At 40.9% G+C, this 101,060-nt stretch overlaps 7 protein-coding genes across 10 annotated transcripts; all 7 read right to left on the reverse strand.

Annotated features, from left to right (window-relative positions):
- Positions 1 to 2,157: 2,157 nt before the first annotated feature.
- On the reverse strand, positions 2,158 to 11,347 carry LOC125901090 (B2 bradykinin receptor-like). Its single transcript, XM_049596483.1, has 3 exons — positions 11,276 to 11,347; positions 8,985 to 9,088; positions 2,158 to 6,236 (listed from the first exon to the last, which is right to left on the reverse strand). The coding sequence occupies exons 2-3, from the start codon at positions 9,002 to 9,004 to the stop codon at positions 5,243 to 5,245; spliced, it is 1,014 nt and encodes a 337-aa protein (XP_049452440.1). The 5' UTR covers positions 9,005 to 9,088; positions 11,276 to 11,347; the 3' UTR covers positions 2,158 to 5,242.
- Positions 11,348 to 24,537: 13,190 nt separating this feature from the next.
- LOC125901092 (psychosine receptor-like) lies at positions 24,538 to 32,949 on the reverse strand. The gene is made up of 2 exons (XM_049596485.1): positions 32,824 to 32,949; positions 24,538 to 28,630 (listed from the first exon to the last, which is right to left on the reverse strand). The coding sequence occupies exon 2, from the start codon at positions 28,618 to 28,620 to the stop codon at positions 27,652 to 27,654; it is 969 nt and encodes a 322-aa protein (XP_049452442.1). The 5' UTR covers positions 28,621 to 28,630; positions 32,824 to 32,949; the 3' UTR covers positions 24,538 to 27,651.
- A 1,367-nt stretch (positions 32,950 to 34,316) lies between these two features.
- LOC125901091 (G-protein coupled receptor 4-like) lies at positions 34,317 to 37,942 on the reverse strand. The gene has a single exon (XM_049596484.1). The coding sequence runs from the start codon at positions 37,934 to 37,936 to the stop codon at positions 36,962 to 36,964; it is 975 nt and encodes a 324-aa protein (XP_049452441.1). The 5' UTR covers positions 37,937 to 37,942; the 3' UTR covers positions 34,317 to 36,961.
- Positions 37,943 to 48,147: 10,205 nt separating this feature from the next.
- LOC125901087 (B2 bradykinin receptor-like) lies at positions 48,148 to 58,936 on the reverse strand. Of its 2 annotated transcripts, none has more exons than XM_049596469.1 (4): positions 58,897 to 58,936; positions 54,355 to 54,474; positions 50,115 to 51,136; positions 48,148 to 50,001 (listed from the first exon to the last, which is right to left on the reverse strand). In XM_049596469.1, exons 2-4 carry the CDS (start codon positions 54,372 to 54,374, stop codon positions 49,763 to 49,765), a joined length of 1,281 nt encoding a protein of 426 aa, XP_049452426.1. In that variant the 5' UTR covers positions 54,375 to 54,474; positions 58,897 to 58,936; the 3' UTR covers positions 48,148 to 49,762. The 2 variants fall into 2 exon arrangements, 1 of the variants encoding a protein (XP_049452426.1); XR_007450933.1 differs by lacking the exon at positions 48,148 to 50,001 and adding an exon at positions 51,487 to 51,775 and having other exon boundaries at positions 50,996 to 51,136; positions 58,897 to 58,913.
- A 3,278-nt stretch (positions 58,937 to 62,214) lies between these two features.
- On the reverse strand, positions 62,215 to 67,367 carry bdkrb1 (bradykinin receptor B1). Of its 2 annotated transcripts, none has more exons than XM_049595889.1 (2): positions 67,342 to 67,367; positions 62,215 to 63,850 (listed from the first exon to the last, which is right to left on the reverse strand). In XM_049595889.1, exon 2 carries the CDS (start codon positions 63,845 to 63,847, stop codon positions 62,762 to 62,764), a length of 1,086 nt encoding a protein of 361 aa, XP_049451846.1. In that variant the 5' UTR covers positions 63,848 to 63,850; positions 67,342 to 67,367; the 3' UTR covers positions 62,215 to 62,761. The 2 variants fall into 2 exon arrangements, with proteins under 2 accessions (XP_049451846.1, XP_049451845.1); XM_049595888.1 differs by lacking the exon at positions 67,342 to 67,367 and adding an exon at positions 64,496 to 64,605.
- A 415-nt stretch (positions 67,368 to 67,782) lies between these two features.
- Positions 67,783 to 70,794, reverse strand: LOC125900713 (B2 bradykinin receptor-like). Of its 2 annotated transcripts, none has more exons than XM_049595891.1 (2): positions 70,639 to 70,794; positions 67,783 to 68,863 (listed from the first exon to the last, which is right to left on the reverse strand). In XM_049595891.1, exon 2 carries the CDS (start codon positions 68,827 to 68,829, stop codon positions 67,801 to 67,803), a length of 1,029 nt encoding a protein of 342 aa, XP_049451848.1. In that variant the 5' UTR covers positions 68,830 to 68,863; positions 70,639 to 70,794; the 3' UTR covers positions 67,783 to 67,800. The 2 variants fall into 2 exon arrangements, with proteins under 2 accessions (XP_049451848.1, XP_049451847.1); XM_049595890.1 differs by having other exon boundaries at positions 70,617 to 70,794.
- A 2,700-nt stretch (positions 70,795 to 73,494) lies between these two features.
- LOC125901424 (B2 bradykinin receptor-like) lies at positions 73,495 to 77,382 on the reverse strand. The gene is made up of 2 exons (XM_049597134.1): positions 77,253 to 77,382; positions 73,495 to 75,135 (listed from the first exon to the last, which is right to left on the reverse strand). Exons 1-2 carry the CDS (start codon positions 77,270 to 77,272, stop codon positions 74,094 to 74,096), a joined length of 1,062 nt encoding a protein of 353 aa, XP_049453091.1. The 5' UTR covers positions 77,273 to 77,382; the 3' UTR covers positions 73,495 to 74,093.
- Between the last annotated feature and the right edge of the window lie 23,678 nt (positions 77,383 to 101,060).

The following is a 101,060-nucleotide window of genomic DNA, read 5'->3' on the forward strand; positions in this document are numbered from 1 at the left end:
GTACTTGATGACTTTGGAATAAGAACAGGCTAGCTGTTTACACCAAACTCCTACTTAACAATTGTTATGTAACTCAAAAATGGTAACGTCAGACAGTTTTTGCCTCTTTTTCTTTGTCAACAGTGAAAATTAGTCATCCTCAGTATCTGCTGTGTTATGGTTTCAGAATGATGAAGACAGTTGGGGAACAATTACATTCAAAAAACCTTGCAGGATCAACAGGATGACTTTTCTTCTTCAGCAGCTATCAAGTTTTTCCTAAACAATGTACAGATTTTTAGACATTCTATCATCTCAAAGTGCATGTACCTGCCATAAAAGGAAATCGCATGCCTTTGACCCCCCTTAGGTTTGGGCTAAGCCCCGACTGTTTACAAGATCTGGCTTTGCCCTGGCTATTTACTCCACTCATTTTTGCATGCCAGCTGGTCTCCTTTGAGGTTTTGATGTTTCACAGCCTTCATGTGCAGTAAAAACCATGTATCTCTAAATCTGGTTGGAATTTTTCAGATTAACTGAAGGATTAAGTATTCCTTTGTGAGCTGTTAAGGAAATTCTTCTACTTTCTAAGACAAATAAACTCTTTTAAAACCCTCTTGGATTCAGCTGGAAAATGCGTCCTCACAAAGCTAAAAGCAGGGCTGCTTTTTCTGAGCTCATGAAAAGTTGACTGTAGGACATATGTGTATCTCACAAGACAGCCACACTACAAACATATGATGATTTATACTGTAGAATATGATGCATTGCTGTAGAGTGAACTACCCAGTAGTATTTTAAGTAGTTAATTCAACCCAGAAACATCCTTTATAATAGTGAAACACTGAGGTGACCATGGGAGTGGCACAGTGGTGCAGCAAGAAGATTCCTGGTTCAAACCCAAGCTGTTCTGAGCTTGCATGTTCTCTCCATGTCGGTGTGGGTCCCTTCTGGGTACTCCAGCTTCCTCCCACAGTTCAAAGACATGCAAGTCAGGTTAATTGGTGACTCTAATTTGCCCATAGGTGTGTACCTGAATTTGTTCATACATTGCAAACAATTTTAAAACTGCCTCAGGCCTTCTGTATGCACAATTGTGAAGGCCCTGCTGTCTTAGAAAATGGAACAACACACCTTTTAATTAAATCCATAGCATATTAAAACTGCATTAATCAAAAAATGTTTTAATAGAGAAAAAGATTTAACAGCCTCTCAGCTGTACTTTGCGTCGTTCATTTAATTCGCGTGGGAATTGGTCGTTGAGTCCGTAAAGCGTGCCTCTGAGTTCTTCTCCTTTGCTTTTAATCAGTTCCTTGTGTTTGTAATGTTCCAGTTTGGCGATGATGGGTCAGGGAGATTTGTTTGTGTGTGAGCCTAGACGGTGAACGCGGTGGAAGGTGATCTGATTTACGGTATCCGTGGGGATTTTGAGTCTGGTTTTCATGAAGTCCTTTATCAGCGTTTCTGGGTTGTCAGATATGGTTTCTTTCATTTATTTGTTTTCCTTCATGACTGAGTCCATGTTAACGGGGAGCGATTTGACGGTGGTTTGAAGGGAGTTGTTTGACTGCTCTAGTTTTGTGATGTGGCTGTGGGCAAATTCAAGGCTCGAGCGAAGATCTTTTATTTCATTATGGAGTGTTACCAGTAGGTCGAGTTTTTTGTTAATGGATTGCAATACACTGACCTCAACGTCTGTAGCCTCAAGATCGCTGGTGTCTGTGGATTAAGTATTTTTCCGTTTGTTTGGATTAGTTGGATCTTCCGGAGCGTTAACGTTATCCATCTGGCAGTTGGTGTAGTGGTGGTCGATAAACGCTTCCAGATCAGCCAGTATGAACACGGTATGTTCTGGTTGTTGATTACGGCCTCAGATATGGATTTTGTGTTGTTTGGTGAAGAAACAAAGTCCAAAAGAAAAAGTCGCAGAGTGTTTGTTGATCACTGGCAGGGTGCCGCCATCATGAATCTCACCTCCTCACACAGTGTCTCGCGATACTCAGCCGTCCATCACTCCGATACTCCCCCCCCCCTTCATGACTGAGTCCATAAATTTTTTAAAATTTATTTTCAAATAAAAACGCAAGCAGGACAATGAAACAACCAAACAGACATCATCAACAACAAACAAACAAAACAAAAAATACAAACAAAAGAAGAAAACAAAAACCAAACGGGTCACTCATGTAAAAGTTAATTATATAATAAATCCATCTAGGTACAATGATGAAAACCTTGTAGTATTGAGGGGGACAGTCTGGGTTTGATAAAGTCAAGGTCTTTCTGCTGCAAGGTGGTTGCGTTACAACGCTGTTCTGTTGGAATTGCCCAACGTTAAGGTAAAGAGATGTACTGTTATTAATCCTGCTATTCTTCTCCCAACAGCTGTTGATGGAGAACCGCATGACTGTGTGGCTGTGATAACTTCTGCTTGCTCTCCCAGGCCTTGGGGGGTGGTTCATGATTTTGGACAAATTTGGAAAAACAGGGATTTCTTAACTTCAACGGGGAAATCTATTGCTCATCATGAGTTGGTGTCTGCTCTTTTGGATGCTGTGTCGTTGCCTAAACAAACTGCTGTGTGTAAATGTGAAGCTCACACTAACAGCACTGACCCCATCTCTCTGGGTAATGCATTGCTGAAGCTTAATGTCAGTGCGGTAAATTATGGGGGAACAGCCGTGAGGTTCTGGAATGTGACAAAGGTGTCACAGCAAGAGATATACCAACCTGTCATGAGCACTAACCCCAAGAGCCAGAGAGGAGTTGTTTGCTTCTCTAGAAACTGTGCAGTGGCAGCGGATCACTTTCTGGGCACATCTGCCTGTGCACAGACAGTTGTGGCTACGTGTGGGGTGATCTGGGATCGCAACATGGACAACTGCAAAGGTGCGACACCACACGTTGCAACTTTAAATCTCACAAACACTGTTAGTCTTAACTGACCAGGAATCCCAACCCTGCTGTCTGTATGCCACCCAGTGATGGGTATGGATCACTTAGACAACACGTCTGGGTGTGTGGCAGACATGTTTACCAGGCACTTCAGCCTGGATGGTGTGGCTGGTGCTACTTGGCTAAGTTACTGCCTGCTGTGACTATTGTTCCTGATTTGACTCATTTTCACACAGACTATGATCACTACTACCCATCGCACAAAGCAAGACGAGCTGTGGTAAGGGTGCCCCCTGTGGAGAAGGGTTTTGGGGGTTTTGGGGGGTTGTCACATTGTGGGTACTGATTGCTGTACATACATACCTGACATCACTGATAACATGTAGGGATGTAACGATATGGAAAATTTGATATCTCGATTATAGTGACCAAATTATCACGATAAACGGTAATTCTTACTGTGTAAAAATTAACCGAGATTTACCGTAATATCGGTAATCGTTACATTCCTAATAACATGACACGTGGTTGCTCATCTTAATGATCTGTTACATCTGGAGAAGAGTCGTGACACTGAGCTTGGAGCAGGTGTGGACCTGTGGTCCTGGTTTTCTCTGAGCGAAAGCGTCATTAATGCATCTGTTTGCCCCTGTCGTGATGGTTCTGCTGATGCTATGCATTGTTATGTGTTGTATCATTCCCTGTGTGAGATCCATGACTACATCAATGGTATCGTCTGCTGTAGGGCGCTACATACAGATGGATCTGTGGACTCCTCCTTACGATTCACAGGAGTCACTCATTTAAGTTTTTTCTTCTGATTCACATTGATTTGTCTCGCTGACAATGTTTTACTCATCAAAGTTGATTCACATTTATTTGTTTTAGCTTAGAAATGTTTTGATCATTAAAGTTGATTTCATTAGTAGTTTGTTTAGCAAATCACATTCATCATTTATTCACATTTTAATCACATTTTTACTTTTTAATCACATTTTACCTTATTTCACATTGATTACACTTAACATTAGATTAGTAAACACCATATTTACTCAATTTTTCATTTTTTATTTTTTCATTTTCCATTTTTATTACTTGTTTGACAGTCAGTGTTCCCTTTATTGATTTTTACTATTGGGTATTCTTATTAAAGATGACATTTTTTCATTTATGCTTATCTTGCTTTAGTTTAGAGTTTAGTATAAGGGATTTTTTGTCCTTATCATATAGAGGTTTTTTCCCTTTTTAGGTAGTGTAGTCAGACAGACAAGTCATTTACCCTCTCCTTTGCCACATAGGGAGGGGGATGTTTGGCTTGCCTGTGCTTATGGCCTGTGACTTCTGCCTGGGCTTTCATCTCCTGTGTCGGAGGCTGGTGGTACTGCTGTTTGGCTGGTATGGGCGGTACTCGAAGGTCATAAGGTCATTAGATAATGGGGAATTTTCCATGCTCAAGGTTTAGCATGAGAATGCTAAACTACTTTTTTTCACCTATAGCGTGTACTGCATGTTTTTATATAAGGGTACTTGCTATGATGTATGATGTATATTGCTCAGTTTAACCCCTACTGTGACAGCAGTGAGAAATACAACAGAAGCTTAATGGGAATAGGTTAAAGGTTACAAGCCAGGGAGGCTCCCACACCAAGTGTCCTTGCTAGCCTCAAGAGATGTTGTGTCTTAGGGATGTCCGCCATGCATATCACGTGAAACAGCGGAACCACAGCTTTCTGACAAGACCAAGCACTTGTCGGTAGTCCAATAATTTCACAGCGAAAAAAAATGATAAAGTTACACTAAAATTATGTATAACAGAGCTTTCATACAGCTTTGCACACACATTACTCTTGGATGGATTACTTGCACAGAAATGCCACGCATATCACATGAAAGTGCAGGACCTCCAGTGATACCACACACATCATTGTGCTGTCATCCCATCAAGCTATAAATACAGATCAAATGTCTACAAAATCAGACTTTGTATGACAAGTCCAGTGCACTTCACCTTTGGCCTAGGGGGTCCATGTCATTGGTCCGACAGCCCATTGGTTCGACATCCCATTAGTTCGACTGTCTGTGGTGCTGAACGGCTCCCGGCGGGCGTATTTCTACCTTGATGGTGTGCCGCAACCTGCTCTGGGTCAGCTGGGAAAGGCTTGAGGCGAAGCAGGCTCACAGCTTATGTGTTTGTCACTTTCTTTTTCATTTTAACCCACACCATGATTTTTTCCTAACCCTAACCAAGTGGTTTTTGTGCCTAAACCTAACCAGACCTGAACCACAGGGCATCATGATGATTTCAGAACGGACTTCGGACAGCCAATGGGCAGTTCCCGGCCTAGGGCCTGTAGGGTTAAACTGTTTATTAAATAATTGTTTTGCCACCACAGCTCCGTCTCTGGAAGAGTTCCCTAACTTTTTTCTGGAAGTTTTTTCCTACAATGACGTAGAGAATGGGGTTGAGAACACTGTTGAAGAAGGCAAAGTACATGAAGACAATGTTGCAGGTGTTTATGATGGTGATGACGTCACATGTCAGTAGCTTAAGTTGTATTAGTGCGTTTGGTATCTTAATCAGATGGAATGGCACCCAACAGATCATAAATGCCAGGAGGACTGCCAGCACCAGAGTAGTGGCCTTCTGTTCTGTCTGCCTGGTGTTTAACGCATCAATTGACCGGTTCTGCAGGGCTTTAATAATCTTGAAAGTGCAGTACGAAATAATTGAAACAGGGATGATGAAGCCAAATATTATCTGCATCACATCAAACGCAAGCCATACATGGGCATTTGGGTAATTAAGATAGCATAACCTGGAATTTGTGTCAGGGAAATATTTTACCTCCCTGTAGACAAGTGTGGGGACACCCAGGAGCAGGCCAAAACCCCACACCAGCACACAGGCCAGTTTGGCACATTTTGGCCTACGCATTTGTTCATGGGACAGCGGGTGCACCAGTGCTAATACACGATCTATGCTAATCAGAACAAGGAAGTAGATGCTGCAGTAAGCGTTCATGTTGATGGAAAAGGTGATCAGTGTACACAGGGGAGTATGAAATGGCCAGTCGAATTTTTTGGCTGCGTACACAGCCCAGAAGGGTAAACAAGTCATCAGGACAAGGTCAGCAATGGCCATGTTGCTCAAGTAGATCTCAGCCACGGTGCAGGCCTTCTTGTGGAAGCAGAAAACCATCAGGACAAACGCATTCAACACCATTCCCAGCACACTGACGAGCAGGATGTACACTGGCAGCACAGTGTAGTGCCATTCCGCGGATTCTGTGTCAGGACAATGAGGGTCATGCGTGTTGTTTAGATCTCCAGATAAAGCCACAGTGGTGAAGTTAGCAGGGATGCTGTGGAGGAGGAAGGCAAACAAGACAGCAGATTAAAACAAAGACACTTTGGCGTCGGCGGCTTTTCGGCCGATTGAGCATATTGAATCGGCAGCAGAGCTTGTTGGTGAGAGAGATCACTCTGATTGGCTGTTCAGGCTTTATTTCCTCGCCCCTGTAGCAAGTGAATCTGCCTGTAGTGAAACCGGGGCTAACCGGTGCTTCCTCCTCATGCTCCACTTCACTCAGCTGCCTGACAGACCCGCTGCTTCTTCCCACTTTAACCTGAATAACAAACTGGAGCTAGCTGGGAGCGGCTAGCGGAGCGTTAGCCGCAGCATGACCGGAGGGAAGCACAGCCAGTTAGCCTCCACTAGTCTCTGAGCTAGCCCCGGCTCTCTGTTTGCATCCAACTGGAGCACCGAGCCCTGGTTTGTTAATCAGGATAAAGTAGGAAGAAGCAGCGGGTTTATCGGGCAGCTGAGTGAAGTGGAGCCTGCGGAGGAAACGCCGTGACCGTCTGGTTGCAATAGTCCGTGGAGGTGCTGCGGTGCTCGGCTGCACAGATAGGAAACCCCTCGGCTGACAGGATGTACCACTCTCTCACTATGCTCTCTCTCACACAGGCGCAGAACGTACGTGCCACTTGGCCATTGGATGTAGTCCGTGTAGTGTGTTCAAATGCAGCTGACACAGGGCGATGTGACGCGATGTAGACAACGGAAAAGTTGGCTTTTGTCGCCGCTAGTTCTTTGATGTCGGTTTGGTGTGTCCGCACCTTAACACAGCTGTCAATGCAGTGTCAAACTACGCAGAGCTGATCAAATATGAATGAATATTCTGTTACTGCTTTGCTTAAATCTCAACTCACGTGTTCTCAGAAACATATTTTAGTGCACTGTTTAGCTGTGAAATGAGAAAGCTGGTTCAGCTGGATTTTGTTTAATTGAATTGGACATCGGTCACAAACATTCTCATTTTACAGCTAAAAAGGACGCTGAAATTTGTTTCTGAAATCATTTGAGGCTAGAAATAGGCAATGCAGCAACAGAATCTTGATTCATATTTGATCAGCGCTGCCTGACATGATTGACAGCTTCGTTAGAGACGCCTTGGCTCTGATTGGTTGTTGTTTTGGTAAGGTGCGGTAAGGCCATTAGAAGTGCTGCATGTCAATAGAGTTGGCAGAAGAATATGATTATCTGCCTCATTTTGTGCTGTGTACACGAACAGTTTCAGGATATATAAAGTTTATTTTTGTAAAGTTATCAGCTACAGCTTTATATATTGAATACTGACATTGGATGCTGTAAAAAAGCTGTTTTCACAGTTTAAAACAGTTCCCAGAGAAATTGATTGTGCATAAAAAAGGGTGGGAGCATTTAGACCCAATATGAGGCAGATTTACAGTAATCTTTCTGGCACACCACTGTGATAACTCCTCAAATAAGACAGCTACAGTCAGGTTTGATGAGTTACTATAAAACAAAGTATAGCTGAGACGTTAGCGTGGTGTTTTATAGATGATTGTCTTCAGTTTTATGTTTTTCTTTTAAATAATAAAGACCAATAGAGCTAACTTTTAAAATAAAGCTTAAGGTTATGTTAGCTATATTTTGTAATCAAGGTAATCCTGTTTTTGCAGAATACAATTTCATATTTGTGTAAGCCCAAGGAAGAGGATCATCGAATAATAAATTATTCTGTTTTAAGTGCCTTATGACATGTGAAATGCTTACAAATCCTTTCCAAACATTTGTCAAGGATTAATAAATAATTTCTCTGATAATGGCCTGTTTTGTGAGCCAGCACCACTCCTGACAAAATGAAGACAAGGAAAATAAACCATGCAGAGGGTGGGGTGTTTGCTGACATGAGACACTGAGACTGCCATTGTGCCATGAATAATTGAAATTAGTATGATCATTTTTTACATTACATCAGGGGCTGAACATGCCAAAAAAAAAAATCATGTTAAAAATGAATCATGTTCATATATAGATATAGATAAAGATATAGATACATCCTTGACAATGAGCAATGAAAGATGACACTCACTGTGATTTCCTGATGGTTTTGTGGGTAAAGCTGACAACATTTGCATATGACAAGCTGCATTCATGACAGTACGTCATTAAATGTAATATGTGTACAGCAAAACACACACACAAAAACCCTGTTTCTATAGTGTTATTTTAAAACAGTAAAAGCAGTCATAGGAAAGACTCTTTATTTGTCTTTCTTTTGCCCCAACTTGTGTGCATATACTACAGTTGAACTTTTCCTTGTGTATTATTATCAGAGGTGGAAGTGCTCAGATTTTGTATTTAAATAAGAATAACAATAACACAGTGTATAAATACTGTTACAAGCAAAACTCATGCATTCAATTTTTTACTTAAGTAAAAGTACAAAAGCACTGGCATCAAAATATATGCAAAGAACCAAAAGTAAAGCAATCATTGTGCAGAATGGCCAGTTTCAGTTGGCAAGTAGCTCTTAGTGACGTCATTCTAAGAAAAATCTTAGAATTCCTCGAATTCTAAGATTTTTCTTAGAATGACGTCACTAAGAGCTACTTTTAGTCTTAGGATTCTTTGTGAATACGGGCCCAGATTTCTTTGTAAAGGTAAGTACATTTTTAAGTGTCTGTAAACTGCCATTCACAGACACTGTTATTAAGCACAAATTCACATTGAACATTGTTCAGCTGTTGACAGTTAATATCCTGACTACAATGAATGATTAGTAAAACATATGCATGCATACCTTGTAGACAGAAGAGCCATTCTTCCTGAAGAAGTCCAGATGTGAAATGCAGACACAATACACTGCTCCAGTACTTTCCTCGTCTGTGCTCTGTGCCTCACTCCCTTAAAAGAGAGAGGAAATTGGCCAATTGATGTAATATTGCTTCATTTGCATCCTCCCATGACCCTCTACCACTGTGCCAAATTTCACATGGATTGACGATTGAAGTCCTCTACAGGTTACATCTGTAACAGGAAACCGATGGAATTGGGAGCCGGCGATGTTTTTATTCCCACAGCTGGGGAAATCACAGGTTCGCACCATTTTGGTATTCCTCTGTTTACCTACAGCAGCTGACGAGGGTGTGTTGTGAGCCTGAGCCGGTGTTTGCGCTGTAGTAGTAGGTATATATAGGGCTAGTACATCTTTTTCCTCACTAATAATAGCCTGCTGGTTCTCTGTTGGAAACAGCCGATGAAGTTTTCGTTAGCCGTTGCTATCCTGCGCACCTGCACGGCGTGGTGATGAACTGCCTAATTGATTTCTGTTCGCGTGCTGTCTTGCTGGCCTGCACGGCGGAGTGATACTGGCCAGAAAACAGTCCCAATTGATAGCAAGATCTGACGTAATGTGGGGATGTTTTAAAATTATTGAAATAGTGTAACAGCCTATTTCCACCAGATGCGTGTTGGTTGCGTCTCTGCTCCGGCACGGCAGCGGAGCCGATAGGATTCAATTCTAGTCAATGTGTGTGTTTCCACTGGCTGCGGCTGTGCTGCGTTCCGGCTCCGTCTCAGCTCTGGCACTCCGGAGCCCTCAGCAACAGATACGCAGGACTTCTATTTTTGCTGGACACTGGAGCACAACACAGCAATTCAGCACAGAGCAGATCGTGCGGGGCAGGAAGTCGTGCACAGAAACACAATAAAGCATCCGGTTAATTTTCAAAATAAAATACACAGTGTTCACGGCGGATCATATTTCCCTGCACTACACCTTGAAAACTACATAATGGGCAGAGGGAGGCCTGAAGTCAACAGGTCAGAGGTTTTCAGACATCATTTCACCCCGTGAACACCATGGACGAGGAGATATTAATCATGAAGGTGCACCGAGATGTCTTCCGGAGGAGCTGCACCGCTCCGCACAGCAAACGCAACTGGTGAGTATTGACGGACAGTGGAGCATGCAGCAGATAACCAGCGCTGCCGTTCCGCAACGGACATGCATCCAGTGGAAATCCGGCGTAACAAAACACATGCATACTTTTTTGTAGCTTAAAACCTTTTGGTAATGTGTCCCCTTATATCTTCAGAACTACTTCTCCGGTAAGCTACGGGCCATTTCTCAGAGCAGGAGGCTCGTTGACAGTAGTGGCACCGTCACATCAGAGCTACAGATGGTCAGAGTTTCACACAACTTCATGTCCAAAAACCTGCACTATCCCTTTAAGTGCGCCAACAAACCAGCGTGACCAGCTACATTATCACAGCTGTTGAAGTGTTGCCCAGCAGCTTGTTAATGTAGCTACATCTTCACAAGCTTGCGTGTGTCTTGCCAAAAAGCATCTCGACAGAATGTCATCTAAAAAACAAACAAAAAAGCAAACACAGCAACAACAACCCTACAGTGTTCTTTAACGTGTGAGCCAAAGTTTAACATCACATTTCATCACCCCATTGTGCATGCACTGCAATACACAGTTGGCAACTAAACAAAATAACACAGCACCACACCTAGAATCAAAAACATGTGAATGTTTTATGCTTCAGCGTGTCCCTGGAGTGCTGAAAAAAGTTGAGGGTGGCTCAGCTTTTGATTGTAGCGTGTCACACCCGTCTGCAGGGACAAGTTCTGGGCATCAGTTTGAAGCTTCATGTCACCTGCTTCTACTGAGAACGACTGCTGTGTTGTTCATAGTGTGAACACAGCATAATGCTCCACATACACTGTGCTAACACTACCCTATGGCTATCCGGTCACTGTACAAACAGCCAGTGTGCAGTTTATGACAGTCTAACATTTCATGGAGCACATCTGCAGAAAATACATTTACAACCCCTGATTCTCAGCTGTTCTGTTTAGTTGTGCAATCTTATTTAATCGGGGCAGATTATCGTCTTAACTCCTGTTAGTCACAGTAAATATTATCACAACTTGGCACACAGACATTAAACCATGACATACCTAAGCTACTTGAACTACCACAGCTGTTAAATGCAAGTGAGGAGGGCTGCATTAAAACAACTGTCCTATAAATTTCTTATCTGTCTTCACATATTATATTTAAAAGACGCTGCGTCTCTTACCTGGGATCTCAGTGTGTCTCAACAAGAGGTGAAGGTACAGACGTCTCTCATATCCTTATTTCACCTTGGAACCTCCCACTGATACAACACTTTCTTATGTATCATTCCATAATCCACTAGATCTCCTGGGTCTTAAAGTCCTACCCATTACATGCAGAACGTATTATTACTGGTATCATGTTTCAAGCTTTCTTCAGTATCAGAGTTGTATATAGTGGGGCGGCTTAGCTCAATATATCACAACAATCGTTCATTTTGTGATGAAAGCACACAATCTGGTATAGAGGGATATAGAGGGAAGTTAAGTGATAGGAAGTTTGTCATAGATGATGAGGAAATCCCAACAATTAGGGAAAAGTCAATAAAGAGCTTAGGTAGGTGGTACAATGTGGAGTTGAATGATGAGGAACAGGTGGTGAAATTTAGAAAAGATGTGGCTGAAAGATTGGATAGAATAGATAAATCAGAACTTCCAGGAAAGTTGAAGTTGTGGTGTTTGCAATTTGGGCTATATCCTAGGTTAATGTGGCCATTGTCAATTTATGAAATTCCAATATCTGTTGTGGAGAGAATTGAAAGTCCGGTTAGCTCCTATATTAGGAAGTAGTTGGGCGCTCCTAGGTGCCTAAGAAGTGTTGCATTGTATGGAAAAAGGATACTTCAGCTGCCAGTATCTAGTTTAACAGAGGAATTTAAATGTACCAAGGTCAGGACAGAGATCTTGTTATCTGGGAGTAAAGACATGGTAGTTAGGAGTGTGGTTCCAAATCCAACCAAGGGGAGGAAGTGGAACCCAAGAGCGGCAGTTCAGGAGGCAGAGGCAGCTCTTAGGCAACATATATTCAGCATTGAGTGTACCAAATTTGGTGCTTTCATCACAAAATGAACGATAGTTTAGCTATGCCGCCCCACTTATAGTCATAGTTGTCTGTACATATATTGCTGACAGAATGTGCTAATAGCCTAAAGGCATTTTTGCAGGTACAAATTTCCATACTTTAAACAAGTAAAGGCTTAAAAACTGGTTCTTCTTCTGGTCTTCTTCTTTAAAGTTTTACCTTTTTCTTTTGTCATACTGGCACCCAAACAAGCCTGAGTGTTTGTGTCAGATTTAATTTTACACACCCATTTCCCCGTCTGCCTCCTCCTTCTCGTAAATGATGTGCCAAACAGGAATGGTGAGGTGTGGCATTTGGCAAAATCCAACTGCAATTACTCGTGCTGGCAAAACAAATGCACACATTCACACAAATGAGACAACTGTCATCATTCATGGAAATCTCACTGCATTATCCTGAGCGGAGGAAAAGACAGGATTATTATTATTTTTTGCCTGAACAGAACACATGCAGCACAAAACAAAGACCCTCCCTCTGCAAAATACACTTGACTCCTCTCCAAGACTCTGGTATGAGAGGCGTAGCAAGCGAGGGAAATGGGATGATCAAAAACTAAATTAACCAGGCATGAACAAAGCTGCACAGTAATTAGCTATGATTGCTTTTATATTGGGATAAATAGGCTTTTAGTAGATGGAGGTTAAGTTGAAACGTGCAACAACAGATCAAGTGGCTGAAGAATCAAAATGAATACCATATGATTTTTTTTTTTTAATTTTTTTTTACTCCTGCTTAAAGTTGAACCTCAATCTTTTTTAGTGGATGTAGTGAGAAACTTTGTCAGTAAGACATTTTAATGATACAGTTGGAATGGCAGCATACGTTAGCATACTAAAGCTAGCATGCTAATTTCTCAAAGTATAGCTAAAGCTTACAAAAATTGGTTTATTACTTTTGTAAGTAACCTGTGATTCATTCATTCACTCATTTTCTGTAACCACTTATCCTGTTTAGGGCCGCAGGGGGGCTGGAGCCTATCCCAGCTGACATTGGGTGAGAGCAGGAAGGGTACACCCTAGACAGGTCGCCAGACTATCACAGGGCTGACACATAGAGACAGACAACCATTCACACTCACATTCACCTACGGCCAACTTAAGCCCCTTTAACACTGCCAGATTTTCTGCGAAAGTTGGGCCGTTTTGCCGGTAAACTGCGAGTGTTTAGACACACAGAGCCGGATTGGCAAAGTGCCCAATTTTCCGCCTCATAGGGTAGTCATATTGGCGGAACCCTTTTAGTTTAAACAGACCAAGGCGGCCTTCCGCAACGGGAGGGGCTGTTGAAGACTTGTGGGAGGAGCTGTTTGGATAAACAGGAAACAGCTGATAACAGGAATTAGCGAGCGGCTAGTAGCAAGAGGGAAACGCAAACCTGACAGACACTGTAAAGATGAGCAACTGGGGAGACAAGGCATTGTGCAGCCTCCTTGCCACGTGTTTGGTCTGGCGAAAAATTTGATATTTTGACAGTGTTGTATGTGGAGGGGGCCAAATGGCGACATAGCCCCCCCTAGAAAATTTTGTACCTCAAGCCCTGCCTGTGTGTTTCACCTACATGCATGAAATTTAGTGGGCTCATAGAACATACCAAGACACACAAAAAATCCTCTTGGACCCGTGCCATAAACCCAACAGGAAGTCGGCCATTTTGAGTTGAGTTTTTGACGTATTTGAACAAACTCCTCTTTGGGATTTCGTCCGATCGACTTCAAATTTGGTACAGATCATCTAGAGGCCATGCTAATCAAAAGTTATTAAAAGAATGTCAGTAGCTCAAAGGGCGTGGCTGCCAGGGCGTGACAAATTTTGGCAACTTTTCGTTTTCTCTCCATCGATTTTGAAACGGCTCTCACGCCCATATACTTTATCCTAGCAGCTTCAAACTTGCTGGACATGATGGTGGCTCCGCCCTGAATGGCCCGATATGTTAATATCCCACCTTACTCATAGCGCCCCCCGGTGGTAACAGGAAATGACCAGTTTTTACTTTAACATGTACTGATGACACAAACTTGACTGCATCAACTTCATTCCACTTCTAATGCATGCAGAACAAGTTGGTGAAGCTACCTTATGAATGCTGTGAAGCTATGTCTAATGGTGTCCCTGTGGCGGCGTGGTGACTATTAATCCTTTGCCACTAAATATGTTTGGCTTTTTGATGGCTTCAGCTACCTCATATCCTCATGAAAATTGATACACAGGTCAAGAATGGGAAGCTCTTACATCTGATAGGAGCATCGCCCATGGGGGGGACAAAAGGCCTCTATAGCGCCCCCTTGAAATTTTCAAAAAAACCCTCCCCATAGGGTTTTTTTTGGGGGAATAGGAAGATGAAAATTTGTACATATGTGTAAGTTGCCCAGACGCACAAAAAAGTCTCTGCCACTAGTGGTCTACTCCAAACAGGAAGTTGCCCATTTTGATTTAAACTGTTCATTTTGGCGTCGATTTTGTGATAAACACAACTTGTATTTTAACGAACTCCTCCTACAGATTTTGTCCAATCAACTTCAGATTTGGTACAGATCATCCTGAGTCCATGCTGAATCAAAAATTATTAAAAGCTTTTCTGTATGTCAAGGGGCCGCTATGGCAGCGCCATATTTGATGCATCGCCATGCATATTCCAGCAACTCTCCCACATACTTCATCCTAACTGCTTCAAAATTTCTGTACATGACAAGAGCCTTGCCCTGCACGCCTCCTATTCTCATACTCACTCTAACTCATAGTGCCCCCTTGTGGAAACAGGAAATGGCATATTTTTATATTGATAAACACCAACACCACGGTAACTGACCCAGAGTTTAAGTTAGCTCTCAGTCTGGAACGGACAACCCAGAGTTTCCCTCATCTCAGGGTTAACTTACTCTGAGTTTTCACTTAACCGCTTCAGTTATGAGTGCTGCTGCTGGCCCCCCCAGTGGCACAGGAGGGCAAGGGCCCGATCACAGCTGCTTTCAGCTTTAATTAGGGGTCCAAGCCCGCGGGGCCTGGGAAACGCGTCTGCTTGCATATGCGTTTCCCAGGACCAGCAGTCAACACTTTTGTTTTTGCTCCCATTTTTCATGAGCTGAACTCAAAGATCTAAAACATTTTCTATATACACAAAAGACCATTTCTCACAAATATTGTTCACAAATCTGTCTAAATCTGTGTTAGTGAGCACTGCTCCTTTGCCGAGATAATCCATCCCACCTCACAGGTGTGGTATATCAAGATGCTGATTAGACAGCATGATTATTGCACAGGTGTGCCTTAGGCTGGCCACAATAAAAGGCCACTCTAAAATGTTCAGTTTTATCACACAGCACAATGCCACAGATGTCGCAAGTTTTGAGGGAGCGTGTAATTGGCATGCTGACTGCAGGAATGTCCACCAGAGCTGTTGTCCGTGAATTGAATTGAATGTTCATTTCTCTACCATAAGCCGTCTCCAAAGGCATTTCAGACAATTTGGCAGTACATCCAACCGGCCTCACAACCGCAGACCACGTGTAACCACACCAGCCCAGGACCTCCACATCCAGCATGTTCACCTCCAAGATCGTCTGAGACCAGCCACCCGGACAGCTGCTGCAACAATCGGTTTGCATAACCAAAGAATTTCTGCACAAACTGTCAGAAACCGTCTCAGGGTAGCTCATCTGCATGCTCGTCATCCTCATCGGGGTCTCGACCTGACTGCAGTTCGTCGTCGTAACCGACTTGAGTGGTCAAATGCTCACATTCGATGGTGTTCACTGTTCAGGGCAGATGGCAGACAGCGTGTGTGGCGTCATGTGGGTGAGCGGTTTGCTGATGTCAACGTTGTGGATCGAGTGGCCCATGGTGGCCGTGGGGTTATGGTATGGGCAGGCGTATGTTATGGACAACGAACACAGGTGCATTTTATTGATGGCATTTTGAATGCAGAGATACTGTGACGAGATCCTGAGGCCCATTGTTGTACCATTCACCCACGACCATCACCTCATGTTGCAGCATGATAATGCACGGCCCCATGTTGCAAGGATCTGTACACAGTTCCTGGAAGCTGAAAACATCCCAGTTCTTGCATGGCCAGCATACTCACCGGACATGTCACCCATTGAGCATGTTTTGGGATGCTCTGGATCGGCGTATACAACAGCGTGTTCCAGTTCCTGTCAATATCCAGCAACTTCGCACAGCCATTGAAGAGGAGTGGACCAACATTCCACAGGCCACAATCAACAACCTGATCAACTCTATGTAAAGGAGATGTGTTGCACTGCGTAAGGCAAATGGGGTTAATTTACTCTGAGTTTTCACATAAAGCTACTTCACCTTTGTGCACCCAGACAACTGCAGCCTAATTATGCATGCTGACAGGGCAGTTGTCACCATATACGTTGAGGGGGACATGCTTATTCTGCATCTGTTTCTGTGTGCATGTATTTTGACAAGCTAACCTGAACAACAAATAGCATTACACAACGAAGCTATTTTGATTTGCTAGACATATAAAGATAAGTTGCTTTGGGAACATGAATGGGCCCTTTCTGTCTTATTTCACAAACAACTGATCCACAACCTACTTCCCCTATCTTTACTGCACAGGAACCAAATCAGTGACTCACATCCACAAAATGAACACAGAAAGCTGTCTTTGTGGCGTCTTATGCAATCAAATATGTTCTTTTGTTTTCTTTTCTTCAGAATTTTGCTCCATACCACTGATGCTGAATCTAAAATGAATGGTGGCTGTTGTCTCTGGTTTGTTCACACCATTTGAAAGATTATTTGACCTCCTGCCAACATCCTCATGCCCACAGACCTGCATGCTTCTCAGGTTATCTTATTTACTTGTAAGGTTTGGTTTGCTTATTGTTTTCGCTCTAAATCTCTGTGACTGAAGTGTCATTAGTTCAGTGAAAGCTATATTCTAACAAATATAAACCAATTACATGAGGCAAAAAGAGCAAAAGAGAAATCAAAAAAATCAAAAAGGAAATCTACTCCCAAAAACAAGAGAAAGAAGAAACGTTCTTTATTTATTGTGCTATTTTTATAGAGTTATCGGCACTGCTGCTTCCCCGAAATGACTGCTGTTTTTGGCTATTCCTTTGAATTGTTATAACAACGACTCAGTAACATTACTACAACACAGCCAGTGAAAACATGCACGCTGGTGGTTTTACTGCTGTGTGATACCACTAATGCAGCCATGGAACAATAAACCATCTCTTAAAGGTATAATATGTAGTTTTTCCACATAAAAATGTCTAAAAATGACTAAACCAATATTATATATTTTGTTTAGTTGTGTACTTTGATTATCAGAAATGTTTCCAACAATTTTTCAAACCCAGATAAATATGAAATATTAATAAAAGTTATGGACCGTGTCATTAGGTCGCAATGGCGATGATTATGCATTGACGGTTGCTGCACCGTCTGACACTGAAGCTGTCCCGGTAAACAAGCCAGTAAAACGGAAACATACGGGCCAACCAAACGATCACAGAAGAATTTGGGATAAGAAGAGAGCTAAATCAAGGATAAATATTGGTGTGGCCTTTCTGAGATGGAGAGAGCTTTGTGAAAATCTAGGACTACAATTCAACACTGACCTCATGTGTGTTCTACTAGACAGGTAAGCAAACATCTGGCTGATGTTATCGAAATATTAATCATTTCCACCAGTGTATTGCAAGCACTGCTGAGCTGATGCCATCAGATCTGTATCTGTTATATGACTACAACTCCCATGATCCCATGCTACTTTGTGACGTCATCCAACGCCGTCTTCTGTTATTGTTTTGGTTTGAGACCCCTAGCAGCAGAAAATTACATATTGCACGTTTAAAGAAAATAATGATAATAAAATCAAAGTAGAATTCAAACTCTGCTCCTACTGCTGTAGAAATGTTCCTGGCAGATAAAACACAGACCACCCAATATTTACTGTTATTGAAACAGAGCCTGTTCTGGAAAGTGATCCATGTGTCCTCCCTCATATTTGTCTCTCTAGTTTCAAGTGCCTGTTACATTGCTCTGGACTACAGGCATTGCAAAATGAGCGAATCAAACATGGGTAAAAATAGGCTCAAATTTCACATCCCCCTTTTTCATATCAACAAACCAGTTGGTTTTGTTTTTATTCATGCAAATTTGTTGTCAGAACAAAGATAAAAACATTTTAGCCACACCAGGAACAGTGCACCCCCAAATGTTTTTCATAGGGGGGGCCAGATGAGGCCACTGGAAAATCTGGGGTGGCACTTCAGAACCAAAAACCATAACTGAATTTCATGAGGTCTATATGTGGATGAGCTACACAGGAATAGTAAAGAAGGGATTGCATGCTGAAATACTTTGATTTCTCATTTGTGTTGATATGCAGCACATTCTCACTCTGATCTCGTCACATATGAGCGTTTGGTCACGGTCTATCCATGTTGAGATATGACATGCAAGGTACCTTGGTGTGTTGGTTGTTGACGCTCTGGGATGCTGTGTCACCTTCTGCCGGTTACATACATTGTCTGTTTTCAAAATACACAGGTAATGTATACAGTCTCTTTCAAAATAAGGGCACTACGTCGGTAGTCTGAGTGGGCGGAAGTTCGCTGCAGAGATCAGCCTCTCATTGGGCGGAACGAGCCGCCCGCTGAAGTCCCGTCCTACCACGTCCGGTTGTGTAGCAGTTTTCAACCGTTTTTAACACATCCTTTACTAACTTTTGCGGTGTTTGACCTTGTGGGGATGTAGCCATTTTTCTGCCATGGTTCGTGTCCTGTAGGCGATATTTTTGTAGGCATGTTACACCAAAACCTGTTTCCCCCCGGCAATATTTTTGCAAGCGCACCGTTGCTGTGGCACCGCCCAGAACGATTGTGATTGGTTGAAAGAAGTACAAGCAGCCGGGGCGTTTTTTTTCTCCAATCTCAAAGTGAGAGTCGGCCCAGCCAGACCTTTCTTTTCTTGAGAAAGGTCTGGTGAGCGAGACTACTACGTCGGTAACCCTTCAACAACGAATGCGAGTGGTAATGTTTTACCAATACAATGATGAAAGTCGATGGCTGTCCCACCCAGCCTTGTCAGACTTTTCCCCCCTTAACTAACGTTGTTGTCCACCACCACCATTACAGAATAATGGCGACTTGTCTGCGTATTAAGCCAACGTAAAAGAAGAGCTTATTTCGTCAGTGTCTGATGCCGGAAGTCAATGACCAAGTACTGGTATTCATCTACTTCGGAGTGAGACCAGGTTGTAATATGACTAATTATCTCATTTGTTTAGACTAATACAGGTACATTTATCATTTTGAGTTCTACGACAGTTCTGTTCTATTGTGCTATCTACAGCATATACTTTAGGCAATTCATTGGTTGTAAGGAACCGAACATTTATTGGTAACAAGCCTTCTCAAGTTTAAGGGAGATCCCACCCATAGACCCAGTTTTCATTAATTCATTCAGAATCCTGAGGTGATTTTAAGGGACCCCTTTGAAAACCGCAATGACAGTTTTTCCTTCAAAAAAATTTGGGCTTAATTTGGAACATTACTTAGCCTCCTTTGCCAACAAGCTATGTCAACATGGTTGGCACCAATGGATGCCTTAGGTTGGATGGTTTCATAAGATACCCCTTTCTTTACACTAGCTTAAAAATGAGCATCTACAGTCTCTTAAAAGACAGTAATGTTGACCTCTAATCATTTTCACCAGGTGGGCAGTGGCGGGACCAGCAATTGACCTTTCGCTAAGCCCTGATTTCTTGTGATGGCCTGCCAAGCTGCTGGAGCTAGCATGGAGCCCACACTGTAACTAACTGCACTCCCTGAAGAAATATTATCATATTTTTGGACAAATGAAAGAGTGATTCCAGAGAGAAGCAGACAGAGGGGTCTACAGTCTGTGTTTGAAGGATATATCCAGGATGTCAAACTGACTCAGCAGCAACACCAGGTTAAAAAGACAAAGATAGTTAGAAGCTAAAGCCGAACTATAGGCTACAGATCACAGTGTAAAAGTGAACCAACACATCACTGCTGATCGCCACAGAAGACAATGAATATAAAGGGAAACTTTGCTGATATTGAACCAGCTGTGTGTCATCGCGGTGTGTGCAGATGAACAGTGTTTGGCTTCGCCCTGTGCCACCAGCCGCCAGACCTCCGCCAGAAGCCAAACGTTCATCTGTGCACTGTGCAGCTAAGCTGCCAGGACACTATTGTAATCCTAAGTATTCTTCTTCTTTCTTCTTTCTTCTTCATCATACTTCCCATGGGTGAAAACTCACCAAACTTTGCACAAAGGTCCAGTCTCATGCCAATATATCCTCAGCTGTAAACTCAAGCCAATAGTCCTGATGGTGGCGCTACAGCAAGCCTCTAAAGTTCAAAACTTTGAAAATCCATAACAAATCAAGCATATGTGCTACAACTTCACAACTTTCACCAAACTGTAGCCCCAGTACTGAAGATACATTTAAACCTATTAAAAATTATGAAGTTCATCACTCTGTTTTTTTTCAAAAACTGTAAAACTTCTTAAACCTATCTCCTCCCACAATTTTTGCTCAATTGACACCGAACTTGCTACAGAGCATCTTCACTGTCCTACAAAACTACGTTTCTCAGATTTTTGATTTATCAAAAATTGAGCCTACAGTGCATCAAAATGTTTGACTGTAAACGGTACTGTAAACATATACATGCAAATTCTTGCTAAATAAATCATGAAATCATTCAAATGTTCATTAAAAAAAAGACAAAATTCTAGAGTCATGGTAGATGATGTGTGGCAAATTTCAGAATTTTATCTCAAAAACTTTTTTTTGAGAGCATTTTGAATTTTGCTCTAATGTGAACAATTGGAGTCAATGTAAAAATGGCAATTTTAAACATCAGTTTTTCACTTATGGAGCAAATCAATCATTGTTACAAACAAATTACCAACATCTCCATGCTGTCTAGATGCAATATGTGTATTTTCAGATTTTTGTCTTAATAACTGAATTTTTGACAGTGGTTTCAAATCTGCCTTTCCATGCACGGATGGTTGCTTTCCTACACAACAGTGAATGACTTACTCAATTTGTGAAGCCACTGTTGAGTTTTTCAGCCACCATTTGCCAATTAGCTCAGAGTGGTAGATGACTGTCCTGGGTTCCAGAGTTTGGGCGTTCGAGCCTCAACTGGTGCAGAGTCCACATTGTAATGTAATCATCTTCTTGTGCTTCAGCTTATTGCTTAAAATTGCCTGAGTGTGACTGATCACTGTGCAGCATCTTCAAGTCTTTTTTCTGCTAGAAAATCTGCCTTCTCATGCTTGAAAATAAACCAAACTTTGCACAAAGATCCAGTGTCAAGACTCAACTAGTTAAACATCAGTTTTTCACTTATGAAGCAAATCAATCATTGTTAAAATAAATTAACAACATCTCCACGCTGTCTAGATGCAATATGTGTATATTCAGATTTTTGTTTCGATAACTGAATTTTTTACAGTGGTTTGAAATCTGCTTTTCCATGCATGGACAGCTGCTAAACCTGCACGATGATGCAAAAGGCAGATTGTGTTGCTAAATTCCTAAATGTCTTTCAATTCTTCTGCTTGTTCCTCAGAATTGCCTAATAATGCCCGGACCCGACCCATCGCTGCGCAGCAATACACCTATCTTTATCTCTCTATTGATTATCTTCTCTCTAGTGTTTCTTCACGTCAAAGTGATGAGTGTAGGATAGCGTTGCCTCAGTCTTTTTAAATCTGTGTGTTTGTGTGTGTGTGTGTGTGTGTCTGTCCCGGTAGGTGTGAGTATGTGTGGGAAAAGGGGGGGATATCACATTGTTAAAGCAAAGATATCAGAGGACAGTGTTTATAGCATGTATGTATTCTGTGCTAGGTTTGATTTCTGTAATAAAACACCACAAGTTATGTAATATAACAATTTGTGCAAAGGCAACAGAAAAGAGATTCATATCAGAAATGATCAACTATTCCAAGTGTTAAGTATTGACAATTTGTTGCACTTCCATATTTGTCCACTAGAGGTCTTCAGACACCCACGTTCAGTCTGCCACACCTTAGACCAGAATTCAGAAGCACTTACAGTATGTGAAGATGTAAGACACACAGACCTACAGATAAAGAAGAAGAATTGTATAAAATATTTTCATATTTTACTCTACTCATTTTAAAATGTCAGTATTGTGGAATGATTATCAGAATCAGAATCAAAACTCTCTTATGACTTTTAATTTTTCTGAGGAATGCACAAAATGCCAAATGTTGATTGCATGAGCAGTTTGCAACCATGTCAAGAATTTAAAATAACATTTTCCTCACAAAAAACATTGAACTCAAACATATACAGTTTCATTTTAAGTTAAGACATTCACAGATTGGACATTGTTTATTACTGAAAAGCTTCTTGAGCCCTTTATTTGTGAATTCACAGCATTTTTGAGTCTTAATTTGTTATAAGTAAGTGATTAACTTATGGAAAAGAGAAAATCTTGTTTCCTTCCCATGACATCTGATCCATATGGGGTGCCGTTTGTAAAGTGTCTCACGCTGAAAATAACATCAACATTTTGCCACATTTAGCTTCAAACAATGTTTAAAAAAGTATTGTGATTTTTTTAACGTCACCTTTTACCACATTTACAGCAATATTTGTTAACTTAGAAATATATTAAATAGTTAAATCTAAATATTAAATGTGGCACCTAAATGTTAAATGTTAAATCTAAATATTAAATCTAAATCTAAATCTAAATGTTAAATCTAAATATTAAATCTAAATCTAAATGCTAAATCTAAATCTAAATATTAAATCTAAATCTAAATGTTAAATCTAACATATTTAGCATTTAGATTTAACATTTAGATTTAGATTTAGATTTAATATTTAAATTTAGATTTAGCATTTAGATTTAACATTTAGGTGCCACATTTAATATTTAGATTTAACTATTTAATATATTTCTAATTTAACAAATATTGCTGTAAATGTGGTAAAAGGTGACGTTAAAAAAATCACAATACTTTTTTAAACATTGTTTGAAGCTAAATGTGGCAAAATGTTGATGTTATTTTCAGCGTGAGACACTTTACAAACGGCACCCCATAGATCCACACTTCCACAAAAATACAGAAAGTGTGACACAAAAGCTGAAGTGAAACCGCAGTCAAATGTGTCGTCATGTAGTCCAATGACAAGTCACACCTCTTTTTTCCCCTATCTGCTGATCTTTTCACACTGAGACTGAATTCAAATGATGAGTGGGGACAAATTTGCATTTAAACATGTTTTTCTTTTGACCTGTTTCAACAAGGTTCCACAGAACGGAACAACTGTCATATCAGACAAATGCTCCACTGTGGAACAGGTAAAAAAAAAGGCACACAGCATGCAGTGTACCTACAGTGATGTAGAATACAAGCAAAACAAACAGTTAGTTTAAACATGCTGGGGGTAGACAAAATGATGTGCAGAGTCCTCAACAACTAACACCTCCTGAATTACAATTAAACATTCAAACGACATATTGTTGGCGTGGTCCTTGCTAGTGAGCTAAAGTTTAAGATGTTAGTGTGCAACCATGATTTTGTGGCCTCACAATTATTTTGGCAGTCAATAAGGCTCCGATAGAAACTTGCACGAGTGTGACATGGCAGACGTACTGTGCTGAGAATGGACTTTCAACCACTTTAAAACTAGGAGAGATCTTGTGTCCAGTATTTATACATTAAACTGAAAAATATTTGCATGTCTTTAAAGATGTTTTCATGGGTAATGTTTAAGGTTCACTGGTAGAAAGTAGTATATTTAATCTAGTACTGTACTTAAGTACAAATTCAACATAATTGTACTTTATGTGAGTATTTCCATTTTATGCAACATTATACATCTGCTCTACATCTCAGGGGCGAATATTGTACTTTTTGCCAGTAGGGGAGAGAGGGGAAAGCCTCTGGGGGCTCCAGCACTAATCTTTTAGGTTTATAAAATACATTCAACTGTGTGACATTTCCCCTCAGTCTCTCTGACTAGTCTGGCAATTCAACTGCTTCTCTATTAGTAATGTCGTTTCAGCACGTTCTCATCCCAAGTCATCACATATCCCAACTTTCTCCTCTTGTGTCATGTTACAAGCACTGGAACCAGTGTCAGGGCGTCAACAAAAGCACATGGTGAAGTTAAGGCATGTGCTTAGGTTTAGATAAAAACATCATGGTTTACAGGAAGTGAACACCAGCCTCCCAGGTGAAAGTCAGGGGCTTGTTTGACCCATCCACCGTCCCTCCCACCCAACCTGTCGTGATTTTCCAGCTGCATATATGACATTGCTGCTGGCAGTGTTTCAACCTGACAGTAGTCTCTATATACAGACTCTACATTCAGTGAATGTAGAGTCTGTAGGCAAACCCCGGAGATCTTGCCTCCGGAAGAAGAGCGGAAGAGCCCTGGTTTCCGGTGCTAGGCTGTTTGTAGTCCGCGTGATATTGACCAATCACGTTTGAGCCGGCTGCAGTTGTTGCCAGGTTAAGCGGTCCGTGCGGTGAACTAACGAGGCAGAACATAATTGGCGTCACTGCAAACTCTGAATCCATCGCAATGGTTCAGTTTATTTACTTATATATAAACGTCGGAAACGGAAATTCGCCTCCTCCACCCAAATCAAACCGGAATGCCAAAAAATCAGGGGTCTGCCACCACAGGCTGTATCACCGTCTGACGGAAGTCAGACGCCGGATACAGCCTCTGGGTTCTGAGAATGACCTGACAGTGTCCAGTGGTGTATCATACCGCCGCAACAGGTGCCGTGTGACCATGTTATGAACTGATGCTTCCTGTCCATGTATTGTACTGCTGTGACAGGTGCTGTCTGGCCAACTGGTGGCTTATCATAACACTGCAAAAGGTTTGGTCCAGTATCACACTGCTGTGAAAGGTGGCTTTAGGTGTATGACACCGAAAGAACTGACAAAGCAACAGTACTTGATGACTTTGGAATAAGAACAGGCTAGCTGTTTACACCAAACTCCTACTTAACAATTGTTATGTAACTCAAAAATGGTAACGTCAGAGAATTTTTGCCTCTTTTTCTTTGTCAACAGTGAAAATTAGTCATCCTCAGTATCTGCTGTGTTATGGTTTCAGAATGATGAAGACAGTTGGGGAACAATTACATTCAAAAAACCTTGCAGGATCAACAGGATGACTTTTCTTCTTCAGCAGCTATCAAGGTTTTCCAAAACAATGTACAGATTTTTAGACATTCTATCATCTCAAAGTGCATGTACCTGCCATAAAAGGAAATCGCATGCCTTTGACCCCCCTTAAGTTTGGGCTAAGCCCCGAGTGTTTGCAAGATCTGGCTTTGCCCTGGCTATTTACTCCACTCATTTTTGTGTGGCAGCTGGTCTCCTTTGAGGTTTTGGTGTTTCACAGCCTTCATGTGCAGTGAAAACCATGTATCTCTAAATCTGTTTGGAATTTTTCAGATTAACTGAAGGATTAAGTATTCCTTTGTGGGCTGTTAAGGAAATTCTCCTACTTTCTAAGATAAATAAACTCTTTAAAAACCCTCTTGGATTCAGCTGGAAAATGCGTCCTCACAAAGCTGAAACAGGGCTGCTTTTTCTGAGCTCATGAAAAGTTGACTGTAGGACATATGTGTATCTCACAAGATAGCCACACTACAAACATATGATGATTTATACTGTAGAATATGATGCATTGCTGTAGAGTGAACTACCCAGTAGTATTTTAAGTAGTTAATTCAACCCAGAAACATCCTTTATAATAGTGAAACACTGAACAGTGACCATGGGGGCGGCACAGTGGTGCAGCAAGAAGATTCCTGGTTCAAACCCAAGGTGGGCAGTTCGAACTCGAGCTTCGAGCTTGCATGTTCTCTCCATGTCAGTGTGGGTCCTTTCTGGGTACTCCGGCTTCCTCCCTCAGTTCAAAGACATGTAAGTCAGGTTAATTGGTGACTCTAATTTGCCCATAGGTGTGTACCTGAATTTGTTCATACATTGCAAACAAATTTAAAACTGCCTCAGGCTTTCTGTATGCACAATTGTGAAGGCCCTGCTGTCTTGGAAAATGTAAAAACACACCTTTTAATTAAATCCATAGTATATTAAAACTGCATTAATCAAAAAATGTTTTGATAAAGAAAAATTAACTCAGCCTCTCAGCTGTTTCTGACCGCAAAGACATTCACAGATGCTCACCAACGACCCCACACTAAGGTGTCAGGGCCTTAATATGTGCGTGTACACAACTTTATTGCTTTCTCCATGATACACCTCCAGGCACACATACTGTACTTTCTGTTGAGAAATAGGTGGCAGTGTGCAAATAGTGGGCATGCACCTGTCAATTACAGTGACTCTGATTTACAAACATGTCATGATGGTAGGAACAAATTGGTCAGCACATTCGCGTCATTAATCCAACAGTAGTTTTGTGTGCACACTTGTTTTATACGCAGAGTAGGAACATTTCTGTGCACACATTGGTGAATGAGGCCCACTGAGTGATACAACGTTTGATACTTAAAGTAAATTTTACACATGTGGTGGTGCATTTTCATAGTGTGTTATCAGTACTTTTACCTAACTAATATCTGAACACTTCGTCCAACAGTGGTGGGGTTGAGTCAAAGTATTAGAGACAAGGTATCAGAAAGTTTTTAGACAGACTAACCGATTGCTGGTTTTGGACCTTTAATGACATTTGATGACAGTAACAAAAACTTTTGCTCAGTGAGAATTACCTCACATTTGAAGCCAACACATTCTCACTCCGACCTTGTCTCATATTGACATTTGGTCATGGACTTTCCACCTCCAGATACAAAGTAAAAAGTACCCTGGGTGCGTTGGAGGTTGACATTCTGGGACGCCATGTCAAGTTATGGTGTTACATGCATTGTCTTCTTTCAAAATACACTTCCGTTTACACAGGAAATGTACCATTTACGTACAGTCTCTTTCAAAATAAAGGCACGACGGCGGGAAAACACCGCAAATTATTATTTTTTCCCTTCAACAACGAACGTACATGGTTGGGTTCAGGAAAAAAGAACAGGGCTTGGCTTTGTAATCCTATGGGACACAAACACCACTCTCCCGGGTGAAAGTCTGTGTTTGTTGGACCCATCCGCCCACCCCACTCAGACTTTTGTTTCCTTAACTTTCGTTGTTGTCCCGTTACGTTTCCCCCTGATACTGCTAAGCACCATTAAACTGTAACAGCTACTGGCCGAGCATCATGCTGATGTTAAAGGATGGCTTTTTCGTCAATATCTGACGATGCAAGTCACTGTCCAAGCCCTGGATTTTGACGACTTTGGAGTGAGATTGGGTTGTTGAAGCAGTATCTATAACTGAGTTGTTATCTTCTGGGTCATATCCTACTGTTTAATGTCTAACTGTTAAGTTAACCACAAGGGAGTTATATTAAGTCCTATACTTTATTTACCTACACCACATCTTCATCTTTGCTCTTCTTCTTTACCTGGAAGAATAGAACAACCTGATTGACATTTGCTTTCCCTGTTCTAGTAATGAAGCAGTAGAGGAGAGGGTCTGCAAGGCAGTTGAGGGTTGAGACAGCTATGCTGAACTTGAACGGATAATGGAGCCATGCAACTTTCCTGCAGTCTTCCACTAGTGTGCGGAGGAGCATCATAACATGGATAGGTCCAAAGCAGAGCACAAGGCAGAGCAGAACTACCGTCAGCAGCTTTGAAATCCGCTTACATTCCTGTTCCTCTGTGGCCTGATTGGATTTCACCGCCTTACAGATCCCCCAGGTGGAAAACATCACCAGGAGAACGGGGACAATGAAGCCCAGGATGAAGCGTGCTACATTAGCCCGAGCCAGGCTCTCTGACTGTGGGAGGGAGACATCGAAGCACACTGAAAACTTGTTGTTCTCATGGTATGAGTCCTCCCAGGTGATAGTGAAGGCGTTGAAACAGACCACCAGCACCCAAATAGCAACACTGACTGCTGCTGCAGTGCTAACTTTCCTCAAGAAAGTATACTTTAATGGGTGAACCACTGCCAGGTAGCGGTCGACAGCAATGCAGCAGAGGAGAGCATCGCTGGTGTAGAAGTTAGTGAAGAGAAAGTAGACAGACAGCACACACACGTAGCCTCCATGAGCCCAAACTCCTTTCCACAGGAAGTCCAGCCACAGCGAAAGGCCGATAGTGAAGGTCAGGTCACTCAGGGCCAAGTTGAACAGATACACACCGAGCTCGTTCTTCTGTCTGATGTGCTGCCAGGACACGTAGAGGGAGAAGGCGTTGGATGGGATGGCAGTGACGATGATAGCCATATAGAAAAACAGAAATGGCCTCCTCCTGTATTCGCTGTCAATCGTGTAGCATTCTGAATGGTTGGAGGCCAGGGTTAGGTTTTCCATTGTGGATGTGGCGTTCATGTGTTCACACCTTGTAGAGAGACATGGAAAGAAATAAGGATGGAATACAAAAATGCACTGAACACCTAAACGCTGAGATTTTGCACTTTAAAGGTGAACACCACCCAAATTAAGAATTCCAATCTGTTTTTTCCATGGCCAAGGAAACTTAAATTATTTCTGAGCTACTCTCTCTCAAGGCCAGAAACCAGAGAAGTCTCAAACTGTGATGTCATAGGGTATAAAGTCTGAAGCTGCTTCATAGACAATGAAAAGGAGACTGATTTTGTGGACCCACTTAATGTTTGATTTCTTTGTCTTTGTACCCAAATGAGCTTTATTTTATTGTACTGTTCTCAGTTCTGAAACAGAAAATGTACCCATAACTCAGAGCATTCCCCTGGGTGCTCTCAGTGTCATCTAACATCTTCCCCAATCCATGGTCTATCCTCCTGGACACTCTGTGTCCTCATATTTGCCGGACATCACATTTCGGACTTGACCCTATATTTTATTCTGCGTAACTCAGACCCATTGTCCTCGATTGTAGACACTTTTTGTGCCATCTAGTGGTAGTAAGAGCACAGTACACTAATCCATGTAAAAACAAAATGGCAGCCATCTCTGCCAGGTCAGTCTGCAGCCGATCCCGACACAAATGTGGACAAGGTCCAAAACCTGATCACATTTTATGGTTGAAACCTGTTTAGTTATGATTGATAATGATTGTAGTTTGATATAACAAATTTGACCAATTTAAGGAACACTGTTAATTAGGAAGTACTCGTTTGAAGACATTGGGACGTTATTATTGTCTCGTTTTAGGACACTGCGACTTTATTATCATTGACAGTGTTTAGTTTTGTTGTACTTATCAGGTTCTATTGATCCAAAATAGGATAAATTAAAAATGCATACAAAACAAAAGTTCCAGTCTCAGGAGGATATGGAGAAGGTTCAGACTTTATATATTTTTTTATTTTATGACATCACAAAATTGAGTTTTAGCAGACATTTCTTGGATTTGGGAGAGAGTTTATTTTTACTAATATTTTTGGACTATCTTAGATCATGGGAATAAGGTGTATCAATTTTGAAAATGGGTGTAGTTCCCCTTTTAGTTCAATTTACTGTGAGAACAACTGAATAATGTCTTCTGTGGTGGTGTTGGCAGCTTTTTAAAGTCTGAAAATTGAGGGAACATTTAATCCCCTTTGTTTTTCTTGCATGCCTCTGGTGAACAAAGAATTCCAAAATAGAGAAAATTCTTGATGAATTGAAGTAATAATGGTCTGCAGCCAAACTATATTAAAGTATCACTTTAAAAACTCTCCCACAACTCATGCAGTATATTCCAACTCTTATTTATCTAGTTGCATGCTCAGTAGCCTACTTCTTAAACAGACAGTCCTGTCCAACAAGGAACCTGAACTAAAAGTGAAACCTAATCTATGCTCTCTTTGAAACCAGACTCCAGTGACACAAATAGTCATTTTATCTCGCTGAAAAACGGAGCTGTTGGTCTACCACTGCCTTTATGAGTTTGTTTGTTTGTGTTATTGTGTGACTTTGGTGAATCTGAGCTGTAGCTACAGCTATAGCTGTAGTTAAACACTCTGACTTCAGATTATCAAGAATTTAGATTTTTCGTTCAGAGGCATGCAAGACAAACATATTCTTCATGAATTCACCATACAGAGTGAAAAAATCATTTGGGGGCTAAAATGGTCCTTTTAAGGGTATTTAGCACTTCTATTGAAAGATGCTATTGAGTTGCATCATGGGAACTGGATTTAGGCTTGACCCAACGTATTCAATCGCTGACCTGACTTTTTGAAGTACCACTTGGGGAGTTTTACTGGCTTTAGCAACTTTAATTACAAATTGCTTCACCTTACTGTTGAATGTTAGGTCTTGGAGATTTGTTTCCACCTCCCAGGAAACTTTTGGTGTTACATTTCAGTAAATTTGGAAAATCAGCTTGCAGGATGTAACTTTGATCTTTATTTGTTTATTTTTTTGTTTAAAGGAGCAATAAGTGAAATTCATCATTTCTAGATTGAAAGAATTAAAATATTGCTATGTGAAGAACTAGAGGTGTAATTTCATCTGGAGTATAGCATGACCTCACACACCCTCTCTCTGTGTTGATCTCCAGCCCATTGTTTACAAGCCGGTCCGGCTGCGCGTTCATGTATGTTCATGTGAATCCCCCCCCCCAATCCTCCTCCTCCCTCCTCTCGGGGCCCTTGGCCCTCCCTCCCTATGAAAAGGCTACAGCCGGTGAGCAATGGCAGCACGTATTTTCGAAATGAAATGGCAGAGAGCGGAACGTCTACCTGAAGATGACCAGGATCTGACATTACCTCTAAAGAAACAACAGTTGTTGGCGAAGAAGTTGTCGGATAAAGAAAGGGACAGAACTCGGATTAACCTTGGATTGGCCTTGCATTTCCAAGGTGGAGAGCACTGCAAGAGCTAAAGGGGCTACTATCTGACTCGGAGCTAGCTCTTCTTCTCCTGGACAGGTACAACATAAAGTCAGATGTCTGTTTTAATTAGTGTTACAGTAACGTTGGGCACATATCGCTATGTCATTTCAATTAAATTTAATGTTACAATCGTAGCATGGGTTAATGTCCGGAGCTTGAGTTATTAGCGGCTCGGTCCCAGCAATGGGTCAGGCGTTTCGGTTGTGTTAGGTGAGTAGCCCGGCAGCTCAGCCAACATTTGCAATTAGCATTGTAAAATGTAGCCCGGGGCGCACTGGTGGCTGTGTTTAGCTATTCCCCTGCCTACTTCAGTGATGATGGTCCCTGTAATAAATGCAATATATTTGCTGAAATGGAGGAGAGGCTCAGTGACTGGAAGAGCTGGTAGAAGCGCTCCATAGCTGCAAGCTACTCCAGTAGCCGTAGTAGCTCTTGTGCTAACTCTGGAAGCTAACGCTAACATTCCTCTCTTCTCCGTGAGCCCGCCAGGCTCCACGCTAGAGCTCGCCGGAGCCGAGAAGCAGGCTCCCGGAATGTTAGCATGGCAGCCGACTGGTGCTAACGCTAACGTCCCCATGCTTCTCGGCTCCAACTCACTGAGCCTGTCGGAGAAGTGTGGGGACGTTAGCACTAATGGGCTGCCATGCTAATGTTCCAACTCTTCTCCGTGAGACCGTGAGCCCAGCTCCCGGCTCGGTTGGAGTTGGAACGTTAGCGTGGTAGCCGAGTAGTGCTAACGCTAACAGGAAAGCAGGGAAATAGCTAAACATAGCAGAGACTGAGAGTGAGTGAAAGACATTGCTAACTGCTAAACTAAGCCGGCTGTTTAGGTTTTATTTCCTCGCCCCTGTGGCGAGTGAATCTGCCTGCAGTGAAAGCGGGGGCTAACCGGTGCTTCCTCCTCATGCTCCACTTCACTCAGCTGCTAACACAGCCAGTTAGCCTCCGCTAGCTTCCCAGCTAGCGGCTCTCTGTTTGGATCCAACCGGGGCACCAAGCCCTGGTTTGTTATTCAGGTTAATGTGGGAAGAAGCAGCGGGTATATCGGGCAGCTTAGTGGAGTGGAGCCTGCGGAAGAAACACCGGGACCGTCTGGATGTGATAGTCCGTGCTGCGGTACTCATCTCACCGGCACAGACGAGGCGAGGGGAGGGGTGGAGGTGTTGGAGAGCAGAGGTAGAGGGAGGAGTGGCTCATGACACACTTTGTTTTGCTCTACAGGCAGTGCACAACAGCGAACCTAGCGGTGAAACGATTTCGCTTATTGCCCCTTTAAGTTGCACTATTTTCTATTGTCAGACTACTAAAAGTGGTCTGCCATTATCATTAACATGTCATGTAGCTGGTTCTAAAATCTCCAAGGTTGCACTTTTTGGCAGGAGGTCATTTCACAACACATCCTGCACATGACAAAAACATGGTGTTGCAAAAACAACTGTTGATCATGTGTTATTTGTGATGTATTCTAGAGCAAGTTTCAAGTCTAAATATAAGTTTTGTTTTTTAGTTTTGCTGAAATGATTCAAAAATGATTCAAATTTATGCTCAATTAACAATAATTTAGATCAGGCATATACACCAGTAACAGGCTGCCTAATGTGCAAAAACATGAAAAACCTGTAAAATGATCCTTTTAAGTCTTCAAATGTCAACCAGAAACAAACTTAATCTCAGCAAGTCCTTCATAAGGAAAAGCTTAAATTCAGTCCAACTCATATGAAAGCATACTTACCCTTTATTCAGTTGTGCTTCTGCTCCAAATTCTGTCCATACATTTCATTATTATGAAAATAAAAACACTAAAACAGGCGCAGAGTGGACACATTCAGTTGTCTCGTCTCCCACTGCTTAATCAGCCAGCTTCAAGAAACAGGAAGAGACAGCAGATGTATCCTTGTCGTCCCTGACTACCGTATGTCATTTACTGGGTGACAGGCCACGACAGAACAAACTACCGGTGTTAGAGGACCGCACAGGAGATTTAATTTGGGTAATCTATGAGGCAGCTCCTTGTGTTTGTTGTGTCAATATCGAAATGTTCTCAGGTAGTCTGATAAATACGTGTCTGTTTGACGAATTGTTTCCATAGCGTAGTTAAGTTGTTATGGCTGAACCTATATGTGCTCTAAAAGATAAGTACATATATTTTTCACATGTCCATGTACTGTATACATAAAAGCATTATTGGTTGCTGTAATTGCCAATGCTGGCAACAAACAGATTCCTTCTTAAAGTAATTTTAGTCAATGGGAGGCTTCAGCAAAGTTAAATGGAGATCTTTCTTTCAAATAAGCACCAAAATCTCCTATGTATTACTACCTCTAATGAGAGCGTGCTGTGGACACTGTATACTGTCATATCCACCTACCTCTGTATGTATGCAACCTGTTTAACTAGCTGTATGTCTATTTTGTGTACATTAAGGCATCCAAAGACTGCATTCAAATTTCTTGTATGTACACACACACGGCCAATATAGCTCATTCTGATCATGATTCTCTAGCGTGGCTCAGGAAACAGTCGGTCTGTGGAAACACAAAGAGAGAATTTTCTGCTAAAAAGACACTGGACCTTATGTAGCAACATTCTCTTAAATGTCACTTATATTTTCTCTTAATTTCCTGGTAAGAGAAAATAGAAGAGAAGTCAACTCCAGATGCACCAAATTATCTTAACCATTCACATATGCTCTTACCCAGGTGTTCTGGATGGTAAATCACTTGATCATAAATCACCTATTAGTATAGTTAACGCCCCCTAAACACTGTATAAGGGCTGGTGTTGTGCTGTGTGTGCAGACTCTGGCACATGCACAAGATTGGTGCCACCATAAAAAAGCTGTATGAAGAAGAACTTCAGCAGTAGTGAAATACAGGTACATAAACTTAAATAAAATAAATGTGACTATTATGGTGTTTTTAATTGTGTTACAGTAAAATCAAAAACCCAGCAATAACAAAACATTTGCCGTGTCGGCATCAGTGAGAAAGTATTCAGATCCTAGTAAAAGCATTAATACCACACTATAAAAAACACTCTGTTGCTAGTAAAAGCTCTGCATTAACATTTTACTAAAGTAAAAGTATGTAAGTACAGTACTGAAGTATAAAAAGTAAAAGTACTCAATGCAGAAAAGTTTAAACCAATAAATCAAAACTAATGAAATTAAAAGGAAAAGCAACAAGTCCTCACAAACATATCTGAGAAGCTGGAACCATGATTTTTTCTGAATGGGTCACGGGTCCATTCTGAATGGGCCACAAGTCACTCCCAAACATGTCAAGTTTGTAAAAACACACTTTATTTTTAAGTACAGTGAATTTCAGGCACAGAGAATTTATTTGGAAGTGCTGTTTCCTGCTGTAGACTGAGTGACCAACGGAAAGCTACGTAACAAAGACAGCAAACTAGCTCGACGACGCTGTCAAATCCAGAGTTGGGTATAACGCGTTAGAGTACTTTGATTACTTTTTGCAGTAACGAGTAACCTAATGCGTTAGTTTGCTGTTTGAGTAATCAAATACTTAAGTACATTTTCAAACAAGACATGAGTTACTTCTGTTAATTTTAGAACGCTGGTCCTTCAGCTCCGAAACAGCAACGGCTGTCGTTTGGTTCTAATAACGGAGATAACGCTAAACCTATCAGTGTGAAAGAAGCCACGGAGCTTGTGGCTCGCTACGTGGTCCGAGAAATGCTGCCGTTGTGTACGGTGGAGTCTAATAGGTGGAGTAGGATGCGCTGACAGACATATTTCAGACTCAGGACTTGCATTATGCCTCACTGTGTCTGTTCGTGTGCCAGCCGACGTGTTGTTGTAGTCACCTAAAAGCGTCAGCAGATGGCAGGAGCTACATTTGAAGCGCCATACGTAAACTGTCAAGCTACTGTATCTTCCACAGGAAGTTCTGACAAATGTTTCAGAATAAAAGCCTATTTAGAAAATGGAGGGATTCTCTAGCCGAGGATATAAGGGGCTTTTAATTTGAAACAAGTGTTGAGTTTGAAATGACGGTGCGATATGTTAACTTTACAAAGACAACTGAGCGGATAAAAAGTAGACTAAATATATAAACACACAGAGGGATTAATAAATAACGACCGTCTATAATGTAGTTTGTTTCAAATGAAGCTGGGAGCCTCTGCAGTTGTGGTGAGTAAAAGCCCCGCCGCTATTTGTTAATGTTAGCCTATTACTTTATGTCCGACCGTGAGGATGTACCATTGTTTGCTAGCTTGGTGCTAATGACAGTAACGTTAACTCAGTGGGTTGACAAAGTGCCTCTGCTGTTTCACACCATCATTTCCCCCTTTTACTCTGTGTGGTAACATCCCTAGAGGAAATATTAAAAATGCTGGGGTGTTGTTGTCATACAGTTGTCTATGGCAGCAGATCGTTCTGTGTTTCTACTGGTCAAAGTGACGGCTGCGATGGGAGAATTGGATCTCAGTGAAGGGCAAGTGGTCCATAACTTTAATTTTGGAGGCAAAAAATGTAGGCTTAGCACCCTGTGGTCCATTTCCCAATAGGAAATGTAGAATACTCAAAAGTACTTTAAAAGTGCTTGAGTTACTTTTCTCAGGGAGTAACGTTGGAAGTACTTTTAAAGTAATTGAGTTACTTTACTCAGGGAGTAATGCAGTAAAGTAACTGGTTACTTTTTAGAAAGTAGCACAGTAACATACTTTGATTACTTTTAAAGTAACCCTTACCCAACACTGGTCAAATCTAAGTATGACGCTGAATAAATTAGACTGTGTGGACCTTGAACTAATGACTAAGGAGAAATCTGGACCCCATGGCTGGACCAGTTGGGAACCACTGACTTAAATGATTATGAAGATAGTTATCAATTAATTTCCTAATAATCAACTTATAGTTTCAGCTGCACTTGTGTGTTTTCATGAGGTTCGTTTGAAAAAATCTTAATTTGTAATCTATTTAGTAACTTAATAATAAACACTTGTAATGGAATAAAGGTACAGTATTTTCCCTCTGAAGTGTAATGGAGTAGAAGTAGTGGCAAGAAATTAAAATACTAATGTACAATGGTCAATTAAAAGTAAAAGCACTGGTCAGCAGAGGGACACCACAGTAACTGAAATTTGAGTAATTAGGATCAGTGGACAAAGACATAGTAGTATTTTTTAGCCTTGGATTATTTTAATTCATGATTTAAAATTGATTATATTATATTCATACATTTTCTAAATGTTCCTCGAACATAAAACGTATTTTTCCCTTGCGTTGGACAACAATTTGTGGACGGTGAAAGCAGATGTTTATCTCTTATTTTGGTAAGAGTGCTCTCAACCACTCATAAAATTTTCTCTTACCTAAGAGAAAAGGAAAATTAAGAAAACGCAGGTGAATTCCAGAAGTCAATGGGCACTAACAAAAATAAGAACAAACAGAGAAAATCTGCTCATATATCATTTCTTGCATGAGATCTGTGTACCTATGGGCATGTAAGGACTGTGTTCAGAAAGACTTCTGAACCTAATCTTTAATTAATGGAATAATGCAAAAAAACCAAACAAAAAAAAAACCCCACAACCCAGAGAAGGCTGTTTTAAACGTCTGCTATTTAAATTAAATAATAAACTATCAGATCAGTCTTTTCCAGAGTCGACCATTGTACATTAGTGTAATAAAAGATATAGTTTGACCAATAAACCATCAACACAGTGGTGTAGATTTGGTTCAGAAGTGTGTGGACATAATCAATATAACATCACATTGCATCCGCATAACATTATCAGTAAAAAGGCATCAGTATATGAATGCTTAGATTTGATATTACCTCTTAAAATACACAATCACATTGCAAATTAAGGATGAAAATATAAACAAATAGGTAATTCTATTGTTAAGAAACTGACTCAATTCCATTATTCTTTGTCCCTTTCTTCTTAACAAAAACTCCCCAACATTTCTCTACAGCATTCCCAATCTCTCTCTGAGCACTCTCACTGATTAAACAGTATATTATAGGATCCAGGGTACTGTTTATGGTGGTCGTGGCAACTGTGACCAGGTAAGGATCTCTGAGCCTTGCGGCCCAGACGCAGGTCCCGGGCTCCAGTATGGCCCTGAGCAGCATGACAATCTGGTAGGGCAAAAACGCCACAATGTAGGTGAGCAGAAGGAAAAACAAAAGCAGTCCCACTTTCCTGCGCTCCTCTGTCAGGATGGAGGTGCTCCGTCGGAGTGACTGCATGATCTGCTGAAAACAGAAGGTCATGATGAAAGTCGGGACCAAAAACCCCAGGGTGACTCGTGTGAGGGTGAGGTCTGCAACTTCTTGTGTCATGGGGATCTGCTCCTCACACAGGTTTCTTGAGGAGAAAGCTTGCAGCGCCCCCGTGTGGTCAAGCAAGATGATGTGGATGGCAATCTCCAAAGCCCAAACAGCAATACTCACAAGTGCTGCTGTCCGCACCTCTCGGACGCGGTGAAAGCGGAGAGGGTAGACCAATGCAAGATAGCGATCAACGGAGATGCAGCAAAGGAGGCCTGAGCCGACGTAGAAGCTGTTGTGCATGATCACAGCCACCAAACTGCAGAGGCTACCCAGGGGCCTCTTCAGAGCCAGCTCAATCCACACGGGCAGAGTGATCGTGTAGAGCAGGTCAGAGATGGACAGGTTGACGAGGTAGACCGCCATATTGTTCCCTTTCTTCATCAGAATCCAGGCTACATACAGAGACAGGCAGTTAGCCGGAAAGCCAACGATAAAGAAAAGAGAATAGACAGTTGGATACATGAGTTTCTCCACCGAGGACTCTACACCGCAGGAAGCAGGTGCACTCATGTTTGTCTGGTTTAGAGGAGCTGCGTCCATCCTGGCGTGCCAGTGTCCAAACCTGAATGGGAATGGAAATGGAGAGCCCTGCTCTGTTGAACTGAGATAAGCCCCGCAATGCAAATGTTTCCTGGTAGAACATGCTATGCCGTGCTACAAATCAAAACAGCATCCAATGCTTTCATTGTGGCTGTACGCAGCACTGAGAGTTCAAACAAGATCAGTACATACTGTAGATTAAACTACATCTGAATGTTTAGGTGACTAAATGGAAATACTGTGTTGTCAACATGTCTGCTCTGAACCTGTCGGATGTTTTTATTTGAATAATAAAGAGGGAAAATGATCCAACTTTTCTTATAAAAGAAAATATATAATGACAAACTTTTGTGGCAGAAATCAGATTTATCTTGACCTTTTCAAAGGGGACCGACTGATTGGCTGTCGAATTCTACTCAGACAGTGATTAACAATCTAATATATAATGTATAACAACATCAGTCATGGGGGCATTTTCTTGCACGATGATTACTTTTACTTTTAATGTATTTTCCATATAATACTTTTCACGTTGCGGTATTGGTACTTTATGCGCTGGGCTTTCCAGGAAAAGCATGCATTTGCATATCCTATCAGTCCCTGTTATCAGTGCAGATGTGGTGCAGTGGAGGATTCTGTCAGTTCAGTTGTGTTTCATTAAGTTGAAATTTGGCCGAGCACTGTGCTCCTGAAGCAAGGCAGGACTTGAAAGACGGCCAGACAGCACGACTACACAAATAAGGATCTGGTTGTTTATATACCGCAACAAGAAACTGTTGACACTAAAAAGCCTATCCACTGGGAGGACAGGGAGGCATGGTATTTGGTTTAAGTCATGTTTTAGTCCAGTGTCTTGAGATCACAGCTCACCAAATAAAGGCTTGCTGAAACCTCTGGAGTTCCAGTGAAACGTAACCAATCTCTCCTTATAAATGCGATTCACAGACAAGGCAGTGTGGGTGTTTTTCCCATTCATTTATTTTTGCACTTTTGACTGTTGCCACCAGTGAATATTAGCTAAATATTCTGGGAAAAGGGAAGACAGTGTATTTCCACAGTCGAGTCATTCTATGTGGTTTCCAACAGCTTAATATTCACTAGGCTGCACTAAAATACAGTGCACTGTAATACAGACATTTCAACAAATGATGTTACAAGGTGAGCTCATGTTATAGATGTAAACAAAGTAGTGACATAGCTACCGTGACCTCACCCATTATTTTGCTATTTTGCAGACTCCCATCTCGAAGCCTCGAGATCGAAATTTAGCCTGTTGTCATTTTGGTTTTGTTGGAGCCAGAAGTGACCATATTTGGGCAAGAGGCTGGTGCTGTGGAGCGACAGGTGGACCTGACTGACAAGCTGTGGACACTGTTGGCAGACAGCCCGTCACTCAAAGCAGCCCTGCCTTTTAACTATGCGCAATTAGGCCTAAAACAGAAGATGGCCATGGAGGTCTATGGGGATTGACTGGCTTCTGGAGCCAGCCTCAAGTGGCCATTCAAGGAACTGCAGTTTTAGGCACTTCTGTGTTGGCTTCATTTTTCAACCCTGGAGGCTGCCTCTTGGTCAAAACCTGGTGCCGGCATTTCCCACAATGCATTTCAGCTACTTCAAGTTCAGTTAAAGATTCAGGTGTGTAATTCTTGTGATGACTAACATAGCTTGGAGTCTTCAGCTTACAGCTGAGATGAGGAGCCAGCTACAGCCTGGTAAACTCATTACTTTCTAAATTTCTTTTTCTTTTTTTTTTTTTTTTTTTAAATGTTCAAATTTGTAGTCTTTCAGCCCCGGCCAAAGCTGTCTCAAGTGACAGTAGCTGTCTCAAGTGACTTCACAAGTGGATATTTATCAGACTTCACTCAGCTTCCTCTGGAGTCACCAAAGGCTTTATATATTTTTCCCACATAATGTCGCAGTACTCCCTAAGAGTTCAAATAAGCACAGTTCCCCTTATATCAACAAATCTTTTTTTCTTTTTGTCATAGTTTTGGCTACTGTCTCAAGTGACTTCACACAACTCCCTATGGAGCCACAATCCAACCTGTTCTCATCCCCAGGCCATCATATGTACAGGCTTTGTCATGTCTCTCTGCTTCTCATATACCATTTAACCACCAAAAATGTATGCATTTTTTTTCACGCCGGAAAACCTGCTATAGACTTATTTCCCGTTGCCAAAAAATCAGAACTATGTGCAGGACTCAGATGAGTATAGCTTTCTGTGTTTTTCTCTGGTGTGTTACCTTCGACATCATGGACGGGCCAGAAAACAGGTTAGTAAACAATAGAAAGCAGCATGGAGCCTGTGAAATTGTTACGTTGCTTACTGCTTTTTTGTATCATTACTTGTTCAGTCTCTCTCAAACTTGGTGCGGCCTAAATTTTGAATGTTTAAGCACTGCATGGCTGGAGGTGAATAATAATTTCTGGTGGCCTGTCAATGCAACTACAGGCTGTCAAAATAATGGACTTAGCTACCCTGACGTCACTCATTGGTTTGGCACTCCTGATTTTGAGCCTTGAGTTCAGCATTACCACTTTTGCTATCTTGGTTTTGTCGGAGCCAGAAGCAGTGTTGTGCTAGTTACTGAAAAACAGTAACTAGTTACCGTTACTAGTTACTTCATTAAAAAGTAACTCAGTTAGTAACTCAGTTACTTAAACCAAAAAGTAATGCGTTACTGAGAAAAGTAACTTTTTAGTTACCTCCCCCCTGGACTTAGGACTCTCGTTTTGGCTCGCCATCATGCCATGACCTTGACGCACGCGCACCAGTGTCAACTATACTCTGAGTATGTCCTGGCTGTAGATGACTGAGTGGGGACGCTAGAGGGCGCTAGGTGCTTTTCTTTTTTGCAGTGTAGTTTTTCTAAGCCAAAAAGAAGACAACATTGCTAAGAAGGATCATATTTTGGGGAACTCAGCCCTGCAGCGCAAAACATTTACAAACTGTATTGACTTGTGGCTACATCGCCTAAGCGACAGCGGATGGAGTTTAACCAAGGGACTGTTAGACTACAACTTGACAAAACAATTGAACGGTATAGGAAACATGCAACCGTCTTCTACATTGGAGTCACTCGCTGTCAGGCAGCTAACGTCTTACAACTACGGTACTTGGATACAAATATGGAAAATGAGCTAAAGACAACATTTGAAGAGTTACATGAAGATGTCGAGTCTGTCGCCCACCGCAGATATTGTCTGTCCACAACAAAAGCTTCCTCGGGATAACAATGGATATCACGTCACTGGATATAGGCTAATGATACTGGGACTAAAAATCTACAGAAGCGCTACCGCTTAATGTGCAGCACTGTGGTGAGGCCAGCAGGTCGACAGTGACTTCAGAGATGGCGAGAGCCGTGTTTCATTAAGATGCTCTGGTAAGAATTGCTTATGTACCTCTATCTGACTTGACTATCTTTTATTGTTTTGGGCTAAAATGCTTTAGTGAAAGGGATCTTCAGTTTGTGAAGGAATACTGCATGCTGCACACCGTTTTTAAACCTGGCCAAAATAACGGAGTAACACACCGTTTGGTAACGGTAACTGAGTTACTGTAACGCAGTAGAGTATTACTGCCAAATCTAACGGCATCATGGACGTCAGGACTATTTTCTGAGAGGGGGGACAGGATTTTTGTTGGGAGGGGTGAGGGAAGCACGCACACTTATCAATGATTAAGGATTTGATTTGAAGTTATTTTATAATAACATGCAGTTATAAGAGAACTAGAATGGATGAACACGGCATCTTTATTGTTAAGAAAATGAAACTTTGATAACTAAATCAAGCCATTTAAGGAACATAACATTATTTGTAACCTTGAATGAAAAAAAGAAAAGTCTGCGCTCCTGACTCAGGGCTTTCATGCATTTCCAAAAGTGGACCTTCTCTCAGTTGACCTACTGATGAAGATTTTAAGAAGGGTCGAGACATCGAGGGGGTGTGGCCGCACCCTCCGCACCCCTAGTTCCGACGTTTATGAACGGCATTATTGTAACGCATTACTAATAACGCGTTACTGCCCAACACTGGCCAGAAGTGACCATATTTGGGCGAGAGGCTGGTGCTGTGGAGCGAGGGGTGGATTTCACTGAGAAGCTGAGGACACTTTCAGCAGAGAGCCCGTCACTCAAAGCGGCCTGTGCTTTAAACAGCCTGTAAACATGTTTCAGCTATAAAGTTGGGCATTTTAACATGGAGGTCTATGGGATCAAGTGGCCATTCGAGGAACTGCAGTTTTAGGCACTTCTGTGTTGGCTTCATTTTTCAACCCTGGAGGTTGCTGCTTGGTCAAAAACAGTTGCCTGCATTGCCCACAATGCATTTCAGATGCTTCAGTTGAAGATTCAGGTGTGTTATGCTTGTGACGGCTAACACAGACTGGAGCCTTCAGTCAAACACAGATATGAGGAGCCAGCTACAGCCTGGTAAACTCATTACTTTCTAAATTTCTTTTTCTTTTTTTTTCTTTTTTTTTAATGTTCAAATTTGTAGTCTTTCAGCCCTGGCCAAAGCTGTCTCAAGTGACAGTCACTGCCTCAAGTGACTTCACAAGTGGATATTTATCAGACTTCACGCAGCTTCCTCTGGAATCACCAGAGGCTTTATATATTTTTCCCACATAATGTCGCAGTACTCCCTAAGAACTTCAAAATAAGCACAGTTCCCCTTATATCATCAAATCTTTTTTTTTTCTTTTTGTATTAGTTTTGGCTACTGTCTCAAGTGACTTCACACAATTCCCTCTAGAGCCACAAAAGTGGGAGGTTGTGTGAATCTAACCTGTTCTCATCCCAAGGCCATCATATGTACAGGGTTTTTGTTTTACATGAGAAACCCCGCTAAAAATAGGCTATAGACTAATTTCACATGGCCAGAAAACCAGAGCTGTGCACAAGGCTCTGCAACAGATGAGTATAGCATTCTGTGTTTTTCTCTGGTGTGTTACCTTCGACATCACGGACAGCCAGAAAACAGGTACATAAACAATAGAAAGGAGCATGAGGGCTGTGAAATTGGTACATTGGCATCACTGACTTGTTCAGTCTCTCAAAGTTAAATGGACGTAGCTACTGTGATGTCTGACTGAGAAGCCGTGGTTTTCCCGTTTTTTCCTTTTGGTTTAAAACGAAAAAACAAGAAAATGGAGGCATTTTTCCGTTTTTGTTGTCAGAATTAAAAAATGAAAAATGACAAAACCAAATTCAAATAACAGCCCGATTTTGGTTTTTTGCAGATTCATTTTTTCATTTATTGTTTTGGACAAAAAGTAGAACTGCGGTGACGTCAGAGGCGGAAGTAACTTTAAAATAAAAGACAGGAAGATAAGATTGCCTATAAAACTTATAAATATCCTATAAAACTTTCCCATGTATCTTTGATTTCCACTTACACCTGATGTTTTGCGCATTTTGAAAAGCTGCCTGCCATTGCTGTGAGGAACTTTTTATTCATAAAAATAGAATTCTGTTGGATTATACAGACCTGCAATTCTTCAGGTTATTGATACGGACAATTCAGATTATATGCAGCATATATTTACTTGTATTCTTTTATATTGTTGTATCACATAGGCCTATGCATTGTTGGCAGAGATGGGCAGCATTTTAATTACATGTATTTAAAATGCTTTATCACCTACTATGACAATAGAAATGTCATACAAAAATACATCCTGTGCCTTTTTTCAAAATCTGATTAATCAAATAAAATAATCAATGATTAATCCATTATTTTTTTTAAAATATATAAGTTAGTGGCAGCCCTAACTGTATGCAACACATCTGATTCATATTATTTTAATCTGTTAGTGTTTCTTGCAATGTCCCTCACAAACAAACTAATAAATACATGAATACAAACACCTTAGCTACTATTGAACATTAGAATGTGATGAGGAACCTTTAATGTTCATATGGAGGCAAGTGAAGGAGCTGCTATGTCACGTTCTAATAACCTTTCCTATTTTAATTTAAACTTTTTTATGTCAGCCTCCCAATGAGGTGCAGTTTCCTCATCACTGCCCTTTGCATTGAGGCCCTCCAGACTGGACTGCTATGGACGGAGTGTAGGGTGGTCCTCCTTACTGCTGGGCCTGACCTGTACTGGGATAACATAGTCTTACAACAGTGAGCCTCAACAAATATCCACTTCATGAAAACTGGGATTAAAAAGTACAACTATGTTATCATTTATGACCTGGATGTGATTGCAAGTCCATAAAGCCAAGCAACTGTATTGATGTCTGTGTTGTATTTGTTTAAATAGTCCTATAGAATGATGCTAGCAGCATTGTCACCCTTATGCTCCTCAGTTTGTTTATACTTTGAATATAACTAATCTAATCCAGACTGAATAATATTGAAGTGGCACAGTAATGACAGATTCAAAATGTAGTGTGTACCAGTTAAAGTTAGGCTACTAGTATTATGGCCAGGCTTGTGTTGACCACAACATGCGTAAAGTGGGGACCACAAGCAGTTTGATAACAAATCTTTAACAAATCTTTACTTTTCAATGAACACAAGAAAAAAAAACTCCTGTTTTGTCCTGGCTGGAATTAAAAATGAAACCGTCAGGAGACTCTCGCTGTGCTCAGCGTTGCCGGGGACGTGTCTGCCGGGAGGTTTGGACCGGTGATTCTCAGGAGCAGCACATACTGCGCGGAGGCCCCATCTTCATCCTGCCTGAGCCATGATGACTAGGGATGTGAATCTTTGGGTACCTCACGATTCCATTTTGATTCTTGGGGTCACGATTTGATTCAAAATCGATTCTTGATTCAAAACGATTCCCAGTTCAAAAATTGATTCTTGATTCAGTACATAGGGGGGTTTAATTTCTACTCCAGTCTGCTGTGCACGAAGAGACAGTGTGGAAAATTATGGCATGAAAGCAGAGTAAAGTGTGTACAAAATTATGTCATTTTTAGATTTGAAAAAGTCAAATCAACTGATTGCAATAATCAAACATACAAAGACACAAGGTAACATTTATTCATGCTTAACTTGCATAAATGAAAACTGAATTCTCAGTGACTTCAAGAATAATAGATTCAAGTTATCAAAAAATAAATTAAAAGTGCTGCTTAGGGTTGGGCATCGAGAATTGAATTGAACCTGTTCTAACATTTCAATTTCATCAGAATCATTAAGAAGTTTTAATGTCGATTCCCCACTCGATACACACTTTGTAAACAATTTTCATCTGTGCTTCGTCTTTGGTATGCAGTCCGTCGACCGCCAGTAAAACAAGGAAGAAGCAGCCACGAAAAACAACGAAGAAGCTGCCAAAAAACAGCTCACCTCATTTAGACAATGCAAACATTTTGAACCCACCTCTTAAAAGAATCAGAACAGGAATTGTTAAAATTCAAACGATGCCCGATCCTAGAGCTTTTTTTTTTTTTTAAAAAAATCTATTCTTTGGATTAATGAATCGATTCAGAATCGTTGAAGAAAAGAATCGTGATTTTCATGTGAATCAATTTTTTTTTTTTTTTTTTTTTTAAAAAAGCACTAGGACCGAAGCGGTCCATAGCGGTCCAGTCTGGAGGGCCTCAATGCAAAGGGCAGCGATGAGGAAACTGCACCTCATTGGGAGGTTGACATAAAAAAGTTTAAATTAAAATAGGAAAGGTTATTAGAATGTGACATAGCAGCTCCTTCACTTGCCTCCATATGAACATTAAAGGTTCCTCATCACATTCTAATGTTCAATAGTAGCTAAGGTGTTTGTATTCACGTATTTATTCATGTATTATTTTAAAAAAATAATAGATTAATCATTGATTATTTTATTTGATTAATCAGATTTTGAAAAAAGGCACAGGATGTATTTTTGTATGACATTTCTATTGTCATAGTAGGTGATAAAGCATTTTAAATACATGTAATTAAAATGCTGCCCATCTCTGCCAACAATGCATAGGCCTATGTGATACAACAATATAAAAGAATACAAGTAAATATATGCTGCATATAATATGATTTGAATTGTCCGTATCAATAACCTAAAGAATTGCAGATCTGTATAATCCAACAGAAATTAAGAGAAAACCAGGCTTTCATTGACAGCAAATAAATCCATAGGCCTACTGCCATCTGCTGGTAAAAAGGACAAACATCAGCTTGACACTTCGCTGACACAACGATGCGTTATGGAGAAAACCCGAGCTAACAGTAACAACGCGGCAAACACAATTTATTATATCCTCGATTACTTTATTGCAAACAATTCGGCGAATGAATATTAAAACACAACCTTTGAGGGAATTCCCATACGTCCTTCATAGGAACAATATGCGTGACGATTTCCTTTATTAGTCTCTGAACAGCAGCGTTATGGTTGAACAACAAGTTTTACTGTAGCCATAAAATTTGTGATCATAACATTTTATTTCTATTTTTATGAATAAAAAGTTCCTCACAGCAATGGCAGGCAGCTTTTCAAAATGCGCAAACATCAGGTGTAAGTGGAAATAAAAGATACATGGGAAAGTTTTATAGGATATTTATAAGTTTTATAGACAGTCTTATCTTCCTGTCTTTTATTTTGAAGTTACTTCCGCCTCTGACGTCACCGCCGTTCTACTTTTTGTCCAAAACAATAAATGAAAAAATGAATCTGCAAAAAACCAAAATCGGGCTGTTATTTGAATTTGGTTTAGTCATTTTTCGTTTTTTAATTCTGACAACAAAAACGGAAAAATGGCTCCATTTTCTCGTTTTTTCGTTTTAAACCAAAAAAGACAAAACGGGAAAACCATGGTATTTCCGTTTTTTCGTTTTTGGTTTAAAATGAAAAAACGAACTGCCTGAAGGTACCCTGACCCTTACCACATCTACCACTGGTATGTGCACATACAGTGCTCCTGAGCAATAAGGGGTTATTAGCAGCTCTACAGGTGAACTCACTCTAGATTTAACTTCAAAATATTGTGGTTTGGATTATTAGGCTATAGTGTTAGCTTCTTTACAATCTGCCTGATTTCATGCTGTTGTAGCGATGACATCGTGCTCCCAGATCTCAGCAGTTAACTTGTTGATATTTTTACAATCTAAAAACAGAAATCTATAAGAATGATAATGATATGTAATATACCACTGTTCTGTTTCATAAATAAAATTTCTTAAATTGTCTATATATGATATCTATCTTTCTGCAACCACAGATATGCTGATTATGTTAAAACTTTCTTTACATCTCAATTGACCGGGGGCGGTTCACAAGCCCCCGCCCTCACCTTGTTTGCTGGGAGTTCATTAGCCTATTTTGTTCTAGTTTTGTACTTTGGTGATTGTACATCATTGTTAGCTGTTGTCCAAAGGGCTCTAGTTAAGCTAACGTTAACTTCTGGAACTTAGCTTCATTAATTTATCTGTAATCGCAGAGATAACAAAGGATGGCAAACATAATGCTGAACATTTGAGTGTAAATACTGTAGCACCAAACTAACAGAGAGACACTCTTGGTAAAGATGGCAAAAAGGCTGTTATATTTTTATCATATTCTGAGCCAAAAACCTTAACTTCAGTGGCACTTTATCTTGCTGTTTGCTGTTTGATGGCGACAGCAACGAGATGCGGTTCACAAGCGTACACTGTGACCTGTAAATTTTGGCTTGAAATTTAAGCTTTTCATCAACCTCCTCAACAATAAAATGATGAATATATCCCTCCAATGGGTAGTTTAGGCCCTTTTGGTTATTTTTCAATGACATCTGATCGTTATGTCCCCAAAAATCATCAGTTGCCTCCTGAGAAATGGCGTGTACTGTGACACCTGCCATAGCGCTGGTCACTGAATGTTGATAGTTTGTCCGAGTGAGTAGAGGGGTCGTGTCTTAGCCATAAGTCAATTCTCTTTTTTAATGTTTTGACAACTCAGTAGTTAACATGGTTGGGTGTAGGACCAAGTCCCCCTTAGTTAGGGTTAGGAAATACCTTCAGTTACCACAAACACAGTTAGAAATGCTGTGACGTGTTGTTAAAAAATGCCCGCTTTGATTTTTATTAGTCTTGAACTGTGATCTGGAGCTGTGTGTTGCACTCCTCCTTCCTCCCTCTCCTGATGAGAATCTCAGCTCATGTTCATGTCCATGTATTCTGAACTACGTCGAAAAATCGATGTGGTACATATGACATGTACAGATGGAACACATTAGTGGTTTGCAGACTGAAGAAAAAAACAGAAGAGCATGTCTTTATACACTCACATAGGTGCATGTTTATTCATAAGTCAGCAAAGGATTAAGGCTTTCCATTTATGCCTCTCCAGGTGTTGCATTAAATTGATGATGCAAATAGTTTCACAATTGATACACAGAGGCCGTTTCATGAGCAGTGACGTTTGCTCACACTGTACAGAAATAACAACATGACTAAACTAACATGCTGCTGTGACTTTGAACAGAAAACAAACAGTACAAAGCAACAGACTGTACAAGCATGCAAATAGGCGCAGTGTGTAGGTGGCAACTCTTATGTTAGCTCTCTAGGGTCAAGGAAAGGATACATGAGTTACAGCGTGAGAAACAGAAGGGAGAATACATGGCTATAAATATGTTTGTTTGGTGTTTAACATAGAAACATCACAAGACAATGAGAGTTTAACAGTACAGAAACACACATTCACAGACATACACCCAACACAAACAGCTTACCATAAAGGTGTCATTGTAACGTTTTAAAGCGTTGCTTCTCCACAGAGACACAAAGTCTTTTCCCATCTCTTTTGTACATTACTTCCATTGTCTTAGCTTGTGCCAATTATATCAAACACAGTCTGGTAATGCTGTTAAATCATGTAGCAGTGCTATTATTGTGTTAAGTCTAAAAGCATTTCTAATGAAACAGCATTTAGTGCATCAGTATTAGACTGGCATGTACAGTAAACTGAGTCTCATATCCTAAAATGAAAGATTCACATCTCATCCCTTACAATAAATGACCACACCCTTGACTTCCTCTGGTCTGCTGATGTTAGTAGACACAACAGAGCGTCAACTTTCCTTCTGAAGTGTTGCACGGAGAAGACATAGGTTCATGGCACTGTTTAGAAAGGCCTAATACACTCAGGAATAAGAGGTCGAGTTTAAGTGCAAGTACATCAGTTCTCACTTCCATCTTGTCAAACACAGATGCTTGGTCAGCGGCCTGTCATGTCAATATATGATGTGACAAGTAACCCTCCTGCGTCAATTTTGGACTCTCAGGGATGTTGATTTATGCTTGTTACATGCATCGTCTCTTTTCACAGTAAATGTGAAATTTCTGCTCTGCTCATTAAATGCATATGGTCTTTTTCGTAATAAACTTACAAAGCAGGTAAAAAAAAATGTTTTGGGGTTTACACAGGACTCCTGTGTAAAAGTCTGGAGTATGCTTGACCCGTCCTCTACTCCCTTCCATCAAATGACTTTGTTGCTATTTGTACTGCGGTAGTTACCCGGAGTGTCAACAAATGCTGCTGCCTGGGACGTCTCATACCACTGCTTAAGTGTGCCTTTGTGTGTCAGTGTCTAACTCCAGTGGGCCACTGACCAAGCGTCCGTATTTGATGAAATAGGAGTGAGAACATCACAGAGTACAATAAAAATAGGCCGGGAACAGATCAAACAAAGTGTAGATGGCAAACACCAGAACACCACCCTCACTCCTCTTAGCTAAAGCCCAGAGTTATAATTCACTCGCAGCAAACAATCAGGAGGGAGTTCAAACAATGTTTTTCTTACGTGGGCGACACGGTGGTGCAGTGGTTAGCATTGTTGTCTCACAGTAGGAGGATTCCTGGGTCGAACCCGGGGTGGGGGGTTCAATCCCAGGGGAGTTTGCATGTTCTCCCCGTGTCAGCGTGGGTTTTCTCCTGGTTCGCTGGCTTCCTCCCACAGTCCAAACACATCCATGACTCTAAACTTCCCGTCGGTGTGAATGAGAGCTTGAATGGTTGGTTGTCTCTATTTGTCAGCCCTGTGATAGTCTGGCGACCTGTCCAGGCTGTATCCCGCCTCTTGCCCATGTCAGCTGGAATAGGCTCCAGCACCCCCGCGACCCCTAACAGGATAAGCGGTTATGGAAAATGAATGAATGAATGAATTTCTGGGAAAGTAACTAACTATTTTATCATGCAAAACTGTTAAAAAAAAACCCTTGCTAGATTTGCTCACTTTTAACACTTCTCGTCAGGTTTGAGCGTGTGTAGGAGGTTGACCTGTCAAAGCTCCATCTCTGGAAGAGTTCCCTAACTTTTTTCTGGAAGTTTTTTCCTACAATGACGTAGAGAATGGGGTTGAGAACACTGTTGAAGAAGGCAAAGTACATGAAGACATGGCTGCAGGTGTTTACGATGGCGAGGACGTCACATGTCAGTAGGTTAAGTATTATTAGTGCGTTTGGTATCTTAATCAGATGGAATGGCACCCAACAGATCATAAATGCCAGGAGGACTGCCAGCACCAGAGTAGTGGCCTTCTGTTCTGTCTGCCCGGTGTTTATCGCATCAATTGACCGGTTCTGCAGGGCTTTAATAATCTTGAAAGTGCAGTACGAAATAATTGAAACAGGGATGATGAAGCCAAACATCATCAGCATCCCATCAAACGTAAGCCGTACTTGGGCATTTGGGTAATTAAGATAGCATGTAGTAGAATTTATGTGATGGAAATATTTTACGTCCCTGTAGACAAGTGTGGGGACACCCAGGAGCAGGCCAAAACCCCACACCAACATACAGGCCAGTTTGGCACATTTTGGCCTACGCATTCGTTCATGGGACAGCGGGTGCACCAGTGCTAATAAACGATCTATGCTAATCAGAACAAGGAAGTAGATGCTGCAGTAAGCGTTCATGTTGATGGAAAGGGTGACCAGTGTACACAGGGGAGTAGGAAATGGCCAGTTGAATTTTTTGGCTGCGTACACAGCCCAGAAGGGTAAACAAGTCATCAGGACAAGGTCAGCAATGGCCATGTTGCTCAAGTAGATCTCAGCCACGGTGCAGGCCTTCTTGTGGAAGCAGAAAACCACCAGGACAAACGCATTCAACACCATTCCCAGCACACTGACGAGCAGGATGTACACTGGCAGCACAGTGTAGTGCCATTCCGCGGATTCCGCGCCAGGACAACGAGAGTCATGCGTGCTGTTTAGATCTCCAGATAAAGCCACAGTGGTGAAGTTAGCAGGGATGCTGTGGAGGAGGAAGGCAAACAAGACAGCAGATTAAAACAAAGACAATTTGAAGGTAACTTTGACATTTTCTTTTCATAATGTGAAATACAGAGAGACACTAAGTTAATGCTGTCAACTGTTAAAGCTACAGTTGGTAACTTTTAAAGGAGCTATATGTAAGAAATCTAAAGCAAACAGTCGTAAAATCCTCCTAATATGTCACAGAGACTAAGGAATAATGTTCATATAACATACTGATCTCACCGACAGCAATAGTACAGCCAGAATATTTACATGTAAAAAATTTTTTGGGGTCCACAAATCACGTTTATGTTTTGAATTTGTGTTTTGGCCTGTTGCGCCACCCACCGCCGTCTACCAGTCACGCAGTCAGTAGAGTCTCAGCATCAGTTACAGTTACGACTGAGCTACAGCAGCACGGCAAGCAGCATTAGCAGTGTCCCAGTATATAGCATGAGCAGCCTGCTTCTCCTCAGCTGTATCCCGGCAGCAGCGTTAGCAGCAGAGAAGCCGGACTTGCTCGAATGGTCTGCTGGAAAACCGAAGATCAAGGAAGCGGTGACGCAGCCCTGCCACGGCAGCATCCCACGGGCAACCAAATCAGTCTCCAGCGTGCTGCTGTCCAGCAACCTCGAATCTGTAGGGGAAGGGGGGCGGACAAGACTCGTGGCAGTATTTTGAATTTGAGTGCAGTAACCGTTTTGGCCACATTCTTAAATACAGCACCTTTAACTGAAAATAGCTGTCACTATATTCTGAAAGAAGTACATTAAACAGTCAAATATGACTGAATATTCTGTTACTGTTCTTAAATCTCAACTCGTGTTTTCAGAAACATTTTAGTGCACTGTTTAGCTGTGAAATGAGAAAGCTGGTCCAGCTATTGGGCGGTGCTTGGGATTTTGTTTAATTGTATCGGACAGCATCTTGATTAATATTTGATCAGCGCTGCCTGACATGATTGACAGCTTCATTAGAGACGTGCTGGCTCTGATTGGCTGTTTTTTTTTTTTTGTTCAGGTGCGGTAAGGCCATTAGAAGTGCATGCTGCATGTCAATAGAGTTGGCAGAGGAATATGATTATCTGCCTCATTTAGTGCTGTGTATAGGAACAGTTTCAGGATATATAAAGTTTATTTTTGAAAAGTTATCAGCTACAGCTTTATATATTGAATACTGAGTGACATTGGATGTTTAAAACAGTTCCCAGAGAAATTGATTGTGCATAAAAAAGGGTGGGAGCATTTAAACCCAATATGAGGCAGATTTACAGTAATCTTTCTGGCACACCACTGTGATAACTCCTCAAATAAGACAGCTACAGTCAGGTTTGATGAGTTACTATAAAACAAAGTATAGCTGAGACGTTAGCGTGGTGTTTTATAGATGATTGTCTTCAGTTTTATGTTTTTCTTTTAAATAATAAAGACCAATAGATCTAACTTTTAAAATAAAGCTTAAGGTTATGTTAGCTATATTTTGTAATCAAAGTAATCCTATTTTTGCAGAATACAATTTCATATTTGTGTAAGCCCAAGCAAGAGGATCATCAAATAATAAATTATTCTGTTTTAAGTGCCTTATGACATGTGAAGTGCTTACAAATCCTTTTCAAACATTTGTCAAGGATTAATAAATAATTTCTCTGATAATGGCCTGTTTTGTGAGCCAGCACCACTCTTGACAAAATGATGTGAAGACCGGGAAAATAAACCATGCAGAGGGTGGGGTGTTTGCTGACATGAGACACTGAGACTGCCATTGTGCCATGAATAATTGAAATTAGTATGATCGTTTTTTTTATAAGATTCACACTACGTCAGGGGCTGAACATGCCAAAAAAAATCATGTTTTAAAAAAAAAATCATGTTCATATATAGATATAAATATAAAGATATAGATACATCCTTGACAATGAGCAATGAAAGATGACACCCACTGTGCTTTCCTGATAGTTTTGTGGGTAAAGCTGCTGAACCAGCAACATTCATGGCAGTGTTTCCTGCACTCATCTGTTCAGGTTCCCCTTTTTGAATGGATAAACTACTGTAGTGAAAGTACCCTAAACCATAAACATGCAGGTTGGAATATTTTTGACAACATTTACATATGACGAGCTGCATCCATGACAGTGCATGTCATTAAATGTAATACGTGTACAGCAAAACACACTCACAAAAACCCTGTTTCTATAGTGTTATTTTAACACAGTAAAAGCAGTCGTAGGAAAGACTCTCCATTTGTCTTTCTTTTGCCCCAACTTGTGTGCATATACTACAGTTGAAGTTTTCCTTGTGTATTATTATCAGAGGTGGAAGTGCTCAGATTTTGTATTTAAGTAAAAATAACAATAACACAGTGTATAAATGCTGTTACAAGCAAAACTCATGCATTCAATTTTTTACTTAAAAACATACTATAAAAGCACTGGCATCAAAATATACGCAAAGAACCAAAAGTAAAGCAATCATTGTGCAGAATGGCCAGTTTCAGAAGACATATATATTATTTTTAGATTCTATTTTTTAATGTATTAATGTACATTAATGATGAAGCTGGTAAATGTGAGACAAATCTCGACTATGTTATGTACAGTTAAAATGTATATAAATGTATGTATTTGCTGTGTAGCTTATTAGGTTTTATCTATATTTTTTATATATATAGTATTGTGGTATTATTAATATGTATTTGCTAAGTAACTAAAGTTAACAAGTAGTCAAGTAAAGTGTCTCAAAATTGAACCTAAGCACTTGAGTAAATGAGTTGCTTTCCATCACTGATTACTTTTTTTGGCACATAATAAATGCTTTCAATTTTAATGCATCAAAAATGTTCTTTAACCCTTTATGTATTGCTGTATCAGCACAGTACAAACAGTTTTGAATACTGGTTATTCCAATCTCACTGACTAACATCACACTGGAGCTGAAATTCACCAAAATCCAACACTTGACGTGTTGAGACAAGACATGTCAGAACAACAAAAGCACTTCATATAAACAGGCTGTGTCTGTGTCATGTTACATTTAACCCTATTTTAGTTTGAGATCAGTTTTATTTGTAAAGGTAAGTACATTTTTAAGTGTCTGTAAACTGTCATTCACAGACAGTGTTAGAAAGCACAAATTGACACTGAACATTGTTCATTGTTCAGCTGTTGACAGTTAATATCCTGACTACAATGAATGATTGGTAAAACACATGCATGCATACCTTGTAGGCAGAAGAGCCATTCTTCCTGAAGAAGTCCAGATGTGAAATTCAGAGACAATACACTGCTCCAGTATGTTCCTCTACTGTGCTCTGTGCCTCTGTGCCTCTGTGCCTCACTCCCTTAAAGGAGAGAGGAAACTGATTTTATATGATGTCAGACAAAATCTCACGTGGTATGACCCCTCCTTCTTTACTCTGCCCCTCTTCTGTTTTTTCTCCCCCCATGCTCCAGTAGCATTGGACACACAGCCTGTCACGTTTTTAAGTGGAACTTCAAGATGTTTATTTTCAGCATAATTTCAGGACAAGATTGTCGACTGACAGACTTGACCTGAAGGTGAAAGTTTCTAAACAAAGTTCTGGGTCATCATATTTAGCATTTCTCTGTAAAAACACATTTTTTTTATGAGAAGGCGCTATTCAAAATTCAGTAACTATTCCCAGTAAATATGTACAAACAAGCTGTGGGAACAGGGAACAGGCTACGTGTTTAAGTGAATGAACTCATCAAGAGTGGATGGACTGTTTATATAATGTGAACCTGCAGCCTTCACTGTACAGTGTGTTCTATTTGTTACAGGAAATAGTCCTCAGCAGTGTATGAGGATTTCCTTTGTTGCATTAAACATCGCTATTGTCAGCGCTTGCACATTTGGCACCCTTGGTAAGCTTCCCTTTGACACCCCTGTCCATTATCTGTAGGGGCGCCACAAATGGGAGAAGAAAAAAAAAATCTAAATGTTAATCATCTACTATTTTTTATGAATACTATACTAGTCCATACCCATTAGTAGCTTTGTCACCTTCTACCTATGCCAATCCTCAATGCCTATGTGCAGTTTCACATAGATTGACCACGTCAGTGAGTAGAAAAACGTGGGACAGACAGAATGACTGACTGACAGAATGACTGACTGACAGTTTCTGTGATTATGTACAGCACACCATGACTTAGTCATACCAAAAATTACAAACAAAAAAAAAAAAACATTGGGCCACAGGGGGAGCCAAAGTGATTGGTCACATTTTAGCCATTTTTAAGCATTTTTCTGTTGTTATAGCGCCACCCAGTTGCCAATTAGAGTTAAATTTCTACAGTCATCTTGAGGCGTCCTGTTCTACATATCTACCAAGTTTAGTAAAAATCGATTTGGCTCCCCCACATTGTAACTCACAGTTAGGCCTAGATAAGAAATTAGCTCTCTAGCGCCCCCATTTTGTTTGATGGGGTCAATAATGGAGGGGTCCCCTCAGATTATGTGTGGTCATATGCCTACAAAGTTGCGTGGTGATCGGTGAAACCCTTGAGATGTTCTACACCTTTATGTGATGAGCCACGCCCTCCGCAATATTCATTGCCTTATAGAAGCTCAGTTTTAGTAAGTTTTCCAACTTTTGCCAAGAGGGAACTTTAGATATTGGTCCCTAGATTATGTTCACCCAGTTTCATGCAGATCGGTCAAACTTCCTATGAAGAGATCGATTTTAAATGTTTCTCAAAAAATTCAAAATGGCGGAAAATCTATATAACCAGAAGTTATGGGTTCTTGAGGCAAATTTGTTCCTCATGAGGAGACACATCTCTGTACAAAGTTTCATGTCTCTACGACATGCCCATTCAAAGTTTGCAATTTCAATCGGTTGCTATAGCGCCCTCCTTTGGCCAACTGATGTAATATTGCTTCATTTGCATCCTCCCATGACCCTCTACCACTGTGCCAAATTTCATATGGATTGATCAAGTCAGTGAGGAGAAAAACGTGGAACAGACACACAGACAGACATACCCACAGACAGAGTTTTCGTCATATAGTAAGATTATATAGGGCCCTAACAACATAACTACATAGTAAAGCCTCTTGAGGCCTTTTTTCCTGCCGCCCAGTGGCCTCGCTCCCCAGCTCATTACACTTTACCTGTGGCCTGTACCAGGAAGCAGGATTTGGAGTTAGCGAGGTGACTTCAGGGTTAACTCTGGGTTTTCAGTACTACGAAGATGATTCTCTTTTTACTGGGATAAATCACCATGGCAACTTATGCTGAATAGCTAACCTGCTCCGGAGCAGGTTAACTTCAGAGTATCGGATCACAGCCTGTCAACACCCTGACCTCTGACCAATCAGATCACTGAAGAAAAAAGTATCCACAGACAAAAGTTCAGAGTCTCTAGTAAAAAAAGAGGAGCCTATGTATTATTTTAGGTCAGAATATTTCATTGTTCCAGGGCTCTATTTCCACTGTTTTTTTTAGACAGAGCTTCTAACAAACACAGAGAAACATTAAACACATGATTTTAGCTGGATTTTAACTTCTGCAAAGCTTAATTTAGTCCACATTTTACACTCTACACTGCAGCTCAAAATAACGAGACATCCGTGTCATGAGGACTAGCAAAAAAGATGATAATTTATGAATAATCCACACACTGTTAAATGGCTCCCGTAACCATAAATGCAACATCTGGGTCAGATGAATCTCATCAGTCATTTACTAGGCTACCTTTCCACCCTTTACTTTGGTAGCAGAAACAGTCTGGCAACACTTAAGTGTTTTATATGACATATTCAGAGTAGTTTTGTCATCATCCAACTTAATAGCAAAAAATATGCTGTACTAATGTCACATACAGTATAGCCTACATCCACACCAATGACATTCTACTGTCTTGTAGTTGCAGATAGTTTCGGTACCATTTCATGTCATATGAAGCAGCCTACCTCATTCATTAATTAACACCCACCCCCTCTTCCACATGAGCGCGCTGGTGGCTGGATAGGAAAGCCCATTGTTGACTGAACTTGTTGATAACCAGCTTCGTCATAACGGTTATCCAGACAGCCAGTGTTAGGGTTATCAAGCCAGATAATAAAAAGATAACCCAAGTAAGTTGAACTGGCTTCGTTGTACAGGCCTCTGCTCTCTGGGGGAGATGAGTGACTTATCCGACGTCATGTGAACCCTGAAACGTGCTGTATTGTTATCATTACCAAATGTGGTAGGGCTGCCACTTCCACTGTTATCATTACCAAATGTGGTAGGGCTGCCACTTCCACTGTTATCATTATTAGATTTTTTTTATAGTTATTACAAACAAGAACAAAAGCTAATGTGAAAATGACAAAAATAAACAACTCAGCTAACAAACAATAATAGAATACACTACATGCAAATTTCTTATTCTTCCTGTTCTCCGTACTGTGGCCCAGAGTGGTTTTGCCTTTTAATTTTCTCTTACTGTTATGCTGTGCTCACACTTAAGCCGTGTTTCCATCAAACACTTTTAGTAAAGTACCTTTGTAACCAAAAGTAACCCATCAGACATGGTACCTAGACATTAGGTCCGCTTAGCATTTTCACTGCAAACAGAACTCTTAAATGTGGGCAGAGTTGTTTACACTTGCTGCTTCGTCAAACACCTGCTTTATTTCTTTATCACCAGCAAGAGTGACCATCTGCTACTGACCAATCAACGGACTGCAGTATTCACAGCATCACCTTTTGGCACCAGATCTGTGTGCTAGGTACCCCAACAGAGGGGGGACCAAAAATGGGGATGGTATGGAACAGTTCCATTGGTACCATCCACAACTTTTCACAGTGGAAATGGAAAAAAAGCGTACTGAACTGAACTGAACTGAACTGAACTGTACAGCTCGGTTGAAACAACGCTTAAGTGCGCCAACAAACCAGCGTGACCAGCTACATTATCACAGCTGTTAAAGTGTTGCCCAGCAGCTTGTTAATGTAGTTACGTCTTCACAAGCTTGTGTGTGTCAGCTACTTGCCAAAAAGCACCTTGACAGAATGTCATCTAAAAAACAAACAAAAAAGCAAACACAGCAAAAACAACCCTTCAGTGTTCTTTAACGTGTGAGCCAAAGTTTAACATCACATTTCATCACCCCATTGCATGTGCGCTGCAATACACAGTTAGCTTAGCATAACCCAACTAAACAAAATAACACAGCACCACACCTAGAATCAAAAACATGTGAATGTTTCATGCTTCAGCGTGTCCCTGGAGTGCTGAAAAAAGTTGAGGGTGGCTCAGCTTTTGATTGTAGCGTGTCACACCGGTCTGCAGGTTCTGGGCATCAGTTTGAAGCTTCATGTCACCTGCTTCTACTGAGAACGACTGCTGTGTTGTTCATAGTGTGAACACAGCATAATGCTCCACATACACTGTGCTAACACTACCCTATGGCTATCCGGTCACTGTACAAACAGCCAGTGTGCAGTTTATGACAGTCTAACATTTCATGGAGCACATCTGCAGAAAATACATTTACAACCCCTGATTCTCAGCTGTTCTGTTTAGTTGTGCAATCTTATTTAATCGGGGCAGATTATCGTCTTAACTCCTGTTAGTCACAGTAAATATTATCACAACTTGGCACACAGACATTAAACCATGACATACCTAAGCTACTTGAACTACCACAGCTGTTAAATGCAAGTGAGGAGGGCTGCATTAAAACAACTGTCCTATAAATTTCTTATCTGTCTTCACATATTATATTTAAAAGACGCTGCGTCTCTTACCTGGGATCTCAGTGTGTCTCAACAAGAGGTGAAGGTACAGACCTCTCTCATACCCTTATTTCACCTTGGAACCTCCCACTGATACAACACTTTCTTATGTATCATTCCATAATCCACTAGATCTCCTGGGTCTTAAAGTCCTACCCATTACATGCAGAACGTATTATTACTGGTATCATGTTTTAAGCTTTCTTCAGTATCAGAGTTATATAATCATAGTTGTCTGTACATATATTGCTGACAGCATGTGCTAATAGCCTAAAGGCATTTTTGCAGGTACAAATTTCCATACTTTAAACAAATAAAGGCTTAAAACTGGTTCTTCTTCTGGTCTACTTTTTTTTTTTTTTTTTTTAAGTTTTACCTTTTTCTTTTGTCATACTGGCACCCTAACAAGCCTGTGTGTTTGTGTCAGATTTCATTTAAGTTTTACATCGAGCTCTTTATAGAGGACCATTGTTTGCACACATCCATTTCCCTATCTGCCTCCTCCTTCTCGTAAATCTGACTGTGCTGCACGGGGGCAAAAGCCAGACAGGAATGGTGAGGTGTGGCATTTGGCAAAATCCAGTTGCAGTTACTCTTGTCTCGCTGACAAAACAAATGCACACATTCACACAAATGAGACAACTGTCATCATTCATGGAAATCTCACTGCATTATCCTGAGCGGAGGAAAAGACAGGATTATTATTATTTTTTGCCTGAACAGAACACGTGCAGCACAAAACAAAGACCCTCCCTCTGCAAAATACACTTGACTCCTCTCTAAGACTCTGGAATGAGAGGCGTAGCAAGCGAGGGAAATGGGATGTTCAAAGCCATGCGTGGACAAAAACTAGATTAACCAGGCACGAATAAAGCTGCACAGTAATTAGCTGTGATTGCTATTAGATTGGGATAAATAGGCCTTTGGTAGATGGAGGTTAAGTTGAAATGTGCAACAACAGACCAAGTGGCTGAAGAATCAAAACGAATACCATATGATTTACAAAACTTTGTAAGACATTTTAATGATACAGTTGGAATGGCAGCATACGTTAGCATACTAAAGCTAGCATGCTAATTTCTCAAAGTATAGCTAAAGCTTACAAAAATTGGTTTATTACTTTTGTAAGTAACCAGTTATTCATTCATTCACTCATTTTCCATAACCACTTATCCTGTTGAGTGTCGCAGGGGGGCTGGAGCCTATCCCAGCTGACATTGGGCGAGAGGCAGGGTACACCCTGGACAGTCTGGGTACACCCCAGACTATCACAGGGCTGACACATAGAGACAGACAACCATTCACACTCACGTTCACACCTACAGCCAACTTAAGCTCCTTTTACACTGCGAGCATTTAGACACACAGAGCCGGATTGGCGAGTTGATCCAAGGCGCCCAATTTTCTGCCTCGTAGGGTATTTGTATTGGTGGAACCCTTTAAATTTAAAAAGACAGAGGCGGCCTTCCGCAACAGGAGGGGCTGTTGATGACTTCTGGGAGGAGCTGTTGATGACGCCGCACGTGTGACCCACTGGCGGTGGACTAACAGGAAACAGCTGATAACAGGAATTAGCGAGCAGCTAGTAGCCAGAGGGAAAGGCAAACCTGACAGACACTGTAAAGATGAGCAACTGGGGAGACAAGGAATTACGCGCCCTCCTTGTCCTCGCAAACGAAGAGGCCATTAACCATCAAATGACGGGAACGGTGAAGAACGGGCTAATTTACGAGAGAATCGCCGAAGGACTGACTAGCTGCGGCTTCCCTCCCACGTCAGTGTTTACGTCACACGCTGCGCTACATGTTTTGTTACTTGCTCACGCCCCCCATTGCCCCGAAAAAGGCACATTTTGTATGAACAAAAGTAGGTACACGGCATTTTGCCGCACTCCTCGATTTTGTTTTTATACTGCCAATGCTGAAAGAAGATTGATTGGGCTTTCCTGCAAATTTGCACAATTCCTGTTTAAAAAGGGCTTTAGAGTCACCAATGAACCTAACCTGCATCTCTTTGCACTGTGGGAGGAAGCTGGAGTACCCTGAGACATGGGGAGAACATGCAAACTCCCCACAGAAGGCCCCCCCCACCCAAGGTTCGAACCAGGAACCCTCTTGTTGTTGCATGGTGGTGCTCTATGAAAAGTCAGATGATCACCAAAATCATCAGGATTCTATAAATGAAGGACTAATATGACTGCAGTAAATCAGAGGAGACAGTTGTCCATGGAAACTTACCATAAAATGACATGCCTGGACAGTCACAAATATGACTTTTATGACATATACGTACTTTACAAGAGAAAAGTTTTTGAAGAGAAGAACTAACAAATCAGCTTATCACATCTCAGGTGAAAGTCCCTACACTCAATTAAAAGCACGGCAAAGCTGCATTCATGAGCTTGATGTGCCAGTTTTACTTGATGCGTTAATCAAAGTCACAACATAGGTTATTAAGTGTAAGATAATAGGTGTGCTAACATCAGAAACTACACAATTTGACTTTAAAAGGGCAGTGCACCCCAAAATCAACAGTGTAATGCTATATATCAGTCTAGTTTTGGTGTGAGTTGGTCTGTGGATTTTCTTGAGTAACTGAGTCATGATTCCTGGAAAGAGACTGCTGAGTAAAATGTATTTTTTGGCATGCTGAGTTCAACAAGGGAGTGTCATCTACTTCCATTATATTCAAGAAAAGGCAGACACCTCTACGGCCGGTATCTCCAACATTTGGCAACTCACACTACAACAATCTAGACTGATAAAAAGCACTACATGCAAGCAGAAAAATATGTTTTTGATGCAGAGGTTGACTGTCTCTTTAAAATGAGCCTTGTTACAGTCATCTAACTGTTTTGGAGCGGGGTTTGGCAATGAGCAGTCATACCACAGGTCGATCCCTGAACATGCCCCTGTGCCTGAGATGTTAAGATGTTGGTTGCATGTGGTCAGAAGCTGCTCTGTGTGGTTGATGATGGTTGCACCTGTAGCCATACCCAACAATGATGTCACTCTGTTAAAACACCCTGATGTACACCTGTGCAGTAAGGTGAGAAATGAAACCACTGAAGATTTTCAGTTGTTTAACTGCTCTTTAAAACACACATGCGAAACCACTGAGCACATATTAAGTCTGATGCAAATATCTGACATGCAAACAGAACAGGAGAGCCTGCTAGATTTATACATTATAATGTTTGCAATCAAATGTGTGAAATGTACAACACAAGAGGACGCTATTAACTGCAATAACCATAAGTGAATTTATCAAGTTCTATCTACTTACACCAGCTGTGACGCAGCTGTTCAGGAGGTTATGCTTCACGTCATGTCTCAGCAATGATATTTGACATTGTTTATTATAATACTTAAGGATTTCCATTGAACTGATTACACACATTATTCCAGTAATACACAGAAATAGCTTAATTCATGAGTGTTGATACTAAAGGCAACCTTGCATAACGATGTATGTCAGCCCTGGATAAATATTTATTCTACACGCAAAGGTACACTGTATAAGGAAACTATGCATGTCAATGTACACAAAGTGTCTCCAGTTAGCCTGCAGAGTGTAACATGTCTTGTGAAGTTGCCTCTCTGAGACACACATACACGCTGTGTGTCTGCAGACAAAGACAAAAGTGTCTTTATGGTGACTGTAAACATAAAATCTGCTTTCATTTCTTGTACATATTACAGCCATTATCTCTAGCAATGTCCATTATTTCTGCACAGCACAGTATTAAACATCCTTTCATAGTGCTGTTTAACAATGTAACAGCATTATTATTGTGTTAAGTCCCATGAAATGACAACTTATCCTCATATCCTGTATGCATTTCCTATACGCAGCAACGGAAATGGAGGATGTCATGTCACATCTGATCCTTTGCATTAAAAATCACCACAGTCTTAATTTGCTCTGTTCTGTTAATGTAAGTGGACACAACAGAGCGTTGAAATGTGGTCATGTCTGATCCTCTGCGTGGATGTCTAGTCCTCCTGTAGATGGCGCTAACTTTCCTCCTAAAATACTGCCCTGAGTAGACATACATCAGTGGGTTCAGGGCGCTGTTGAGAAAGGCCAGATACGCTGAGACCTGACCTCCTATGTCGAGTGTGTGGAACCACAGCTTCTCATCCAGCGCTTTAATATCACAGAGTGTGTCAAGGAAGGTAAAGATCTGGAAGGGACCCCAGCACAGTAAAAACAGTATTGTGACAGCGTACATCAGCACTGTGGCTTTTGTGTCTTTGGTGTCATTAAAAGCAATGCTGTCCCTTCTCTGACCTAAAGCTTTGATTATGTTCCCACTGCTGAAAACAATTACCAGAACAGGGAGAACAAAGCCCACCACATTCATCAACATCTGATGGGCCAACTTCCAGGAGCTCTCGTGACTGTAATCCAGTATGCAGGATGTTGTCTCAAACTCCTCGATGAACTTCACCTTTCTGTGAACAAGTATCGGTGTGCTCAGTACGACGGCTAATATCCACAGGCTAAAGCAGATCACCTTGGCATAGAGTGTCCGTCTCAGCCACCTGGCCTTCATTGGCTTCACAAGGGCGAGGTAGCGGTCAACGCTAATCATAACCAGAGTGTAGATGCTGGTGTAGAAATTAATGATGATGATGGAGTTGACCAGTTTGCAGGATGCATCTCCGTACAGCCAGTTGAAGTCGTTGATGATGTACATCGCCCAGAAGGGGAGGCCGCACAGGAGAATGAAGTCGGCCAGCGCCAGGTTGCTCAGGTAGATCTCGGCTACAGTCAGTCGATCCATGTGGATGAAGTACACCCCGAGGACGAAGCTGTTAAAGAGGAGGCCCAGCAGGGATATGGTGAAGATGTACGGGGGAATGATGGCATGGACGAGCTCCCATTCTGCAGAAGTTGGTGACGCAGTGCTGTTTTCGGGCCACAGCGTTGCTACGGGTACAAGTGTCATGGGCTCCATGGGCTAGGAAACAAAATAATTAGACATAACTCATCGGTAAAATGCTGTTACTTGATTTAAAATACATTAAGCTTGTTTGAAAAGTACTGCACTAGAGATTGAAAATAAACATGCAAGGTTCATAACTTTTATTTTAGACACAAAAACTACATAAAACATACGAAAATTGTAGAAATTTCTGCCACAATAATCACATGTTTATTCACAGTTCGGCAGATTTAGTGCTGAGGAAAACATGTGGCCACCATGCATGAGCCACTGGACACAGGCCCAGGTTGAAGCACCCCGTACCTTCACCTGTAAAATGTCACTCAAACTAACGTGCTGACGAAAGAAGACACTCAAAATGACCACGAAGAAATGTAAAATTACTATAAAGAGACAAAAATGCACTGAAAAGAGACACATAAGGCCTAATAAGACACAAAAATGACTACAAACAGACATAAAGTGACCAACTGACTTCAAATATTTGCCAAATAACTTATGAATTTGTTCTCAGGAATTATCTCAACTCACTTCCTGCCATTAAAAATACTCAACAGCTACATTATTTCTCATCTAGCTGAATGGCACCTGTTTATATTTTCAGGGTACAAACTCTGACGTTCCAAACTAAAAATTCAACAGAAGATAAAAGCTTCTTACCGTACGTCTCCTAAAAATCTTCCTCCTGCTATGGTCAAAATGCTAATGATAAACACAAGGTTCTGGGACAGGGCTTAAGTGTGTACATGGAGCTCCCGGTAAGAGTACACAGCCAGTCAGAAGAGAGATGTGTTAGGAGGCTTTTTGTATATAGAGTTGCATTCCTCCACACCCATTGCCAAGATGTTCAATTTATCAACTTGTTTGTGAGAGAGTCAAAATTTGGCACGTGCACTTATTAGAGAGGCTAAAACTGCCGTGCACTGCATGTGTTGGAGAGAGTGCCCACCTTCATCAGAAAAGATTAAGAAAGTATTAATTTATCATCACTAATGATGTATTTTATTGCTTCAAAAGTAAAGTGACAGTGTTTTCATGTAGTCATAACATTCCTCAAGGCCAACGGGACAATTACGCTCAGCTGACGTCATTGTGTTAGCAATCAATCTGATTTAACCGGTTAACAGGATTATTGCCTGTTTTATACAGTACCTCTGTCTACGCTTTGATGCTGAGATACTGGTAATTCATAATATGCTTTCCAATTTATGAACAGTATACTGTTTATCTCCAGTAAATACATGTTTGCCTGGATGATAAAAACACATTTATCCCCATCTCCATTTATCCTTGTATCCGTGTGTAATTTTATCCTAATCTATTCTAAATTTCATGCGAAGTCAAGCTGATGAAATGGCAACAATAACAAACTCGATATGGCCTGAAACCAAACAACAATCAAATTGGACAGAAAATATAAACAGTGCTTTTGTCAGTATGTTATCTAAAAATGAGTGTGAGGCTGCGGCACCCCTTTTATGGTCAAAATGATAACAGCACACTTGAAGCACGGGATCCATTAAGACATTCAGAGAAGTAATCAAGCTCATTTTCATCACAGAAACATTCCCTGCTCATCAAAACAAAGACACTGCGTGCTTTAATAGTTAGATGATGCTTTACTGGAGAAAAGGAAGTCATACATTGTAGAATTATCTTGAAAAACATTAAAAGCTCACTGGTTCACTATTTTTAGTGTACTGATAGCGCAGAAGAAAAAGTTATATTTCACTCTTTACAGACGGGAAAGTGGCAGGGTAATACACAAGCATGATGATCCATCACTTCAAATATTCTGCAGTGCATCAGTGGCAGTAAAAGCCAGTTTCAACATGTGGAAATTCTCAAGACAAAAAAAAACATAAAAACCAACTCAGCTTTCTGATAAATGCTATGGAAACAGATAGCACAGCCTCAGGTTACACCCGCCAGGTTAAGTTTTGTCAAGACAGCCCACCATGGCTTTGTTTTGCAAGAACAATAGAGGTGGGACAGCTCGGAAATGAAACTACAGTTTACAAAAATCATAATTACATGACATCATATTCAGGACTGACAAACACAACACAGTAATGTAAGAGTTAGTGTGCACTGGAGGTTATTTAGCAAAACTTTTATGCTCTTACACCTAATATTTATTTCACACTTACAGAAAATTCTCCAATCCAAAATCAAAGTCTGGGATAATGTTCCATCACAACAGATTACTTGCAGAAGATTGATAGTACTCACATATTTGTAAATATGAAGCTGGTTAGCTTAGCTTAGTTTAAAGACTAGATACAGAGAGAAGCAGCTAGCCTGGCTCTGTTTGAAGCTAAGAAAATCCACCTCCAGCACCTCTAAGATCATGAATCACAATTTTTTCAATTGGTACTAAAAGTTTAAAAACCACACAATATCGATATGGGGGTGGGGGTGGCTTGATTTTGTACGGAGTAGCAATTACAGGTGCTGGCAGGCAAATTTTGTTGCAAGGAGACCATAGAGATCAGGAAGCGGGCCAGGGACACCATCAACCTCGATGAGGGGGCTTTCATGCTGTCGCACACCTGGGACTCTCTCCTCCAGAGACCATCAGGCGGCAGGGGGCGTGACCGACCTGGCAGATCTGTCAGATTGCCAGACTGGTCACGCCTTCAAGGAAACACCAGCTGATAAAGACACGTCACGACGCATGTCAGATGACAATTGAAACATGTCAAGGTAAAGCAACATCTCCTAATCTCTTTGTCTGATAAAAAGAAAAACCTCTATACAGAAATAATCATATTCATCCTGAATATAACCAATATTAACCACATTTTATTTAGAACCAAAATATTCACTGTTTCTTTCATTAAGACAACAAAAATAAACATATTTATTGTCGCTTTCGTAAAATGTAGCCTGTTTCATGATGACTACCCCCTTCACTAAAAATGGTATGAGCATGCATTGATATTAGTAAAGCAGATATGGGGAGGGCCCATTCACTGGACCGTTTCAGGGGACCAACTATTTCTGTGGGTGGGCCTGAAGTCAGGTTAGCTTTTTCCCTGTCTTCCCAGTCATTATGCTATGCTAAGCTGCAGCTTCGTATATAGTCCTCAGACATGAGAGTGGTATCGACCTCGTCATCTAAGAAAGCGAATAGTGTATTTCCAAAATGTGAAATTATTATTCCTTTAAGTTTCCATAGGTCAGTGACTAATATGTATATAACAAAGAAAAAATTTGCATGTTAAATTAAGTGATTTCTTTCAAGGTCCAGTGTGTAAGATTTAGGGAGATTTAGTGGAATCGATCAGTGAGGACTGCAGATTGCAACCAGATGAATTCTAACAATGTTCTTTGTTCAGGAGGTTTTTGCTGGGAGATGAATTATCCTCAGAGGTCTCTCTCTTTCCAAAACAAATGGACATGGTGATCGAAACCAGTATAAAAAACATTGAATAAAGCAGTTTCATGTTACGCACGTTGCTGTGTGCTCCCCTATTTTCTCTGATAACTTAGTGTGTGCTCACCTTATTCCTGATCCAGATGTTCAGGTGGTTTTCACCAGCAGCCAAATTATTCTTATAGGTCTCCTCGTCACCTAAATAAATGGACCAGGTGATCAAGCTGGTAAAAGCAATGAATGAAGTAGTTTCAGGGACAAATCAATGTTTCTCTAATGCGGTTTGGCAACTACGGTGACCAATGCGAAACCATAAATGGCGATATCTAGAGCCAGTGTTTGGTTTGTCTGTTTAGGGCTACTGTAGAAACATGGCGTTGCAACATGGTTACCTGCTACCTTTGTAGATATGAAAGGCTCATTCTAAGGTAACGAAAACACAGTAATTCTTACTTTCAGGTGATTATACACTAAAGAAAACATGCTCATTACATTATATTCTATGTGCACCAGTATATCCCCCTAAATCCTACTGGACAGTGGACAGCTTCTTTGGTAAAACTCTTCTCTATATGTGTAGGATGATTTAAACTTCCGTGCTGTCAGTTTGTTGAGTTAAGTTGACACTGGCACTGGAATGTCCGGACTTTTTCCATTGTCTTTTCCTCCCACTACACACCAATCTAAACACCTCCCTTGCCCTCTGCTTAAAGTGCTTCCCCACTATTACATACAGGAAAGGATTCAGTGAGCTGTTACTATAGCCAATGTAAGTAGCAAGCTGGTTTCCAATGTCCAACACATACGCCCATGTACATCCTGTGATGACTTCATAATGATCCAAGGTGTCCAAGAAGATGATAACCTGGTAGGGCAGCCAGCAGAGGATGAACACTGCCAGAATGACAAGAACGAGGCACGCCGCTTTCCTTTCCACACTGCCTCTGCTGCCTTTTCTCAGCTTCTGGCTTTGCCGAAGGACTTTAGTAATGTGGTAAGTACAGAAGGACACAATGGGGACAGGGATAAGGAAACACACTATGTTGGCAGTCATGTTGTAGCGCAGTCTCCAGCCTTCATGGGGATATTCAAGATAACATGCCTCAATATCCAGATGAGGGAAGAACTGGACGGAGCGGAAGAGGATAGCTGGGAAGCTGAGCATGACCCCAGTAATCCAGATGCTGATGCAAATTACATGTGCCCAGAAGGCCCGTCTCTCCCTCCCCTGGGTGAGGGGTCTAGTGAGGACCAGGTATCTGTCCACGCTCACAAGCGTAAGGAACAGCACACTGCAATAGTAATTCATCCCAATGATAATGCCGGTAAGCTGGCACATGGGCTCCCCAAACCGCCAGTGGAACTTGTTGATAACAGTTGCTACCCAGAACGGCAGGCAGGAAACCATGAGGAGATCAGCAGCTGCTAGGTTGCTCAGATAGATGTCGGCCACAGAGCTGCGCCGCTTCTGGAGACAGAACACACAAAGCACAAAGGAGTTGCCGATCACTCCAAGGAGGCAGATGATGGACATGTAGGCAGGCTGCATGGTATAAACCCAGTCCCATGCTTCTGTGTGGTTGCAGACAATCTCATCTCTTGCATCAGTCTCCATGGGTGATGTAGATCACTGTGAAAGCTGTTGCACACTAACAGAAATTTTAGGGTTAGAAAAAGGGTGTGCTCACAATAAATTCCAGTAAAAGCTTTCAGCTGTGTCAACACAGGCATAATGTCTGTGTTGCTACCTTCACGTCAATGATTTGTGTTTTAAAGTGATAAGGGATAATTGATTTAGTAGGATGTAAGTGATTTAGTGGTGGTTTATCAGTCAGAGCTCACAGCACACACATGCCTTTGTCAAAGAGGGGAATCTTAGCAACAGATACTGTATGGAACATGTCTGATCGTCAGTCCATGCAAGTATGAATTTGTGGCCTGGGTTCTTTTCAAACTCTTTCAGTATGATTACTGGTCTGGAAACTAACACAAATTTAGAAAAAAAATATTGATACAATATTTTCAGTAATATAAAACTGGCATTGTTATTTCCATTACTGTACATCTTTTCCATGATGATCATGGATGGATTACTGAACGGGCCTACCGGGCAGGCACAGATCCAGGGGCAAAAAAGTGTCAGGGGGCTGCTTGGCCTTCCCTTGCAAAATGTCATTCAAATTAACATGGACTGACGAGAAAGAGACTCAAAATGAACTTAAAAAGACAAAAAGATCAGAAAGAGATGCAAAGAGACACAAAATAAACACAAAAAACATCCACTAAGACCTCTACAAAGTGACATAAAATGGCCAAAAATACATAAAATTATCTCAACAAGGTACGAAATGACCCTAAAAAACCAAAACAACCAAAAAGAGACACAAAATGGCCACAGAAAGATCACAAAGCGATGCAAGAGAACTGCATCTGACATAAAATAATAACACAAATATTTGCAAAACATTCACAAAGAAAGACAAAACAGCTACAAAGAGGCACAAAATGACAACAAAGTGACATAAAATGACCTCAGTGACACACAAAACAACCATAAGGAGACACAAAATGACTACAAAAAGACAAAAAGGCAAAAACATCACAAAGAGATGCAAAGAGAGACAAAATAACAATACAAATAATGGCAAAACATTCACAAAAAAAACCCCCAAAATGGCTATGAAGAGACACAACATGACTACAAAGCAACAAAAAATTACCAAAAATGTGTAAAATTACCTCAATAAGACACTAAATGAACTCAAAGACACACAAAACAACCACAAGGAGACACAAAATGACCACAAAGAGATCACAAAGATATGCAAAAAGACCCCACATAACAACACAAATATTGGTAAATTATGCATTAAGAGACACTAAATGACTACAAAGTGACACAAAATGACCAAAAATGCATAAAATTACCTCAGTAAGACATAGAATGACCTCAAAGACACACACAACCACAAGGAGACCCAAAATGACCACAAAACGATCACGAAGAGATGCAAAGGAACTGCACAGAAAGACAAAACAACGACACAAATATTGGCAAAACATCCACAAAGATAGGCAAAACAGCTACGAAGGGACACAAAATGTAAAATATAAAGAAATACATAAACAAAATATAAAGTGACATAAAATAGCCAAAAAATACATACAGTTATCCAAGTTAGAGACAAAATGACCTCAAAAACACACAACACAACCACGAGACACAAAATGACCCCAAAAAGACAAAAAGATCACAAAAAGATGCAACGGGCTTGCAAAGAGACACAAAATGACAACACAAATATGGCTAAAACATTCACAAAAAGAAAAGACAAAATGGATATGAAGAGACACACAGTGATTACAAAGCTACATAGAATGACCAAAAATGCATACAGTTACCTCAAAAAGACAAAAAACTCACAAAGAAATACGAAGGTGTTGCCGGCGCCAGACCTAGGGGAAATCTGGACTGACAGCGAAGGTTACACAGGCAAGGGTGCGCTGTGTAGCCACTAAAATAAGAGTCTGTGGACTGTGGATTAATGAGAGAGAGGACCAAAAGTTAGTGTCTTGCTCCAGCCAGTGCTCGTTTAATACTGATAATACTGCATAAAACTCAGTTACATCTCAGTCATGTCAGCTATCTTAAAGTTGTTGCATTAAAGTTCATTTTCCACATCCACACTAAAATATGTAACACAAAGAAAATAAATGTAAAAATCTAATTGACAATAAACCATATAAAAAATGCACATGAACTCAAAATAATTTAAATTATATTCCACAGAAATAAAAATTGGCTCAACTCAAATATGAAACTGTACAAAAATAATATTACCCAAAACACACATTTACTTAACTCAAATACTTACACTCACTCCTACTGTTAACACATACAATACAATAACACTCACACTATACTGATATACTCGTTCCAAAACCTCTGTGCAACATTTACATAACACTGTCTTAGCCGTGCACTTAATTGTCTGACAATATGGCGTAACAATGACCTGTTAACGAGCGACCGGAAGTGAAACTAATTTGCATATGGCGATACTCAAATTTACTCGCGACTAACTGGCTTTAACTCATAAACAATGTTTGCAGCATGTTTTCTTATGTTACCTCGAGCTAATGTCTGTAACTTACACTTACAAAAATACTGGGGGAAACAGAAACTCACGGAGGTAATAAGACAAAATGGCGGCTGCGGCCGGGACACAAACTGACAAAAATAACCTCTCTGTGCTCAAAATACATCTCAAAACCACATCAACACTCTACCGGACATGTTGTAATGCACTAACATTAAATATTAAGCAAAGCTGATCACAGAAAAGCAAATTTGAACATACCTGTGGATTAATGAGAGAGAGGACCAAAAGTTAGTGTCTTGCTCCAGCCAGTGCTCGTTTAATACTAAGCTGCGCATGAGCAGAGCACATATCGAGTCTCCCTAATTGCTCCACAGTGGCGTTACAGTGCCATCTACTGACATATTGTAGGACTGACCTGATGTCAAAACTGTAATTTGAGTTAGATTAGTTCAAATATTTAACAAAAAAATAGGGGGTGTCTGTTTCAATAAAAAAAATATACATGTAGCATTTTCGACCTACTACAAAGGCACTGCAAAAGCGCACAAAATCACCACAAAAATGGGCAAAACACCGACTAAGAGACACAAAATGACTACAAAGTGACATAAAATGGCCAAAGAATGTATAAATTTACTTCAATAAGACACAAAATTACCTAAAATACAAACAAAACAACCACAAGAAGACACAACATGACCACAAAGAGACATTAACCATAGACAGATGCTTCATGACCACACATGTCTTGCTCCTATGTAGGAAAGGTGGTGGGGCCCTTTACATATCTATGCCCAGAGGCCCATAATAATCATAATCCGCCCATGACTATAATGAACAAAGTTATGGAAAATATGTAATTTTGTTACATCAAAAAAAAACAAAAAAAAAAACACATCTCATTATATGTTAGCTTGCTAATGTCCATTTTAGCATTAGCATTAAATTAACACAAAATACAGAATATAAACTGTTGTTCTTTTTTTTTAACATTCAAATAATATATCAGCAGTTTGACAGCCAATAAACATCTTTATTTAACAGTTTCCTCTTTGGAACCAGCTGTCCTCCAGCCATGTGCTCCCTTGTCACATGACCTCTGCTGCAGTCACCAAGTATACAAACCTTAAAAGAACCTACCTGAGTTTACATTTTTTACAGTGTGATGGAAATGACAGCAACCCAAAGTGGTGCTTTTTTTTTAAATGCAAAAAACACACAAGATACTGTTTGTTCCTTTTGCTGTCAAGTAAGTGGGACACAAATAGAAAATAAGAAATGTGTTTTTATATTTCTTATTTTTGATAAGAACACAAAAAGTTGAAGAACCATCCACACACACACCGTGAGTATTTATATATTTAAGTCCAACTGAAAATTCATTTCTTCTTACTTTCTGTGCAAAGAAATATGAACTGAGATGATACTGCAGCTGTTGTGCACATTCCTCCCATTATTAGGAGCAGATTTTTTTGGATGAAGCTTCAAGCATCTGGCAAGATCTTTCTCATTGCAGGCTGACATTTGAGGGCAGGATTTACTGGGAGACACGCTATCAACTCCCATGGTGCTACAGACGGGAGTACGTCAACGCCCTGTATTGCCTTTAAACATTTTCCCCCTCACATTTGACCATTATGTGCTTCAGTTTTTATTCCTCTGAAAAAGTGGAACAAGCTAGGATAACTTGCATAATCCTAAAAGGCAGACAAAAATACATGGAGCAAGGTCAAACGGTGTATTTTCAGCATGCATTTCACCCTTTGAAGTCATTTTGTCTGCCTGCATGTTTTTTTCGCTCCACAACAATTTCCAGCTCTGGCGGTGGTAGTAAAACCTGACTCCCAACAAAGATTTCCTGTTTGGCGCGACATGCCTAACATTTTGGGGACAGCTAGGGGTGTACCCTCGCCCACAACCCACAATGAGTCAACATTGGGCCATTAAATGTTGGGAGTGTGGAAAAATATAAAGTGAGATGTCCATACAGCCAACGAAAATGAGTGTGTTTGTGTGTCACCAGTGGAAACTCTTTGACAGAGCCCTGTTTTTAACTACAGCAGACAATGAGTCAGAAACACCAGAAAACACTTAGCAAGCAGTTGTTGGAGCTCTCGTTCTAAGTCTAGTCTTTTGCTCAACTCAACATTGAAATGCAAGATTCAACAAGACATCCATAAAACCATTTGTATGTTTTATTTGACCTGTAATATGTTCAGAGATAAACAAATACTGGTACTATTACAATCTGAGTTATCAGCAGTACAAGGCAGAGTATAAAAACTGTATTTACATGAATTATTTTACAGCATCCAGGCTGGTTTATACCACACCATCTCTACATTCACAACACGGATGTTTGCCAATGTTTGTAACAAGAGGCTGGCTGAAGTTTATTGCATGTGGTGAGAAAAGCAATTCATTCAAGCCCTGGTCCTACACGTATAACTTCATTTCTTAAAATTCAGTTTATCTTTTTAAAGAGGCCCATCCAGGTCTCACTCCCAACTTGCTAAACACAGACACTCGGTCATATCATGCACAGAGGCACCCTTTATCGATGGTATGAGATGCAAAGGGCAGATGCTCCAGGCATCTACTACAGTATTGATATGAGAAAGGGTGATATGGTCCTATTGCATCCACTACAAATGCAATAATAAATTAAGCTTATCATTGGAATAATTTACATTTGTGCAAGTCTATTAAATGACACTCCACCACTCTTTCTGCAAAGTCTTTTTTAACGGGGAAGACTGCTTTTGAAAGCAGCATTTTATACCATTGTCTTCAACGTAGAGGACAGGTTTGACGAACGCGACGACTCAGAGGTAATTGTTCTTTCCAAGTGCCACTGCTTGAAGAGTTCCCGAACTTTTTTCCGGAAGTTCTTTCCCACAATGACATAGAGGATGGGGTTGAGAACGCTGTTGAAGAAGCCTAAGTAGGTGAAGAGCTGATTGCAGATTTCCAGGACAGACAAGAGGTGACACCCTCCCAGGACCTCGGCTCGTAAGAGTACGTCCAGCATGGTGACGATGTGGAATGGCACCCAGCAGATAAGGAATGCCAGGAGGACCACCAGCACCAGCGTGGTGGCCTTCTGCTCCGTTTTCTCAGCATTGAACCTCTCTATTGCCTGGACCTTCAAAGCCTGAATAATCCTGATAGTGCAGAATGAGATAATCGTAATGGGGATGATGAAGCTAAAAACGACCAACATCCCATCAAAGAGCAGCTCTACAGTATGGTTTGGGTAGACCAGATAGCATGCGGTGACACCATAGTCAGGCAGGTAGTCCACTTTCCTGAAGATGAGCGTGGGGACACTCAGGAGCAAACCAAAACCCCACACCAGCGCACAGCCCAGTTTGGCATATTTTGGCCTACGCATTCTGCCATGGGACATTGTTCGCACCAGTGCCACGTAGCGATCTATGCTAACCAGGACGAGGAAGTAGATGCTGCTGTAGGCATTTAGCTTAATGCCCATGTTGATCACTTTGCACAGGAACAGACCGAAATGCCAGTTAAAACCATTGGATATGTAGACGGCCCAGAAAGGCAAACAGGACACCAGGACGAGGTCAGCTGCAGCCAGGTTGCTCAAGTAGATCTCAGCAACAGTGCAGGGCTTCTTGTGGAAGCAGAAAACCACCAGGACGAACGCATTGAAAATGACTCCCAGCACAGTGATGACCAGGATATACACCGGCTGGCCGGTGTGGAGCCACTCCCAGTCGTACGGATCAATACAATCGGAGCCATTGGTGTTGTTCTGTGCTCCATATAGAGCTGAGGTGCTGAAGTCTGGGATGCTGTTGGGAACATAAAACAAAGACCAATAAATGTTAGCATTAAAACAACATTTTTTTTGAGTTAGATGAGAACATCAGTGCCACTCTTACTGCTATTTTATGCTCTGCTGGTTAGCCTAGCTTAGCATTAAAACTGAAAACAGTGGGAAACACCTGCAGTAGCTCGGCTTGTCTCTGTCCAGAGGTAACAAAATCCAACTTGGTGCGTTGTTGGGGAAATGTTCATTATTAGGTCATCCCCTGAGATGAGGATTCAGCAAGAGCAGAGTTCAACGTGATGGCTGTTACGACTCTTTTCTGTACGTTCAAGCTGTGAGCTTTGTTGTGCAGTAAAACAACACAACATGACTAGCAATTGAGCCTCTACAGACAGCTGATCATAAAACAGAGCAGTTCACTGCAACTGGAACTACTAATTGCTGCATTGAACCTTTACACACACCACCAGCAGCCCTGCCTTCACCCATAAATCAATAACTTTTACAACTATACCTGCTGTGATACTCTGCCAAGTTTATGCTGTTTTTGTGTCCACTTCCTGTTTTATTTTGAAATGTGCTCTCATTGTGTTTAGTGGGTTTTTTTTTACTTCCTGAGTTTTCCCACCTTTGTTAATTACCTCTCCTGTTTCACCTGTGTCTTGTTCCACTCACCTGTGTGTATGTAGTAATCAGCCCCTGTCTATTTAAAGCCCTGTGTTTCCCCCATTCACTTGCCAGATTGTTATTGTTTTCCTCTTGTGTTCATGCTTTCCAGCCTTTACTTTGTGTTTGATTCCTTGGTTTTTGTCTCAGTTTAAAGTGAGGGACTTTGGTGTGATTTCCCTGAATGGATTTTTCTGCCTTCACGTGTTTGACCCCTCAAATTTAGATCAAACAGTGAGGCCATAACGGGGTAATGCCAACTGTTTTATGATCCATCAGGGAGATATAAACTAAGCAATCCACTTTAAATTGCCTTGCACATAATCTGGAGCTTTCACAGATACCACTTTCCTCAAGTGAATAAATTCTGGCCTGCTGCCTGTCACCACAGCATTTTTGGTAAACAGCCACCCTGATGTACCATACTATTGCCAGCTAGCAAACATAACCTTAGCCCTGTGCAGATTGATTGATGGGTGGATGGTGTGATATTATCGGTTGAAATTGGATCGTTGTAGCTCATGTAAGCACACGTCATATTTAGCTTTAAAGGAGAAACCCTTATTGAATTTTGATTTAACAAAATGAAGAACGATTTTTTGTAAATGTTTTGGGCATATATTGTTGAATAGGTGCACAAAACGTCAGGGGATATGATCAAAAAGAGTTGAAAAGGCATTTTTTTTTCATCATTCATTTCATTTTAAGTCACGTACTGTCATAGAGCGGTCACCATGTTCCAGTAATGAGCAACAGGCTTGGCTCTGTTCACCTTAATTTCCCTGGGGATGTTTGACTTTGCTCTGCACAGTATGAGATCATTTTAGACATCCAAGGATCTGTTTTTCACTGCACCGTAGCGTCAAAGTCAACTATATTTTGAAATGATACACATATGAGAATTTCTGAATGTATTAAGAATCAGTAACGGAGCTGCAATTTAAGAGCGTAGGTCCACATCAAATGTGTCACACAAGAGTTTGAAGTAGAAGATGGCAGCTCTGCAACAGTGGGCAACTTGAACGCATATGCAACTTCTGCAATGTGCAACATGAACTTTACAGTAACCACAAGTTTGTCGTAAAATGCACGGTTTTCTTTGGTAGTCAAAATCGTAAAAATAAAACTTGTAACCAAAATGTATATAGTGAAAATGAAAGGGAACTACTAGTCACTGTTACATAACACTGAATACGTTTACATAAATAGATGAGATGATGAAAGACATGTCTGTACTGGTAGAGACAATTCTGGTTTTTCATCTGGATCATTTACTTTCAGGAATCAAGACATTCTGTCACCCAACACACCCTGCTGTGTGATAACTGTGATTTTCTGTGAGTTTCTGCACTTAGTCATTGGCATACAGTGATTATAAAGCACAACACTACTTTATGTTTAAGAAGAGTTAATGTATCAGTGCTACTGTGAAATATTTCACAATATTTAAAACCAAATGGCGGTCATGCATACCTTGTAGTTTGAAGAGTCATTCCTCCTGAGTAAGTCCAGATGTTAAATGTCCAGATGCCCAGCTGCACTGCTCAGTAGCCCTGCCTTACTCACTGAGTCTGCCTCTGACTCGTCCTCTTATAGGAAATTATAAGGGTGTCAGCCAACTTCAGTTCTTAGGCTCTCTTTTTCTCTCTCTCACTCTCCTGCTTGTCCCCTGCCCTCCTCTGAGTAACATCATACATACAGCAACGTCTACGTGTTTGCGACCTGGCTAATGTTTATTTGCTTGAGGTTTTATTATTGGATGAGGACTGTTCAGAATGTGGCCGCTTGAGCTGGAAGTTTAAGTGTCAGTGTGGGCAGATGACGTCTGTCTTGGTGTAAATACACTGCAGGTAAAATTGAGAATTTCAGCATATTTGAGGACTTACTGGATATTTTGTGGGAAATTAATGAATTTCCAATTACACAAACATCTGACGTGAGCATTTGAGGACTTACTGGATATTTTGTGGGAAATTAATGAATTTCCAGTTACACAAACATCTGACGTAATGCTATTCCCTCAGCGTTAAAGTGAAGTAGATGTGTGCTCGGACTATAGAGTCATTTAATGTTATGTTCATGCACTGCTCGCTGTGCATTAGAGACGAATGAATCCATTTACTATACCACATTGAGTTTATTGTAAGGTTATTGTTACAGTAAATACTTCTGCCAGTGTTGTGTCTGATGTACAATGTTTTAATAGCCTCAGAAGTGCATTATGATAGGGACACTGTTGAGCGGTGAAATGTATGGTTACTGTGGTGAACCTGAAACCATTACTTACGCTCCACAACTAACCTTCAAATGTGTTTATGCAGACAGAAGCAAAAATGGAGTCCATCACTGGGGGTGGATCTACACCACCCAATATACTTTACCAATATGCAATTATTGATTAGCACTCGCAAATCTTCCTGTTTTCACCATAAATGTTTGTCATTTCTACAAAATTGCTGAGACTTTTTATATATATATATATATATATATATATATATATATATATGTCAAAATAGTATTAATTTCTGCAATTACAGTTTCAGAATAAAATGACGAGTCATTTAGCCAGACACTGTTTGGCTAATTAAATACATGCAGAGATTCTTACTATGTGATTTGTGTGTTTCTACTATTTTCATTGTGATCACTATGATAGATCATAAAATCATGGTGGCCATTTCATGAAAGCAATTTGCAAGCACTTCACCTGGATCATATTTAATCGTGACACAATACAAGAGCTAATGACGACAGGTGAGGATTGGGATATAAACGGACCGGTACATCGAAAGCTTTGCCTTTTAGTTCAGCTCCATCTTTGCTATGATGGTCTGGCACAGAAACTGCATCATCATTGATGCTGCGCCAAACTGCCTATCCATCTCACGCTCCATTTTACCCTCACTTATAAACAAGATGCCGAGATACTTGAACTCCTTCGCTTGGGGCAGCAACTCTCTCCCAGCCCGGAGGGGGCAATCCACCATTTTCTGGCAGAGAACCATGGCCTCAGACTTGGAGGTGCTGACTCTCATCCCAACCACTTCACGCTTGGCTGCAAACTGCCCCAGTGCACAGTGGAGATCATGATGTGATGAAGTAAACAGAGCCACATCATCAGCAAAATCTATGGTCATGCGCTTTGGGTAGTGATCCAAAGAATAAGCTGCAGATACAAGTGGCCGAAATAAGCTTCCTCCATAGGGTGGCTGGACTCAGCCTTAGAGATGGGGTGAGGAGCTCGGACATCTGGAGGAAGCTCGGAGTAGAGCTACTGCTCCTTTGCATGAAAAGGATGCCTCTTGGGCACCTCCCGTTAGAAGTTTTCTGAGTATGTCCAAGTGGTAGGAGGCCCGGGGCAGACCCAGAACACACTGGAGGGGTTATATATCTCATTTGGCTTTGGAATGCCTCAGGATCCTGCAGCAGGAGCTGGAAATCATCACTACAGAGAGGGACATTTGGAGTACTTTGATCAGCCTGCTGCCCCCATGAGCTGGCCCCAGATAAATTGATGAAAATAGATGGATAGACAATACAAGAGAGACTAAAAAGAAACACTTATGAACATTCAAACTTTGACATTGCTGCTGCTTCTATACACAGTTTATGATCATCTGAGCCATTTCAAACTTCTCTCCAAAGTGAAACATTATGACTTATACAAGACATTTGAAAACATGGTCTACCTTTCACCTAATGTGTCCTCAACCCAAGGTCTGGTGTCTGCATGTTGCAAGTTTGACACAAGAATGAGTGTGCTTTGACTCAGCCAAAACCACAGGATTGGAAACAGCCATTGCGGTTGGCCTTTATTCCTCATGCTCGTCTCTTACTGGAGGCAAAAATCCTGAGTTGTTGCGTGTGTGTGTGTGTGTGTGTGTGTGTGTGTGTGTGTGTCACAAACAATGCAGGAAGATGGACTGGTGGCTCAGTCATCAAGCCTGTGATTTTCAGCTCTTATCTAATGACTGAGATCTTAAGTTATCTCACAGACAACATTTGGATGAACAACATGGCAATTTGGGGCACATTAAGATCTCACAGTGCAGCTAAATAGCAAGAAACACTTTAAAACAAAGGTCTTGATTCAGCATTGATCCGAATAGACAAAGTGCTTAAAAGCAGTCGATAATGTGTGAAAACTGATCTGGTGCATCATAGTCATGGGATTAGTGTGCAGTAAGTGCATGACCATGACTGTGATCTTTATTGAAGTAATGTCGCAATGATGGATTTCAGTTTTGCCACTTTCTGTTGGTCCAAAACACACGCACAGATTGAAGAACCACCTCATGATATTCTGTAATGAATACTTTAGAAGTGTAGCTGTTGTTACACATGAACCCTTAACTATGTTTTAGGGGAAGGCCCACAGTCTGAGTGGTAACCTCGAAATGACTTCCAGCAGGACAAAGCCCTGTGGCCACACCAAAGCACTTAACATCCAGTTGTAAATTTCCAGTTGGTGCTGGCGCCATTCTCTCACCCACCAACAGTTTCCTCTGACAGGTCAGGTTGTCTCTCAGACAATCTAATAACAGCTAAGTCATGAGACTTCCTGGTGTTGCAACAGAGATTTTATTTCCTCCTTTTCTCAGCCACCCTTTCCTTGTTTCTTGAAATGATAAGAATCAAATTAAGATGTCTTATTAATTGAATGCAATTATAAACTTGTATGATTGATTGGTCTATTTACCACTGAATGTATTGTGCACTATTGATTTTCCACTTAGGACACTTCACCAAGACATTTCCCAGGAGTCAAATGCATAGAAAGGGAAGCTAAATATCTAAATAACAGAACAAAAGTAGTTATGCAACACCTTTATTACAAACAATGGAAGTCCTTGAATGGTCAGGGTTGATATAGGAGTAAAAAATATCAACACTGACATCAACTTAAGGCTAGTTCACATTACATGATTTTCACCCTGATTTTGACGTCACAGAGGATCTTGAGATCCACCTTGGGTCGGCGGTGAGTCGGCAGATAGTCTGCCACGACGAGTCCTCATGTGTGAACAAGCCTACGAGCAAGTCGCCCCCTCGTCTGTGACTGGGTCTGGATATCTGGCATGCTAAAAAACTGGAGAAGTTTGATTGGCAAAGAGCATCAGCCAATGAGAGGCGGGATACGTCCCACGTCAGCACGCAGGAGGACGGAAGAAATGTGAGGAGGACAAGCTGCAGGGTTGCCAGGTCCGCTTATTAGCCACGACTTTGGGCTTGTTTTTTTGTAAAGTCGCTTACAAATATTGGTAGTCGCGGGTTGCGTTACAAAGTACTCTAAGTACTCTAACGCGTACAAAGTACTCTAACATTGATTACTTTTTGCAGTAACGAGAAACCTAAGGCGTTAGTTTGCTGTTTGAGTAATCAAATACTTAAGTACATTTTCAAACAAGACATCAGTTACTTCTGTTACTTTTAGAACGCTGGTCCTTCAGCTCCAAAACAGCAACAGCTGTCGTTTGGTTCTAATAACGGAGATAACGTTAAACCTATCAGTCTGAAAGAAGCCACGGAGCTTGTGGCTCGCTACGTAGTCGGAGAAATGCTGCCGTTGTCTACGGTGGAGTCTAAATAGGTGGAGTAGGACTTGCTGACAGACATATTTTAGACTCAGGACTTGCATTATGCCTGGTACACGCTACATGCTGGTACTCACCAATTATCCCCGGTCGTCTTTCACGGCGTGTGTGATGTCATCAGATTATTCTTGTCCTATTTTTATCACTTTTGCTGTTATTTGAGTCACTGTGTCTGTTCATGTGCCAGCCGACATGTTGTTGTAGTCACCTAAAAGCGTCAGCAGATGGCAGGAGCTACATTTGAAGCGCCATATGTAAACTATCAAGCTACTGTATCTTCCACAGGAAGTTCTGACAAATGTTTCAGAATAAAAGCCTATTTAGAAAATGGAGGGATTCTCTAGCCGAGTATATAACAGGCTTTTAATTTGAAACAAGTGTTGAGTTTGAAATGACGGTGCGATATGTTAACTTTACAAAGACAACTGAGCGGATAAAAAGTAAATATATAAACACACAGAGGGATTAATAAATAACGGACCGTCTATAATGTAGTTTGTTTCAAATGAAGCTGGGAGCCTCTGCAGTTGTGGTGAGTAAAAGCCCCGCCGCTATTTGTTAATGTTATTACTTTATGTCCGAGCGTGAGGATGTACCGTTGTTTGCTAGCTTGATGCTAATGACAGTAACGTTAACTCAGTGGGTTGACAAAGTGCCTCTGCTGTTTCACACCATCATTTCCCCCTTTTACTCTGTGTGGTAACATCCCTAGAGGAAATATTAAAAATGCTGGGGTGTTGTTGTCATACAGTTGTCTACGGCAGCAGATCGCTCTGTGTTTCTACTGGTCAAAGTGACGGCTGTGATGGGAGAATTGGATCTCAGTGAAGGGCAAGTGGTCCATAACTTTAATTTTGGAGACAAAAAAATGTAGGCTTAGCGCCCTGTGGTCCATTGCCCAATAGGAAATGTAGAATACTCAAAAGTGCTTTAAAAGTGCTTGAGTTACTTTTCTCAGGGAGTAACGTAGGAAGTACTTTAAAAGTAATTGAGTTACTTTTCTCAGGGAGTAACGCAGTAAAGTAACTGGTTACTTTTTTAGAAAGTAACACAGTAACATACTTTGATTACTTTTAAAGTAACCCTTACCCAACACTGGTGACGTCACCGTGTTATCTGGGTCTCTGTCGGTGAGTGCTCGGTGGAGAAATCTGGAGAGAGACTCCCGATGACAGAAACACACATCGCCAGGTATGAACACTCAAAAGATTACAATAGTCTCAGTGATGCAAAATCGGGGTGAAAATCGTGTAATGTGAACTAGCCTTTAGTGTGGGTGTTCTGATAAATTCAACTTCTGAAAGTGACAGTTCACCCCAAAATCAAAAATACATATTTTCTCTCTTAACTGCAGTGTTATTTCTTAGTCAAGATTTTTTTGGTGTTAGTTGCTGAGTGTTGGAGATATCAGCCGTAGAGATGTCTGCCTTTTCTTGAATTTAATAGAAGTAGATGGCACTCGGCTTATGGTGATCAAAGCGCCAAAAAATATAAAACTCAACAGCAATGTCTCTTTCCAGAAATCATTACCCGGTTATTCAAGATAATCCACAGACCTTGTTGTGAGAAGTTTCATGTAGGGACCTTTTCTTTCATCCAAACTACACCCGCAAACAGTATCACTGCACAGAAGGAAGTGTGCATGTACTGCTCACTTCAGCTTAGATGCCATAAATATTTACATCTCAAGCTTTCACAAGCATGAGCCTCTCATTCATGAGTGTATGTATACAGTCTTCCACGCCATGATATAATCGGTGGGTGTTGTTTAGAAGAATGAAAATAATTAAACATGAAACTGCTCACAAGAAGTCATTGGTATGTCGAGCTCCACAAGCCATGCACCATCTAGTGCATTATATTTGAGAGAAGGCAGATATCTGCAACACTCAGCAGCAACTCACACTAAAATTATCGAGATCAAAAACCAGCATTAAAGGTAAGAAGGAAAATGTGTTTTTTTCAAATTTCGGATGAACTGTTCCTTTAAGACATGTTGACTTCAGACTGCACTTCTCTTGCTGTCTCTGGTTTGTTCACACCATTTGAAATAATATTTGACCTCCTGCCAACATCTTCACAGACCTGCATGCCTCTCAGGTTATCTTGTTTACTTGTAAGTTTTGGTCTGCTCATCATTTTCTCTCTAAATCTTATTCTGCATCTGTTTCTGTGTGGGTGTGGTGTGCCTGTATTTTGACAAGCTAGCCTGAACAGAATGAATGGCATTATACAATAAAGCTATTTTGATATGTGTAGACATATAAAGATAAATTGCTTTGGGGACATGAATGGGCCCATCCTGTCTTATTTCACAAACAACATCCACAACCTACTTCCCCTATCTTTACTGCACAGGAACCAAATCAGTGACTCACATCCACAAAATGAACACAGAAAGCTGTCTTTGTGGCGTCTTATGCAATCAAACATCTTCTTTTGTTTCTTTTTCTTAAGAATTTTGCTCCATACCACTGATGCTTAATCTTGCATGAGAGGTGGCTGTTGAAGTTTTGCTTGTAGTGACGTTTAGGTGGGTGATTTCTATGGCTGAAGCATCAATAGTGCAGTGAAAGCTATATTCTAACAAATATTAAACAATTACATGAGGCAAAAAGAGCAAAAGAGAAATCAAAAGGGAAAACTACTCCCAAAAACAACAGATTCAAATTATCATTTTGGCACTTGAAAGGACACTGACTGCACTTCTGGTAATTGTTTGAGCCATGAAATTAATTGCACAGACTGTCAGCTTACAGATACCTAATCACTATTCCTAAGAAACATCCTTTATTTATTGTGCTGTTTTTATAGAGTTATCGGCACTGCTGCTTCCTCAAAATGACTGCTGTTTTTTGGCCATTTTTTTGAACTGTTATAACAACGACTCAGTAATGTTACTACAACACTGCCAGTGAAAACATGCACGTTGGTGGTTTTACTGCGGTTTGTCATTTGAAGCCTGTTCCTTTTTCTTGCTGCAGTATATTATGGGCTGGTGGAGAACACGGAGTAAAATAGTGTAGGTTGACTGTTTTGTGTTGTAGACAGTTTCCATGAGAAACTATTTTGTAACAAACATGGAAAAATATTGTGCAATTGTCAAATTATCAAATAAACGCTGACGGTAAGGTCTGTGGTTTATCCTCACTAACCAAGGCATTGTTTCTGGAAAGACAAGCCGCTGTTAGGTTTTTTTTAGTTGTCAACACAATGGTTACCTCGAAACCTCAGCAAACAGAACCTTAATTAGGAGTGAAGAGGGAAAAGAAATGTTTTTAATAGCACAATGCCTGTGTCTAAACATAACCTTTATTAAATTTAACAGCCTTGTAACTTCAGCTTAATGTGTGTGACTCAATCCCTCCTAAGTTTATAGAGACACACTCTGTGAATCCTTTACATTACAATACATTAACTGTCATGCGGTAGACGCTAAAGTAATTTATCATAGCAAAAACAAAGGTCCTTGAGTAATCATGACAACAGGCCACAACTCTATCCACTGCTGTTAGTTATGTCTCAGTGGTGTGTAATGAGGTATATAACAAATGTCTGGACGAGGGGGCGGCAGGGCTCATGCTCCTCTTCAAAAAATACTCAGCTCATTTCCTGTCTCCTTCTGCCTGTCTGCTTAACATGTTTTTCTTCCAGGCTGTGAGCCCCATTACTCGGTGCTGATCCCGCCCCTGTTCCCTCTTTCATAACTCCTGACGGATTTAAGACAGCAGGGCACGGCTCCTCTTGTGTACTTTCTATATTGTTTTTACAGCTGTCCGGTACAATCAGGGGCTTTGAAAGAGTGAATGAGACCTCGTAAGATACGGAGTCATACCGGCCCCAGGGTCTCATGCAGGGAGTGGCCCCGGGCCTCGCCTCTTGTCTGAAACCACTAATGCAGCTCTGACGAGCGCTGTGTGATACCACTAATGCAGCCATGGAACAATAAGCCATCTCTTAAAGAAAATAATAAAATCAAAGTAAAATTCAAACTCTGCTTCTTCTGCTGCTGTGCATCTGACTGCTCAAAAGTTCCTGGCGGATAAAACACAGACCACCCAATATTTACTGTTATTGAAACAGAGGCTGTTCTGGAAAGTGATCCATGTGTCCTCCCTCATATTTTTCTCTCTAGTTTCTAGTGTGTTATATTGCTCTGGACTAAAGACATAGCAAAATGAACGAATCAAACATGGGTAAAAATAGGCTCAAATTTCACATCCCCTTTTTCATATCAACAAACCAGTCATCATGAGACGTTATGCAATATGTTGAGCAAGCTACCGGTGGGTGGCCACAGTCCAAACATCTGCTGTCTGGATTTTGGTTTTGTTTTTATTCATGCAAATTGGTTGTCAGAACAAAGATGAAACATTTTAGCCACACCAGGAACAGTGCACCCCCAGACGTTTTTCAATGGGTTGGCCAGATGAGGCCACTGGAAAATCTGGGGTGGCACTTCAGAACCAAAAACCATAACTGAATTTCATGAGGTCTATATGTGGATGAGCTACACAGGAATAGTAAAGAAGGGATTGCATGCTGAAATACTTTGATTTCTCATTTGTGTTGATATGCAGCACATTCTCACTCTGATCTTGTCACATATGAGCGTTTGGTCACGGTCTATCCATGTTGAGCATATGACATACAAAGTACCCTTGGTGTGTTGGTTGTTGACGCTCTGGGATGCTTTGTCACCTTCTGCCGGTTACCTGCATTGTCTGTTTTCAAAATACACAGGTAATGTATACAGTCTCTTTCAAAATAAGGGCACTACGTCGGTAACCCTTCAATAACGAACGCAAGTGGTTATGTTTTACCAATACACGCATGAAAGCCGATGGTTGTTGGACCCATCTATCACCTGTCCCACCCAGCCTTGTCAGACTTTTCCCCCCTTAACTTATGTTGTTGTCCACCACCACCATTACAGAATAATGGTGACCGTCTGTGTATCAAGCCAATGTAAAAGGACAGCTTTTTTCGTCAGTGTCTGATGCCGGAAGTCAATGTCAATGGTGGGCAGTGGGGGGGACCAGCAATTGACCTTTCGCTAAGCCCCACTTCTTTGTGGTGGTCCGACAAGCTGTCACGGTAAGCATGGAGCCCACACTGTAACCAACAGCACTCCCTGATGAAATATTATCATATTTCTGGACAAATGAAAGAGTGATTCCAGAGAGAAGCAGACAGAGGGGTCTACAGTCTGTGTTTGAAGGATATATCCAGGATGTCAAACTGACTCAGCAGCAACACCAGGTTAAAAAGACAAAGATAGTTAGAAGCTAAAGCCGAATTATAGGCTACAGATCACAGTGTAAAAGTGAACCACCACATCACAGCTGATCGCCACACAAGACAATGAATATAAAGGGAAACTTTGCTGATATTGAGCGTGTGCTGATGAATGGTGTTTGGCTTCGCCCCCGTGTCACTGCCAGCACCCGGATCTCCGCCTATGAACGGGCAGGGATGCCACACAGCTGGTTGAATATCAGCAAAGTTTCCGTGCTTCCCTTCACTGGTTCCTGTACAGCAGGGTCCGTCTTTGTTTCACTGTTATAATGATTTAAAAGCAAAAGCAGCATGTGTATACATTCAGTAGGCTATATCTTCAGTAGCTAGCTAGCTAACCCTACACTTTTCAGGGTTTGATTTTGGTTTTGCAACAGGGAAGAAACGTATATCTTTTTCCAACCTCTCCAGGTAACGGGTATCATTAATCCACAACGTGCCTGAGGCACAACATTTAGCTCCAAATCCACAAAACCAGCCTGAAAATGAAGGAAATCTGAAACGACTGCATTAGAGTCAATGGAGCATAGCTGTGTTGTTGTCAGACCCTGGTCTGAGCCGGCCCGATGCTACATTACGATTCTGCGTCTGGGGGCGAAGGGTCAATTGAATTAGTGGGGCCATGGGCCCCCTACTCCTCCTTGGGGACGCCACTGGACAGGAAATCTGCCATTTATGGCGAAATAAACATGTTTATGTGCAGTGAGCAAGCTGAGAGCTGTCTGTGGACGTTAATAGTTTAGAGAAGGACTGAGTAAGAGGTAAACTACGTGGGAGAAAGCCAATTGATTGAGAATGAATATTTCATCATTCATAGTGGTTAACTGTGGTTATGGCTCAGATTGATTTTATTGAACTACTTCCTAACTTCTAAGTATCCACTTTGTCAACATCTGTCAATGCTATTGAGAAATAAGGGGATTTTCCCAACGGTGATATGCATCACACATATTCCTGCAAGATTTTACATGCTTTAAAACCATCTCAGCAAAAATCTCTGCGTCATACTCTACTGTTTAAACCTTTTTCACAATTAAAGGAAAGTCTGATAAATGTCTGTCTTACACAGCATTTTAGTTTTCAAACTGTCTTGTCTTAGAAAGTCAAATATTGTCTCTTTTTACTCTGATCCCAGCTGACAGACTACAAATGTTAGCCTCAGAGGGACAAAAGAAATGACTGCTTGTTTTACTGAATGACTTCTGACAGTGTGGTGATACTTTGGGAGAGGACTGGTACGGCATGTCTCTAACGTGTCTCACTACATCCCTGAAACATCTCCTCTATCTAAAAGGGATAACTTTCAGAAACCCTGATGCAATGAAAAAATAATGTCAAGACATATTTGGTTAAACCTTTTGACCTCCATTTAAGTTAAGCTGCCTCTTATTCATTTAATAAAAACACAGTATATCTTGAACTGTATGGACTGAATACAATATTGAAATCTAAATAATCTAAATGACATGTTTTTGCAAAATAATTCTTAAGCGTATTCTGTATAGACTGAGACAGGCGAGGAGAAATCAATACAGACCCATCACACCATGCGCATAATCAGTTTTATTCAACTTGTTCCTTCTAGTGGGCACCACACAGCTCACTGAACACGTGTAAACTGTTAAATCAGCCATATTACTTTACAGAGCAATGTTGCATTAACCCTGCAATACAAAAAAATCTACTGTACTTGCACACACGTACCAGGGATACTCAACTTTTAATGGGGTGCCAGGTAGCCCCCCCAAGCATTTTATAATTCATAATGGAAATTAAATGATTCACACTTAGGATTTTTTTGTACTTTTAATGTAAGTAAGGTGTCAGAATGAATGAAAAGCATCAAAATAAAGCTTGTGCCAGAGGAGGAAACCCCCTGAAGCTGCCGACAGAGGTCTGGGCTTAGTTCCGAATGTCCTCAAATTACAGAAACGCCCCTGTGCGGGCTGCTGCCACTGATTTGGCCTCTTTCATTTTGCACACATGGCCCCCAGGCAAAGCAAGTTTAGTATCCTTGCAATGTAAAGAACATAGGCTAATCTATACACAAGCATAACAGTCTGAGCAATATCTACTTTACATATATGTATAACTTATTACACATCTTAAAATGGCAGCATTCCAACTACTGAAAACTGAAGTAAAATCCCTCATATGTCTGCCAACAAAGTTGATTCTGATTCTGCAGAATACAGTGTATAATGCATATACTGTATACCTGTATCATCTTGGAATACCATCTGGAAAAACTGGAAATAGAGACCTCTAGTGGATGAAACACAAAGTGCTCTGAGCCTTGGAAATTTACTAGACACATCTAAAAGTGAGAAGACAGTCGGCCATCCTCTTTTAAAAATGCTCCTTAGACATAAATGGAAATAATTCAGTAATGCTAAACATACATTGTGTCCATGTCACTGTTATCAGGCATGATATTTATAGGAGGCTACTAACATTTTTTTGGGTTGATGAGCATGTGAATTTGATGATTTCTAAACATTAATCTCATGTGACCTGTCTAAAATCTGAAAACATGCACTGTATCTTTAAGTAGGAGGAACTACTTTAACTCAAGTGCTGTACTTATGTAGATTATAGGCTACTTTACACTTAAAGTACAATGTATTCCTCGTAATATGCCTTGTAATGGAGTAGAAGTATAAAGGAGCAGAAAGTGCTAACTTTAAAACAGTATTTGAGTACAGTGCCTTGGTTAATTTTATTGGTTATTTATTACTGTCAGACTTACAAACACTTTCTTTCCCCGAGCCATCAGAACTCTAAACTCCCGCACCTCATGAACTGTCCAAATTCTCATTTCCACCTGGGTGACATTACATACATAACAACATTTCAATCAATTCAATCAATCAGTTTTATTTATAAAGCCCAATATCACAAATCACAATTTGCCTCACAGGGCTTTACGGCATACAACATCCCTCTGTCCTTTGGACCCTCACAGCGGATAAGGAAAAACTTCCCAAAAAAAACCCTTTATTGGGGGAAAAAAATGGTAGAAACCTCAGGAAGAGCAACTGAGGAGGGATCCCTCTTCCAGGACGTACAGACGTGCAATAGATGTTGTAATAGATGTTGTACAGAACAGATCAGCATAATAAATTAACAGTAATCCGTATGACACAATGAGACAGAAAGAGAGAGAGAGAGAGAGATGCAGGACAGTACAGTATACATTTGCCTCTTATTGTTGATTATAATGTATTTTATTCTCATTTATTGGTGATGTGATGAAGGTATTTTTATGGGTTACCACTAGACCTCAAGACCTACCTTTTAAGTCTGGCCTTTAACTGAATTTTCATTCATTCATTCATCTTCTAACCGCTTCATCCTCTTGAGGGTCGCGGGGGGGCTGGAGCCTATCCCAGCTGACATCGGGCGAGAGGCAGGGTACACCCTCGATAGGTCGCCAGACTATCGCAGGGCTGACACATAGAGACAAACAACCATTCACACTCACATTCACACCTATGGACAATTTAGAGTTACCAATTAACCTAGTCCCCAATCTGCATGTCTTTGGACTGTGGGAGGAAGCCGGAGTGCCCGGAGAGAACCCACGCTGACACGGGGAGAACATGCAAACTCCACACAGAAGGGCTCCCACGCCCGAGATCGAACCGGCAACCCTCTTGCTGTGAGGCGAGAGTGCTAACCACCACACCACCGTGCCTAACTGAATTTTATTTATTTTATTATTTTTTACCTTTTTAGTCTGGCCTTTAACTGAATTTTATTTATTTTTATTATTTTTACTTTTTAGTCTGGCCTTTAACTGAATTTTATTTATTTTATTATTTTTACTTTGGCTTTTAACTGAATTTTATTTATTTTATTATTTTTACTTTTTTGTCTGGCCTTTAACTGAATTTTATTTATTTTATTATTTTTTACTTTTTTAGTTTGGCTTATAACTTAATTTTATTTATTTTATTATTTTTTACTTTTTTGTCTGGCCTTTAACTGAATTTGCCCCAAAACAGGAAACAGTCAGCCCAGCACTCTTGCAAATGTTTCAGTGTGAGCTAGAGATGAGAAAGATCAACATCGATCAATCTCCACTCCGCTCCGAGAGGACACCTGTCACACATTCATCACAACACAGAGAAATGGACAGAGGTTTCCACTGTTAATCCTGATCCTTTCCTCCCCATTCTCTTGCATTTTGGCTCTTCTCAATCATCCTGTCATTTTCTGTTAGCCAGAGCATCTGTCTAACTGTCTGTGTACTTGTCTCGCTCTCTGTTCCCTGGATCCTCCATTAGCCCCCGGAGAGGTTTCCACTTTAATTTTGGCCAGCAACCGAGTAAATGAGACTCAACTGTGCCTGCCAATGGGTGCATCAGGCAGCCGGAGTGATACATGTCAGTCTCCATGGTGACAGGCTGCATGTTCTGCATGCTGATATCCAATCATATTTGGTGGAGTGATAGAGCGGTAGCGGTCTGCTGGGGGACAGGCGTCTTATTCCCGGGACTCCTCTGGCACTTTCTGAGACTTACATCTGCTTGTAGATCGAACATCATTTCTGCTCAGTGATTAATGATTGAAGAAGTTTGCTTGGGACTTGTTTGCATGTAGCTGGCAGCACAAGAACAGCTGTGCTGGTTGTATTTCCAGTCCACATAATATTGGAAGGATAAGCATGAAATTTTGTACGGACATTTATGATTGCTAGAGGACGAATCCTGCTGACTTAAGTGATCCCCTTTTTTCCCTGTCCCACCAACATGAGGTTGACATTTTTATTAGTTGAATGTTAAAACAGCTGTCGGTTGGATTGTCATGAAGTTTGGCATGGATATCCACTGTGCCTGAGAATAAATCTTAATGATTCTGGTTGTCCTTTGTCCTTTTCTTTAATGCCACCAGCCAGTGAAAATTTTGACAGCTATTATAGAATTATTCTTAATCTTTAGAGAAACCTGCCCATTAGTTCCACATTTACCCTTCATAGTTTAAATCTAATTTTGGTCGAGAATAACTTGACGTTTTAGCCCAGTTTTAGCTGAGGAAAAGTCACTACATTAGTTTTAATTAAAATGTTGTCTCTCTGGACCTTTTATTGAACACATCAAAAGGATAAAGAGTCAAGCTAACTAACCACATTGCCAGGACAATATGTCTCCGTTGGACTTTCCCTGACCACTCGGTCTTTAGCAAGAGGGTCTTTACCATGTTACTACTAACCCCGCTGTGTTGAATTTTTATCAAGCCTAGCCAACACTTGCTGGGAGTTGGTTACATAGTCCAAAACGGTGCAAGAAAGGCAACAAGAAAATTATTAAGGTGATATTTGGTTGCATCCGGTGACCTACATAGAGTGTTTTTACTGAGCTGTCTTTGTCGCTGAACTTCACTGAAACACGTCCAATCTCTGCGCAATTTCACAGGTCACTGTTGGCAGTATTGTAGTCAACTGGCACAAAGCACAAAAGGATCGACCACGTGTAACCACTTAAAAAGTTTGTGTTACAATTCAACCCGTGTAATGAGGTACCCCGCGCCCCCCTAAACCTGCGAGCTACAAACTTCTTTGGAGTACGTGTCAGATGAGCAGTTCCATTGGACTGAGTAGGCACCATCTCAGGGTCCAGTCATTATTATACATCTATGGTATCTCCTGATTGAAATGACTTTCCCATTAGCTTTAGCTGTACTTTGTGTTTAGTGCTAGTCAGCAAATATTAGCATGCTAACACTATAAACTATAGTGCACATGGTAAGCTTTAAGCTGCTTTCAAACAGTGGGCAGCTGCAACCTGCTGCCTTACATCATCAGGGCTCTGTATCTTGAATCGAAGGCAGGACAGCCGCCACGGTGGCTCTGCTCTGTGTCAACTTCCTTAAAAAAAATTAGGGTTATATAAAAGAAAATAACAGTAATAAGCTTAATATGTTAGATTTGGCTCAGGGCACAGGTGGGCAGGGCTGTATTCATCTTGTTCAAAGGGCAGCTTCCTCATAAATTGCCTTCTCTTTCTAAGGATGTTTTCTATACGGGATGACAGGCAGAGAGAGATACTTTGTCTCTCTTCCTGTCTCATAGTGTGTATGTGTGTGTGTGTGTGTGTGTGTGTGTGTGTGTGTGTGAGACACCCAGCGATACTAAATCAAAAGTATGGGGCTCCTGCCTTTTGGATGACGGGTGATGCTGAGCTCCCATCATGGAGTAACAGTAATGAAGCATTTTCCCTGAGACTGCAGCAGCATCAGGGGGTGGTGGAGCCCCCGGGATTGCATTAAAGACTCTCTGTTCCCTGTCACACTTGGCACACTGTTTACCATCCCTTGCGATTGGAGGTAGAAAGGATAGCTTAATGCAAAAGTGGATTACATGTGATTTCTTTAACATTTTGCCTGTATCTTGTGCCCTAACAAAACGACAGCTAGACTAACTTAATCAGCGGGAAAGCTTTCAATTATGACTCTGTTTTGGAGGGAAATTAACAAATGGAATCTTATTGAGGATGCACATCATCAGTTAACTACTCTCTGTATCAATTTTTGCAGGATGCTCACAGGGCTTATCATCCTGTTTAATCGTTCTGCTTAGTCAGAGCTGTATGCACTGCTGTGTGAGCCCCTCATCAGAGGTTATTAGCTGGACAGACAAGCATCTGTAATGAGCATTATTAGAGGATACATTTGTGTGTGAGGAAAAAAAGGTGGAAAGAGGACAAGCCGACACAGAAACAAGCAAAATCAAGGTCCGGAAATGGCTGCCACAAGCCAAAGGTGCTGTCCAAATCTATTACAGCCTGCTGTTGCCATGGTAGCAGCCCACCTAAAATCATTTTCTCGCCAACCTTTCTTCCCTCTTGTATGTTTTCAAGAGGCACACGGTGCCAGCTGGTGAAATCTCTGTGAAATCTCTGTTAGTGTGACAACAGCTGTCAGTTACTCATGTTGCCATCCGAGCGAAGGATAAAACTCCATCCTGCTTGTGCGCTCAAGCAGTTACCATCAAAATCATCCATCATTGCAACGTCAGAGTCGATTACAGACGATGCAAACACAGCACAATTCATGTAATGCTCTGTTACCTTGTGCCGTATCAGTGCCTCTTTTGATAAGACTTTAACAAACACGTCGTAGAGTTGAGGCAGGCTGTTGATCTGATGGAGCAAGCACTCTCTTAGTCCTGTAAAGAGACCTTGAGCAGGAAACACTGTGATCAAAAGCCCATTATTGATTCCGATAATAACCTATGAGTCACAAAATCAAATTAATTAACCTGAGGGAAACTAATGTATCTCCATTATCCTCCCTCTATTGAGATCTGCTGTTATGAGCTCGTTCACCTGGGGAAAGCCATTAAACTTCTGACCTCAGGTCCCTGCTGCATGACCATACCCATGTCTTCAAGTCCTGAGTGCTTGTTACATCATTATAAAGTTATGAGCCTAATGCATCTGGTGAAGTGCAGAAGTTAGAAAACTACAATTATTCTGAGGCCTAAGGCAACAAAGAAAACTTTTTATGAGTTGGGTCCAGTTTGTCAACTTCTAAGACAGTAGGCTGTTGAAAGCTGCTAACAAGCTGCATGCTAACACTTGTAGTAATGATAGAAAGTATGATAAAGTTTGTAACCATCCGAAAGTCAGAGTAACAATTTGTGGCACAACGTTACCTTCTTCCAAGGTGAAGAAAAGGAAATAATGCTAACAGGTGAGAACTCCAGCAATATTTGACGACCAGAGAATATTTTTTTAATTCTTGGCTACCAGGCAACATCACAGACGCTGTGGAAGAGGACACGCTCCATATGTAGCTATAAACAGCTAATTCTAAGGTAATGAAAACTATTATTGCCAGGTGATTATATGCTAATGAAGACATAGTTATGAACATACCATCTCTGCCGATTTTCATTCATTCATTCATTTTCCGTAAAAGCTTATCCTGGTAGGGGTTGTGAGGGGGAGCCTATCCCAGCTGACATTGGGTGAGAGGCAGGGTACACCCTAGACAGGTAACCAGACTATCACAGGGCTGACACATAGAGACAGACAACCATTCATGCTCACATTCAGAACTATGGGCAATTTAGAGTCACCAATTAACCTGCATGTCTTTGGACTGTGGGAGGAAGCTGGAGTACCCGGAGAAAACCCACACTGACACAGGGAGAACATGCAAACTCCGCACAGACGGATTCTGCCAATAGATGCCCCTAAATCCGACACTATGAACTTTAAAACAAAATGGGAAAAACTTTACTGTAACATTAACATTTTTAAGTGTTTATAAAAAAAGGCAAACTTTGCCAATTTTTAACCAGCTTTGTGTCGTCACAGTCAGTACATTTACATGCACAGTTAAGTCGAATTAGGCCATGATCCTGACTGAGCTTGACTAGGCCATTTAAGTAGGGATGTCACGATCCGAATCGGCTGCCGATATTAGCAAAAAACGGGCATCGGCATCAGATCGGACTGCATGGAAAAATGCAGATCCAAGAACTCCGATCCAGTTTTTCAAGGAGTCCGATTTTCCGGCCAGCCCAGCGCTCTGTGATTCAAGCAGTTCATTCCAGTGATCCGCTCCGACTCTTACTATCAATCCACCAGGCCAGCATGCAGAGGGCAGACACACATGAAGGGTAGGAGGAGTAGCGGTCAACTTAGTTAACTGACTATTTGTTTTCTGCTCTGGTTTTTTGAGAGTGATATTTAATTTGGCTTACACGCTTAATGTTTAAGTAAAGAGCACTGATGGCATTGTTTTGGGCACAATTAGTGAAATTGGAGCCATGGATGGACTATTGCTTGTTTAAACAGTTGTACAATATTGTGTGTGGTTTTTTGTCCCCTCTGTTGGTCCCAGGAAACAGCAGCACCAGGCTGGCACTTACACTCCTAAAATAACTGAAAAGGAAAGGCTGCATTGTTTGTTAAATGCCAACAATGTCTTGTGGTGTTAATCTTTTTTTTTATTTATTAGGGGGCCAAAGCACAAGTGTGTGGAGTCTTGCTGCTATTTTAATTTCAATGTTAGACATTTTAAAGATTTCTTGTGTTGATTTATTTTCTATTTATTAAGGGGCCAAAGCAGCCAAAGCAAACCAGCTATATTTTTTATTTAATGTTAATGTTCAAGTTTAAAGTTTGTTTATTTAACCCTGTTAACAATAAATGGGTCAGTTTCTCATACCAACTGTTGTGGATCATTCTAACTAACCCGATTAAGTAGTTGTTCTTGTTAGAGTAATATCGCTTGATCAAACCTTTTCTAACATGACTGACAACAAAGTAAGTGAATATGTATAATACGTGCTTGGATCGGATCGGTATCGGTATCAGCCAAAACTCAAGGCTGTAATATTGGTATTGGAGCGGAAGTGAAAAAGCTGGATCGGGACATCCCTACATTTAAGCATACTCCTGTCCTTGCCCTACAAGCACAAGAGGGGAATGGAGTTATTGACCGAAGTATGTCCGACTCTGCTACAATAGGTGGCAATACACCCCCTTTCAGCTTGGTAGTATTGGATGTTTTTCCGGTTAACCTACTACGTGATAGACCAAACATTTGACGAACGAGTTAGTTACGGTTAGCTAGCAGCAAACTGGCACCATGGTAGACTCATGGTAGATTTCATCCATCCAAAAATGCACAGCCCTGGATGTAGATTTTGCCATGTTGTTACCGGCTTCTCCTTCTTTTACACATTTATTGCTTCGACTTCTGGGTCAAAACCCGGGGCGGACACTGTGGAGCATGAGCAGAGCGCCTCGACCAGTTTGGGTCCAACTGACTGTATACATGCAAGAGTAATTCGACTCCCGATTGCATTATTTCAGTGTGTTAGTCTGACTTTGAGAATTTCAATTTAGTACAATTTCAGTTGGACTAACATGTTTACATGCGTTTTAAAAGTCCAGTTTTAGTCGGACTAACACAATAAATTGATTTTCTCTTTTGTCATATAAACATACTGACTGTGGGCAAAGTTTATCTTTAGTGTACAGTGAACATCTATGATGTCTCCTATTAGGGAGGCACATTTCACTTTTTTTTAACCAATAATTAGCTGCCATAACAATTGACTGTCGAATAAACATTAATAATTTATAAAATGTATTAGAGAACCATTTTATCCTTTCACATGACCACTTTGGTTAACCCAGAAATCAGAGTTGACTTCATAAGTGGTCAAAAGAAATGAAACTTTAAATCTAATTAGCCTTCAACAAAACAAATTACTGTAAAGTAGGAGCTAATAAAAACAAGGAGAGCAAATACTATTGTGTATTTGTGTTTTTTCCATTCCTTTATCTTCATTGATGGATAAGTGTACATGCAGGCTCCTGATGAAACTGAGGAGCTCCAGTATTACTCACTCCCTTACACCCCCACATACTGTGAGCCCAGACACTTGCACACTGTGGCAGACAGCCTCTCCTGCCTCTTCTCTTACAGCTGCAATCTTTCGTCACAAATAACAATTTGTGACTTATTAATGTGGCACATTATAGAGATGGTCATGTATAGCTTTGTTACGGCATGGGATAATTATTGACCTATACTGTACGTTCTCATGTGTCTCTGAAGTGACAGTTTGACAAGATGTGTCTAAGCGGCTTGGCATATATTAGCATACCCGGCACCTCATCACCAGGCTGTCACTCTCGACTGGACAGGAGTTGGACTGAAGTGTTACATCCTGTGAGACTTAAGGGCAACACAGGAGGAGACAGACAACCTCTCCTTTCCTTTTCCTGTTTTACACCCTTTGCTTTCCTCTCCTTCCCTTTCCTTTCATATTTTTAACACTGATTAATCTCATCCTGGCTTTAAGTTAACAACATTATCTATTATTCACAGGCAAAGCCGGTCTTACCTCACGCAGACCATATAAATTAAGTCTTAGCCACTGTGGATTTCTCACCTGAAAGTCTAATAATTACCATGCATTAGCATAGATTAGCTCAGCCAAGGTCAATGGTTATCCATTTCATCTTGCTCTTTCTGGGGGATTTTTTTTAAACTCCCTCGCCTCTAGGAGTCGGCAGCTGCGGTGCTGTGAGGCTCCTGGGACTTTATTTTTTTCTTCCCACAGCTGAGTCGCTTGATCGGATAAAGAGGAGAGGCACAACAAGCAGAGGAAGCAATGTGAAGGTTGTTTAAAGATCGGGTGCAGCCGACTTTACTTCCAGCTCTATCTCCTCTGCCGAGGGGGATCAGAAAAGCCCGTGGCGAATTTGAAGGGAGCTGATCCACATGTTATGAAACCGAGCTGCCTTTTCAGTGTCGGAAGGGCTGATTCAGTCTGTAAGGCGGTGTAAAGGTTGAGCAGTAGGTACCCTTTCATGGAATTATGAATGTGATCTCTAAATATTTTTGACAACACTTCTCCTCAGGGTGAAAGGGATTTGCAACCACTAACTTCTGGGAGTAAGCCATCCTGGATATGACTGTTACAGTAATAGAGGCACTTGTGATGCTGTGGATTTCAGGTGTGGGTGTAAAGTCATGATAGAAAGGTTATATTACTTAATCATTCACTGGGTAACAGTAATGTTGGCTAGCAGTGGATCTCAAACTATAAGGACAAATGCATCGACTGTACCCATAAAAAGTAAAGAAGCATTTCTTTTTTGTATAGTAGACAAACAATCTTACATCATTGTGTATATTGAGGATTTTTAGCCTCGTGACTCCAATGATGGCAACGCTCCATAGATCTAGGCAATGTTGATCGGTCAGACTGTTGGCTGTACAGTCCACCGCTTTGGTCCAGACTGAAGTATCTCAAGAACTACTGAGCGACTGCAATAACATTACTGGTCCCCAGAGATCCCAATAATCCCCTGACTCTTCCCCTTCCTCCCACCAGGTTGACACTTTTAGTTTTTGGTGAAATGTCTCAAAAGCTGTTGAATGGATTGCCATCAAATTTGGCTCAGATCCTGTCCATGGTGCCCAGTGAATGGCACTCTGGTGACCCCCTGACTTTATCTCTTTTGCCACCAGCAGGACAGAATCTATTCTGTGAAACATCTGAACACAGCTATGTATATATATTTTCTTGGTTTATTTTTATTATGAACATGGGCAACAGGTGCGGCATGTCACATGACTGGCTCAGGCACTATGGCTATTTAAGATGGTGACCTTCTGTCATTCATCAGAAGTCTGAGGAAGAGCTGTGGGCTCTAAATGTCACTCTGCATTGTAATCTTTCTAAATGGGAGCTGCCTGGTGTGCGGACTTATTTTTTTCCTACATCTGACATCTACCACATGGATTACCCAAGGCGTTCTCATCCCAGTTCCTTAAATATTGCGTCTTTGTCCGTGGACTTTCATGTATGCATATGATGCGTTAGGTATCCTCCTGTGTCTGTTGTTGATGTTCCAGGAAGCCATGTAAATTTACGCTTGTTACATGCATGCCTCGTTAAAACCCCTTACTATATCCATGTTTAGTTCCTTATGCAACACAAATATATGGTTAGGATTAGTACAAAACATGATTTGGCTCAACATTCACATGGAGAGTGAACAGTCAGCTTCTAGGTGAAAGTCCAGGGTTTGTTGGATCCATCCATCTCTTCCAACTACCCTGTGGTGTTACTGGCAGCGTTACAAACTGCCACCTGCCAGTGTGTTTCATAACCCTGTGAAAGGTGCCTTTGTGCGTCTGTATCTAACACCCAGATAACTGACAAAACTTCGGTATTTGATGACTTTGGTATGAGAACAGGCTGGATTATCCGATAATTTGATAAAGACATTTCATCTCGTCAGGATAAATTGTCTTAAATCTGGTGATCCCTTAACTTTTTTTATCTAGTGCCACCATCAAGTCAAAACATGACCATATACCTGCGATTATGACATTCCCATCAACCTCAGCTGTACTTTGTGTTTGATGCTACTTACCTAGTGTTAGCATGCTAACATGCTAAACTAAGATGGTGAACAGGTTGCATGTAGTTTTGTTAGCATGTTAGCATTATTGTCATCATGAGTATGATAGCATGCTGGTGTTAGCACTTCACCCACAAAATGACCATTGTGTATCAGTTAGTCTACTCATTGAGTGTTGCCTTGAATTTCAGGAAAAAATGACAGACGGATCCAACAACCTTGGACCAACCTTCACCTGGGAGAGCTGTGTTCGCGTCCCGTAAGATTAGAAATCCAAACACTGTTCTTTTTTCCTAAACCCAACCACATGCTTTTGTTGCCTAACCCCAACCACGTGCGTTTGTTGTTGAAGGAAAAAAACAATAACTCATGATGTTGTACCGACATGCGTTTATTTTGAAAGAGACTGTATGTAAACTGTGAATTTCCTGTGAAAACAGAAGTGTATTTGAAAGAAGACAATGTAACAGGCAAAACTTGACATGTTGTCCTAGATCATCAACAACCAACGCACCCAGGGTACCTTTCACCTTGTATCTGGACGTGGAAAGTCCATGACCAAACATCAATATGTGACGAGGTCGGAGTGAGAAGTGTTTTTGTTTGAGTAAAAATATTCTATATGTTTGGGTTGTATTGTACATACAACTGGATAATGAGACCTGGATTTTACTACACGAGTTGTGAGAGTTTGTGAACAGATGTTTTGATATAGTTTTGTTGTTGTTAAATGTGGACCCCATTGACTTCAATTAATGAAGATACTTTTTTTATTTTTTTTATTCTTCGTTCCCCGTGGAGGGGTGGGAAAAATTAAGTTTTCTTCATGAATTCAAGGTAACACATGGTGCATAACTGATATACAAATGGTGGTTTTGCAGGTGAAGTATTCCTTTAAGTAGGCCACAGCTGGGCTAATCATGTTCTCAGGGTTCTATAAATTTCTTGGTATAGACTAAGACAGTAAGAGATTGGTAATGGCTGTCTTTGCAGTTCAAATGGCAAAAAACTGAAGGGAAGATGACATTTCATATTGAGATTGAAAGGTAAAAATGTGGAGATGTCAATGTCAAGAAAACAATCTTGACCACAAACTTGAGGGAAAATGTTTCAAAGAGTGTAACATATGTCGGCTATAAGCTGTAGGTGGGTGAATACAACATATTGCCTTTGGAAAACATACACTGACCATTGGACCCAGGGCAAAAACATTGCTGAGAACATAAAACCCTTTGAAGGGTCTCCTTAATGAGTCGTAAAGGACCCTGGGAGCATATGCTTTCATAAAGCCTCATGGAACAGCTAGCATGGCTTTAGACTTTAGTCTTGTTGTTTCAGTAAAAAGTTAGCTCACTTTGTAAAATAAAATTAATTGCAGCTCTTGGGATTTCAATAAAGATATCAGCTGCAGGCAGAAAAACTTTAAAGCATTTCTTTTTTTTGGGTAAATATCCTGCCTTTCTTTATGTAGGCCAGAGCATTGTTTT

This window comes from Epinephelus fuscoguttatus, linkage group LG14, assembly GCF_011397635.1.
Source record: "Epinephelus fuscoguttatus linkage group LG14, E.fuscoguttatus.final_Chr_v1".
Lineage (NCBI taxonomy): Eukaryota > Metazoa > Chordata > Actinopteri > Perciformes > Serranidae > Epinephelus > Epinephelus fuscoguttatus.

Excerpts from the sequence above, each read along its gene's own strand:
- LOC125901092 (XM_049596485.1), bottom strand. The coding sequence starts at position 28,620 with ATGAACGCCACATCCACAATGGAAAACCTAACCCTGGCCTCCAACCAT.
- LOC125901087 (XM_049596469.1), bottom strand. The coding sequence starts at position 54,374 with ATGGCTCTTCTGCCTACAAG. Across the intron at positions 51,137-54,354 it reads ATGGCTCTTCTGCCTACAAG|CATCCCTGCTAACTTCACCA; the intron begins GTATGCATGCAT and ends CCTCCTCCACAG. Across the intron at positions 50,002-50,114 it reads CCTGACGAGAAGTGTTAAAA|GGGTCGCGGGGGTGCTGGAG; the intron begins GTGAGCAAATCT and ends TTATCCTGTTAG.
- LOC125901090 (XM_049596483.1), bottom strand. The coding sequence starts at position 9,004 with ATGGCTCTTCTGTCTACAAG. Across the intron at positions 6,237-8,984 it reads ATGGCTCTTCTGTCTACAAG|CATCCCTGCTAACTTCACCA; the intron begins GTATGCATGCAT and ends CCTCCTCCACAG.
- LOC125901091 (XM_049596484.1), bottom strand. The coding sequence starts at position 37,936 with ATGGACGCAGCTCCTCTAAACCAGACAAACATGAGTGCACCTGCTTCC.
- LOC125901424 (XM_049597134.1), bottom strand. The coding sequence starts at position 77,272 with ATGACTCTTCAAACTACAAG. Across the intron at positions 75,136-77,252 it reads ATGACTCTTCAAACTACAAG|CATCCCAGACTTCAGCACCT; the intron begins GTATGCATGACC and ends TGTTCCCAACAG.
- LOC125900713 (XM_049595891.1), bottom strand. The coding sequence starts at position 68,829 with ATGGAGACTGATGCAAGAGATGAGATTGTCTGCAACCACACAGAAGCA.
- bdkrb1 (XM_049595889.1), bottom strand. The coding sequence starts at position 63,847 with ATGGAGCCCATGACACTTGTACCCGTAGCAACGCTGTGGCCCGAAAAC.